This window comes from Aythya ferina (genome assembly GCF_964211825.1).
Source record: "Aythya ferina genome assembly, chromosome: 5".
Classification (NCBI taxonomy): domain Eukaryota; kingdom Metazoa; phylum Chordata; class Aves; order Anseriformes; family Anatidae; genus Aythya; species Aythya ferina.
In genome coordinates, this window is record NC_140301.1 from 54,409,981 (window position 1) to 54,551,986 (window position 142,006).

At 44.5% G+C, this 142,006-nt stretch overlaps 3 protein-coding genes and 2 long non-coding RNA genes across 17 annotated transcripts in view; 3 read left to right on the plus strand and 2 right to left on the minus strand.

Moving 5' to 3' along the window:
• Positions 1-40,319: 40,319 nt before the first annotated feature.
• Positions 40,320-42,970, minus strand: LOC311437977. The gene is made up of 3 exons (XR_014693876.1): positions 42,527-42,970; positions 41,664-41,739; positions 40,320-40,604 (listed from the first exon to the last, which is right to left on the minus strand). It is a non-coding gene; the product is annotated as an uncharacterized lncRNA (long non-coding RNA).
• A 5,997-nt stretch (positions 42,971-48,967) lies between these two features.
• TRAF3 (TNF receptor associated factor 3) lies at positions 48,968-120,019 on the plus strand. Of its 12 annotated transcripts, XM_084521783.1 has the most exons (16): positions 50,126-50,142; positions 50,290-50,381; positions 51,037-51,092; positions 65,063-65,205; positions 68,836-68,850; positions 70,095-70,232; positions 85,505-85,761; positions 88,579-88,630; positions 90,924-91,028; positions 91,936-92,103; positions 96,204-96,284; positions 99,022-99,096; positions 100,904-100,996; positions 105,641-105,781; positions 110,743-110,917; positions 112,143-120,019. In XM_084521783.1, the coding sequence occupies exons 7-16, from the start codon at positions 85,520-85,522 to the stop codon at positions 112,712-112,714; spliced, it is 1,704 nt and encodes a 567-aa protein (XP_084377909.1). In that variant the 5' UTR covers positions 50,126-50,142; positions 50,290-50,381; positions 51,037-51,092; positions 65,063-65,205; positions 68,836-68,850; positions 70,095-70,232; positions 85,505-85,519; the 3' UTR covers positions 112,715-120,019. The 12 variants fall into 12 exon arrangements, with proteins under 12 accessions (XP_084377915.1, XP_084377904.1, XP_084377912.1 ...); XM_084521784.1 differs by lacking the exon at positions 68,836-68,850; XM_084521782.1 differs by lacking the exons at positions 68,836-68,850; positions 70,095-70,232.
• Positions 120,020-126,912: 6,893 nt separating this feature from the next.
• AMN (amnion associated transmembrane protein) overlaps positions 126,913-142,006 on the plus strand; it is a 17,023-nt gene continuing 1,929 nt past the window's right edge. The window contains exons 1-10 of one of the 2 annotated variants that reach the window (XM_084520749.1): positions 126,913-127,011; positions 129,333-129,451; positions 129,583-129,627; positions 136,387-136,474; positions 137,474-137,709; positions 138,931-139,068; positions 139,178-139,280; positions 140,064-140,146; positions 140,419-140,605; positions 141,169-141,343. In XM_084520749.1, coding sequence (XP_084376875.1) covers positions 126,942-127,011; positions 129,333-129,451; positions 129,583-129,627; positions 136,387-136,474; positions 137,474-137,709; positions 138,931-139,068; positions 139,178-139,280; positions 140,064-140,146; positions 140,419-140,605; positions 141,169-141,343 — 1,244 coding nt within the window. In that variant the 5' untranslated portion in view covers positions 126,913-126,941. Of the gene's footprint in view, positions 127,012-129,332; positions 129,452-129,582; positions 129,628-136,386; positions 136,475-137,371; positions 137,710-138,930; positions 139,069-139,177; positions 139,281-140,063; positions 140,147-140,418; positions 140,606-141,168; positions 141,344-142,006 lie in introns of both variants that reach the window. The other variant, XM_084520748.1, reaches the window with a different exon arrangement.
• LOC311438079 (uncharacterized protein) lies at positions 132,737-133,666 on the plus strand (the record flags this gene model as incomplete). Its single annotated transcript, XM_084522128.1, has 3 exons — positions 132,737-132,851; positions 133,035-133,197; positions 133,323-133,666. The coding sequence occupies exons 1-3, from the start codon at positions 132,846-132,848 to the stop codon at positions 133,664-133,666; spliced, it is 513 nt and encodes a 170-aa protein (XP_084378254.1). The 5' UTR covers positions 132,737-132,845.
• LOC311437441 lies at positions 139,282-140,971 on the minus strand. The gene is made up of 2 exons (XR_014693464.1): positions 140,838-140,971; positions 139,282-140,580 (listed from the first exon to the last, which is right to left on the minus strand). It is a non-coding gene; the product is annotated as an uncharacterized lncRNA (long non-coding RNA).

A 142,006-nucleotide genomic window follows, 5' to 3' on the forward strand; every position in this document is an offset into this window, starting at 1 on the left:
TTTCTGGTGGGACAGCAGGGGTATTGAACCACAGATTTGTGTGTTGGCAGGGCCACTACCTGTGGTGTGAAGGTGCTCCAGGAGGCAGGCCTCCACTGGGAGCCTCTCCCAGTTTTGGGAGCTGTTGGGTCCACGACTGTGCTCCGCATGCAGCCCGGGGGATGGAGGTAAATGCCTTGGGGACAGGGACACTAAGAGAAAGGTGCCTTTGGCCAAGCAGTTCTGTAGTGGCACCCTGGTCTGGATTTTGCACTTGCTGCTCTGGGTGAAGGAACTGCTTTGGGGAAGCCTTGCCTTGCTCCAGGTGCCTCGCTCTGCCTTGGACCGCAGCCTGCAGCCGCTGGGCCGTTTGCCATTGGGATGCAGCAGTTCTGGGGCCTCGGGCTGGTGCAGGGAGGGCTTGGGAAGGGCGTTCGCAGGAACATCAGCAAGCCTCGTGACTGCTTCTACAGATCTCTGCTACTCTGGGGTATGTGCTGTTTGTGCCAGTGGTTGTTTTATTTATTTATTTATTTATTTTTATTCTCTTTCTTTGCATAAGATGAAAGATTCATTATAGGAAGGGTTGGTTGGAGGAATCTGTTTCTTTTAATTTCAATAGTTGCTGGATGTCGAGCTTACCCAAACTGCAGCCTGGCACGTCCCATAGTCGTGTCCACCTTCAGCGCTTCTGAATTTCTTGTCCTGCTTTCCTGTAGAAGGGTCCCTACTCCTGTCCTGTGCTCTTTCCTCCTGAAGGAGGATTAAATCTGCGTCCTGCCACAAGATAGAGTGGGAAGTCTGGGCTAGAGCTGGAAACTTCCACAGCTTCTAAACAAACGTCCTCAGGGGGGTCCCAAATTTTAGTTGCTTGCTGAAATATGCCTCTGATAACAGAACTGGCTTTCCTGTGACTTGGTACCTCATAAGAACTCTAGAAATATACCTGTACTGGGAGAAAACAATCATCGGACCCAACTGCTGTTCTTTTGGGCCCTGTGTCCCATTTCTCTTGAAGAAACAGTTCAGGTCAGCACTGCTAAAATTCACTTATGATGAAAAGGTTATTCTTACCTATTTAATATCATTTTTGGCCTTTCCAATGCAACTTTAGGGACAGCTTTTCTGATGTCAAAGTAACTTACACCTCTGATCAGTATGCTGTGCTGTTAATGTTCTGCCTTTTAAAAATAAAAAAATAAAAAATTAAAGCATCTTCGTCATGCTGTTATTAATGTAACCAAGGGGGAAAAAAAAAGCTGTTGATTAAATGTTCTTCTTTAAGCTAATTTCCTTTTGTTGCATGGCTAGTTCTCTCTCCTTGCGTGATCAAGTCTCTCTGGTACAAATATTCTTAGAAGATACCTTTTAAGTTTAATCAAATTCTCCTTTAAAAGTGTTTGTACGAAGATCCCGCTTCCCACAATCAATCATGCAAGGCCCTAGGTGCGGTGGTGCCGTACTCTGGAGGCAAACAGTGCCCATGCCTGTGCTCCACCACAAGCAGGCTCTGGGTTTGACTTTCAATGAGTGACCCAGAACCACAGGGGGATTTAGCAGCAGAAAAATAATTTGAGAGAGTTGTGATATGGACATAAGGAAGATAAACTAGTCAGGCAATTTGTTACGAACACTGCCTTTAGCCCTGGGCACGGATGGATGGCTTCTCTTCCTCCAGGAGGAACTCTTGTTTTGTTTCTGTCCAGTGCTAGCAATGAGTGCTGGGATCTGCCCACGGCTCCAGATTTGCAGTTCCGAATCCGGTGTAAAGAAAAAAAGTGTAATAAATAACTGTGAACTGCCTTGTGTCTTCAGTGCCCTCGCACGTGCACTGCCTAGTGACTCCGTAATGTGAAATTCACTCCATCCTCTTCTGCCAGACTCTCAGGATGCAGATAAAATCTCTTAAAATAAGAAAACAATTTTATATAAATTAATTAATGCCCCCCTAACTTCTGCAGGATTTCCCAAAGTATTTTCTGCTTAATGCTTTAAATTTGGAAGTCTTCCCACACTAGGATGCTGCTGCTTATAGGCATTAAATAGCGCAGAGCATGATTCAAGCCTTTTTAGGTGCTTTTCCATAGTCTGCAGTAAGAGTGGGACCAGATGGACAGTAAATAACTTCATAACTTCAGAGTAAACATAGTTTAAGTGATTACCCACCAGTCCCTCATTAGCGTTTGGGGCCGAGCAGAAACTTGACAAGGAAGGATGTGCCTTGCTAACAGAGCAATGCATCAGCACACTGCGAGAAGCAGCAAGATTTCAGCAATGCTTGATCAACCAGGGAGAGCATCTGGCACCTCTGAACTGCTCGTGTTTGTTGGCTGGGGAACCTTTCTGAGGCCTTTGAGGAGGCGAATATGTTGCATTTAGAAACCCTGCTTTTTACTTTGTGGTCAAAGTAAAAATCAAAGCTGGATCAAACTGCTTATTCTCAAGGGTTTGAGACTATGTTAGCAAGAAGGCAGTGCCTTCAAACCTGCACACAGTCCAGTTTTCTTTCTGTAATGCTTTTGTTTTGCTTTGGTATGAAAGGAAAAAGTAATCTGCAAAATGAAGTAAAGAGTGTTGATGCTATTTTTGTTGCTGCTTTCATATTTGAAGATTGCCTAGAAGGTAGTGGAGTCGTTTCTGTTTTCCTTCCAAAGGTGAATTTGTTGTTTTCATTTAGTAACTCCTTCTTGTTTTTCCTTCCTCCTGGGACAGAGAGGTCACAGTGCTGTGTAGATGAGAGCTGAGTAATTGAGATGGTTTTAAATGTCTTTACACTTTACTAAAAAGTTTAATGTTTACTTAATGCCCCGTAAACACTCAGGAGAATAAACCTTTGTTTAAAAATTCAGAACCTGGGTAAAGGCTTCAAGCAACTGCTGTTTGCTTGGGGGGACTGACAGCACTGCTGAGAGCCATTAACAGGCTCCTGGAGGAGGAGCAAACTATAATTTCTGCTAATTTCTGCCAGAGCTAAACTGATGTTAACTCACCTGTGAACACAGGGTAGAGAGTGGTAATGCCAGTGTGAAAGCAGACTGGAAGTACTGGGATGTGTCCTTTCTGTGGATGTTAAAGAGGTCCTAGTATAATGCCCAGGTAGGGCTTGGTTTTCCAGTCTGTTGGAGAAAAAAATGTAATGTGGCACAGTTGTAGAGAAGCAGTTATGTCTATAAGTAAGAAAGTGTTTCCCAATAGCTGTGATGCAGGGCTACCAAAAGCGCCAAGAGTGCCATTTTAGGCAGCACATGCAAATAAAGTGTCATACAAGAGATTTGGAGCATATGCTTAGTAGCAAAGGATGGCTTTCAGCTTGTGTAGAATAAACCCTATGAAACCTCAGTGCTGGTGGGAAGGAGGCTGACCTGAGGAGCTGCGTGTGGCTGTGTGCCTGGCCCTGCTGGGGGAACACTGCAGAGGCTGAGGTCGAGTGTCTGAATGTCAGGCTGCAGGGGTGAGTCCCTGGCTGGGTGCAAGAAACTTCTGGAGAGAGACGTCCATGCGGGCCTGCTCCTGAAGGCCTATGTTTCCTGCCCTTGGCACTGGCTTGCTCTGTGGCACTGATGGTGTTTGTAGCAGATTTTCTGGAAACTCCTAACCAGGGATAACCGAAGTGCAGAAGAAAATGCTCAGATAACTGAGGATTGCTGTTAACAGATAACTGTTTGCTCTGCCTCGGTCCCACCGTTCCTGAGTGAGCAATTTGGCCTGTTTTCCAGGCTGGCTCTGGCTGCACGTCACAAGATCCATTTTTCATGATAAACTTTATGGCAGGTTGTTTTCTTAATATAGCTGGAGCTTTGGAGAATGCTGTCCAAATTTCTTTAGCCTGTGACTATTTTGTTTCTAAATGAGTTGTTTTCGTCGACGGACCCCAAGGGCTGCTTGCCTGGGTGGCTCTAGCTCGGTCTGCTTTATTTTTCATATACTAATTATTCCTATGAGATTCAGTTTGTGATTTCTGTTCAGCTGTTTAGGTGTCTCAGTTGTGAAGACAAAGTAACATGTCATTTAAGTAAATTAGTATGTGAAAATTGTGTGTCCTCAAGTGCTTGATTAATGCTTGCAGAAGTCTTTGGAAGCCACGTGTGTGTAGCTGGAAGCTGGGCAGTGTGTTCTGCTGTCTTAAATATTACCTGCAGCAGAAGCTTGGGAATAAATCACAGACCCTATGGGAGGAAAGGGCATGGATGTGTGCTCTCATTTCCTCTCTTCTGCTCCCAACAAGAAAAAGGGATTTCATGTGCTAAGCTTGATGCAAGCCCAGATTCCTCTGGCCATTTGAAGATACTGAAATCAGCATCTTAATTAAATTAAAGCATCTATCTATTGTGAGGTTGTGAAGCTGAGGTTTCAGGAGGGTGATGGCAGGAATGGAGAGGTGTTGGAGGAAAGTGGTGCAAGTTCTTTGCATGCAGAAAGGAGGCACCTGGTGTATGTCACACTGCAGGAGCAGAGGGGAGCCCGCAGCTGGAAGGGCTTCTGGGGGAGACAGCTTCTGGTCACAGAAGGTGGGCAGGTGCTGCTGCAGCCCAGGCTGCCACGGGGCCAGAAATAAGCTCTTGACAAAGGAAGTCCTGGAAATGAGGCAGCGAAGGGAATTAATCATTAGCAGAGCTGAGTGACAGGTGTGCCACATCCTTTATTGCTGCGAAACTTTGAGTTCGGAAGTCTTTCCACGCAAACTGTTCCTTGACAGTTTGTGTTCAGCACAGGAGTGCCAGGTGGCACTTCCAGCCTGTGTTTTGCCAGAACTGGTAAAGCTCTGAGGGGAAGAGGCTGGGAAAGGTGTTCCCAATGGCTCCTGAAAGCTATTAATCTTGTCAGATGACAGCCCAAGTAATATGTAGCCCAACGGCTTGGGAAATGCTTGAATAAATTATGAATCACAGATGATTTATTCGGGGGGTTTCTCCGAAGAGAAATCTAGATGGCTGTAATTTGAGGGGGAGGCATAACCTGTGCTGGAAAGCATGAAGGACCCGCACCTGTAGTGATAAATGACCAAGTGGGATGAATTCATGTGGGTTTTGAAGGCCAGCAAAGCCCATACTGATGATTTGTGTGGATTATCCCGCCTATTTCCACTCAGGCTTTAATAGCCCTAATCCATCTCAGAATCTGCCCCACAGCTTCTGCACAGGGACCCCTTCCTGACCCTTATCTGGCCGTACTCACAGCTCTCCTGGGCCTCCTTGGGGACTGCAGGTCTTTCTGGTGCCTCTGTCCCGTGTTCCTCCAGTGCCTCCAGGGAAGGGTTGTAAAACTGCAGCTGCTTTCTGATTTACTGTGGTGATTTCCATGCGTCTGACTTCAGGTGGGCCTCCACAGCTGTCAGGGGCAGCAGCAGCCCCAAACGTCCTCCCACAAAGCACACGTGTGCGTTCACATGTCCCTCACCTTCTGCAGGGCGAGATGCTTCCCCCGGGTCTGGCAGCGCTGGTATTTAGCTCGAGGGCCTCGTCGGGCCTTCTGAACCAATGGTGCTGTTTTCTTCAGGAGGTGATGTCTCAGAGGACAAACCATCTATGTAGGCAATGGCAGGAGCTTGCCTTAATTGCCCCTTTCCCCCCTTTCCTCTCCCACACACTTCAGCAGTTCCTGTAGGGTAAGAATACCAATTTATTCGTAACGACTTCTGCTTGATGTGACTGTTTCCCTGGCCTTCATCATATCTCTGTGCTTCCAGAACATCAGCTCTGTCACACCTGTAATTTATTTTTTGAGCTGTAGCTCTTGGAAAGGTGCCCAGGCTTGACTTCAAGCAACAATGAATTCACAAGGTCCCTAAGCAAGTTGCTTCAATAATAAGTTACCTTTGCTGCCTTAATTTGCCCAGCATTTTTTTTTTTTCTTTCCACTTGGTATCTCTCACTGCATCTCCTTCTGCTAGACTAAAGGCTTTTATCAGGCACTTCTTCCCAGCCAGGTACTTATAGGTGTGTCATAGTCTCACTTGGGATGGACCGAGTAGCACAGTTTGTCTGCTCTTCTCATGAAAAAGCAAACTTTATAAAATTGAAATCACTCCTGTCACCCTCCCCTCAGAACCATGGTGTTTGGGATTGGCTAGCATGTGGTGTTGTGTCTCCCTTCACCCCTGTTTCCTGGGATAAATTGTCTGATATTTATGTTATCAGATAGGTTTCTGCTTTATAGCTACGTTGAAGATGCTTTGGAAGCCAGAGAGCCCTTTTAGCATGATCTTATTTACAAGGCATTTCTCTTAGAAAACTGATTTCCTTTCTTTGTGTGTGTCCTTGTGTGTTGGCCACAGCTTGCAAGGGAAATAAATGTATGTGTGTGGCTGCTCTGCCTGTTGGAGCAACCTGGCAAGAGCCCATCTCCCAGCATGGTGGAGGATACTGAGTGCAGACAGTGATTAAATGTTTGTCTAGCAAGCAGAGCAGTGTGTTAAGCTGCCCGGAGGAAAAGCAGGCTTGTGGGACTGGAGCTAAGCTCATTCATTTTCTGATCCCTGAACTAATCTAACTGAAAAAATGAAATACAAAATGAGAGCAATTCTGCAGTCGCTGCAACTATGCCTCTAATTGGCCAAGTCCAGAGGAGAGGCTTCAGGTGTTAAAAGCACGTCCCTAAGGCAGGCTGTGGCTGTCAGGGCCTGAGGGGGGCCACTGGGATCTGGAGGCAAAACCTGTCCCCGGGGCAGGGAAGGGGGCTTCAGCTAACGGGGCAGGGGGGGCTCCTGTCCCCGTGTCCCTTCACAAGGATGCTGGAGGTGATGGGGAGCACGATAGACCAAGTGTGCTGGTCTCTTCCTGCAGCATTTTCCTGATGTTGCGTCTCATTCAGAGGCACTGCTGTCGGGCTGCTGTTCCCCGCAGCACTCCTCTGCGCTGTGCTTTCGCCGCCGTAAGGAGCGATGGGGAAATCATCCTCCAGCAGCGCACCGAGGTGGCTCATCAGTATGCCAGGCAGGTCGGCTTCAGCCTTTAACTTCTCCTCCTCCTCTTCTTCCCCCCCTTTATCTCCCGTGCCCACCTGTTGCAGTTTGATCCAAAAAACTGGGGGGGATCCGGTGCTGCCTGTGAGCATGGTGCCCAGGAAAACCAAGCGCCGATCCCTGCTGCAGCTCCTGCGAGCAAATACTGAGCAAGGCGAGGGATTATCGATAAGAGCCCTGCGTAGATTCGTTGGGCAGGAAATGCCGGGCACAGACGGGAGAGCCTGGTACAAAGCTGAGGACACTCGTCAGTACGCAGTAACTGTAGAAACCGACGGAGCAAAAATAAACACGTTCTAGCAGCATTGCTAAATTGCTCATAAACCTTTACCCCGACAGCACGGCCTGTGTTGTTCCAACTCAACCCAAGTGCAATCGGTTGAAATGGGAAAAGGGCACGGGGTGCTCGGTGCCAGTCGGAGGCGGCTGACGGCTGAACCCTTGTGAAGCTGAGCTTCTGGCTGGGGATGGCAGCGCTCGCACTTCATCTCCTGGAGGATCGCTTTGCACCTCAGTTGATGAAAGCATCTCCGGAGTCTGAAATAATTGGAAGGCTCTGGGATCTGTAAAGGAGGCTAAAGGAACAATAAATGAAACTATTGAGATCGCCCCCCGTTAGCACTGACATGAAAGCGCAGGCAGCGCTTCAGTCGGTTGGTTCGGAGGAATCATTATGTAGATGCTTGATTCTGACCGAGTGGGATTTATTGGAGTCAGCCTGCTGCCATCCATGAGCAACAGACAGAAATTATGTTCTGCACTGGGAGAGAAATTTGCAAACCCCGGTACAAAATGAGTAATAAGGGTAAATCAATTTGAGATGCACTGTGCTTATTCTGGGAACAGCAGAATGTGCAGCACAGCATTTAGCTCAATTGGTAGTGTTAGATAAAATGCTACATTTCATACGCAGACATTTACTGGTATTTCCTTTATTTTTAGAAATACACTTGGCTTTTATAATCACACTTCATTTTGGTGCTGCAACAGGATTATTGGGAAGAGGACCCAGCGGCATAGATGCTGGGTTTCTTCTTGAGCACCATCCCCGTGTTTCTTCAGGTCTTGGCAGTAATTAGGGCCTGAAGTCCCTGTGATTTACAGCAATCCCAGGATGAGGCACGCTGCCCATGTCCCCCACCATGTCCCCATGCTGTGCCGCGGGCTCTGTCCCCAGCCTTTGAGCAGCACCTTCAGGAACGTGTCCCCTCGCAGGGCACGTCCCCAGGCCACTGCACTCCGCAAAGGATGAATAAAAATGATCGTGGCTTTTTTTTCTCCCCCCTCTAACAGAGAACTGTAATTAAATGTCCCTTTCCTTAATGGCTCCTATGGTAATTTGAGACAACTTATTAAAGGCTCAATTACTGCTGGTACTGTACAGCGCTGCCTAAGCGTGCCCAGCACCCCGAGCAAGGTCAGGGGCTGCGGTGGGAGATGCTGCGCTGATGTACATCAGGATGCGGCTCCTGCCTTAATGACCTTGTTCTCAGCACAGGGTTGGTGTCAGCAAGCCCCTGAAGGAGGCCTTTTTTTAGAAATCTTCCCTGAAAAATAGGAACAAGAAGAATACCATATTTCTCCGTGATTGCTTTTAAAGAGAAATGGTAAGTCGCTGGAAATGTTACACAGACCTTTGTCAGTCCACGCTCGGGCATCTTGATGTGATGGACCAAAGGGGAAGCAGCTGCATTCAGTAAAACAGTAGGAAATTTCCTACATGAAAATCTACCTGAGTAAGGGCAATGCAGAGATGAAGTGTCAACATGAAGCTTCAGCTGAGGAAAGGAAAATATATTACAACTGTGAGGAGAAAATGAAAAGAAATTCAGCTTGCTTTACATGTACGCTTTGCTAGGACTTCTACCATTCAGTCAGGCTTCCTTGCATTAAAAAAAAAATAATAAAAAATTACAGTTGGTTAAAAATTAAACTGTCCCATGTGTATGAGTTCAAGGGACCGGGCTGTTTTTTGAAATGTTTACTTCATGCACTTAAACTAATTGAAATGCTAGTTATATTGAATGAGTCTTTAAAAAAGCCCTGGCCTCACTATATCCTAGCAAATGTCACGGGAAAAGGACATTTAATTATAGCCTGCTTCAGGAAAGAAAAAAAAAATCAAGATTAAATTAATACTAATGTCTGTTTGAAAAATATAATAAATGTTAGACTAGGTGAGGAAGCATGAACAATCACCCAAAGCTTTGCAGGATACTGCTGCTTGCAAATTCATGGAAAATTAAAATCCATTAGCATCTCAAGCGCTTTGTCCGCGGACCAGTTTTAGCAGAAGCCGTGGCAATTCCCGGGGGCCACCGAGGAGGCAGAAGGTAGGATCCTATCCCACCGTGGGAGCTGGGGCCTCGTGCAGCTGCCAGCAGCATCCCCGTGGGTCTCCAGGAGTCATGGGAAGGGGAATCGGGGGTCTCACAGCTTGATGAGGGGTGAGGCTGCAGGGTGCACGTGGCTCCTGGCTGCCCATGATGGATGGGGCACAAATCCCATCACTACCTGGCTGGATGTAATGCTTGGATGTAGCAAATTGATAAATATTCTTGCCAGCCGAGGAAAGGCATCTTCTGCTTGTCTCTGGCTGCAGGCACTGGTTATTCCCAGAAGTGCTCTGTCTGGAGTGCTCTGGGACTCCACGTTTCGGCCCTGGGGTCTCACAGGGTGATTTGGAAGGAAGGACTTGTGCAGCACTGCACAAGCAAAGCAGCAGGACCTGCTTGTGCTCAGAGCTGGCCTTGCTCCTGTGTGTCCCAAGCACCTCTGCACCCACCCCTGGTCCCCCTCACCGCTGTTACTCTGCAGTGAGCTCAGCCCTGGCAGGTTTGGGTCTGCACTGAGGATGAGCAGAGCTGCCACCTCCCCTTGCTCTGAGGGAGCTTGAAAGGTTTTCTGTTTCTTCTACAGGAGAGCTTTCCTCCGGCAATTCTTTGTAGGCATGAGGAATGTGGAACTGCCTCCCTGCACGTAGAAAAACACCGCGTTACAGTCTTGTATGCTGCCCTGGGACTGCGAGCATCACTTCCCATGAGGTGGATGAGCGTGATACCAGGCAGAGCCAAACTGCCTCAGACTCTAAGGAGTTCCTTCACTATCACCCCCCAAAACAAACAAACAAAAAGAAAGAAAGAAAAACAACAACAACTAAAACCCCAAATCACTTAAACTTGTAACAATCAAGCTGTGTTTGGTTAGCGGCTGTTTCCTTAGTTGTTATGCCATGACTGACGGACTTTTAAACAGGAGACCACATGGTTACTGGTTTGTAATCTTTAATAATGTTATTTTTGGATTCTAAGACCAATGATCTGAAATCAATATCTGTTTTCCCAGCATAAAAAGGCCTGCGCCAGCCTTGGACTGTGAATCTGGCTTCCTCCAGTATGTTCAAAAATGTTAGTTCAGTCTTTTTTTTTTTTTTTTTTTTTAATAATTCTGCCTTTCTTATTTTACTTTAGAGGTATTGCTTTCTCTATTGTCTCCACCTACTATCTGGAATCATGCTTTTATTTTGTTTTTCTTCCCTTCTTGCATGCTGGAGGTGTGAGCTCCTCTCCCTTACTCTCCGAGCGCCCCCGGCCGGGTGCTGCAGATGCAGGTTCCACGCTGGAGATGTGAAAGTTTGGGAAGATGAACCCAAGCTGAGCTGAGCTCAGTGTGTTTTCAGCCCCGAAATAGGAAGCTGTTCCTTGAAACAAACTCTTCGACATTCTGTTTTCCTCTGACATCTAGCTTGGTGATATCTACAGCAGAAATCATTTTCCTACCGCGATATCTGAGTCACTTGTTCAGCAATGGCCACAATTACATTTTCTTTTCAACCCCTTCATTGAAACTTCAGATAATCCACCCTCACATGACCGCTCCATTTATAAGATGTCTTCACATTTATGCTGACGTTTCCTTCACTGGTCGCTGTGGCTTTCCAAGAAATCCCCACCAGCCGTTCTCCTGTTAGCTGCTGTGGCTTGTCTTTGCACCAGGCCACTGAAGGCAGGTTTCTGAAGGTGGTGGTTTCTAAAGGTTTCTGGTGGTTTCTGTGGCTCCTCACGATGTTCTTGGTCATCAACTGGTCCACAAACAAAGTGCTTGAGCTGCTAGTGGGTTTTAATTTTCCATTAACCTTTTCTTGGGCCTTGCAGTTCTGGCTTTGGCTCTCTGTTGCGGTGGGATTTGCCGACTCGTCCCCGCCGTGCCACAGCGTGGTTGTGTGCAGGGCTTGCTGCTGCCTGCAGCAGCAGTGACTCCTTGCTGCTCATCTCAGGCTGACATCAAATCAGGCCCTCTTAGCAGGCTCTTTTCCAGCTTTGTGTCTCTGACAGCCCTTGCAATCTAGCCTTAAACTAGGCATTTTGCTAGGCTGTGGGTTTGATATAAATCTGCTATTTCAGACCTTGGCAGCTTCTGTCTTTGTATGAAACTGATATCCCTCTATTTTTAATTTATTATTTTTTTTGTAAGACTGCAGTGTTCTTCAGTTTCTTTTCTAGTGTAGTCTAATAACCAGCTTGTTCTTCCCACTTAGCTGTAGACTATTGAGCAAAACTAATCTTTTTGACTGTGAAAAATTTTATTTATTTTAAAGCCACACTTTGCTTGTCTTCATTTGGAGTACGTCTTCATAAAAATAAAATCTTGCATGAGCCTTTTTTGATGGCTTTTCTGGTGCTAGGCACCTCACTGTCTCACATTTCCAAATTCTCACAGGCAAGAGACAAGTGTTATAATCCTTTATTTAATTTCATATCTTGTTTCTCCTTCACCTTTTCTGTTTTATCCACTTGCTTCTTTGGGTTCTTAAAGCTTTGTGTGTTGGTGGCTAAATTTCCTGCGATAAAGGGAAAAGATTTTTTTTTAATTTTTTTTTTTTTTTTTTTTTTGAGGAAAAGCAGCAATTTCAGTAAGTTCTGGTGCCTTGATCTTGTCTGCATCCAGCATGCACTGGAGATTTAAATCCTGCCTGCAAAACTGGTGTGGCTTTCCTCCAGTCCTGAAATGCATCGTGCTGGGAAGGGAGATGGGGCTGGGGCATCCAGAGACATTTGGGTGCTTTCAAGGAACCAGGAGGTTTCTTTTGACACAAGGACTCGAAACCTGATCCTGCCTTTCCAGACATACAGGTACACTGTTTTTTGTTTGTTTGTCTGTTTGCTTGTTTTTTCCAGTGCCCCCTTTTTTTTTCACAAACATGTTCTTAGCCGGCCTACCGAAAACAACACACCTTGCAATGCCGTTACATGGTTTGCTTCCTAGACGATTTCTGTGAGCTGCCCTGATGGGAATACAATGATTCAAGCCTGCAGCTGTATCCTCTGGTATACAAAATCCTGAAATGACAAATTAAGCTTTCAAAAATGGGCACAGCGTAATTCCAAACACACTGCAGAGTGTTTTGTGTACATGCTGTTCCTCTGTCTGATCACCCATCATGGCTTATGAGTCTTTCTTCCCCTCCCCTATTATGTGCAGTGAAAAAATGGATTAATGCGAGCATTTGAACAGATATTTCCATCCCTCCTAATCCACAGGCAAGAGATGCTGTAATATTTATTGGCCTGGATAATAAGGATGCCTGGAGAGAAAAAAGGAGGTCCAAAATATAGACATGGGAAACAAACGTATGTATAAATATATATATATAATTTTTTTATTTTTTGTATGTGTTATATATATACACATATCAGAGAAGGGAAATGTAGTGCCACATGACAATATTCTGCAAAAACTAGCAAAGAGGAAACAAAGTGATGTGTCCACTGCCTAGAAGCCAGCTGCTCCATCAACAGCAAGAAGAGCACCCTCTTCTAAAACCTCCCCAAAACTGCAAATCAACATCCTCTGAGCTGAGACAATACAAAAGGAGCACCTCTGCATTCTGTTTCTAAATTAATTTGTATTAAAAACAAAAACAAAACAAAACAAACAGCAACAACAACAACAAAACCAACGAAGCACACATGCAAAAACTTTGACAACTCTTCAGCCACCTCTGGTTTGTTTCAGTGGCAACACTATCCAATTTTTCTGTAGAATTCCCTGGTGTCAGACTGTTTTCCTGATGCATTTTCCTTGGGCTGGAAATGTTTTGCATCTCCTTTCTCCCCTGCTCCTCGAACTTGGAGGAAGCCCTTCTTGGAGGCTGTCTTCCCCCATCTGTGACTAATTGTTTCACATCCTGGAAGACGTAAGGGGAGGCAGCAGGTAAGGCAAAAGCAATAATTCATTGCTATATGACCAAGATGAGGCTGCAGATGTATAAAGCTGTGAAGCATTCCCTCACATTTACCAGCAACAGATCTGGATTTGTTGGTGGCTGTGTGTTGGAGTGGTGCCTGCTCTTGTGCTGTATTATCAGCCTGGGTAAGGTGAGGAGTTTCCAGGAGCTGTGGTGAACCAGTAAAGCGGATTATTTGGAGAAGGCTGTTCTCTGCTGCTGCAGGCTTCTGCTTGTGGTGGCCAGCACTCACCTCACGCACAGAGCTCGCACCCTTTTGGACTAGTGGGGAGAAAATCTTTGAAAGGAAATAGAGGTGTGGAGATTTGGGACCGACCTCGGAGGGGGCGCTGATGCTCTTTCCCTGAGCAAGGCACAGCTCCCAGGTCAGTGCTGGGCATGGAACAGGGAGCAAGGCAGGAGGAAGGGCATGTCTCCTGCTCCTGCCACCCTCCCCTGGCCATGCTTTCAAGCTGGGTTTGTGCACCAGGTGCCAAGGCGAACATGATTGCTGAGCTTCCTTCACTTGGTGGTGGTGAGCAATTGAGCAAACAGAGTGTTTCAGAGCGGGGAAACAGAAAATGAGGGCATATCATGCAAAGGTTGTTAGGTGTCATGCTGTGTCCCCAGCTTCGATTGCATGGTGTTGTAAGAGCATCTCAGGCTGCAGCGAGCACAAAACTCCGGGTCTAGGCTTGTAAATTGAACTATTCCTTGGAATTTGAACATCCTAAGTTCAAATTTCCCCCAGGGCAGATGATCTTCCAGTGACATCATGAGAATTAGTCAGAGGAGGAGGGGGGCAGCCATCAGAGCAGTGGCATCACCCCTGTTCCTGGCTAGTTGCCCGTCACAAAGGAGACCATGGGATGGTGTAGAGCACAACCCCAGCCAGAATGCTGTCAGCTGTGACTTGAGGTGCAGCCAGATGTGCCAGTTCCTATCAGCAATGAGAAACTTCATGTCCTGGACCTGGTGCTTGCTTCACAGGTCCCGGGCACACCCGTCTTAGCAGCAGGCAGCAAGGTTTCTGCTTTACCAGCTCCTGGACAACTTGGCAATCTGCAGGTCAGTCTCCTGCCAAACTATGATCTACAGCTTATCACAATGTATGCAGTACTGAGTGCTGCTGGCTGGATCTGGCCTTTAAAGGCAATGTGAAATGGGTATTTCAAAGGAACTCCCATTGTTCAGCCAACACAGCCCAGCTCCTTCAGGTACAGGGAGTAGGTGTGCAAAGTGAGTTAGCGCTGGGACTGGGTGCCTGGGCTGTCATCACGGAGACCGTTCTGTGCAAATAAGTGACAGCTCTGCATCTGCTCAGGTTGAGGGCGACATCGTCAAGCACTCTTTCCTCATTTGGGCTCTCCAGATACTGCCTGCAGTGTAAGAGAAAGCAGACAGGAGGTAGAAAAGGAAAATCCGATTCTTATTATCCGTGAGCTTGAAATGCATAATAGAGATACTGATCCACCCCACCTTCCGTAACTGTACACAATGTTAGCTAAACCATTGTTTATTTCTGTGTCTGTGGAGTATCGGTAACTCCTGGAGCGCTCTTTCCCTCTGTGTACATAATGTAAGTTGCAAGTGATTTTATGAGAGGCAGCCTGTTAGTGAAATGCTAAACCAGCACTGCAGCTGACTACGCTTCATTTGGGTGTCTTTTGCTTCTCCGTTCTGGACCAGCAGCCAACTGTGACTCAGGTTCCAGATAAGACGCTAAACAGAAGCAGCTATTGTAAGCAGCCTCCCCTCTGCCTGCTCTGCACTCTTATGGTAGTTTTAGGAGCAGATGACCCAAAGAAATGCATTTAATAACCACAGACATTAGGGTGCGGTGGTCCGAGGAGCTCTGCTCTTTGGCCAGGCTGCAGTCACTGTCTGCTATTGCTGTCCCAATCCCTGGAAGTTATTGTGTGTGCCTTTAACCTGAGCGGCCGTGCTGCTGGGTTGGGTGCCACCCTGTATAACTCACAAGGAGGGATCAGCCCAAGCAGCCAAATTCATAGCCATGACTATAGGAGATCATTACAGGTCCTTGGTTTTGAAGCAGCTATGCTGTGAACTTCTGAAGGGAAACTTCAGTTCTTCCCTACCTAACCAGGCAGCTCAGGCAACACTCAGTTTTGTTCATCCTGATGATGGTATATGATTGTTTTCTTTCAGAGAAGCTTTACCTCCTCCTTTATACAGAGGTAGTAACCAGAAATCGAAAACATACGCATAGCAAAATGTGGCAGAGCTGTTTTCTGCTGGGATTTGGGTGGTGATGTGAATTGGTGAGGCAAGGAGAGGCCAAGAAAAGCAAGGATAAAGAGCTCTTGCAATGGCAGAGGTGAAGTTTATGAGGCTAGGAGAGCATGGTGGTGGGAGAGAGCTGGGAAGTGGCCTGGGCAGGAGGAGGTGGCTCAGGAGGGCTGTGGCACTACTCAGGGGGCACCACCTGGTATTGAAAAAGTGAAGGGCCAAAGAGGAGGCAGGTAAAGTTACCTGAGGACAGAAAAACAGCCACCCTGCTCCCCTATTTTTGATGAAAGGGAACAATGTGTGTGCTGAAGCCCTGCCGTTTGGAAGGCAGCATGTTATGTTTAAGACCAGAGGTAACTTCATTAGAGTTGTTATATTTAGTTGGTCCTGTAAAGACTCGTATTTCTATGGAATAGCACATAGAAACTGTTACTATGTACAGCACAGTAGAAAATGTGCTTTCTATCCCACAGAGCTCACAATTTGCCTCTGCAAATTAACTTTGCTGACAAAGGTTAAATGGCAAAAGGTAGAATATTTGAATCCGTGAATTATCAAATACATGGGTGGTGAACTCAGGGGAGAAGGTCTGGCTGGGAGACCACATCTTCTGTGCTTACGTGACCGTACTTCTGAGGTGGTGGAGGTTTGCATGGGCACCAAGGAGCAGAGCTGGTCTGAGGCCCTGCAGAGGACATCGGTTTTATGTAGAAGAGGGGAGAATGGACAGATGGCCGCTCGATGTCCTCAGCCTCAGCGATCCTGGTGTCTCAAAGCCCCCAGTGCCCTCCAGAGCCTTGTTCAGCTGGGTGGGGGTGTATGCTGCCCTGCTGCTCCTCCTGCTCCCTCCTTCTGCTTGGGGACACATTTGGTGCATCGAGGCCCTCTTGTAGAGCTCCAGGAGCTTTCCCTGAATGCCTGAAATGCCAAGGAGGCAGCAATAGGCTGGCCCAGGGCATGCAGGAGGGCTGGAGGGTTCATTGTGAGAAAGTGGCACCGAAACTCGCCTCTGCTCCCTGGGGAGGACCTGCAGCTGCTGCTTCCCCTCAGAGCCACGTGCGCCCAACAGGGGCCTCCACCCAGCCCCCAGCCCTCGGTCCCCAAAGGGGGACCCTGGAGGGACCCAAGGGATGATCTTGGGGCTGGGGCAGAGCCAGCCTGCACTAACTTGTGCTTGCCATTGACCTGTGTGTTAGCCAGGAGTGATTAATTTGGAAAGAGTGTGCCCCAAAGCAGCCTTGACGAGGTGGAGGTGGTGTAGCAGCACATCCCACATGGCTGCGAAACCCGTGCTCTGGGGCAGAGGGCAGAGCCTGGAGGGCAGCTCCCCCCCTCAGGCTCATCCCACCCCAGGGAAAGGAGCTTGCTGAGAGAAACCACGAGCCTTTTGGAGACCTTGGGCAGGGGCTGCTCTGGGCAGTGTCCAGGGCTGGGGCCTGGGTGGACATTGGCTTGCCACGGGTGCTTTGGGACTATGAGGTGTCGCAGGCTTCATGCACAGAGTGAGGGCTGAGGAACTGCCTTGGGCCATGAGCCTTCCTCGCGTCTCCTCTCACAGGGGAGCGTGCTGTGGGCTGCTTGCTCTTCTTACACAGCAACCAGCCTGGCCTGGAGAAGTGCCAGACAGCTACGAGCTGCAGCAGTGCCGACGTCTTCTCACCGGAGGAAGGCTGGCCAGGTTCCTCTGCCTGTCCTCGTTTTGGGAAGAGCAGCCACCAGGCAGGCCGTGTGTCTCCGCACTGCATTGCCGTTAGCACTGATGGGCTTGTGGGGGGAGATTTGTGACCTGGGGAGTGATTTCTGGGGAAAGGAGACAATGCTCTAGCAGGGCAAAGACTGCCTCTGTCCGAGGCAGGAGCACGCCAAAGGAGGCCTTGCTGCAGTTTCAGCAGCACAGTGCTGCTTGGTCCAGGCAGTCTCAGGGGGTGGATGGGGAGGAGCTGTTCAGGGTGTCAAGTGATGGCAATGAGATAAGAAATACTGCAGGGAAATGATTAACCTCAGCTGTAAATACTCTGTTAAATCACCATAAACTGGATGCAGTCATAGCTTAAGATGCTGGAAACAAATGGTCATTTGTTCAAATGCTGAGCAGGACTCCCAAACCACAATTAACATGGAAATGCTCTACCTCAAAGAGCCGGGGCTGCATCCTATTGCTCTTCTGTTCAGAGTGATATCATAGCACTGGAATGTGCTTCACCAACTTGTTAGCCTCTGACCGTAATAAAGCACAGTCATTTTCCATGTGTTTTTGAAAGAAGTGGCTGTGTTGTCAGCAGCAGGGTCTGAACCCTGTGGAGGGAAATTCCTGTGGGGATAGCCTGACTGTGAGCAAGAGAGGTTCAGGACTTGCTGCTGGAAGGAAGGGATTTGAACAGGCTGCATCTTGTGTTTAATCTGGGCCCTCCTCTTGTATGGGAATGTGAATCCTAATGACAGGTGAGGCAGAGGAGGAAAACGGGGTTAGGGGAGGCTCAAGGGCTTCAGCTTGTGTGGATGGAGCTGTGTGCCCCGTGCCAGAGCAGCAGCACATTAAGCTGTCACTGGTGATATGCGTATCCAGCAGTGGGAGATGCCAGAGATTTCTTAGCCAGTAACCTCAAGTCTGGATGACTGATTTCTTTCCCTCTCTCAAAAATCTCTCTTTTTTCAAGGCTCTGTTAAAATCAATCAGGTTTTGGTCAGTGGTGCCTGGAACATGCTACGGACCAGCAATGTTCCACCTGCTTTACCTTAATTCTTGGACTTTTCCATTTCCCTGCTGTGGCTGCGTGGTCACCTACCTGGTAATTAGGACGTGCATCTTCAAACAAAAAGCCTTGCTTTCCTCTGTATATTTATCTTCTCCACAAATAGATTTGCATAGCATTAGAGTGGGATTGACCACTTGGCATATTTTCTGTTGAGAAGCACCATTTCTGAGAGGAAACTGTTTCAATTTATTTCCAGCAAGGATCTGAATGCACCCAGATTTGAGTAGGTCTTGATTTATGTGTGCCTGCACTTGGTTAGCTGGCAGCCCAGGGCTTTACGTGGAGAAAAGCCTCATCCTGAAAATGATTGTTTTAATTTCATTCTCACACTAAAGGTAGAGGATATTAGAAACCGAAGTCTTAATGGATCACGATAAAATATGGAATAACAACTACCCATTACATTTGTTATTGTCTCTTTCTTCTGTAAATCAATATAATTGAATTTCTCCTAACTTCTCCAGTATTGCATGTAGCCGTGTGCAATCACAGGGGACATTGCACAAAGATGAATAAGCACAACACCGTTTTAAATGAGAAAAGCACGCAGTAGCCTTTATGTGAGATTTGTTTTGCAGCACGCTCACGTCCTCTTGAGCCGTTCTGGCTCTGTCCTAGGGGGAGGACTTCTTTCCCTGCAGCAGCTGGGACTTTCTGCATTATTTAGAGGTAAAACACGAACTTCTATCTGCCCGGATTGTCTGAGTCTCGGTAGTTGACGAGACCCTCTACTGAGGGTGTCAGTGAATTGGCTCCCAACTTGTTTGTGCTTGTTTCTGCTTCGCTTTCTCCAGCTGTGTCAGGCTTCTTACCTGACTATTCATTTGTTTTCCTTTACCCAAGATTATTGCTTTCCTTTCCCCTTGGGACCTTTCAAAGGTTGGTCAGAACAGATCAGACCTGTCAGCCCATTTTACCAGGAGAGAAACTGAGGCACAGAGAGAGAAGGGGGTCTTGTATAGGATTACTTGAAGGCAAAGGTGGTGCTTGAAGTAGAGACGTTGTTTCTCAAGGTCTGTGCTCTCAGCTCTGGGTTGCTGATAGCTCAGATGCCTTTTACAAACGTTTATGCTGGTCTGGAGGGCAAGGAGCTGCAACATGTCTCCTCCAGGATGCTGAAAGCCCCTGGTACAGGATGGGGCTGCCCCTTCTATCTAGGGGGCAAGCCAGGTTTCGTGCTCTGCTATACACAGTTACAGCTGCACAAAAGCTCCTGAGGGACCCCATGAAAAAGCAAATGAATGAATCGTGCATGCTGGAAATTCCCCAAACAGGGTCTAAAGCTATAAGCTGAAGTGCTATCGTTTAGCTTTCCTGAGCATCTTCACAGAAAAGCTGCTGGTCTTCTGCTGCTCCTGCCTGCAAAGGCTGCTAACGCAGAGCTCGCTTCTCCTCCGGTGAACCCTTTGCAATGATTTCTTCCTACCAGGACAGCACACCTCCCCCTCAAACAACGGCAGCCAGGGGCTGAGCTAGCTTCTGAGCCTAAGCTAGTCTTAACTGACACGCAGGACAAATCTCCTCAGATTCGGAGTGCCTCCCTCCAGCATGATAAACCGCTCAGACCAGCTCTGACGTTGTAGCCTGTAGCCGAGGCTCATCTTTAATCACAGCAGTGATGAAGAGAGGACCTCTGAACTGGGTGAGCACTGCTCAGGTGGGCAGGACGGTGCCCTGGCTGCTTCTGTGGCCTGTGGCTCCTCTGCCGTGGGGGAAGCAGCTGCCCCTTTGGGGACGCACCAGTAAAAGCCAGCTCTGCAGAGCACCAGCTGAGGATCCCGAGGTTGGTCAGTCTGGAATCACTCTGTTTTTTGGGGAGTTAACCACGCTCCCAGGACACAAACCTCCTGCACAAGCGAACGGTGATGCCGGCGCCTCCAGATGCCGCTGTGCATCGAAATGGGCACATCTGCCAGCTGGAAGCAATTGCATGCAGCACCCTGCAGAGAGGGGCTTCGGAAGGGCTTTGCTTACTGGATGCAAGGGCACGGGCTGCAGTTTGCTCTCCTGACTCACCAAGAGGCCAGCCAGTGAACTTATCAATCGTTAACCTCCTCCCCCACCACCAAGAAACCCCCTAAAAATCCCAAACCACCATAAAAAATGTGTTGGCAGAATCCAAGTGAGACAGGCAGGGAGATGTGGAAAACAAGATCTTGTTTTCAAAATAGATTAATGATGGGTTTGGTGCCGGGGAGTCTGCTCCTCCCCCCACCCCCTACCCCCCTTAGAAAAGCATTACGGGCAGGTCTGCAGTCCGGCACTATAACTTCCTAAAAAATAAATAAAAGACTAGCTAATAATAACAGCGCCGCTACTATTACTACTAATAGCCCACTTCTGGCTGGCAGCGTCTGTGCTTTTATGAGTCTGCTCTGAATGAGAGGAGACAGAGAATGTGGAGGTCACAAGCCCAATTAAGTGGGCTCCACCCTGGCAGGGGCAGCAGCATTTGCTGATGGGAACTAATGGAGAGGTTAAACCGATGCCCCGCCAGGTCCTAATGCGGTCTGTGCCGCTCGGAGCGTGAGCTAATTTGACAAACCCGAGGCTTTTCCCTTGCATCTTGCTCGAGGCCAGGCTCTGGCCTCGCCTCGGTGCTGGCAGAGCTGTGCTAGCTGGAGGTGTGAGGAGAAGCAATAGGTGCCTGACAGATTTGTGTTGGAAAAAAAAATAAAATCAACAAACCTTGGATGTACCCCAAGCAGTTTTTTTCCCTCCTAGGGCTTGTTTGGGGCAAGGGGAGCAGAGGAGAGATTAGGAACACTTAGCTGGCAGCAGTTCAGTCTGGCAGATAAATGGTGTCTGCACCCAGGCTGCTTTCCCGGGGTCTACGTCTAGTTGTTGTGGTAAAACCCCACCAGCGCAGTGCCTGCAGAGTATTCCAGGCTGCCCCGGCCATGTTTTGCTCTGCAGCACTGCCTGGGAGCAGCACAAGCTCTGCTCGCATGGATTGACGCTGCATGGTGGAGCAAAGGGCTGCATTTCCCGGGCAGGCAGGGCAGAGCAGGGCTCCGGGACCGCAAACAGTCACATGCTGCTGCTGCTGCTGCTGCAGGGCTGGAGCAGAATCGGTAACGCTTGCTGCAGGATTCCCACACCCTTGCAGCACAGACCGGCTCCGCACCCCAGGGGCCTCTGATTCAGCTCTTTCTCCCCTTGGTCTAGCTTGCCAGCAGTCCGTTTCTATCAGGTATTATGGGCTATAAAGTGATTTTCCTAAAAGCTGCTATTGGGAACAATTTGCCCCCACCCTGTGCTATTATTTAATGAAATCAATACACACCGTTGTTACGTGTTATGTTGTTTGTAAGCTATAAGCTTTCAAGCTAGGAATTGTGTCAACACAATTCAAAGCCTTTTGAATTCGCCATCCCTGCCAACTTATATGTTGATTGTGGTGTTTTGCCCAAATAGTATCAGCTTGCTAAATCACGGGAAGAAGCCCGGGTCTGTTAACAAGAAGGATGAGAATCCGCCTTCAGCATTTACCTGCGTGTCAACAGCGATGTGGCTGCGTGCACTTTGTTTTTCGCTGCCTCAGTTTGCTTGCATGCACGTGTAGCTGTAGCACAGCCTCCTCTCCGGCACTGTCAGGCTGCACCATGCACTGCTTGCTACAACAAAAAGCAAGGCACAAGCCTGCAGAGGCACTGGAAATTGCACTCGGGCTGTGCCGAGTGTCCCTGCGTGCCCGAGCACGGCACCCGCTGCTGGGGCAGTGTCAGGGTGCCCTCGCCCCTCACCCCCACCCGTGCCACTGCAGCGAGGCGTGCGAGAGGGCTCGGGCACGGCCGCTGCCAAGCCAGGCATGCAGCTTCCCCTTTCTGAGATATTTGTTAAACTGTAATTTTGCAGTCGCGTTAGCACACAGCTCGCTATTGAGCTGCTCTTCTTCTTCGTGGGGAGGAGGCAGAGGGGAAGCGAGCTTTGCTTAATAACGCTATCGATTAGACGGTCCCAACTCATCCATGAAGTTCACTGCTCATTATGGTGCGCAGGCTGCAGCAATGTTTTTTGGCTGTTTGCTGCCTCCAGCAGCGCTCCGCAGATGAAACAGCAGCACTGCAGCTATCACAGACAAAACGCTGTCTCGCTGCTTTTTTTTTTTTTTTTTTTTTATAATTATTATTTATTTTCCATGAAGCCCATTCAAGCCGTTTCCCTTTGAAACAAAAGCTTTGCAGTTTGCAATGAGAACCATTGCGATGCTGCTGGGTTATGTGCTCGGTGAGGTCAGGAGTGAATGAGCGAGTTACTGGACTGACTCGCAGCATACGGCCCTTGTCTCCCACAGGTTCTTTGTGTTTGTTTACTCCGGTTTTTGGCTGGATCCTCAGGAGGAGCTTGCAGCACAGCCCTCCCCTTCCCGGGCAGACCTGGAGCTGTGTGTGTAAGCAGTGCTGGGGGAAAGTGGGGACGGAGAAGGGGGCACAGGAGGCAGACCCCGTTAGAGGTGCAATGCCCGGTGCTTCTGTTTGCCAGCTTAGTTCCACCGGTCGGAGCAGGGGCTTTTTACCCTTCTCTTGCCAAAAAAAATAGCTGTGCTGGCACAGGTCCCAGTGCTGATGCAGTTGTATCACTTGCAAAGGACTTTGCTGGCACGGTTTGCTCTCTCAGGAGCCAGCCTGAGATCTCCAGCCGAAGGACGTTGCAATGAGCTGCGTTTCCGCATGGGTGTTTGCTGGGAGATGTTGCCTGTAACTGGGGAAGGTGGGGATGATTGGAGGGGAAGAATATCCTTTTTACAACATTAACCAACCCCTAGCAAGCCTACAAACATTTCTGTTGCCAGAAAAATGAAGAAACAAACCTCAGGATTTAGGGGTGCTGCACCACGTGTTCTTTGAACCCCTGCAGCTACTGTGGGAGCCAGGCAGGCACAAGTGGAGAAAGGAAGTTGTTTTTATCTTTGTGAGGATGGCTAAGCCACAAAGACTAAGGGCTGGGTCAGAGGAGGCCCTGGAGGTCCTGTGGCAACAGTTTGAAGCCTGATTGCCCCTATCTGATCACCCCAGTCCTCGCTGGACATTACTGACCGCATAGCAGCAGAGGGGAGTTCCCCTCTCAGCTGCCCCGGCTCCGAGCACAGCTGACAGCTGAAATGTCAGGCCCCAAATGTGGCCCAGAGAGAGTAGCTCGTTACTGGGAGAGGCTTTTTTGGTCTTGGTTTCTTCTTGAGCAATGAATGTACCAGTCCTTGTGATCCTGGTCTTGCAACCCTACCCCTGTTATGAAAGCTCACCTCTTTATTTCACTGCAAGAACAGTCCCTGGCGTTAGTGGGTCAGTGGGGAGAAAATAGCATTGGGCACCTACCCATTAGAGGTGTCCCGTTCGAGGAGTGTGACACACACACGTTTTGCCATGGCAAACACAGTTCCATGGCACAGGTCCTGCTGCTGCCTGTACCCTACCCCCCATTTCTACCACTCCATGGACACGGAAGAGGCAGCAGCTCATCTTTGCCGGGGTGTCCGGCAAGACTGCAGGCTCACTCTCAGGTGATGCCTGCAGAAGGTTTGTTTATTTTGCTGTGGTATTACCCATTTTCTTTTATTGCACTTGTCTGTTTTACTGGATGAAGCTCCATGGTAGGGCCTCATGATGCTGAGGCTCAGGGTTTTCTCTGAAACTCAGGTTTGTTTAAAGCACGAGTGCAGGACAGCCTCCCCAGTATCTGATGATGAAAATGGTGGCAGCATGGTAGAGACAAGGGATTACAGGCTGTAATTTCCTGCTTGCATTTCAGGAGGAGGATGTGTGTGAGAGCTTGCGACACGCTTTGTGCCAAGGTACCAAGATACCTTAGAGTTGTGCTCAAAGACCATTAATGAGAGGATGTGCTGCCACTGCAAACCAGCATTGGCACTGACGCAGTTTGGCTGGAGGTGCTCCGGAGGTATTCCAGGGCAGAGACACGAGCAGCGCACACCGAGGCTCCTGCAGACACTCGCAGTGCTGGCACACGTGGGGCATGCCTCTGGGGAGAGCTGTGTTGGCACAGGTGTGGCAGGATCAGCTGGTTACTGAGTCATGGAGCTGAGGGCTGGGCAGGGATTTCTGAAAATTTGCCTGCCTGCCCTCAGTGATACCAGCAGCACTATCCCTGGCACTGGTGGTGTAGGACAGTCTTCTCCTCACAGCCAGATGATCATGGGATGTTCCAAGCTCCTCTCTTACTGGTGTCATGAAACAGTGTGTGAAACTCTCTGGACTCTGAGCTCTTCATGGCCTTTAGATACAATTTCTGGCCTGGTTCAGCCATCAGCGTATGGCAGACAAAGGAGACAGGGGCCAAGCGTGTGTCCTTTGGAGCCTGGAGGAATTGCTTGGCAGACAAGCAATGGATGAAGTATTGTGGAAGCACCATCTCTAGGCTCCTGGCAACAAAGAGAAGGTGAGGGAGAAGTGGGCAGCTCTTCCCCCATAGTCTCAAGAAGCCAAAGGAAAGGGCTAAATTGTGAGGATGCTGGTAGGGGCAGTCCTCTTGGCATGGGCCCTTACCCCACCACAAGGATTGACCCAAGCAAGAGGGAGAAATTCCTTTTTAGATGCTGAAATCTAAAACAAAACAAAACCAAAAAAGATGGGTCTTCTGTACACAGGAACTTTAAAGTAGGAAAAATAATCTCAGTTCAGAAAACAAAACCAATCCAGACACAAGTCTCCAGGTGGAATTTACAAGAGAAAATGTTCTCCTTTACTAACATTCATAGCAGAATTCACTTTACAGCAGGGTAATGTCATAGCACCTACTACATTGACACAAACAACATATTTTAGACAAAAATAAAACTTACAGTCTGAATTTTATTTTAAGTTCATCCTTTGTTTTGATGTTATTTATATATATATATATGTTATGTCATCCCCTCATTTCCTTAGCAGAATTAGGAAAAAAAAGTCTTGATAGAAGAGGGAGGTGCATGTATGCTCCTAATATGAGAAAACCTCATTGCTTAACGATGAAGAAAGTGCTGACCCCCAATGCAAACTGTTGGCTTTTTGGCTAAAAGGATGCTACCTGCTTCAGTAACACACTTTTATCCAAAGTAATTAAAATAACTCTATTTTTTCTAGTGTATTCACACGGTAATTTTGAGGGTATGTTCTGTATAATCAGTTTTACTGCTATTTTCTTGTAAAATAGGCTATTTTGTTTCCTTTGCAGTTCTTGGCTCTATTCTAGAGTGAAAGGGAAGCTCCGAATGCAACTGAAATTATGCTTCCACAAAAGCATTCAGTGTGGAGAGAAGAGTCAGGTGTAATATGTGAAATTGCTCATACTTTCTAACACTTTCTTAATATCAGGCTGAAAATGTCCCACGAAATTCACAGTCATCTTAAAATAAAAAGGAAAAAACTCCACAGTGTGAAGATTTTCTTGCCTTTGTTCAGATTTTTGGTTAGGTCAAAGAATGCATATTTGCAGTATTCATGCTAATTATTCTCCCTGAAACAAAGCCCTCACAAAACGATGTTGGAATTTTTTTTTCTTTGGGCCAGCTTTTGTGGTGAGCATTGTGTTTGCCTCTGCAGCACATTCTTTCCATTTGTTTTCATGCGCATTCATAAGTCCTGCAAAAAAAATAGCTTTTGAAGGATAACATAGGATGAAGTCTTAGTATTTTTCATGGTACAAGTAGTACACACAGCTCAACCGGTGATGTACTCCTGTGGCTCTAAAGGCATTTTTTTTGGTGTCATGTTACCCTACTTAGATAATTCTGTAGGTACTAGCGAACACCACTTTTAAGTAGTCAATAAAGTAAGGTGAAAACTTTGAATTGTCTTTGTTTTCACACATTTTGGGATGCTGACAGAAAACTCAAGCAGCAATGTGAAGAGAAGTGTGCATTTAAGGCTCAAGAGTGTAATGTCAGTTGGGTGCGATGGATCCCACGGAAGGGGATATGAGGCCAGACCTTGTTCTCATTCATTAGATGGCGCTGACCCATATACTGCTGTTCCAACAGAAAATGTTAGGACTGATTTAGATAAGAGAGCACTTTGTGGTCTGAGGTCTGAAATTACACCTGACATCACTGTACGTGCATGCGGCCAAGCAGACCCTCGGGGTAAGGAAGGCACAACGCTATGAAGCACAACTGCACACATCCACCAAGAGCCTTGAGATGGGGTGAATTCAGTTCCACTGAAGCTGGTGGGAGTTTTATCATCAGCTTCAGTGTATTTTGTTCTGACTGTCTGGTTCTTTGGCTCCAAAACACACATTTTTATCTCTCGAGCAAAAAGAGAGTTCCTGCAGCTGTCAGTAGTAATAAGTCTCTTCAAGTCAGTCACCGGGGAACAACTTCACTCATTTGTACACACAAAGCCGGTGTAATGCAGGATGTCAAAAAGCGACAGTGGCCAGCACCTGCAGGCACACTGAAAAAGTCAATTCTCATCGACTCTGGAGAGGTAGTTCCATATTGACTTCCAAAGAGTTTTCCCTGCATGAGAGCGGTGGGGTTTGGAAAATGCTGGAGCGAGGTAAAAGAAAGTGCAATTATAGCTGCTGATCATAGATGAGGAATGTCTGTCGGGATCCCCCTTCCTTCCCTTTCCAACCCAGAGGAGTTGCTTGGACTGGAGAGCAACCAGCACGTGGAACATGAAATGGGTTTAAACCTCAAGTATGTCTTAAAGGCGGCCAGCTGTAACACTTCCTAGCGAGATGACGCTACTTCTGTTCTGAAAGAAGGAAGGCGAACCTCTATTTCTTTATCTATTTTATTTTATTATTGTATTATTTTGAAACAATTGACTGTGGAGGATTTATTAGAAAATGAAGCCCAGACTTTTATTCTGCATTTTTGAATGGTAACTGAACTAATGTTGCTGGCAGTGACAAAGCTGCTACTGAGACAAAAGACAGCCGAGGTTCCCGTGCTTGCCAGCATAGATCCCCCTGGGCTAAGTCTGTCTTGGTAAAAAGTTTTCCATATGGTCCCATATATCTGTATCTATATCATCTATATCTATATCGAGAGAAAGCTGCTCACATGCATGCATATACACACATGTAAGCAAGAGGGGTTTTTAAATGAAAAACTAAAGTTGAGAAAATAAACCGTCCTGTCACCGCCCAAAGGGCTCTGCTCATTTAAAAATGTTTTGTTTTAAAATATTTGTATTATTTAAGGCAGTATTGTCTGTGAGGTCAAAATTCACAAGTACTGTCCCAATAGACTGCATTTGTTAGCCATGTGGAATGGGATGGACGGTGAGGTTAAGTTATCAGAAATATCGACAGCAAGCTGCATTAGCATTGTGTCAGTTATCTGAAAAGTACATTGAGTTTTGTGCTGGGTTCACAGTCTGGTGAAGAGCTGCATCATTATAATTTCCCTGCTGGTATGATGAAGTGAAAACCTGCTCCTCTGCCCGTATTTTGCATGTGGGACAGAAAGAGCTCTGGGACTGTTACTTGTCAAAAGGGATGAATTTGGGTCTCAGAACAGGGATTTTATTTTTTTTTCTAGCAGCTGATGTAGGAGGAAAGAGGAAACTAGTTTGCTGGCTTTGTGCACTTGGGCCCATTTACACATACTAATTAAAGTGATGATAGTTTGAAGGTAGTAGTAGGATCATCTGTTAGTCAGACTTTGAGTTAATTAACCAGCCAGCCTGCTCACAGTGTGAGGGGCTCGTGTATGATCATGAGTCACCCACTCGGGTAACTGATATTTGTTTATTTTTAGGCAGACGACAAGGCACCCAGACACCACGGCAATGGGTTCCAGATCAGTACTTTAAATGTATGAAATATATGGGTGATTTGGACCTTGCAGTCAAGAGGAGCGTCTGCTTGCTCACAACCGCTCCTATTGTAGATGATGAGGTCAGGCTCATCACATGAAGACAAATTCCTTATCCTAAGTATAGTTAAGGCTCATTCCTGAAATATATATAAAGCATTATTTTGGGATGGATCTGTGTGTGCTCTTGCAGCACTTGATTGGCCCTATATTCATGAGTCAAAAAGTTGGTCCTTATCAGTGTAAGAGTATAAATATGTATGGCATTACATTAATGGTTCTAAATTTGTGTTATGTCTTTGTCCTTTACTCTTTAAGTGTGGTGCTGCTGAGTCCGTGAAAACAAGAGAGGTTGGCAAAAGGGGGGCTCAGAAGGCTCGGTGGGATTTGGGAATGGGTTTGGGGGTCTTCAGGATTGTTGAAACAAGTTCCCTGACTTTGTGGGTGATCGCCCCATACAATCCCTTTAATGAGTGCATCATGCTCCATTTCACACCGAATTCAGCTTCTGCCCCTTGCTGCTCTTCTCATTTACCCCTTAAATGTATTCACGGCCACTTCAGACCCATTTGTTCTTGTGCCAGTGCTGACTCTGCTTCAGCAGCTTTTGTTAGAGGGCATGTTCCAATTTGTTTCATTGGGAGCAGGAGGAAAATTGTTCTTGTCCACATTTTTGTATGGGGAATTTGGAAACTGAAGGGAGGCTTTGTCTAGATGGGAGTCAGCGCCTCCCCCTCAAACTGACTAGAGTAATTTTCTTTGTTTTTCCTTCCTTTCATCATTTTTTGCATCCTCAGTCCTTTCCTCTGTGTCACCTTTCTCCCACTGGTCTCTGGCCTTGTTTCCCTTGGCATCTAGCACATGCATTCCCTGTCACTTCTGCCCCCATTTATCTCCACCATCGCTTTGATGCCCAGGCCTCCTGGAGACCATCTCCTTCACCCCTCTCAGCTCAGGTCAGGCTCCCTTTCCTCCTGGCCAAGCTCTGCTCCATCCAGAGCCAGGCCCAGCTTTACAGAGGTGCCTGAGGCCTTCTACTGCGGGTAGCTTGGCCCAGCATTCAACCCTCAACAGGGGCGAGATGTCACCCAGAGCATCTCTTCTCCATTTCAATGGAAATATCGAGCTCTCAGCCCTTGAGCCCTTACTTGTTCCTCCTTTCAGGGTCTACCCGGCGCTGTTGTGGTGCCTTTCCCAGGGGAGGCCTCATGCTGCTGCGGGTAGGCAACGAGGAGCGTGTGGGAGAGAGGACTGAGGGACAACCCCTGGGATAAGGCAGGGGCTTCCATTGCTTGTTATTTGCTTGTTGTGCCAGGGGACGTTTAGGTTGGCTGTTAGGAAGAACTTCTTCACTGAAAGGGTTGACAGACATTGGAATGGGCTGCCCAGGGAAGTGGTGGAGTCACCATCCCTGGAGGTCTTCAAAAGACGTTTAGATGTAGAGCTCAGTGATATGGTTTAGTGGAGGACTTGTTAGTGTTAGGTCCAACCTAGATGATTCTGTGATTCTGTGACATGCTTTTTTTTTTTTTTTTGGGGGGGGGGGTGTTGGGGGCAAGTATAGGGTAGGGAGACATAAATGTCAGCAATTCCCTTGCAGAAGTGGCTTTGGGCTGTGGAGAGTGATGGGAGGAGAGACAGCCATTGTTAAATACAGTCCTGGTAGCTTGGTCGTATTTCTGGATGTCCTGCGTCCCATATATTTAATTTAGCTGTGACTGTGAAATACACAACACTATTTAAACCATGTAAATAAATCATTTATTTATTCTTACTCTGTGGCCTAGTACATAGAAAGAAAATGTACTGGGAGTAAAGTATCTTTTTGGAAAAGTGACATTTTTGTAAGAATGCATTAAGTAGAAACTTGATTTAATTCAGAATTCCCCTTTTGTGGATTTAGGTCTTAATATTTTAATTTTAATGTTGTGGTGTTTGGGTTTCTTTTCAGTGTATTTTGTGTAAGCCGTCATTTAATGGGCATTGACTTTATCTCATCACTACAAAGCTGATTTCTGTGTTTTCTCATATTTGTTTTAGCATTGCAATTACAGAATCAGTCTTTCTGTCAGTTTCCAGACCAAAACCCCCATGTTTTCATTTTCCAGAGATGTAATCTTTTAAGATTTTCTTTGAAATTCTTTTGCTGAATGCGTTTCATATTTGGTCACTTCTGCAATGAAATATTTATGAGCTTTCATTATAATAGTTTCCAGTGCAATAGTGCTGCAGCACAAGTCCCACGATTCTGGCAAATGCAGTGAGGTTTTTGCATGGACTCTTTCTATATATTGTGGTTTGGGAGGATCTGGCAAACAATTTCTGACAAATAAGGTGAAATTAAGGATGGACCCCTTGTGCATTGGCTCCAGATTTTAATGAGTTTGGCCTCTGAGACAACTTCTCACAGCAGTTTCATCCCAAGTGGTGCTGGCGGGGAGGGGACAACATTTAGGAGGTTTAGTACTGGGTGATCAGAAAGGGATTTTCTGCAAGCCATGGAGGCCTGGCAACAGCAGCGTGATGGGGGAAGTTTTTCTGCATGCCTTCTGGCACTTGGCTCAAGCCAATAGCACAGATCTCTCGCTATTGCAAACATTCAATTAAATCACCACTGTATTTAATAAACAATTTAAAAATATCAGTTGCAGCAAAACAAACATGGAGATGACAGAATCAGTTTTGTTTTTAGAGGTGGCGGGGAACAGAATGTCCTTTTCTTGGAAATGCTACGCTTCCAAGAGGAAAGCTGCTCTTTCGCAGCATGCGCATCTCAGCGTCTCGAGATGTTGTTTCCAAAATCTCAGGCAGCCCTGGACCATTGAAAACTGTGTGCCAATGTTTGCAGGAGCATGTGCTGCCCAGCTCTCCCTGGAATTTTGGTTCCGTCTCTCATCCAAATAAAAATCAGTCTTGCAAGTCTTGCATACGAGGGCTAGCAAGATTTGGTAAGAACTTAGGAAATAAGTAATTATAAAGGAAAAAAAAAAGTGTTTTTCCAACTTAGAAGTTGCTGTCCATTTTGGAAAAAAAAAAAAAAAAAAAAAAAGCCTGGATGTAGTCTTGAAATCTGTTATTTTAAACTGACCAGCAAGAAGAAGGATGTCTCGCCATGCCTTCCACCCAGACAGCTGCAGCCAAGGGCTGGATTTGGCTGGCTGATGTGTGAGAAAGGGAGACTGGCCTCCTATTGCAGGTCTTGGGTTATGCTGAGGTTTGGCTTGTTTGAAAACATACCAACAGCCTCTTATTTAATAAGGGAAGTGACCGACCCTCAGTTCAATATCCAGAACACCCTGAATGCACTGTGTTAGCAAATTATTTCTCCAAAGTAACCTTCCAAAATTAAGCTGGAGACAAATCCTCCTTTGTGTTGGTGTCCTAATATACTCGAAGTTCTCAAAGAATTGCCTGATTTTTGTTCTATTCAGGTAAATATGCATTTCTTGAAGGCTTCCTCGTGTTTTGTCCTGTTGCCCCCGTTTCGTGATCACCCATCAGGTGTTGAGGAGCCGCAGTGGTGCTGTCTGTCCTCACTTGTTGGTGTGCTGGTAGAGGTGCTGGTGCAACGAGAGAAGCTTACAGCGGTGATCCTGAGGGGCTCATCACTATGTATCATGGGTGCAGCAGTTCTGGAAAGCTGCCTTAACTTGTGCGGGTGCTGTATTCCCAACGGGTGTTACAGCAGCAGAGATTACTGGATGCCTCGCTGTATTGGTTTTTGCTCCTTTGTCCCTTCTACACCCGGGTCTAGCAGCTCTCTTTGAGATACAGATTTCCTCTGCTGGAGTCATCCTCCAGGAAAGTTTTACAGTTCTTTTGCCTTGGCTTAGCTACTAAACGCCTTGCAGTCTGGGAGAGTCCCAAGGCCTTTACCCCTGTAAGGCAGGGCTGTTCGTCCTGAAGGGTCTGGATAACTGGATGAATAAGATGGCTTCTCACAGGACCCTTCTTCTGTCATCATACTCCTCAAAGAGATCCTCCATGTGATGGGAATGGGACTAAAGGCTGCCTGAGGGGATGGAGGCAAAGAGACTTAAAGTAGGTATTTGCATGGAAAGGCAAGAAATGGCACTGAGGACTAAAAAAGACTGGTGTCCTCCTGTGAATGTTTGCAGTTAGCTCCCAGTGTCACACATCATCTGTGGGGCTTGGGGAAAACCTAGAGAAACCAGAACACTTCAGCTGCTGGAGAATTCATGTAACTCTTGGCTCCATACCTTTAAAAATGCATTCAAAAGTATATTAAAATATGAACTTCTATTCCGGTAATGTTTAATTCCAGTGAAGGATTACTGGGTTTGTTCTTCAGCCAGCATGCTCTTTGGCTACCTGTGTTCCCCAGCATTAACTCTCCTTCAGCTCCTGAGGTTTCTCTTGAAGCAACACCCAGGGCTTTCTAAAAGACGACAGCCCCAAAGCAAAATCAAAGACCAAACCAATTCAGAGTGTCAAAGTTTGTGGGCGGTGGAGGTAAAAATCTGTTTAGCTTTTTCAGTTTTGCTGGCATAAAATTGAGATGCAGATTCCTGCCAGCAGCCTCCTCAGTTTTCAGCAGCCTGGTTAGGGTCTGAACAGGGCTCTCCTGCCAAACCAGAGACGTTTATATCCTCCTCCCTTCCCGGCAAGTAGAGGGAGCAGAGGCAAGAGAAAATGAAAAATCAAATCTCTTCGCTGGGACCTGGGCAAATAGCTGGCTCTCTGGTGTCTCCAAGTTCTTCCTGTTTAATAAAACACAGCAGAGCAGGCTTTCTCAGGAGGCTCTCTTTGCTTCATTCAGTACTTCAGGGCCAACATTTTAACAACTCATTTTTTCTCACATTTGTACTTTTACAATATGTTTCTGCTGGCATGACTCAGGTGGGACTGGCCACGGTAAGAAACAGGAAGAGGAGAATTAACAACGGGGATCCTCAGCCTGTCACATAACAACTGAATAAGAAAATGACACAGAAATGGATCCCTGTAGGCAGCAGGTGGTTCCTCGGGTGCTGCTACCCTCTTTGCAGAGGAAGCACACAAACAGCGAGTGGCAGATCTGCACTGGGTAAGTGGGAAATGATGCTGAAAATCCCTCCTGAGTTAAAACCTAGCCAAAAGACCACCTTGGCTTCCAAACCATGAATTTGCTGGACACCCGATATTTCCATGTGTGTGGAGGTGCTCCAGCCTTACTTATAGCTGTAAATGTGATGCTGAGACTGTGCCTGTGCTCTTCCCTCAGGGACACCTGTGTGGTGTGTGCTCTGGAAGTGACAACAGGATCCAAATCACCTGCATGAGGATCCAACCCACCTGCCACGTCCTGGCAGCCGTGCTCTCCTTCATTCCAGGTGAGGGGATGTGAATTTGGCAGAGCCTGTGAGCATTCCCAGGGGACAACCTTGCTCTGCAGTGCCTCTCCTGTGCTCCCTTGTTTGGGGCCAAGGCTCTGATCTGGTTTATGAGGGGCTCTGAGGCTCCTCAGACCATTTCCAGGGACCGTGCTTCCTGCTCTGGGTGGCCTTGCTTGAGCAGGGGTTGGATCTGGTGGCCTCCAAAGGGCCCTGCCAGCCTCCAGCACTCAGTGATGGGGCAGGTTTCTCTCTTGTGTCACAGGGTTCACAGCTGAGGGGTTCGCTAAGTCTGAGTGTGGCAAACTGAAAGGTCATTAATAAGGATAAAATGGTGGGAGAGTGGGGTTTCTGCCCATCTGGGGTCTGCAGCAGGCACAAGGTGAGGAGGACAGACTGGTGAGGAGGTTGTTGCTTTTGGGGCTGCCCTGCCCAGGCTCTTCTCAAATCCCAGAAACCACTGAGTTATTGATGGGTTTCTTCCACCTGCTTCTGGAAAAATGATTTAGGCAGGGAAATTGAGGTAAAGGAATCAGCTGAAATCTTAATTTCCACCAGGGTGGACTTGTACGTGTTATTTTCTTTTTCCTTCTGCTTATTTCTTCCTCTCTCCTCTGTCTCCTTGTGCCCCTGTTTCAAAGTCTGGATCAGCCAGAGCCATGACTGTATTTTTGTTACAGTGCTGTGAGGGTGCTCAGACAGGCTGAGCTGTGCCCTGAACAGCTGAAAACTGGAACAAATCATCTCAAAGGAAATGATAAGACTGCGTGCTGTGCCCTTTCTTTCACAATGAGATGGAGAGGAAGAGTCGGCACCAAAACAGATGCTGTGTTTTCTGTCTCCGCAGCTCTTCCACCTCTCTCTCTCTCTCTCCATTTGTGTGCTCTTGTCTTTTTTCCTCTGGAGGAACAAAAGAAAACAATGTCTGCTCTGGCCCATTTAAAATAACCTTTTCCCTTTTCGCCAAAGCGGACAGTTGTTGTCACCTCCAGTACCTTGTAACAGCCAGCCAAAGAGTGGCTTTCCCCAATATTAGGTCATTCTGTAAGCAGGAAAAATAATGAAGCCTGTTTCTCTGCAGATCTATGTTCCTATCACGTAAAGGGCAGTATTGACTTTTAAGTGAATTATACTCAGGTCTTCTGTTATCTCTGCATAAAGCATAAATGATGCTGTGCTCTTCCATGTTCTTCGGCCGTCCTGCCTCCCCGGCCTCTCCAGCGCTTTCCTGCTGCCTTCAGCTGGCTGGCTTTCTTCCTCCTCTCCATCGTCCCTGCACTTCAGAGCTTCCCTGCTTTTCTGCTGCTCCAGGCTTCTCTTGAGATTGTCTTGTTGTTTCCTCCTCCTCTTTAACCCATCCCTTCCCCTACCACGAGCGTTCTTCTCTTTGGGGGCCTCGCGAGCTGCGCTTGTGGCCGTAGGGACCAGGAGGGCTGTGCTCAAGCAGCAGCAGCAGCAGCCCCCTGTGCAAGGGGAGCCCCAGGGCAAGGGGGAGACTCCTCACCCCACGGCCCCATAGCAGGTGCTCTCTCAAGGTCTCGCGCCTCCCCGTTAGCCACAGCAGACTCCAGAACTGGCCGTGCTCCAGAGATGGGACCCAGCAACTCCTCCACCGCTGGCCATTTACCAGCTGACCATACTCCACTGGGGAACCTCTTTTTTTCTGCTCGCTGCCATTGCACTACAGGGACTACAGCTCATTCATGCGGCTCCTGACAGCTTGGGGCTCACCTCGGCTCTTTGCACAGGGGTGGGACAGCAGACGTGACACCGGTACCAGGGACCACACAGCACAGCTGCTGAAGGCAGATGAATTGGGCTACAGCTGCTCCCCGCTGGCTTTCACTCAGTCCTTTCTGCACTCCCTCGTTGCCCGCTAGCTCCTATCATGCATTTTTAATTGATTAATTCTTCATCCTTATACTAAGGTCGCACGTTCGTGGCAGTCATTGTCAGCACCCCGTGTTCATCTAATGTAAGCTATATTTAGACATTTCCAGGATGACATGTCCCCTAACGCCCAACCTCCTTTTCTGGCTCATGGAAGTCAGACTTCAGACCTCTAGAGCAGGGTTTGGGCAGTCCTTGCCTGGACCACTCAGAAGTTTGTCATTCACAGCAGCATGGCTGCAGCCACATAGCTACACGAGAAGTTTCCTTTGCTATTCCCTGTGTTCTTGGTATTGCATTAACCTGCCCTCGTCTCTTTACCACACCCCTTGGGCGTCCTGTCTGCACACAGCCAGGAGGGCTCCAGTGCTCGGCCTTTACCATGGTGGCACTGGGTGGCTGTTGTGTGTAGCACCCTGTACGTGCCCATCAAAGCACTCTGCTTCCCCAAGCACTCCACTTCCCCTTTCTTCTCCCTGACAACATTCCTCACACACAGTATTTTAAAGCTAAGTGATATTCTAAAAACTGGGTGATGGGAGAAAAAGCACCGGAGGTCAACTTGGGAAGGTTCAAACCACACTCTCTGCTTCCTGGCCACTGGCTTTTATAAATCCTGTAAGAATTTAATTATCTCGGAGGAGCTCTACTTTCTCTATTCAATTCTCTTGAGATTGGCTGATGGGGAAAGAAGATGGTGGGGAGAGGCATGCATTGCCCGGTTGATCTCATAAGCCTCATTTCTATAGGAAATTGGGATAAAAGGTAATTGGAAATGGAATAAGGAATGTTAAAAATAACAGCCTAACTTGATCCTTTGCGTCTCAGATGCTTTTAATATTTTCTCTCTCTTTCGATACATTAAGGCAAACACGCAAGCCTGAGATGCTGTCTGAAGCCTCGGACTTCATTTAACAAGTTGGAGTTGAGTTAGCACCTTCGAGCCTCTGGGGCTGTGTCTTGCATCAGAAAGAACACAGCTCGTTATCATTCCTGAACTCTGCTCCTCTCAGCCGCTGTGCTAGGTGATACGAGGTGACACGTGGAGGAAAACAGGATCTCTTCCAGAATATGCGAAAAGGTGGGTTTGACACAGGATTAAATCAATAAGGGGAAGATGGATGAGTGGTTATTACCTGTATTTATAGGGGAGTCTGTAGTAAGAGAAGGGAAAGTTTACCTTAGGACATTCGTTCGCCTCCCTTTTGTTGTACAGCTGCTTGTCAGTCAGCTCTTTGGCTGCCACAGTTGGAAGTGTGTGCTTCAAGGTGAACCACTGCTTATTTTGGTTTACCTTAAAATGTTGCCTGGCAAACTGAGGTAGTTCAGGAGATGATTGATGAGCAATGAGACAAGCACGCAGCAGGGACAGGCTGGACAGCTGAGATGACTTCAGCCCCGGTCCAGAGCTGATCCTTTCATTTAAAGGGCAGGGTTGGGTTGAAGGGAAAAAGGATGCTAAGGAAGAAAAGATGAATGAGGGAGAGAGAGAGACGGTTTGAACGGCTGCGAGACAGGCTGTGATATGGTAGTCACCATAGTGATAACGCGGGAGGGAGGCAGGAGACAGGACAAAAACAAAGTCAGTCGATAGTAAAAACATTCCAGGTTCAAAAGGCAGTCTGCTGGCTTGGCGCATGTCTGCAGATCGTGAGGACTGGGCAGGCACCAGCTGGCTTCCCCACACCTTCCTGCTGCTATTGGATTTTGGTTGCTGAAGGCAAATTTAAAATTATTCTTTGGACCATCATGTAACACAGACAACAATATTTTAGCTAAAGGATATTCCCTTTAGGAACAACTGGCTCTTGCCTAAGCCTGACTAACTTTGCGGTAAGATTGATATGAGAAAAAATCCCTACCCTACAAGTTATTGGAAAAGTATATTTTTTACATTTTTGTAAACGACTCCTTCCTGTCTTTTACCAGTGCCTTCAAATTGTTAGTGCATTTATTCCCTGTGAAGGGAGGATTGTCCTACAGCTGGGCTCATAAGAACACAGAGATACACACCAGCCACAGAGCCCGCGGGTCGGTGTTAGCTCCCTTGGTCCCCCAGCACATGCAGATGGTAAGGGAGTGTCAGGAATGTCATCAGGAGTGTCAAACACCAGTATGCTGAAGTGCTGCTTACCTAAGACAGTCTGAAGGAGGCCCTGGAAAGAGGAGACATCCTTAGATACACACTATCACTTCAGAAGAGGCCGCAGCCATTTAGGACATGATCGTCTTTTCAACTGTTTGCCGTGTCTCTCCCCAAGATTACCACTGTCACCGCAATGTGGTTCATCCACTCCAGGGCAAAGCCAGACCAGGTGGGTTTTGCACTGAAGAAGATGAGCTATATCATGAGCAACTCTGCCAGTTCTACTAGAGGAAAGCAGTGGTTTTCAGACCAGAAGAAGTAGTGGAAGGGCAAAGTGCTAGTTCCTTAGCTGCCACAGATAAATTTTCAAGAGACCGCCTGACCAAAGCTTTAGATCTGCCCCTTCCCATAGACATCTCACTGCATGCCACCAGGCAGTGCCTTTCTCCGTCTGAAATTCAAACTGGAGCCAGATGGCTGAAACTTGGCTCTGTTGCATTAGTCTTTCTGTTGTTGTTTCTGCTGTTTCTGTGTCAGCTGCTGGAGATGAGACAAGAGACAGGGGTTAGAGCACTTGACAAAGAGATCCATTCACCTACTGCCCATCAGCGGAGCATCCAGGCGTAGCTGCAGCTATGCTGGAAGAGAGGACCCCGCAAACCTTTTGAAGCTTTTCTCTGCTGCATGAAATAATTAGAGATTCTGGAGGGAAATGAAAAGGATGGAGGAGAAGGTGTGAGGAAAAATTATGTTCCAGAGATTTAGGCACCTACCTCTGAGTCCCAGCATCCCAGTCTACCCTTAATAATTTATGTAGTCAGTCTTGTTTTGTCTTTGTCCCCTCCAAACTTTATTCCAGACTGCAGCATTTCTGTGAACTGTGGGTAAAGAGACACATAAGCTTAGAGAAAAAAACAGTCTTACACAAGTTATTACTGGAATACACCAAGGACATAAACATTTGACACTGATGTATTAAGTGTGTTATTGCTATCACTGAAGGCTTCATGATATGCCATATTTTCTCTGACCCTTTTACTTGCAAGTTGTGTCTTTTCCTAAAGCTTCATGGTAAAATCATTTTTTCTTTTTTTTTTTCTTTTTTTTTTTCTTTTTTTTTTTTTTCTCTTGGTTGAGAAATTAGATGAGTTTTAGATTTCCAAACCTGTTATCCTTGATCTTCTTCAGTGGGGAAAGGCCTCCAACCATGCCACAAGAAAAGTAGTGATTTTTGCCTGATTCTTTAAGGGTGCAAAATGGACCAAGCCCCTGGATTTACCAAATCATTCCACTGTATATCTTCACTTCCAATAAATATCCTGACCAGACTACTCCTCCCATTTCATTTGGGTTGTAAAAACAAGTCTAGGAGCCTCCAGGAGTGATGGTGTCAAGCCTAATGAACCCTCTTCCTTTGATTTCTTAAGCAGACAGGAGCACATGTTAACATTCTTAATTCTTGGATCCAGCCTTTCAGGTTTTCTCCTATAACTCTTTAAAGTTGTGTAAGTTCTGTGAACTGTATTGTGCAATGGGCTACAGAAATTGTGAACTTGAATTTCAGACAACCATATTAACCCTTACTTCTGAAAGTATTTTTGTGGCATTTCAGTACTTGTGTTAGGTGGTACCAAGCCATAGCTGAGATTATACCATGGCACTCTTCAACAACCTCCTTTTTTATTTATTTCTTTAATTTTTTTTGCAAAGATTTCACAATGGTACCCTGGTGTGGGGCATAGGCCTAGAGGTGAGAGGGAGAAAAAGGAAAGGGAAATTAGCAATAGGGAGGAGAAACAGGAATTAACGTCATTAAAAGGCAGCTGTCCTTGGTGAAAAGTCATTGAGAACCGTACTTGGATGGAAAATCCAGAGATGGAGGTTACAAGCAGGTCATCAGAGAAACTGGGATGAGGATGAGATCCCTCAGCAATGGAGAGTGACGTGAAAACAGTGGGAAAAGTGAATAGTGCAAGAAGCCAGGGTTGTAAAGAAAAGAATGGGGCAGAGATGCAGAAAGGTCTGTATTAGGGGAATGCCCATTAAGCTGTGTGACACCCCCCCATCAGAGCACGGACAGGCAGGCTGGCTGCTGAGCCTCCCTGTTCCGTTGTCAATGAATAGCTGTGAAGCTGTGAGGGCAGGATGGGTGCTCTCAGACTACAGGGCATTGTAGTACTGTGAGCAGATATTCCATTAGGTCAAGCAGCAGAAGTGCGTGGAGAGGATCTGAAGAGTCACCTCTTCCTGAGCATGAGGATATGAATGATTCCAGATGCCACATCAAAAAAAAAAAAAAAAGTATTAAAACTCCTTCCCCACTCCCCAGAATAGAAATCTATACGTGCAAGTGACAATGAGGTTGAAGTTCAGGTGATTCAGAAATTCAGATGACTCAGAAAAATGACAGAATAAAGACTGCATTATGAGGCAGCTCTTAATGGGATACTATTTTTTTCCAAAGGACTCAAATTTCTTTGGTACAAGAGAGAGGCAGAGGATCCCTTAGTCATTTTGTTTTATCTGCAGCATTTAATGAGTTGTACCCTACACATTTTATTGCATGTTATACAGACTTGTTTTAAAGACCATCTATTGCCTCCTAGGTAAGGATGCCATATATTTTTTTTTTTTTCCTCTGGCACATCCTTCTTTTCTGCCCTTTGAATCACATCCAGGTGATTTTTAGTAAGTAACCAGGATTTTAAAGGGCAGTTTGAGGGATGAGTGCTCTTGGAGTTGGAGGGTGTGAGAGTTAACATCTAAGACTTTTACTCCCCTCACTTTATATTGGCGATACGGTAGCTCAAGCCCTAAAATTTTCTCCAGTGCTCATCACTGCTGGTTTTGAGGGCTCCACAAACATTAAGTTCATCCTCATATCAGCCTGGCAAGGGTTTCATTTTGCTCTGTTATTTTGGGGAAATTATGAGGGGCTTTAGAAATAAATTTCATTATCTGTCTTTTAACTTTGATTATAGAGTACATCTGCCCCTGCAAAGACCTTGCCAAGAGCAGTGGGTAACACCCTCTGATTATAGATCAGAAAACTACAAGGTTGACTCCTGGATTGTTTTTTTTTTTTTTTTTTTCTTTTCAGGCCATGTGCTTTTCTTTCGCATTCAAGGTATTTCAAGCAGAACATGGTAAAACTCTCTTTGCAATCTTGGACTCCTTACCAGCTGGGTATGCAAATACCCCATTCTCACCTACTTTCTGCTGGACATGGTTTGCGTAGCTCCAAGTACTCCTTAAGATTAAGATGAAACAGAGATCTGGAAGTCAAGAATCTCTCCTGCTGCAGATTTCATACCTACCCCCATCAGAGCGATCTGTTACTCAGAGAGGTAGATGGTCCTGTGGGAAGTATGTGATCACATCATTAAAGGCTTCAGAGTTAATAATCAGAAGCAGGACAGAAGGGATATCAGTCAAACAGAAGTTGCACACTCAGGCTTAATGTTAGTTCTTCCTCAATTCCCCAGTCACACTGTTCTTACTAGATTTTGATATAAATGCTGCAACTAGAAATGGAATGACAAATACACCCAGCAGAACTGATATCAATTCACTGCAAAATATATTAGTTGTGGCCAATAAAGTCAGATTATTTTACTGGATTTACTCTGGATTTACCCTAGTGTAACCCAGAACAGAATGTGGTCCTGTGGGTATAGGAGAAGTTACACTGTAAAGAAATAAATCTCAACTATTTCAAGTTTTATTAGCTTCTTTTTCTGTCGGGCCTTTCAATTTTTATATTTTTCATATACTGGGGGTTGGCTGGGATGAAAGCTATACTTTTCCATTAGTCTTCATTGTGTTATAGTGTTTTTGTAAAGAGTAGATGATGTTTTAAAAAAGCCAAGAATAGACAATATATGTAATTGTTTATAGTGAATTTACTCTTGGCTCAGTTTCGCCTTTAGCGTGACAAAGAATTTTATCCAAGAGCATAGTCAATCTATATAGTATTGCCAAATCAAATAATTTAAAAATCATGAGTCACATCTTAAAATAATAATAAAAAAAATGACATGGGCTTCTAATTATAAAGTTTAGAAGAGAATATATGTTCAACTCATTTTGCTTTGCCTTCTGTTTTCTGAGCCTTTGCAGTGTGCTCAGGTTATATTTTTAAGCCTTCCCTCTGCAGCCATGAGAGCAAGAAAATTACTGCCTTTTTGTTTAAGTGAAAGAAAAATGAGAGCTTCTTGTGTAATCACATCACTCCAGAAGCTGGTACTTTGAGGAAAAAGCCTCAAATATCACAAAACTTATGATAAAAATTGGGAGAATTGGCAATTTGTAGCTCCTCAAAGGTGTCTGAGTTTTAGATATGCCCTTCTTACAAATAAAGCATTTCCTGAAGTATATAAAAGATGCAAGGCTATACTTCTGCAGCAATACCATTACCTGGAGGAAATAACTTTTCCAGGAAAAGACACAGATTGCCACCTTCTCTCCACAACCACTGAAATGGAAGGCCCAGCTAGAGAAAAAAAAAAAATTGATCTCAGCTGAGTCGGCAATATGTTACCACAGTATGGGTTGGGAGCAGCTCCAGGAAAGTCAGTGAAAATGCCACAGCTTTCCACTTTGCATCTCAGATCAGAAAGTTTCCCAATACCTTGTGGAAATTGGAGGTGGCAGGGATACTATTTTTTGGTTTTATGACTGTGTATTATCTCTAAAAGAACAGGAGAGTCTAGGGCCTCCCATCTGCTCTGGCTTACTGTGGTTTAATTCTGCAGAGGCTGCACGAAGACCAACAGCACAGGTAAGACCAAGGCCAAAGAAGAATTTAGCTTTCTGCAACTTTCAGTTCCACACAAAAATGACATTAGATTTCGTACATTTTTAACTCACATCTGTCTGCATGAGGGGAACGCTTCATTGCTAAGCAGTGAACTAAAGTTAGGCAGCTAGTTCAGGATGTGGAAGCACCCTTCTCAATGCCCTAGGGGAAGCACCCTAGAAGAGACCCTCCAGAAACTGAACCCAGGAAAACAGTGCAGGCTCAGATGCAGGCTCTTATCTCTTCAGGATATAATCTAGGAAGAATGAAGAGTGAAGAACCTGGGGACCGTTGTGGGGTGACCTAGTGAATGGTGAAATCCCCCTGTCCCATTCCCCTGTGGATCCTAAATAAGCTGACCAGACGACTTCTCCATACATCTCCTGCTGCTCCAAGGGTTCTTTACAGAGTTTCAGCATCTCTCCTGAGTTTCAAAGGAGCTCTTTTTTATTGTCACGACAGAAGATACTCTAAGTATTACCTCTCTTTGTCCACTTTTCTGCAGGGTGGATGCCTGTGATTGATATGACATCCCACTGCTATCGGAGATGACAACCACCAACAGCAGTAGGTCACTCATTTCTTGCAGAAAAAGATGGGTTTCTTTACAACTTTGAGACAGTTTTGTCAGGCACATTTCTTTCTAGTCATCTGAAGGTTCCAAAGGAATTTTTCTAATACACCTAGTTCATACCTTTGCAGGATCTGAGCTAATATTTCACCATTTCCACAACAGGCCTTTCAATATCGGGCACAACAGGAGGGGCTTCTTCTCCAGTGGATGTGGCTCTTGTGTGCATTGGTGCCAACAGAACTCGTTTGTTATCCAGTTTCCTGTAAGGCTCCGGTTTCCAAACAGGAGCCTTACAGCTGAGCAGTTGTGGCTGCTTGGTAACCTCATGTCCAGCAGCTCTGTCTGGCTTCTTCCTGCTGCTCGGGCCTTGGTGCGGGTCTGCACCAGAGGCCTGAATAATCCTGCATGACAAAGCAACTTGGGCTAGAGGAGGGGTTCCCTGTACCCCCAACACCACAACTCACTGCAGCTACCTGGCACTGGCCTTCCTCAGGCCATGAGGCCTCCTCCTTCCCTGTCCCCGTGCTGATACAAGCTGTCCCACAGCTCTCCAGCTCTCAGGCTCACCAGAAGCCTTATCCTGATAGCCAGCTCACATTTTTCCTCCTCAGCTTTTCTCCCCAGTCTATCTGCTCTTGAGTCATTGCTTCTTTATGCTAATCACTGGAGCTGGATTCTTTCTAGCTCTGTTTAATTACTGTCTAGCTTATATATAACCCCCTCATACTGTAATCATAGAGATAGTAAAGATTATGCAAATGTTGATTAGGGTGTAATGTGGCTTGCAGAGCATTCATCATAGCTGGTGAGAGGTAAGAAGAAGAGAAGCTTCATTCTTAGGGGCTAGACTGAATTTGTCTTGAGAGCATTTAGATTTATTTAATTTTTTTACTTGAAAACTGAACATATTTGATACAGAGAATCAGAGAATACTGAAGCTCAACACAGAAAGTATTTGAATATCATCATGCATCCCTGAAGATACATTTTAAGTAGATGGTCTTGGATCTCACCTGTGCAGTGTGTTGTGGTTGCTAAGACAGTCAGTTGTTTGCATCACAAGACAGCCGCTCTCATCTTGATACCACTCGGAGGCTTTTTGTCATTTGCTTCAAATTCAGAGAGCAGAGACCTCCCAAAACCCTGTGATAAAAAATACAGGGGAAAGTGAAATTATCCTAAATATCAGTCAGCAAGTAGGCTGATCTTTTTTCCTCTCCTAATTCTGAAGACTCAGGGGGATAAGCAGAATCCCAGCTAAGAGGTATCTTCTGACAAACAGCTGGGTAGTTTTTTCCCCTAGAGTTACCACATTTCCCACATATTATCACGAGGCAGAATGAATGGTAGCTGCGAAACTGTAAATCTGAATTGCTATTTATTACACAAGGTGAGAAAACTGCCAAGAATAGTGGGGGAAAAAAATGTTAAGTAACAAGAGGCAGACCATCAGGAAACTACATGTACAAGCTGTACGCTAAAAGCCAGAGAGGCAGAAGGACGTGACATTGGTGCAAATATAAGCCTTGGATCCAACACTTGTGGATCCACTAGATTGCTGGATATATATTAGACAAAGGCTGGCAGGGAATTGTTAATGGCATGAAGCAAGTCCCAAAACTGTATCTGCAAGACCTGGATCCGGGACAGAGCATCCTTCAATAGGATGATAGTATCTGTCATACACATAGGGTAAGATTAACGCGATTTAACATAGGGAATCAGGGCTCCACGATGAAAAGCTATAGCTCCCAAGGGAACAACGTTGACAAGCGAAGTTTTATTTTCCTCTAGGCTTCTTGAACAACTATTCTTTACATGATTATTGCTACTGACTGGATTCTGTCCAGGAATCTGCTGGCATTACTGCGCAGCAAATGCTGAGGTTCCATCTTGCAGTAACCTCTTTGGTACCAAGGCCAGCTGGTCTGCCTGCATCAGGCTGTTGATGAAGTTGGGTTTTCAGGGTTTGGAAACACACCTTTTGCAGGCAGTTTGTTTATGACAGAAGAGCACCCAGAAGCTTAAATGATCTTCAAGAACATTCTGAAACTCCCTTTAAAACTTGCTAGAGCTGTGTCAAAAATAGCGGAAAAAACATGCCTCTTAGCTGGCATGACTGGAACCCAATCTTTTGTGATGCCCTCATGGTGCTGGAGATGATGCACACAGCTAAGCTGGAAGCCAGGGAAGCGATGAGACTCAATGACCACCTCCCCGTCACCTCAAATGCTCAAATTGTTCCTAAGTCTGATTCTCACAGGTTGGTTTGTGTTCCCATGACTACATGTAGAAAAGGTGAAAGTAAAAATAGTTGTGTCACCCTGAAGAAACAGCTATTATTGATTACTGTGAAGAGCCAGTAACAATTTCTACAATAATGAGCAATTCTCAGCATTGAAAGAATACTTATCTGGTCTTTCTGCCAATATTGGGAGAGGCTTTTTTTTTTTCTTTTCTGTGATTACATTCTGAGATTCTTGATGGAGAAAAGATCCCAAAGATATTTTCAGAGATGGGTGTATCACCCAGAAAATGAGGGCATCTGGATAAGTCAATACAGCTGTTATATTAATCTCAGCCTTTTACTTTGCCAGGTATTTCATAGAATCCTTGCACTTGTTAGCAACAAGCTAGTATCATAACAGACATCTTATGTCTGGGGAAAACTTTTGGACCAAATCCTTGATCCCGATAAAGCTGCTTCATGCTGCTGAAAAGGCACAAAGCAGCCTTTAAGATGCTTTTACTGGTTATATTCGGATTCAGCTGTCACAGGGAAATCTCCATATGGTGGAGAGCAGGTCTTGCTGAGTCTGCACTCTTCCCACCACAGCTTTGGATCTGGAGATGTACCGAGGCACAGACGTGTAGCTGAAGAATCGCTCTGCTCTAGTAATTCCCTGCTGTAGTAACTTGCCTTGTCTCTTCCAGGTACAACTTAGAGTTTATGTGACCCACTCTACAGGCATCTTTGGACATCTGCTCAAAATTTTCATTTGACTCCAAAGCCAATTTGGCACTGGCACAATGGCAGTCTTGGTGGTGGGGGAGCCTGGGGATCTCACTGTTTGTTTTTTTAATGGTCTCAGCAAGAGAATAAGAAAGCCCTAAGATTTCTGAGACACACTTCTGATATGTCATACTAATATTTCTTGTCAATCGCGAAGGATGTCTATAAGCTGACGTGAGAATTACAATTAGCTTGAGAGAAGCATTGAAAAATGTCACATAGCATATTCTTAAACTTCTGGAAGACTTAGGGAATGTTTCACCTCAAATGCTTGTCATTTAAAAAGCCATCACTTTCTAGGAATGTAAAGTACAAATCACTGCTTGGGCAGGGGAAATCTTTTTTTCCTTAAGCAAGAGGGCTATCATGTTAGACTTTCCTGCTTAGCAGCAGTTGAAATAAACTCAGGGGAATCTTTATCTCATGTATAGGATGCAATAAATGAATGTGTATTCCCATGATACAAATTCTCTTCAGCGATACAAAGGAATATAAATTTAATGATTTTATTGTTCTGTTAATTAGCACCTTCAATCCATAGCGTAAGATGAGGAAGCTGCAAGTCAAGAAGCTTCCCCAATGCCAGATGCAGAAGCTGTTTTGTGCTAAGTCCTCCTCAAATGCACAATAGGCATCGATTAGGAACGTGACACAATCGCCTTCTGAAAACACATCTGCAGAAACTGTGGAGAGGGCAGGCACAATGCACACGACTCACAACATTAGAGGTAGCATTATGTATAGAAGCAATGCCAAAATGCACCTGAAACAGCAGGGCTAATAAGGATGTACTGTATCATCACCGGCTACAATAGTTCAGCTGAATGACTGTTAATTGCAGGAAACCGCTTCACAGAGAAACAATGGTTTGCTGTCCTCTCTCTATCCTTCTCCCAGGTTCACCTCCAGCATTACAAATAATCTGTTGATGCTGCTTTCAGAGAGATAGGACTGGAAATGATCTCCCCCTACAATGGTGAGCAACAACGCAGTGGAGGTTTTGTTCAGGATGTCTCACATAACACCTTTTCTGCAAACCCCATTCATCCAGGGTCACAAAACACTTCTGAGTATCGGATAATAAACTTAAGAGCTGCAGCAAAAGACCAGACCTCACGCACAGCATCACAGAGGACTGTGACAGGAGATGACACCAGTATCCCTGCAGCACGGCATTTCCTAAGTAAATTTCCCAGAAGATTCTGAGAAATCGGCAGGGGTGGGGGGCAAAGGGGAAGCAGTCTCCTGCCAGCCTCACCTGAGGGAAAAGGTTTCTTCATGACCCAGATCCGTCAATCAGCTCAACCGTACGCCTATGAGCAAGATGCACCACAAACCACCTGACGATTTCATGTCACCAGTGTCCTTTCTACATCCTGTCTCTGACTAATTTCCAGTGCTTCAGAGGCAGTTGAGAAAACCCTGAGAAGCCAAGTGCAGCTGGGGCAGAGGACCAGAAGCAGCCCTGAAGTTTGGGAATGGTAGAAGTGCAATGGAAAAGGGCAGCAGCTCGGTCCCTGTTAAATTCCCCTCAGACATATCACAGTACCGTGCCCCGATTTAAAACCCTTTGGGTGCTTGTGCCTAGGGCACTGTTTGCTCACTCCTGGCATGGTGAGAAAGCTTTCCAGTCCGAGTCCAAGCTCATGACCGATTCGTAACCATACATCCTTGTGCTTGTGTAATTCTTTCATTAATTTAAATAATTCTCCTTCCTTGATATTTACTCTTTGAATGTATTTACAGTGAATCATCACGCCTTTTTGCAGCCTTCATTTGGCTAGCTAAGGAAGCCAAGCTTGCGTGCCTGTAGCTCCGGGCCGAGAACACAGAAGCCCCGTTCCCCCGTCACCCCGCTGCTCCTCCTCTGCACCTGCTGCAACCTGAGTCAGCCTTTTCTGATTGTAAGTCACCAGAAACATATATAATTTTCCAAATGAGGGGAGGGTCCCCAGCAGTGCTGTGTAAAGCCATGCGAATACTTCCCCATCTCTTCTAAAAATACCCCAGCTGGTGCATCATAGGCTCACATAAGCCTTTTCCACAGCTCTGCGCGCTGGCAACTCACAGTCATTTTCTCACAGACATACACCCCCGTACAAAGGCCAGGCGGGCAGGCCTAATGCCACCAGCATCACTGCCCTCCTCCATTCACTACTTCTAACCTTGAACAAATTGGTTTTGAAATTGTATTTTCATTTGCCAGTTTCTTTTGGTATCTGTGGGTAAAAATCAGCTCTAGGCTCCTCAGTCCCATCATGAGCATCCTTTGTTTCTCCATGTTCTGTGACCCCTGAGCAATTTGTCCCTCTTGCAGTTTAACAGGAGCTGAATTAGTCTGTGATTGCTCAGTTTCAATATTACAGCCTTCTACAAGGCCTTTGCCACTTATTAATACGAGGCCTGAAATAGCATCCTCGTCCATGGACCCCCTGCTTGCCTAGCTCCCATCACCCTCCAGAACATTTAAGCCCTACCTCTTCCCAGTGATATTTTCCAGCCTGTACCTGAGGAATTATGGTTTTCCTTAATCACATGATATTGACTCGTCCACATTTCCCCCCTAGTTTTCACAGATAACTGTCCCTATTCAAGTTTCTAATGGATGACCACCATTCTTTCTATGGATTTTTTTTAATTCTTCTCATATGCAATTTTCTGAATCGATGCCCTCTCATTTCACTTCTTTGAACCATTTCACTAAAATCCAGGGTCCCTTTTCCATCATTTCTGTGGCTCCAAGCGGCTGCCCCTCCAGGACCGTGTTGCAGGCACTGCTGCCAGCAGCGCTGCGTGGCAGGGACGTGCAGCGTGCCGCAGCAGCGTTGACAGGAGCTGCTTTGACTGAAAATGTTGTGTGTGCCATGAAATCCCTTATAGGCCAGGCACAGGGGACATACATCACTGCAATAATCGTGTTTGAATTCTTTGGAATATTGTAATTGTGATAAGAAAAAAAGAAAAAAGGAACCAAGCACTTGGAATGGGAGGTATTTCATCAGATTAATGCTTTATCCCTTCAGCTACCGACATTTTTAAATATGGAAAGGCTCTGTCTGACATCTCGTAGGTAGCATAAGACTTTGTTTTCAGTCTCTTTTTTGGGAAGAACACGTTAGTACAGCTGCTGGAGCTACCGGCACCGGAATCCTATTATGTTTTTTTTTTTTCTTTTTTTTTTTTTTTTTTTTTTTTCTAGAGCAAAACAAGAGGACACGCACACACACAACAGCAAAAAGAGTGGCAAGGAAGGAAATTGCAGGTTTGCCTCTGACAGAAACTTATTGGCAGCCCCGCCGCCGGAGAAATCCGGGCTCGCTCCTCGCAGCCTCCCCAGCGCTGGGCAGCCCGGAGGAGGTGAGGGGAAGGTTTCAGACCTCGCTCTCTGCCCGTCCTCCTGCCCGCAGGTTGACGGCAGCGCCTCAGCAGCCGCAGCTGCCTTGACAGCAGCGCCAGCCCCTCGCTGGGGACACGGCAGCGAGAGGAGGGAGCGGGGAAGGAGGCGGGGGGGGGGGGGGGGGAGAGAAAAAGCGGACAAGTGGGGACGAGGAGGGGATTAGCCGAGCCTCCTTGTTTAGGGTCTGGTGAGGACACCGCCGGGGCTGGGGACGCCTGCTGCTTCGCGGGGCGTGGGCGTTGCAGGGATGCGGCTGGCAGCGGCTCCGGGGGGCGGCGGGCAGGGGGCTGGGGGCTGGCTCTGGGCTCGCCCCCCCCCCAAACCAGCCCCTTCCCCAGCACCCGCACTGCTCCTCACGGCGGCTGCCCCCCCCCCCCTCCTCCTCCTCCTCGCGACATGTCGCGACAGCAGCGCGCTGCGGCCGCCCGCAGGGGCCAGCAGCATCCCCCCCTCCCCTCAGCCCCTCCGAGGGGAGCCCCCCTGAGGGGGGGGGTGGTGGTGGTGGTCGAGCCGCCCTGCCCCCGGCTCCCTCCTCAGCTTTTCCAGACTCTTCTCCCCCTCCCCTCCCCCCTCTCTCTGTGTGTGTGTGGTGGTGGTGGTGTTTTTTTTTATTTTTTTGGTATTTTTTCCCCTCCCCTTCCCCCCCTCACCCCCCCTCCCACCTCGGTGGCGTTTTTTAAATAAAGCCGACCGCCTTCCCCACAGCGACCGGCTCCTCTCCCCCACATCCCCTCGCACTCCCTGTGTACCCCCCCACAACCCCAAAACCCCCTCAGGGGCACCCCCAACCCCTCATCCCGGGGCACTGTGGCTCGGTGCTGATTTAGGGGGAGGGGGGGCTCAGAGGCATCAGGTGCAGGCGGGCAGGGCAAAGCCCGGCCCCCGGCTGCCGCCTGCGCGCTGGAGCCGGGCCCGCCCCTGTGTGTGCGGGGAGGAGCCGGGCTCGCAGCGGGCTTCGCCGGGGATTTCCAGCCTGAGCGGGCGGGAGAGGAAGTGCGGGGCGGGGGGGAGACGGCGCAGGGCGGCCGGGACTTTCCGCCGGGCTTGGCGGGCGCCTTTCGCCGGGCTCCTCCAGCAGCAGCCGCCGCCGCCGCCGTGCCCGCTCGCTCGCAGGTAGGGGCGGCCGCGGGGTGCTCGCAGCTCCCCCCCCGCTGGTGCTGCTGCTGGTGCTGCTGGACGGGGGCTGCTCCCCGGAGCCGTGGTGGAGTTGTTGGGGGGTGTGGGGGGGGCACGGCGCTGACACGGGGCATCTGCTGGCAGGCGGCGCCCGGTGCCGGGACCTCGGCGGCGGCAGCGGCCGGGGACGGAGCAGCGCGGACTGTGCCTGCCCGGAGGCGCTGGGTGTTTTGCAGGTGCCCTCCGTTTTCGTACTTTATTTTACCCCCCCCTCTACTCTCCCCGCTTCCCACCCCCGCTGCCTCTCCCCGCGCTGCCTTGCGGCGTTTGAATGCGGGAGCCTCGCTGCGCCCCTGGCTCGCTCCGTGTGCGGCGCTGGGGGCGGGCCGGCGGCCTTTAAAGAGGCGCTGCCTGCCCGCAGCCACCCGGCACGGCTGCTCCGGGGGGGCTCCGGACACCTCAGCGCCTTCCCCGGGCTGCCCGGCTCGGCACGGCTCCCTTCGCCCCCCTTTGGCTTAGCCCCGGCCCGCTTCGGCCCCCCTTGGGCTCGCCCCGGCTGTCCCCGGGCGGGGGGAGGGGGGGGTGGTTGTGGGCTATAAACCCGTGGCCGTGGCTTTATTTTATTCTATTTTATTTATTTTTTTATCCCCCGTCTGCAGCCCGGGCGGCTGGCAGGAGCAGAGCTTTGTGTGTGTTTTGCTTTTTTTTTTTTTTTTTTTCCCATATTTATTTATTTATTTTTAACGCCATTCATTTTTCCTGCGCTGTTTTTCGCAGCATCGTGTCGTCGCCCGCTCGAGTTAGTGACCGCGGTGCGGGTTAGGGAGAGAGGGGGGGAAAAAAAAAAAATAACGAGTGTTTAAAAGTTTATACTGAGTCATTCCTCTGCAGATGAACCTATGACTGACTCATAATCTGAGAACTGCAGCGGCTTGTAAAATAGGAAGGTAAGGCATCCACGTCTTGATTTATTTGTATCCGAAGTGCCTGCGATCCGAATTACATGCGGAGGGACGAGTGAAACCGTGTGAATGCTGAGCGGCGTAATCTCGCCTGCTGCCAGTCTGAGCTTGTGTGTGACATGAAAGGCTGTACGTGCACCTCTAGGTGGATCTCTGCCGCGCGCTAGAACGCCTTTCTGTCGTTTTCTGTTTCTGTAGTAGTAAAATGTGGGAAGTTCCAGTGATACAATGTGAAATTTGCAGTCTGCTTGGGTCCCTGCCCTCTCCGCCTCGTTGAGATCTAACAGGGTCTTGTGTACCGTAATCCCTGTGTTTCATCTCTTTGGTGGAACTGTGTATTCCTCGCTGTGTGTCTGTCCCGTAGGATTCATGCAGGGTTGTTGTGTACTACTCTGAACTCGCATTCATAGACCGAAAGGGAGCTCAGCCTGTGATGTCAAGGCGTGTTAACCGTATGTAGCTCAGACGGATGAAATAGTTTAATGTGAAATAGTAAAAGTCAGTGTTTAAAATAGCTGTTGACTCGTGTGGAAGCCTGGGTTTAAAGGATGCATTGAGCACTAGAGTTAACACTAAAGAGATGATAACATCATGTATGTTGTCCTTTAGAATGAGCTATTTGGCTAAAAGTGCCTATAAAAGGCAATCTCTACATGCTGAAGTGTATGAGTAACGTGGATGTAAATGTTGTTTATTTAGCTTAGGGAGAGGATTTTTATTTTCAGACAAGGAAATATTTGAATATTTGGACTGAATCTTTTTTTTTTATGGCTGGACTGGGAAACCCCTTGTAATAGGGCTTGATAACGGAAACATTGATGTATCATGAGTTGGGGCATCACAAGCAGACAGCGCTATGAGGTTATAAAAGTTGCTTTGGTACAACGTGAAAATGGTAGGTGTTTTACTGAAATTTGACTTGATTCAACGCTTCCACTAGCAGCTGGATCTAGGATGCAGAAAGGTAAAGCGCATTCAGTGTCGAAGCAAATTAATTGTAATGGAAAGAGGACACTAAATGACTGAGTCCTTAGGCTTGCCTGAAGTCCTCCTGTGGTTAGCTGCGATGATCCTGGTTTTGAGAAGCAGTTCTAGTATGGCTTCAGAGAATTTGAGCATCATGTAAGCATATTTACTGTTGGTGCCTGCGAAAACTGTGTAAGATGGCAGTAGTTAACATCAGTAACAGAAAATTCTTAATGAGGTCTTACCAGTCCATGCTAATACGGTTTGTTTCTAAATGATTTCAACAGCCTGCTGCATTTCAGGTCTTTGCATTGCTCTTGTTCATAATGAAAAGTTTAAGTGATGGCAGGGGAACGTGTTTTCCAGTGCTGTATTAGTAGCTACGGCAATACTGAAAACAAGGAAAGTCAGCAGTCCTAATTTTTAACTTTTGTTGTTAAACCACTGGCATGTAAATACATCAGTAAGTAGACAATCACAGTTCTGCAGATGAAAAGTAAGGCAGTTTAAAAATAGGCATGACTTAAATCTAATCCAATATCCCAAATTGGCTCTGTATGAATAGATATTGCAAGAATAACAGGTTTTGATCTCAGATAGCCAAGATGATGCAATAACTGGATTTCATGTTTTTTAGCATAATAGTGTTTCTTAATTGGAGGTGCTGAATCTTATGATGTCTTAAAGACTGCTCATTACATGTTGGTTTCAGATGTCTGTGTTCTTGTGCACCGTTCCTTTAAAGAATTGCCAAGGCTTTTTATTTTTTTATTTTTTTGATTCTTGTGGGTGGGTACTTTCTGCATATGATGCTTGTATTTAAAACCTCCTGGCATTTTTGGCCTGTGGCTCAGGAACACCAAAAGTGGTGGCAGAGAGTGAAATCGGAGATTTCAAGATGTGGTACGGGGTAGAGAAGCCAAGGGAGGGAGGGTTGTGTGGGTTTTTGCAACAATATAAAGGTGTGATTGTAGCACAAGAAAGAGAGCTGTAGCTTTGCAGGGTTTTATCTTACACTTTTAAACCTGCAGTGATGAAGTAGTGACATAGAAACCACAGCAGCAAAGGGCTGGCAAAGAAAATAGAGCTGGTCTGCCTGCTGGAAGCCCCTGCCGTCATAAGCAGATAGATTGAAGTCAGTGTATGTCTGTTTTGACAAATAACAAAACATTTAACTGTTACGTCTTCAAGCTTTTTTCTTTTGTTTGTTTGTTTCAGACAGAAGGAAAAAGAAAGGACTAGAGAACTCGGAGGAAAGGGGTGGCAGCTTGCAAGGAAAGATGATTAGGTGTCTGCAGATTAGGAAGAGGTGCTCTCTTGGTCTGTGCTAATGGGAGAGAAGAGAAAATAAAGATAACTCCCTCCACCCCTAGCAAATCAGCAAGGAAAGTGTCAGTAGAAAGATCTAAGAGCACAAGAAGAAAATGAGGCAAAAGATGATTTGATATTGGAAATTGTGATATATCCATCTTATGTAGTGGGGTCTGAGAATTGTTTTCTTCTCTTCCTGGATTTTTTTCTACTTCAGCACTGACAGCAAAACATTGTTGCCCCTGTGACTTCAATTGCTCCTGACTGTTGGCTTTGTAACTAGGTTAACAGGGCGAGTGTCTCTAAAATTATATACAACAACTGTAGGTCACTAATCCTTTCCACACCCCCAAAATGTTAAGCCTTTGATTTCCATGCTGTTGTTCTTCCATGCCCATTTTCTCTGCACATGTAAGTGTGATTTTTGGTAGAATCCTGCAGTTCATCTGGTAAAAGGCAACACGGGAAGGGCAGGCTCACGGTGCTCGTGTGTGCAGAAGTTCCATGTTGGACGTGTGGGATGGCCTCCATCCCTGGCTCCCTCCTTGTACTTTAAACTGGGTCGTTGTGTACTCTGACATCATGATTGACTATTGCAAACTGCAAGCATTGGAACTGCGTTGGCCATAGCAGGAGTTCTTTAGGTCGGAGCATTTTATAGTTCCGGTATTACTTTATATACCGTCATAAAATGCTCACTTACGAAATAGATTTAGCTGGTGCGTAGAGGAAGCACTCTCTAGGTTATTTACCACGATAAAATCACTGATAATTCTGTAATGCAGTATAAATGCTCTGAAGTGATTATAATGCTTTCACAAACAGTATGCATAGCAAGTGCTCGAGACCAAACCTTAGTGAAAGAAGGGGTGAAACTTCTCTTTTACGTGCTCCAGTGATGGCTGCATGGAGGCTTGTGATTGCAGAAGTTTAACATTTGGAGTAATATTGAACTTGCCTGACTTCGTTTCTTCATTAAAACAAAAACCATCTTTTGGTAAATCAAGTAAGATACGCCCATTTAAGACAAGCTTGGAATGCCTTGAGTCTTCACAGCATTCTTGGGTGTCTAGCAAAATGAATTCTTTTGATTTGGTTGGTCTTGAAAAGCACGTTGCAGATGCTGCTCTAGAAGAAGCAGTGCCTTCCTGGCTGCCACTCTGTTCCCACAAGCTCTGACATCTCTTGAGAGCAAGAAGCTGGCCTGTTGAAGATAGCATAAGATCTGGGAGACATGGAGGCTGTTGTTTTGTTCCTGTAGATGTTTGCAGTGTAAGTCATTGGAAGGCCAAAGCGCTGAGGGCCTTTGTTGTTGTGGTGCTGAGCGGTGTGACATCATGCTCACGTCCCCAGGGCAGAAGGGGGATTCCAATCCAACTTTTCTACTTCCCTGGGGAGCATTCTCACAATCAGCTCACAGGCCAGTTAAGCACAGTGTCACTTCCTTCTCTTGAAACTCTTCTGCTATGCCAGGAATAATCAAAACTCGCTGTGCCTGTGAAACGGAGCAAGAGGAAGCGCGATGGCTCAGAAGGGTGGTTAGGATGATTACCGAGATGAGGAAAGGCATGCATACAGTCTGCTGATGCTTCTCTCCACCGATGTCTTGTTTCTTGTCTTCTGGTGCCTTTGAACCTGATACTGAGGTGCTTGCTGAGGTGACCAGCCTTGTCCTCCAGACAGACTGTTCTTGAAGCACGGAAGATATCTTCAAGGTGCTGTTGGGGTGAGAGTACTGGTACTTAGGTGCCTCTAGGGTTAGGTGAGAGCTGACTGGGACTTCTGAGAATACTTGTCATACAGCTTGCGGCTTATGTCTCTCTGCTGGCCCCATGGTCTCGGCTTTTCCTGCTCTGTAAAATGGAAATAGTGGTGCTTTCCTGCCCTCTGAGGACATCAAAGGTGATGAGGTGCTGAGGCACAGCAGGGCAGTACGAGCTTTATCCATTGATAAATGACATGAATTTCAACAGTTGTGTAGAGGCATCCTGTTTTGTCTTCTCCACAGCGCTGTGCCTTTCTGCACCGTCAGCGTTATGGGACAGGAAGCAGTATTTGCTTCACAGCTCTTGCACTGCTGCATACAGCAAGCATGCAGGGCTCCATGAACCTGAGTGTCCAGGCCAGAATTTGTCAAAGTGGTACCTGTTCTGGTGCTCTTAAGTGTTCCCAGCTTTCTGCCTTGGATGCTCTAGAACAGTAATGGGCTTTCCTTAGTCTATGGAACCAGGTTACTTGCACAATAAAGGTGCCTAAAATAACTTTAATGGCAAAGCCCAAAATTTGGCTCATGAGCTGGCAATGTGAATAAAACTCACTTTGTGAGCTGGTCCATGTACTTGTGAGAGATAATTAGAATAATTGTTAGAGTTTTCTGTTATGGATATGTTGTGTACTGTATCCGTTTATACCTATCCCCTATCTTTTCTCTTTCCACAGAGAAGAACCTTCCAAGAGTAAGTTTCCTTGAGTAATGTGTCCTCTGACCATTTATTTCATGTCTTGCAGCTTTAAGGAATTGTGTCTTACCTTGATTTTATTTTTTTGCTTAGGAAGTACTGCCTTAAAATTTCCATTCATCTTCCGCTTGTTTTAAACTCCTTTAAAGCATCCGAAGTCACTCGTCTTTCTGCGTTTTATGCTCTTCAGCTACCAATGAAATACTCTTATCACAGTGTTTCTATTCCATCTTAAGTTGTTTGGCCAAACAGTGTAAACGCTCTTAATTTTTTAAGTTGGTTCTTCTGATTCTTAGAAGTGGCTTATTTTGAACTGCTTTCAGTTGTTCTATATCTCCTGTAATTTTAAGTTGTGAAGGGATGACTTTTATTCCAAGGTGGTCTCATCCTTTTACTTGACCAAAATGACTGACTTCACTTTCCCATTCACTTTCCTTTCCATTTGCATCACTTTTCTCTTGAAATACTTGCTTCCAGGCTTGTACTTATTTTCATACTTCCGGCTAATAGTCTTTATCTGTAAGTCAATTTTTCTTTGACCTCTCTGTAGCTGCCTGTTTCTTTCATTTTCCCCCAACCCAAGGCGAATTAGCAAGCTCTTCCATGCCACTAAAGATGGATCTACGTTATACCCTCCTATTGTCTGAAGTATACATGTCCTTAGATCTACAAATGCTCTCTTTCCATCCTTTTCACTGTCCTCTTTTCTGTTTTCCTTGAGAGAGGAGCATTGTGCTTTTACCTGGGAACGTTTTAGTTCTGACTGTCGTAGCTTCACGTGACGAGGGTACCAGTTCTATGTTCAACAGGTGCCAAAGGTAAAGTGCATGTGGTTGTAAAGCTGCATATTCTCAAAATATTGTCATTAGTTCAAATGGAAGGAGGTTGCCTACTTAAAGTGAACGCTGTTGATACATGTGTGTGTATCTAGTGGTTTTCAGACAGTCTCATGCAGTAGTATTTCTGTTGCCTTTTAGAACTCAACTTTTTTTTTGTGGAAAAAAAAGGATTTGAGCCAGCTTAATTTGAAATTCTTAACACCTAGTGCTGATTTGGAGTGCGAATGTCTTCTCTGTTTTCTGTTAGGAGTTGAACTGTTCTTCTCTATGCAGAACCTGAGCGTGCTACACTTAATATTAGTAAATGTGCCTTACTGCTCACTGGTGGTGTTGGTGAGTAATGGAAATGGCAATGGATCCCGTGTTGTAGTTAGAGTAGCAGACATTGCTGTTGTGTTGCCCTTACTGTTTGGCAGGGTTTTTTTTTTTTTGTTTTAATCTGTGTTAAAGTGAGATATTTTCACACTTTCTTGGAGCATGTGCAGAAGAATGCTCTTGGCAGTATCCAGGAACATAAAGCAAGTTTATTGCAGTTTGTGTGCTGTACTTTGTCAGCGATTTTTTCAATACCTTGGCCTGTAAATTCCCCTTCTTCCTCTTTCCTTCTTGCAAATTCCTGAAAGCTTCACTTTCATTTTGGAAAGGATTATTTAGATACGTAACTTTCAGTACTCCAGCCAGTAACTTTTTGAGGGAGTTTTGGGGGATTTACTCTCTTAGCAGTTTGTTTGTTTTGTGTGTTCTTTCTTTTTTTTTTTTTTTTTTTTTTTTAAATTGTTAGGACAAGCAAACAAATATCCGCCTACTACATTCGATGTATCTTTTGCTGAGGAGATTTTCCTAAAATAAGCGAAGAAGTGATTTGGAGTTTTCCTCTTTGTGCATGTAAATCCTGTAGTACATGTAGCTGAAGTCTGACATGTAGTGTAGCTTTGCAGACTTGTTTACCAGGAGTTGTCTTCTAATACAAACTCTCAGTGTATCAGTTGACTGTTCTGAGGTGAGTTGGGGCAGCCAGCCTTTGAAAGTCCTTTGAGCTGTACATAAAAAAGCAGCTATTCCAGAACAAGAGTGTCAGTGTGCTGAGTTAACTGGCGAAGTTCAAAGTAGTTGAACCCTTCCTTGAAATGCTGTGATTTAACAAACCGTCCAAAGAACAAGGAAGGTGAAATGACGTGAGGAAAAAAGTTCATATAGGTCAATTACATCTGTAACTATATACTTTCCTGTCATGTTTTCATGAGAAAATGTTAATGAGATGACTATTGGCAGTTCCCACTATCTGTTGTGCTACATGCTTTAGTGATGCTTTTTTTTGATCTGCTGCCCATCTCCTGTAGCAAAAGAGCAACCTTCAGGATGTCTTGGAGTGCTCAGCTTCATTTTGAGCAGGTGCAGGTAGTGACTTGGGTTGCTATGGTTAAGATCCAGGGTTGTCCGTATTCCTTAGACTTCAGAGGCACTGGCATCTCTTTTTCTCTTTTGGAGAGAAAGCTTAAACATTCTTAAGATGTTTTTAAACTGGCATTGCTTTTTTCCACAATTCCATATTCAAATACTTCAACTAAAATCTTATCTCCTGGTTAAACAAACTCCCTGTTGTACTTATGTCATATCTGTGAAAATGGGCTGTCTGACTGTTTATGGAGAAATGGTTCGGCTTCTCTTGTAGCTAATCAGTTTCTGCAGAGTATTAGATAGGCTATGTGTTAAAATATCAGTTGTTATCATCTCCAAAACGTTTGTCATGTTAAGGGGGAAAAAATTGGTGAGCTCTCCATTAGATGGTGCTGCTGGTATTGAAATATTTAGGTACCTAATAGAAGCAGGTTTCTGCCTAGAACTGTTTTTACATTTTTTAAAGGACTGCTTTTTAATAAAATACTTTCCAAAGGCAGTGATACTTGCAAAGATGTTTTTTTTTTTTTTTTTTTTTTTTTTTTCGGTTTGAAGTGAATAGGTAAGATGCTGAAAAGACAGGCTGTCTCCATGGGAAGGAGATATGGCAGAAGTAAAGCATATGCTTTTCGCATGGATGATTTCAATTCTAGCAGCTGCCTCTTTTGTTGTATCCCTCATCTGTTTAAATGACGACTCTGTGTTACCTTCATACACTGCTATCATGTGGATGGGGATGCTACAGTATTAAAGAAATTCAGTGTCAAGAAATACTTGATTTTAAAATCCCCAAGTGAATTAGACTGACCACTGCAGCATTAACACCCTGGTGAATTTGAGTTCCTGTCTTCTTGCTGTTCCCTGTCCACCTGCGTTTCACGTTTAAGTTGAAACAAAACACTGCTAATTAAATGTGTAGTGATAGCATTCATTTGCCTGAACCATGGCTGACTAGCTAGTTTTAGAAAAAAAATACAGGAACAGAAATGGTGCCTACGTGTAGGCACATGGTACCATCTTAAATGCTGTAGGTTGTCCCAGACAGTCTCAAGTTACTGCTCCAAGACTTTGCTCCATATGTCCAAGCATGTATCTGCCAGTCCTGCACATCTTGGGTGCTTTAGAGCATCTAAAACTGCACTAAACTCCCATGATTGGACACCTAACTCTTCATACATATTAATTGAAAATGTGCATTATCAAGTGTATCCATGCTGTTAGGACTCCTTCAAAGATGGTGAGGCTGGGTTGCTGAGGTCTTTGAATTCTTCTGTGCCATGAAGGCTGCAAGTAGAAGAATAACCAGTTTTTAGAACTGGTGTTGGACAAGAGAAATACAAGTTGATTGGGGGCTAGAACTATCTGATCCTTAAGGTCTCTTCCAACCCAAACCACTCTGTGATTCTAGGTTGGGTTCATGAAGTCACAGCCCTTTTCTCATTACAGGTAGAAGTATTTTTAGTATGATTTAACAAATGCAGGTGATTGTGACTAGTCAGCAAAAGAGTTTCATAGCATGAAATAACACTTAGCAAGAAATATAGATGAAATCTTTTTTAAGAAACAGATTTTTTTTTTCTTTTGGGAAGGTTTTTATTGAAAAGCATTCAGGAAGGCTGGCTAGCAGAAATGGCTGAAAAACTCTACCTCTTGGGGTTGGAAATTTTAAATAATTTTGTACTCAGCAACGGGAAGCCTAATGTAACAGACTTGGCTGGAGTTTAACAGCCTTTTAAAGCTGGTAAGGAGCAGCCAGTGGATTTCATATGTAATTTTCTAGCTTCAAGAGAAGTAAGTGAGCAGCTTGCAGATTCTTGGTTCACTTTCTGACCTTAACTGGGTTTAGAAGGTGTGACTACAAGGTGCTGTTAATTCCCCCAGAATCTAGCAAGTTGGAGTAGTAAGGCAGAGGGATGGTTCTCTTTTCTGATATTAACGATCCATTTGGGGGAAAACTCAAACAGGAAAAGTTCCCAGTTATGAGGTAACTGGGAAAACGGACAAGCTGTTGAGAACGAGAACTTTGCCATAAGTATCTTACCAGTTCGCTAAAAGTAACGTGCAGCTTGCTCATAATAACAGCCCTTTAAGGACAGTTAAAAGATTATGATGTATGACAGAATGGCTAGAATTCAGAAAACTTGGAGGTAAGATGCCTTGGGAAGCATGACTAAGACTAAGGAATTCAGTGAAGTTGTTCCTTAAAGAGCAGGTAAGTGTGAATTACTAATTTGTACTTCTTTTGCACTGACACATAGCAACAGACTGCTTTGGCTAAATCAGTACACTGCTAATGATCTGAAATCCAAGAAGAAACTGTATGAAATTAGGGGACAGTGTTAAAGATGAGCAAGACAGAATGGCACAGGCATGTAGGGAAAAAAATTGGAGTGTTTGAGGCAAAGAACAATATCAAACTAATGAGGGAGATAAAAATATATTCTTGTTATTCTTTCATGCGGTCTTGAGCAGTTAAGAGGATATTTTTCTAATAGTCAATATGAAGGAAAAAGTAACAACAGTTGATGCCAAGAGAAATGAAGTAATTAATGCTGCTTTCTTCTATGTAAGAATGAAATATTATAATGCATAACCCAATTAGCTATTAACTCTTCAGCATATTTATGGTAATTCCTGGAGGGTAAATGCAATTCCAGATGTTTTCCATATTTGATTTTGTGACTTCTGTAACAAGAGTGGTGTGAAACTGTGTAATATAATTTTATTTACCAGAAAAAATAGAAAAAATGTTTTGTTTGTAAACATCTGCAAGATAGCAGAATGATCCTAAGGGTTATATGAAACTTCTCCGTAGTATTTCTATTGCAGTTCTTTCTGTGTCATGATTAAGGATGTAGGGGGACTGGGGAGAACCATCCCGTTTTAAGAAGGACAGCTGCAGGAGTAGTATGGAATGGATTGGAGAAGAGAGAGGAAATATGCTGGTAGCTGTGATCATCCTGGGATGTATTGCCTAAGCATCTATGTTTGGGATGGTTATAATTTTCAACAGTGACTTAAAGGATTGAATAATAGAGAATAAATCTATTACATTCCAAGATGGATACCAAACCAGGAATACCTGCAAGTATTTTGGAGAACAGAATTCCAATTCAAAACGAACAGGTCTTGATTGGGCTTGGTTGTTGGCTTTGGGTAGCTGACTGCTCTTAAGTTTTCATATAGCCTACAATTTTCTTGCAGCAAGGGTGCAGCCTCAATTTCTCTTGATCTCCCGAATTTCAATACTGAATCCAATTCAAGATGTCATTGAGCTTCGAAGTACTTGTCCTACAGCCTCATCTTAAATGAGATGCCTGAATCTGAAGTTAGACTAAATGCAACGTGTCAGTCCTGATGCCATTACTAGCACTGAAATGAAATTGCATCTTTTCCCCATTTGTAGAGTAGACCCAGAGCTGCAGCGTGCTAGAACTCACTTTATACCGTGGGCAATGTTTAAATGATCAGTGAACATGAGTTTTGTTATATAAAGCTGTGAAGTAAACTGTAAAATGAAGGAGCTGTTTTTTAAGTCTTTTTTTTTTTAACTACCACAAGTATAGCAAATGCAAAGGGAAAGATTGGAAGGCCAAATGAAGATGTAGCAGTATCCTAATGGCTGTAATTAGTCACTGGGGCTCAGGCGTCAGAGCCTATTGCTAAATATTACATACAATAAGAACAATAGGAGCAAAAGTATTTAGAGAGTGTTTAATAATTCACATGTGTCTGTATGGCCTGATTGTCCTGGAAGAGCTCCCTGATGACTCTCCTTAAACTGGTGTTGTCTCTTTGTTCCTCTGATCTCTCCTATTCCTCCTGTAAATAAAAATGTTTTTAAGAAGCCTTCAATGTTTGCATGTCTGAGAGACTCTTCTACGGCCTTCAATTAAACCTCCCTGCTTATTGAGATGTTTGGTGCTCGAATAAAGAGGTTAACATATAATGGCTGTAAATTAGTGTGGCTCCTGTTGTTCTAGGCTAATGTAGAACATTCATCCGTTCTCAATAGCCAGGATGAGACTAAGTGGTGACTGGGTCATTCTTCCTGCGGATACTCAGAACGGTCAGTCCTCATCGTGACAATGTCACAGCTTTGCCATGATTGCGGCAGAATGAGTTAAGAAGACAGCCCAAATTAACCAACTTTGGACAAACAGGCGGGATGAGAATTGAAGCCAGGCTGACTTCTCAGGATTATGTCAGTCGATTAAAACTAACTTCCTGTCAATACTGAGCTTGGCAAAAATGCATAGGGGAAAAGAGGTCGTGGAATGTTACACGTCTTAAATCAGTAATATCATTGCCTGGAATTTGCCAAGACATAACTGCTTCTGGTGGTTGCACAGACACAGGAGGCTTCAGAGTTGTCTCCAGTCCTTATTCTGACTTGGGAATAGCTGGATTGGAGGTATAAGGTCTGGGCAGTCAGTTTGTCAGTAGAGAACTCTTCACTGTTTTTAAATAGTGATATAAGGGGCTTTTCTGTTATCCTCTTATTCTGTCCACAGGTGGAGTGCTTTGGAAGGACAGAAGTCTCTAATACAGGAAAAAAAGGAGTCTTTCAGTTGTGTGGTGGTGTTCTGTTTGCTTCCATCATTTCTGTTCTTCCTTTCAGTAGAGGATTACATCATGGGCTGGAATGCATGCTTGCTGCTGCAAGGATTGAATTTTTTAATTCATCCTTTGCCCCTTGTTTAGTCTGCTAGTACTGTGTGCTCCCACTCTGCAGTTCCAGACTGCTGTACTTGAGGCCTCTCCCTACAGCACATGGAAATGTGTTGTTTGACAAGACTTACTGAACCCTCTGTAGCACTGTATCCCTATCAGAATAAAGGAAAGGTGCTTTCATGGCACAGCTCTCATTTATGGCAGTAGCTCGGAGACCTCTGACCTTTGTAGGGCTGTCTAGCAAAAGAGCAGGTTAAGCTCACTCCAGCATGACTTCCAGATGTGTAACGCCCTAGGAGCAGCAACGCTTACCCTTACGGTATGAAGTGCAGCGATCGCCTTAGGTGGAAAACCTTAGGCAGACCACAAAACCAATATTGTTCTGGTTGTGGTTTTTTGATAAGGCACACAGGGAGTGCAGTCTGCCAGTTTGTGGAGAGGGAGGACTGGTAGTCGGTATGTGGATAAAGATGATGAAGCCAGCGGAAGCACGGTGCTGTTAAGCCTGACAGGAAAGCTGGCAGGCTAGGTGCAGGTGAGGAGCTTTCTACATGAACTGGTGGGCACTGTTGGGTCCTCAGAGCCATTCGAACAGCTTGCTTTGGCCTCTGCATGGCAGAGATACTGTATTTCACCTGGTCAGTGCAGCTGTGTCGCTGGTCTTGGCCTGTATGTTCTGGGGGTAGAATTTGGGCCTTCAAATGAATGGGTGCATTCATCACCAGATAGCAGACAGGAATATGTTTTTTATTTTCTTCTTTGCTTACGTCACTGTGTGTGTGTATATTTGTGTGTATATTTATATATGCAACAATTTTGCCTGATTACAGGTCAGTTCCATCCTGCAGTAGAGGCAGACCCCTTTTTTACATTGAAACTAGGAAAGGAGCATGTAGTTACTGGACTCAGATGGCCTTTTTCGGTCACTTTTTTTGTTGATCCATTTAACCTGGCCTTGAACACCTCCAGGGATGGGGCATCCACAGCTTCTCTGGGCAGCCTGTGCCAGTGCCTCACCTCCCTCAAAGAATTTCTTCCATATATCTAATCTAAATCTATCCTTCTCAAGTATAAAACCATTCCCCTTGTCTTAGCACTTTACTCCTTGACAAAGAGTCCTTCCCCAGATTTCTTGTAGGCCCTATTTAGGTACTGGAAGGCTGTTATAAGGTCTCCCTGGAGCCTTCTCTTCTCCAGGCTGAACAGCCCAAGCTCCCTCAGCCTGTCCTCATAGCCCCTTGATCATCCTCATGGCCCTCCTCTGGACTCATTCTAATAGCCCCATGTCCTTCTTGTGCTGGGGCCCCAGAGCTGGGTGCAGGGCTCCAGGTGGGGTCTCACAAGAGCAGAGCAGAGGGGACAATCACCTCCCTCACCCTGGTGGCCTTTAGAAGCGGCCCAGGGTATGGCTGGACTTTTGGGCTTCAGGTGCACATTGCCAGCTCATATCGAGCTTCTTGTTAACCAACACCCCCAGGTCCTTCTCCTCAGGGCTACTCTCAAGTGTGGCTTGCAGTATGTTTTCATTGGTAAAAGAAAAAGACCTTTCAGTTTGTTACTGTCAGTCTGTAGGGATTCTTGGCTCTCTTGTTAGCTTTTACATGTATGTCACCATAAAGTGCAAATGGAAGAATTAAGATGGTATCGTGCTTTCTTGTAAATCCATTCCGATTGTTTCACCAGCCGTAATTTTTTTTACATGAATACACTGGTAACTTAAGTTACGTTCAGTTCTCAGTATCACGGTTTAGAAATGGCCATGATGTGCTAGCCAATATGTTTTAATACTGTTTGGTGGCAATATTAAAACTACCTGTGTTTTCAGTCTTTGTATTTCCTCCCATTTTTATCTGAGTGTAAATTTTTCCTACGCTGAATAGGTTCAAGTACAGTAGCTAGTAAAATTAGACCCGTGTTGAGAAATGGAGCATGCATCTCAGATAGTTTCTTTTCTTGGTTTTGGTTCAGGTTAACAGAAGTATCTTTACATCTGCAGTTTCTGGAAATTCAAGAACACTGTGAACCTCTGGCCAATAAAAATTTTCCCATTATGTAAAACATTCTTGCAGATTAGCTTGACTCACTCAGTGGTGGCAGTGGTGACTTCCTCCATGAAGTAAATACACTTTTGCAATGAATTTCCTAGTCGACTAACAAATCTCAGTGTAGCTTTCTGATTTGCTGTAGTTTGTGTGGTTTCATGGAGCTCTAACCTACTATTTCTTATTTGTGCCTTCAAGCTTGAGAGAATTGTTTCTGTATATTAATAGGAGACACTTGAAACCGACTTTACTTGTTTGTTTCCCAGCAGGAAAGCCTGAGTGCTTAGGCTTTAACTGAATCAAGACCAGCTCTCAGCAGTGGGAGACAATATATTAATCCATTGGAAGTACAGACTGCAGTCTTGTGTATCACTGCGGTTTGTGTTGCGAATTTTTCTCATGTAAACAGGTAGGTTGCGAAATTTTTTCTCTGCTGCATACATTGTTTTTGTAATGCGTATATCTAGAAACCTCGTGACAGTTGTGTGAGGTGGTTTTCTTTTTTTTTCCTTTTTTTTGGCGGGAGGTGTAGTTGTAGTATTTCTGTCATTGCATGAAACTGTAAAGTACCTTATTCTCCTTTGTGTTTTCACATCTTTAAGTTGATGGTATTAATTTTACAAATCGGCTTCAGTGCTCTGAGTTGCTTTAGGTATGAATCAGGGTGATAGCTCAAAACTCAAGCAAGTTTCTTTCTTGTTTCTGTAAGCCAGCCCTCTTGTAGTGTCTTTTGTGTTTTCCACACAATCAGTGGACTATTTGGCAAGTTATTCTGCACTCTCTGCTTGATGGAGTTATGTTGCTTGATAGTATGTGGAGGTTTGTTAAATTCTGGGCTGTTTTATCAGTTTTGTTTCATTTGCAAGCAAGGTAAGCAAGTTATTCTCTCTCTTTCATTGAACACCAGAAGAAAAGATTTTCTTTTCCTTTTTTTTTTTTTTTTTTTTTTTTTTTTTAACAAATAGTTTAGAAATGTGATAAGAACTCAGATGGTAGCCAACTTCCTTAGTCAGCTCTGCCTAATTTGGGAAACTACGTTATACCTTAGTTGCGAAAGGAGAAAATCCAGCAGGATACTCTCATAACCTTTTTTCTTTTTCTCTTACCTTTCCCCCCAAATACAGGGGATTTTGAACAATTTGTGAAGCAGGCTTGTTATCTTTCTGCAAGAATTTTTTTCCCTTGGCCCTAGCATCTAACTTAATGCTGGATGTCATTTCTTAGGAAATACTGTGTGCATCCTTGATAGTGTGTGAATCCCAGCCAGAAAGCATCTAGGCTGCATGTCTCTGTCTTGAAGTCATTCTCAGTGTCCCAAAGCAAAACAGGTTAAAAAGTGTTAAAGTGATAGTTTTAGACTAAATGCAAAAACTGAAAACTATTTACAAATCTTACTTTACCATTTATGTTCCCTTTTTAGGGAAAGGGGATATTGCTGGTCCGCCCCCCCAGCTTTACCAAGATATAATTATGTGTTTGTGTTCCTTATTTCTAGTTATTTTTTGACTTTTGGCAGTTCCCAGCTTAAGACTGAAGTCCTATTATACAAGGTAATACATATACAAGTATGTGAAGAGGTGGGATCTTGGTAGGTGTCCAGGTAAGATGAGAGAAAGGAGGCATTATTATATCTGTTCCTTGATGAACGGGAATAGAAATGTGCAGAAGTGCTCCAAGTCATCCAGAAAGTTTCTGATAATTCTGATTATTTTTTTCCTGTTCCAATGCCCACAGTTCTTTCCCCTTTCAAAATCTGTTATCATAATTTTTTTTTATGTGGCACTTAATGTTTGGCGTACAAGCCAGGGAAGAGATTCTAAACTGAAGATGACCTCTGGCACTGAATAAAATCTTTTTAGTAGATGCAAGCTTAAAATAACTAAAACTCTGTATGGGAGCCTAAACTTGAGTACACATTGTCCATTACTAACTAAGCCATATTGGAAAAGGAGGAAAAAAACCACACAACCCCACAAGACAAAAAAAAAAATCCAACAAACAAAAAAAAAAGGCTGTTGTGTCAGGGCATGGGATTTCAGGAGCCCCTGTGAAGAGTAAGTGAAGCACTTGTGCCCAGCTGTGAGAAAGTAAATCTTTCTCCCATCTGTGGGTGGGGGAGTGGGAGGTAGATATTTTGGTTATGTACATGAGTCTGTACCTGCGTTGCCCATTACCTTCTTCTTTAAAAGGTCAATGTAAACCCTGTTGAAGCTTGCCGCTAAAAACAAGCAACCTTTTCACTGTTGTGAGCCAGAAGCCAAGAGGATGCACGCACCTCCTAATTCTTTCCTGTTTCCTTTCTGCTTATCCCCAAATAGCATACTCTGCTGGCTCCTGCCCTTTCTCCTGGGGCTGCAGCAGAAGGTAGGGAGGTGAGGCAGGGAGTGCTGAAGAATTACTGGAGGCTGCTGAGCTTTCAGTGCCACTGTCAGCATGTGTTCAGCCCAACCTGATGTTCTGGTGATGCCAAAACAGATAAGTCTGGGCAGGATCCTCACCCAAGGAGGAGGTGGATGGATCTCGAGGAATAATAGCTTGCTGATGGTAGGCAGCTGGGCTGCTGTGGACTAAAAGATCTGGCCTTGAGCCTTGCTCTGCAGGATGCAGAGGGAAGGAGGGGTGAAAAGCAGTGATGAGCCTATTGTTGCAAATGAGCTCACTGGCTGATTGGTACTGGGGCTCTCATGCTGCTCCCTCTGCTCTTAATGCAGCTGTGAAGAGTGAAGAAGAGAGAGGGGGAAGGGAAGAACAAGCTAGACTAAACTTCTCTGTTAAAACAAGTATGAATTAGACCTCTAGCCTCTAAAGAGGCAATGGGCATAAATAAATAAACACACAAAAAAACTCATCTAAACACAAGGAAACCTTTTTGAGGATGCTCGAATGCTGCAGCAGGTTGCCCAAGGTGGGGTTGGAGAGTCTCTTGTAGGGGAAACTCAAAACCCAGTGGGACACTGTTCTGGGCAGCCTGCAGTAGTGACCCTGCTTGGGTGGGTGGGTTGGACAAGATCAGCTCCAGAGGTGCCCTCCAACCTCAGGCAGTCTGTGAAAGTTTCTTTAGTATTTTTTTTCTAATGTATACTTTAGCTGCTGTTGTGGAATACTTGGGAAATAATTACAAATGCTGCTGCTGGGCATTTGTCTTGCAAATGCTGCTGCTGTGTAATCATGGCAATTTTAATTGTATGGGGAAAGCATCCAAGTGTTAAAATAGTTAATTAACTAGACTGCCCTATTTAAACAGCATAAGCAAAAAAAAAACCAACACCAAAAAGCCACAAACTAAACAACTCTCTTCCCTCCTCCCCCTCCCCCAAGAAAACCCTATGACCTTCAAAACATTAAAAGACTGCTTTATTTTTAACACCTTAAAATATGAATGGTTATGGACATAAAAGATAGTTTTAATATGACTATAAATAGTGAAGTCACTAAAATGTTTATTTAAAATATTTTTTCTTATTTACCTTTTTTCCCCTAATTCCCTCTTAGGGAAGTTTGCTACAAAGTAAAACTCAAATTATTGAATTAAAAGGAGGGGAAAAAAAGAGATGCAGGAACGTGAGAGGGACAGTAGAGAAAATCCTGGAGATCCCACCAAACTCTGCAGTTAATTCCCTTAAGCCCACATCTGACGTGGCAGGAGATGATTTGAGCAAACTTTACTGTGACTGTTTCTTTCCTGGGCTCTTTCAGTCCTCCCCTGCCTGCATTTTGCGTAGCCATCAGAAAGACTGCAGTGCAGTCACTGGCAAGGAGGGAATTGCTAGGAGGGAAAATCAAGCTGTGGTGACTCCTTGCAGTGTTGTGTTACTGAGATCCGCGTTTGGGAGCGGGAGGTAATGCATGGATGCCTTCGGGTTCCAGATTCAGAGATTGCTTGCAAAGAAGGATGTGGATAAGTCTTCATTGTGTCCCTCGTGTGTGCATGTCATGGCAGCCAGCCATTACGTTTGGTGATGCAGTGGTTTGTTTGTTCTGTGATACGAACTGCTTGCAGCTTCTGCCTAATGCTTTGTTTCTAATCCTCTGTGCTCAGACAGTGGAGAGCAAGGTAAGGTACTTTTTGTTGCCTAACATTTGAAGGTTAATGGAAGTAACTTCTGCATGTTGTAGCATGCAACAATGGCTACGTTCTGCTGGAGAGTAAAAGTTTTGATTACCTTATTGCTTGCAACTCATTGAAATTCACTGTAATATATTCCCTGGATTATCTGGTATACTCAAGCTGATGAACAGTTCTTTTAATTAAGATGAATTAAAAGATCTTTTTGGGGTGTGTTTAACTCTGATATTCCAATGTAACAATGAAAAATTTATATTCAAGAACAGCATTTTGAGAATGCTTGTCCTCTTTATGTTAACCGTAAGAACTAAAAATCAATCCTTTCTGTCTTGTTCTTGTCTTTGGATGATTTTTTTTTTAATGTAAGAAATTTAAGGTTATAGCATTGTCATAATGCTGCTATTTAGCTGTGGAGTGCACTCATTTAGTAAGAAAGAAAATGTGGAGGCTCCTAAATTCTCTGAATTGGAAGGAATTATGTGCAGGGAGAGAAAGGAGGGGCTGGAAGCTCAGAAATTGTTGCGCTAAATTAAGCTTTATAGCTGAGAATGTAAATGGATAGTGACCAGGGCAATCGTAATTGGTGTCTAAATTCTGGGTGGGAGCTTGAAAAAGCTTTAAAACTTGCATTTTTTTTTAATTTTTTTTTTTTTGCTGAGTTAATATATATAAAAAACAGTACTGAAATTTGTGACATCTGTAAGCATTATAGACTGATTTGGGGTGTGTTTACTAGTTTGGTGGGGGAAGTGTAAGACTGTAAATCTTTTCATGTGAGTAAGAGTTCGTTGGTATGGATTTTAGAACTGGGCTGTTTTTCCAGCTCTGTTGCTAGAATGGGGCAGACTGGGCTTTCGTTGGTCAATAAATTTCTTTTTCCAGAGTCTGAAACCACTCATTAGCCTTAATTAATAGGATTCTGGTCCAAGGGTGCATCATGGCTGTTGTTCTGTTAGAAGTGGTAGCCTTGCCTTTCCGCCTCCTGAGGACCAAAGGTGAATTGAAGTATGTGACAAAGATCAGAAAAGGGCTCATTTAATAGCTCTGAAAGCCTGTGGCACTTCCAACTAAATAAATGTTCCCTTGGTCTCGTGGTGCAAAGTTCCTTACATTAGTTGTGGTTATGAGAATGAGAGCCCAGCACATGGAGTGGCAGATGGGTGATTTTTTGTGACTGTCTACGTTTCTGTAACCCCTTCTGTGTAACTGCTGAGGTTGATCCATCTTTGCAGGATGAGAGCTGGGAACACGCTGCCGAGCTGGGCCCTCGGTGCCACCCTGCGTAGCGTCATCTGGGAACATCGTTGTGCTGGCACCACGGAATAGCTGGTCGGGCTTCTCAGACTTTGCTGACACTGTTAGGCTTTGTGGTAGGTGGCTGCAGGCTTCACTGCCAAGAACTGAGAAATTGAAAGTATTGCACAAGTGTGGTTTGATTGTGTGTAGTGTAAATGGTTAAGTGAGGTTTCTACAACATGGTCACAAAGCATTGTCCTTGTAGCATGAGAGCTCTGGGGGCTTCACATTACTGTATTGGTTGTGTAAGCACTGGGGCATTTGTTGTCTGACCTCGACTGCCAACTTTTAGGAATGGACATAGAGATTGATGGACACTTCCATTAATAATGCTTTCAGACTCTTCCTCTTTGTCTGCGCCTGTAAAAATGTTGAGATCAAACAAGTTTGCCCCCAAACACGTTGCTTTCTTCTAATACAGGTTTGAATACTGTTATAGGGTGAATCATTTTTGAAGAAATGCTCTGTAAAACACTTAGCTGCTTTTCCAGAATAACGTTTCCAAATGGAAGTCACTGTTAACAAGAAAACTGCACGACTTTGAAGTGTTTGTGTGTTTTTTATGTCTGTGATGAAAACTAACACATCAGGGTGGATAAGCTTGTACATGTGTGAGGGCAGGAAAAAAAAACTTTGTGCATGTCCTTTTAGCATGTTTTGTTGTCCTTTGAACATGAAAGGTTGAAAAACCTGCTGTGAGTGATAGTGGAGAGGAAAAGAACAGTTTAAAAATCGTGCATTTGTATGTTACCTATACTGGTCTTTATCTATGTTCTTTTTAAAACTTGTTAAGTTAGTTTGGTACTCAACTTCATTAGACTGACTTTATAGATGCTGAAAAACCTATACAGCATTTTTGAATGAAGGTGATGTAACTAACTTTTTTTCTTTACCCTAAAGAAAGAAATGTGGCAGACTAGCAAAGCTGTTCTTATTGGCAAGAGTAAAGAGAACCCTTTCTGAGCATTGAGAAAAATTTATTTATTTTTTTCCTGCTCTCACCTGAAGCGGCAGATCAAATGAGATTCAAATAAAACAAAGGAGATGTAAGCAATCAAAGAGCCTGCTCCAAATCTGAGAGAAGGGAGGGGATGTTAATGTGTGAAGAAAGGGATTGAAATTTCATCAAGAAAGCTGTTCCAGGAGCTTTTAAAATTAACAAGTTCCCTTTTAATGTTGCAATATCTTCAGTTGTCTTTCATGTGGAACTTACATGAGGAGTATGTGATTTCCAGAGTGATGTGCAGTTTAGCCGTGTATTTAGGATAGCTAGTGAAGAGGTTAGCAGAGGCAGTGAGTTAGGAGCAAAGGCTGGGCTGGGAAGAGGGCAAGAACTATCAAGGATTTCAACCATTCTGATAGCAGCAGTGATACTGCTGTGGCATTTAAATGAAAAAGGGTTTTGTAACCTTCTCTTACAGAGGACCTCTGCTAAAGAGCAGATTGCAAGAAAATAAATTTTTTATCTATTTGGAGGCTCACCTTTAATCTTCTAATGCCTGTGACTTGACCGAGGGTAGCTTGACGCTGTATTCACATTCGTGTTAAATTTTTTCTTGATGTTTTTAATAAAACTTTTTTTTGGCTGCTAAGACAAACCTTGTTTGCGAAGCATAAAAATTGTGCCATTTCAAACTTTACTGGAAATCTCCTTTTTTGCCTTGTTTTTGTTTCAGCATCTAGTTGTACACATTTCCTCCTTGTGGACATCAAAAATGCAATACAACCTGTTGTGAGGGCAAGTAGTGTTCGTTTTGATGTCTTTGGTCTGAATTTCCATGTCCAGCATTTAGTTTCCATTACACTGGTGCTGTTATGGACCATAGGCATCAGGAAAATACGTTTCTTAAAATCTGTTGTAGATTTTAATGTTGTACTTCAAGGTAAAACTCTGGTAGTTGAATGAAGCTACTGGTCAAAACTCAGCAGATAAGAGAAAAGGGGGCTGTGTAAAGGATAGTATTTCGGTACAAAATGTTTGTATTAATAAAGGTGAGCTCTCATTTGCTTTTTATATTCAGTTTTGACCACATTTTTGATTCATCTACAGATGTAAAAATTGTGATGACATGTTAAATATTTAAAAATTTTTATATGGGTAGAGAGAAAGTTGGGATTAGCTTCATTTCAGCTGAACTTGGATGCTGCGTATTTGCCCTAATTAAAGCTGTTATTAGCCCTATGTCCTCTGTAAATGTGCCTACAAAATCCATTAATTCAGCGAGGCACAGTAGCTGTTTGGACTGGTAACAAAGTGTGTCCGTGTTCCAAAGTAGGATAACCTTCACTTATGTTATTTGCTGACAGCTGTGCTGGTGATAGCTGTGATTAGTAAAACCCTGGTGCAGTCGATGCCCAGGAGAAAAAAATGCTAGAACTTTATAAATTATGTATATATGGTACGTACTTGCGAATACCTAGGTTTGTCACTTTTTTCCTGAATAACTGTCTTGAAAATTAGATATAAAAAGAAGTTTATGGTTTATCTACAAAATTTACTGATGCTTGGAATGCTAGGAATTTTCTGTGCTTGGCCTCAAAATAATTGCTTCTAAGGTTAGCAGAGGGATAGGGGAAAGGCAAAGCATGCTTAACAGATGCTTCGGAGCTACTTTGTTTTTTTAATCCAAGTGTTGTATTTTGCCAGAAAATTTCCTGAAAGCAAGTGCTCCTCTTCTGTAGGCTTGAACTAAATTATGGTGGGATGCCCATCTGTAATGGAGGCTGTGAGCTTGTACCTAGTATGTTGTAGAGGTTATTTAATGATGGGAAAAGATCCTGGGGAGTAGGATTGAGCCTGGCTCCATAGATGCTTGTTTTGGAATTTTCAACTAATTTGGGACTTTATTCTGTAGTGCAGGAGGTGCATTTTTGTTTTTAATTGGATTAAATTTGATGCCTTTTTTGAGATCTTCTAAAGGTAACAGTGTGTAACAGTATAAGAGCTGCTGGAAGAATGTAAAGCCATTAGAAGAAAGGGCTCTTCACAGAAGGCTTTATAGTGGTACGGTGGCAGTTCTACTTATGTATAGAGATGCTTGTGCCCTGAATTCTAGCTATTTGTCTATGATATATCTGGTGTTAGTTTCCAGATTCTGAAATTGCTTCATATAAAACACTGGGCTGCAGTTTTATTGGACAGTATCGGAGAGGAGACTTTTAAAAGTCTTCGAGGAGGATTTAGACTAGTGACTCTTAAATCTTAGTTGAAGAAGATTCTGAAAATAATACTTTCTGCTGATGTAGAACAATTCAGGCCAGGCAGGCTATAAAAGGTAAGCACTATTGTGCTTATTTTGTGGTAGAGGAGAAAAAAACAAAGTGTGAAGTCTTAAAATCAGGTAGCCATTCAATAGAATTGGTGGGGAAAAAAAATCCAAACTACTGCTATAATAAAGCATCATTCTTGGGTTCAAGTTATTTGCAAAAAAAGTGGGAAATTACAGCTGTCTATCCTCTGAATACTCGCTGCTGATGCAGCATCCTTTAAACTCTAATCTTAGGGTTTAAGCTGCTTGGTCTAACAGTGAATATCCTTTGCATACTTTTAAACTTAGCATTTGCTCCAGTTGGAAGCTATTCTTTGCATTTTGAATATCTCGACTGTGCCTGCATGGATCCTTATAATGCAAGCAGATAGTCTTTATCAGCATAAATTCTACAAGGAATCTGAGTACTATTCTAGTTTCTGGTGCAGCACCTGGAGGATTTCAGATTTGCTTTTTCACAAATAAAAAAAAATAGTTAAATATTAGACTGCCATTATTAAACAATTACTCTTTTCAGTATTAATTTGGAGAAGTTGAACATGATTTTATTAATACTAATCAGAGGAGCCTTCTGGCTGGAGCCCTCTGGAAAAAGAATTTCCAGCTAAAACTGGCAGCCTCATGTTTGCAAAAGTCTTTCTAAGGTCCTGTGGATAAAGTGGAAGTTGCAAGTTTATAGTGCATCTCTTACAAAGAAGCAATACTGTACACTTCTACCATAAGTATGCTTGCAAGTTTGCTTATTTCTTGTGTTATAAACTTTTCTTGGCTGGCTAACAGTGGATAACACTGTGGACTAGTGATGTGAAACTTACTGGGGAAAAAAATTAGTAAAGTAGTCTTACAATCTTCACTTTAAGTGTATCATAGAGGACAAAACCCTCATCAACTTTTATTAATTCTCAAAATCCAGTGCCAGAGACAAATGTTCAAAAGGACCTGTTGTTTTTTTTTTTTTTGTCCTTGGTATGTTATCCTGTCTAAACTGATACTCTAAAGATGGCTTATTCTCAAGATGTCAACAACATCTACTGATCTGAAACCTCCAGGATAACTTGCTATACACCTGCAGGCAGCAAATACAAGAGTTAAGGTAGGCAGCACAAAATAATCAAATGGTTTGCGAAAGTAATCGCAATCTGAATGTTGAAAGTAGGAAATTGCATCAGGTTCCAGGCAGAAGAATCTTTTAATAGGACTTTGCAGCTGGTAGAACAAACACTGTCATAACACCAGAAGGAACTCGTATCTTTCTCCTGTATAGATTTGGCCTTCAAATAGCACATTCCCAAAGCCTGAGTTTACTGCAAGAGAAAGTAACAAGTTAGTTCTTTCTTGCATTGATGGGAAAACATGTTTTGTGAGTCTGAGTCTTCATTTACAAAAAAACCTCAGCTTCTTACATGAGTACATTTTAAAATAAGTTCTTTAAACAGAATCTCATTGCTTTCTAGAAAGTTACGACTTCAGATTCTGATAGGCCTGACTTAGGACTTTTTCCAAGTGTTTTTATTTGCTCTTGAAAACTGAACTTCAGTAATATGTTTTTACTAGAGATATAGAATGTGGAGTGTGCTTTAATATAACTAGAAATAGTAGCATAAATGTTCTTTTCAGATTCCATTTTGAAATGTATTTTAATTGGATTTTTCTTTACTACAATAATCTTCACAACAAAAAAACCTCTCTCTTTTCCTAAAATTCAAGATGGTGGTCATGAAGAATACAATGCCAACACTGAAGTAGGCAATGTCAACACTGATGATAAACCTGTGGTTGTATCATTGAACAAATGGACAATGTTTTTGTTTTTCCCCACTTTTTGACCTTACGTCCCCCCCTCCCCCTCCCTCCCCTTTCTTCCTGAGTAAGAATCAATGATGTCAGACAAAGCTGAGGTTGTTACCTAGAATGGGGAAAAGTGCACCTAAGATTAGTAAGAGCAATCTGTGCTTAAATGAATGTCTTCCAGGCAATTCAGTATTAAATATTCTGATGTCATTTATTGTTAGGTTCTGGAATTGATTAATACTTAGGGCTTTTCCAATGAGAGATTAATTCTTACCTGTATTTTATAGCATAGGCATGCAGTAGTCAATTGGATTGGAAGAGTGGGAAACGTTTTATGTGAATAAAACATAGGTGAATGGATTTTTGAGCTTTGGATGTAGGCTTAGAAAACTTACCTCAGTTAGACTGGAAAGAATTTCTTGCATCTATGAGATGCTGTCATCTCGGTGTTCTTGGATGCCCGTTTCTAGTTCCACAGTATTTAATTTCAGCATTGAATTCAAAAAGTGCAGAGCTATACTTGAAGTTGCGTTTATTTCATTTACTAGCATCCTTTGTACTCTGCTGTGTTCAGAATTACCTGGTAATGTTATTTTGTTAAACATCAGCTGCATTTTAAAATTGGATTGACTAATATCTTTAGGATTCTTGACAAAAAGCAGTTTTCTTACAGTTATTTACTCTAAGACTCTTGCAGCACTTCTATTTATTTACTTGCTGGTCTCTGACACCTTTGCTTCTGGAAACAACAGCAGAAGATGAGGTAAGGGATTTTAAGATAGGTAGTACTGCTGCGTAGATTTCAAAGATGGTTTCATTTAGACTCAGCACAGATGTATTCTGCCAGAAACTGGCAATGCAGAAAGGATTCTTCATGTACTTGCCAGTCAGCAGAGTAGATAGACTCTGATTTGAAGAGTATTCATGAGGCTTGAAACTGGAGATCTGTATGATTAACAGTGGAAGAGAACAGCATCCAATGACGGTGTTTTTTTGTTGTTGTTTGATTATTTAAAAAAAAAAAAAGACTAAAAGCAAGACTTCTTGATTCTTATTTGGTGATGTCAGATTAAAAGATATTGGTGTCTTGAGCTGATGTAGCTGAAAACCATTTCTGATTAAATCATGCAGCAGTTCGTTTGTTTGTCTTTCTTGAAGTCATACCTCAGTAGGAAAAATGACTTTTTAGGTCACTTGGAAATGAGACATCTTTTTCAAGGACTACGTGCTTTGGCCAAAGTGATTTGCACAGGGCATCTACTTTAATCCTTATTGATCCTTGTTAGGATTTGTCATGAGTAGTTCAAATCTACTGTTTCCTCCTCATAATCGGCATAACTGGGAAGTGGCATACATCTTTACACCTGGATACATCTGATTTTTCATTACTACTTGTAACATTTGGAGGAATGACTTTTATGCTGTACAATAAAGGTAGAAGAAATGTTAGACTTGCTCTGAAATGGAGGAACTCTGGACTGATGAAAATAAATTTCCATAAAACAGATTTCCATAAAGACGGAGTATTCATGATGCAAATATAAACAGGTTTTGCTGGCGCTCTCTTCAGAGCATAGATAAAACAGTTCTGTGAAATGAAACTACCTTTAACTTGAAACAGATTTTTATGGCATTCCCAGAGAATTCAATCTCTTGTGATAGGTGAGTGTCTTTCCTTTGGAAACAGAGCCAGAAGTTATGAAAATACAGGGTGTTGATCCACTTCCTTGACGTGTGGCTGGCATATCTCAATTGCGGACTTCCCCAAAACAGAAGAGGAAGATCTGCACTTTGTCCTGTGGTTATCTGGTCGTCTTTTGATCTTTCCTGTTCTTTACATGCTTCTACTAAAAACCTGTTAAAGGGCTGTGGGTCCCAGCTGGGAGTTAATTTGATGAATGACATGCAATAGCCTGGTAAGTTTTCTTTTTCTGACCTACGAATGGCGAGGTTGGACAGAATGTCTCTTATCTGTTGTCCTGTGAACCAGGCTTTCAAAGCTTAAGAGATCTTTGATTTCTAAAAGAGGCTTTTGATTTCTTGTACTTCAGATGATTTTATACTGTGTTTTGGTAGCCCACTGAGATTATGAAGTAATTATTAAGAGCTGTAGATAGCAAGTGCAAGTTGGAATACAAGCACTTTTTACTACTGCCTCAAACTGAATCTTGGTTGTTTTGCAATCGCATATGTCATGATTGGAAAGAAATGTTAACTTTCAAAAAATTAAGTTATACATAGAAAAGCTGACTTTTTAAGCAGTACTAAATTACACTGAATTACTTTTTCTGCTGCCTTTTTTTTTAAAATAACCTAAAATCAAATCTCTTTTTGAGTTGTTACTCCCACCCCTTGCTGCAGTTTATATTAGACTGGATGTTAATTATCCTACTCAACGTCGAGTAGTTATTAAAATTGTCAGTCTCTGGGCTCTTGGATTCCAAAAAGAATGAATACTACATTATTACTTATAAATACTCCTATTCTCAACTCTTAATAGTGGTATAATTACTGCTCAGTGTAACAAGTATATTAGAACTGTTTCCATGAAAGTACGGTCTAGTAGGCTTGCTAAATTGAGCTTGTTGTATAGGGGTGCTGTCGTGTTTAATGCTGGAAGTCACTTCACGTGAATGTGTAGTTGAAAGAAATGGAGACAAAGAAAGTGTTAAAAAGTTAAAAGAATAAAATATGAAACTAACTTACCACTCACTTTCTGCTACTCAGTAATGCAAACTGGAACACAGGAAAGACCCAGTGTTGTAATATCTGTGGTTCAAGTGACATGCATGGTTGTTCTTTTGCAAGTACTTCAAGATACCAGATCTTTTTTTTATACTTACAGTTTCCCAGTTCACCTAGGAAAAGAAGGAATAGTCTGTACCATTCGACCCCAAACCAGTTTTGTTACTGGTTCAATAATTTTTAGTGCATCGAGCCCTTAAACATGGTGAAACCTGCTTTAGTTGCTTGAGAGCATAGCAGTTCATGTATAAAGATAGGCCTTTTCTCTATACAAGATCATACTGTAATAGCTATAAAATAACTTCTTCACAGCAGGACTTCTGAGCACTGGAACAGGTCACTCGGGGAGGCTGCGGTATCATCAGTCTTCAAGGTTTTGAAAACTCAGCTGGGCAAGGCCTTGAGCAGCCCAGTCTTTGAAGTTAGCCTTGTTCTGAGCAGGAGGTTGGGCTAGATAACCTCCAGAGGTCTCTTCCACGCTGAATGATTCCAGGGTGCTGTACCTAATAACTGACTGTGAAGAGCTTGTGACTGGCCAAAGCTTCTCATGCAGAGAGTACTCAGTCTTTCCTGTGTGCCTTCAGATGCTAGTATCCTACCTGTTTATATCCAAGTAGGGATTCTTTCCCCCCACCCCCTGTTGATTTTTTTTCTATTTTGCATGTGATCTCAAGGTCATGTTCAAAGTCAGTTTTTGTTAGTTTATGCAAGGAAGGTGGGTACTTATGCAAGTGTAAGATGAAGGTTAAAGCAGTTAAAAAATACACAGTTCTTTTTACTACATGAAAAAATTTTACATGCCACTGCAGCTTTTATTTTTGTATTGGAATTAGTATTTGAATCTGTCGCATGAAAAAAAACATGAGGAATGGTCTCATTTTTCACTGTGTAAAGTTATACCTGAAGTTGGTGACCGCATCCCTCCCCTGTCATCCCCGGTGCCCCTCAGAACTTCCCCATAAAACATACACTAGAAACATCAAAGCACTGTACGTGTTGTACAGAGACAGTTAACAGTGCATCAAGCAGAACAAGCGCATGGAGGGGAAAAATCATTAATTTCCCTGTACAAACAAGAAGAGGGAAGTGACTTTTGAACTTGGTACGAGGCAAAATCAATGGATGAGCCTATGCTTTCAAACCTGCCGCGCCAGTGCTGCTTTGGTCACTGCCTAGATACTTCTGTGGCGTGAGTCAAACTATTTACATTTTATTTTCTCAGTTCTTCTTCTGTGCCCATCCAGACTCAACAACTGTGGGGCTTTGGTCTGAACAGCAGGCCGAGGTGGTGCCTGGATGCTGTGAGACCAGGCCTCTGCAGGGAGATAGATAGCTCATGCTCAGGAGTTCTGGAGTCAAAATACCCATGGCACTCTTCCTGCTCAGCTTTAATTTTTTTTGACATTTGTTGCATTGGGTAAATTGATAATATGTTGTCACTGATATACTGCTTTCAGCTTGCATTATTGTTTTAACCAGTCATCGTGTTATGGCAGTATGCTATATATTATAATTGCATTCAGAAGTGGAAGCAAAACTGAGTCTGAAGACTGTCTAAAAGATAGTAAAAGAGGGGTATGTTCTTTTCAATAAGTATGTACTAGGAATTTATTAGAAGCTATAAAATGCTGAAAGACAAAGTTAATTTTTTCATCGTTTAATGCAATTCTGTGCGATAACTTGAAGCAATAACTTTGTGATAGAAAAGCGTGGGCTAGGAAGACTGAAGAACTAGAAATACCACTCTAAGTAAACTATTATTTGGTTCTCTGAGGGTATCCTGTAAATTACAAAAGAAAATTCTGTGAAGACTGAAACTGAAGTCTGCTGTCTGGTTTCCTACAAATCTGTACAGTAGATCCCCTTCTTGACCCAATTCTCCCCCTTCCTCAGTAATTACAGAGGAAAAAAGAAGCCTTCAAACACCCTACCTTCCCATTAATGTACTAAAGGGGATAAAGACCACCCAGTTTGCCTAGACAATGGGGAGCAGGTGGCTTAGACATAGCTTATGCAGACTGACCAGCTGATAGACCACACAGGCGGTGTTTGAGGTTGCACTTTCCTAACCTTTTACTCGCTGGGATGCTACATTAAGTTTCTCTTTCTGTTCCCCACAGAGCTGCCCATTTTCATGAGACCCGTCTGTACAGTTGGTTCCCAATTGGTTGTGTTGTATTTTTTTGGAGAGGCTGATACATGAATGGAAAGATGGATAGAAGAACAAGGAGCCCTATTTCAGTAAAAACTAGGTTTAAAAAAGAAAACACTCCATATTACCAAAAAATGACCTAGTTAGGATGGGACACTAAAGTTTGTGTGTTCTTATACTTCCTAGGTAAAAATATAAATACTGCTCTTTGAAGAAGAAAGGTTGGATCATCTTAATTGGTCACTGCTCTGTTGTGATCTTTAGCTCCCATCCAACTTCAGGTTTCTTTTTTCAGAGCTTAACTTAGGTATTGTGCATGCAGCACTGTTCTCTTTGGGTAACTTATGTCGTCGGTGTAGCTTGCAATTTGATGGAAAAGCTTTTCTGTCCTAAGTAAAACAAAAGTAGATTGCATCTTTTGTTATCTTTGTAACGAAAACATTTTCTTGAAATAACTGCTTGACCTTTTTTGATTTTTAAAGCTTTGGTAAAAGCTTATCTGCTTTATATTGTCAATGTATTGAAACTGTCTTCATGCAGAGCTTTTGAACTAGTAAATCCTGTGGTCCGTTTCTAAATCACTTTTTTGGGGGCTCAGTAAGAGTTACAGATTTTGTTTTTTCAACTGTAAATTTATTTTAAAACTTATTAGAAGCTTTATTTTATTTCTAAGTTGCAAATAAGTTTTATTCCTAAAGAGCAAATAAACCCAACAACAAAAGGCAACTATGTGGCATAATTCAGAAACCTCAGTGCAGATTTCTAGGATGTCTGCCCTCTCTGCAACAAGAACAGCCATTCTTGCTTAAACAAGGAAAGAGCAAACTGCTGTTTTGGTAACTTCCATACTGTCTAATTCTTGGAACGTCTTTGTCGGTAAACTTACTTTTGCTTCCAGTTTCTAATATTAGTATGAGTTAAGAGAGAAGAAATTGTACTAACCTTTGTTGCAGTATGTGCAGCCTGAAATACTACTTGACACTCTAGTATCTGAGGCTGGACCTCACTTGTATTAAGAGGAGTGACAGAATAGAGCTCAGTGAGATGTGACCGATGTTGGGGGGGCAAGCCGTGTCACAGACATGATGACCAGAGAATCTCCAGTTTTCTTCCTCTGAAGAAGTGCGACTGTAAGCATACACTGACTGCATGAGAAACAGCTGAAAGAATTGTAATCAACAATGGACAGAAACAACCTTGGAGATTGTGCCTCTTTTTGTGTGCTGATCTGTCCTGAAAGATGATTGCTCAAGATTTAGCAGTTTGTCCAACAGACTGAGTTTTAAGACATCTAAAATTCATTCTTGTTATTGTGATGACTTTTCCCAGGGATAAGAAAGCTGGAGCTTAAGGAAGTAGCCAGTGGTGAATTAGGATAGTTAAGATTTAGCTTGCTGAACAAGGACTGAAGTCTTCGACTTGATGGCAGCTTGCCATGCCCTTAGGAGTTGCAGCTATCTTGAATGTTCTAGCCAGGCTCACCTCCCTGCTTTCCAGAAGTGGTTATCTTTACTATAAGCACGTAGTATCTTACTGAGGTGTGACTTCAGAAGTGCCTCTTGTTGGCAGTTTAAAACCTGATTATGGGGGTATAGCCTGAGTCCCACTGTTACGAGTCCTGTAAAGGAAAAGGCGATGTTGCAGATGTCACCCTGTAGTGGTATGTAACCCATAGCAGAAAGCTGTTTGCAAAGGGATGGCAGCTGAATTGTAGTATTTGCACTTGCGTTTACTATTGATCTCATCTACGTGTGTAATAGCACATAACTCATGCCTGAGGATGTAGCTCTGTGCATGCAGTAGTTCGATTTGTGTGTGTGGTTTGAAATGAACATCAAGTCTCCCCACCTCATTGTTAAATGCAGCTTTTGGGTTGTAATAAAGATGTTTTGGTGTTCTTTTAAGCTCAATTCTCTGTTGTATTTTTATTGCAGCACTTCATGAATGGCTTCCTGGTTTTGCTGCCTAAGAAAATGCTGGCTGTTCAGAGCACTGTGGAAGAGAATTCCTCAGCAAGCTGGCTGCCGTAGTGCTGCACTTGTTTAGCTTTTCTTGTCTGACATAGTTCTTCATGAAACAAAAATAGGAAAGCTGAAGCACACAAATCTCACTGTTAAGCATATTGCATAGTAAACTTTATTTATCGGTGTGCTTTCTGGTTGTTTTCTGTGACATGATATTCAATATGCCAATTCCAAAAGGGGAGTCATGTGGAGCACTGTGCAGCTTATTTTGGTATGAAATCTCTTTATCCAGCTGACAGTTCAGCCACTGAGCAGTTTCATATCTCTGTGAAACTCTCACCTGCTGTTCATTTGGCATTCAGTACTCTTTCTCAGCTGAATCTTGAGCATTCTCCTTTTCACCCCTGCCTCCTTGTGACCAATTACTTCAGTTTCCCTGAAAAAAATAATGCTTTTGAAAGACTTTAAATATCTGATGTTTAGCTTCTTTTTGTTTTGAAGAAGCAGGATGAGGAAACAAACGTTCAGTATAGTTGTTTTATATGGTATATGAGTTCAGGAACTTTGTGCTGTCTTGACTTGCCAATTCTCCCTGCAGCATCTCTTTTAGTGCCTCTTCTTCTTGTTGTTCTGTGGGTCAGAATCAGGCCATGTCTGGTTTTATTTTGGCACTCTAAGGAATATCATGTTCCCTGTATATGTTGTTCTTCATCAGTGTGCTTGAAGCTGGTTGTTGACTTAAAGAGTTGACCAAATGGTAGAAGTCTCAAATGTGACAAAAGAATATGGGGTTGCAGAGGGAAAGAAAAAATTAGTATCTGCACATTTTAAACCAACAGAAAACTGAATTGTAGCTTTTCCTGCAGTCATACACAAGAAGCAAATCCATAGGTAGCCAAGTCTTACCAGTTCAGCTGCTTATGGACAACACTTTTCGTCTTTTTTTTTTTTTTTTTAATCTCCTTTTCCCTTGCACCCTTCAACAAAGAACCAAGTTCTAAGCTCATGATGGGGTTGCCTCTGCCCAGCTGCGGATGTTCAGCAATGCCAGTGGAGTTGGGCAATCTCTAATGCTAAGCTACTTTAATTAGCCGCTTTCTTTTCTCACCCATGGCAGTTCTCTTAACCTTCTTGGCTCCAAGACTCTTGTTCTCGGCATCACGTCTCATCTCTTGTGTACTGGTTGCAACCTCTTGAATTGCCTCTTCAGCGTGGTCGTAGTCTGCTTTTATGCTTGCTGCTGAAACTTTAGTTCAGGCTTTGCTTGCTTCCCTCATCTAAATTAATCTGAATTTCTTCATTAAAGAGAAGTGCAAATTACTTTCAGTTCAGCACTGATCTTCATCTGCTTCAGACTGCAGAGCCTAATGCCTTGGCAGAACAGTCTTTGAAGGCTAGATAAGGAGCAGGCAGACATTAACTCAAATTATGGACCAGACTTTATATTTTTTCGATTACTGTAGAAAATGTGTTTTTCATTGTTGCTTTGAGTACAATGCAATCATTGGCTCTATGTACTCAGGTTATGAGGATGGCTTTCCTCAGGCTTTTTCCATCCTTGATGGAGATACAGAGAGGCTTTCCCCTGGGACGGGAGGGCACTGAAGTGTGGATTCTTCTTCACTGAACACCTTTACCCATGTTCAGATGGTGTTGGTAAAGATACGAAGTGGTATCAGTGATCTTGTCTTTTAAGAAAAACATTTGGTATCAGAAATGAATGAAATTTCCTTGTTTGTTTAGTCTCTGTGGAGAATTCTATACCTGAAGTATAGATACAGAAATGATCTACAAGAAGATGCATTTAATTACAAGTACTTGTTTTGAGCTTGGCAAGGGAAACTAAGAGATTACAAAGAGTGTGTACGTGAAGGAAGCGTAGGTTTGTGTATTTGGGAGGTCAGGTACTTGACTCCCTTTGTAGTGTTTGTGGATGTTCTTTCATAACTGAGAAACAAACTGGGCCTCGTTTCTTCGATCTGCTTCTTAAAGTCGAATTATAGCTTTAGTGGTTAGGGAGCAACTGGAGCAGTGGAATAGGCTTATGCCTTAAATGTCAGTTAAGGTGGAGAGAGAGCTGAAGAAGGCCTTTCTGTTGTAAATAGTGAAGTATTTTTCTTATGTAAATAGGTGTTTTATCCTCCAAATGTGCTTGATCCTTCATGTGCTGAGGTGGTGGGTTTTTTGTTTTGTTTTTGTATTTGAGAACCCTTAGATTTTTTTTGACTGCAGGATAAGGTGACAAATGACAGGATGCGAGGAAATGGCCTCAGGTTGTGCTGGGGAGGTTTAAATTGGGTATCCTGAAGAATTCCTTCACAGGAGGGGTGGTTAGGGCACAGAAGGGGTGATTAGGCGTTGTGACAGGCTGCCCAGGGAACTGGTGGAGTCACCATGCCTGGAGGTGTTGTAAGAGATGTGGATGTGGCTCCTTAAGGACATGGTTTAATGGTAGATTTAATAACATGTGATGGCTGAACTTGGTGGCATTAAGGGTCTCTTCCAACTGAAACGATTCTGTGTTTCTGTTCTAAGATTCTATAAGCAAGGAAGTTATTCAAAGCAGGTTTTCAAATTTAATCCGCAGTGTTCTTCCTCTGTTGCTCTGCTAATTCACTGCATGCTGACCTAGAGGTATCACAGTCCAGGATAATAGCTACTGTAATTCAGTCTTCAACTGCATTAATTATTTTCTCAGCTGCCTGTCAGTTGCGCTTCATTCTAGTGAATTAATCAAGTGGCCATGTTATGTCGACATATCTCATCTGCCAATTAGAGTTGTGTCACCTGCTCTCTTCATGTGGGAATGTATGATGAAGAGGTTGGAAAGCAGTTTAACGAGTAAAAACCTGATGTTTTGTTCTAAAACAGGCTTACAACGGTGCATCTTATACATTGCTATTGCATGAGCTAGACAGGAGAAGCTGGCAATGGGGCTGTGTAGGTTCCAGATATCCCATATAGGACAGTAATGGTTATGTGCTTTTTGCAGTAGCAAGTGAGCAAAATTGAGTGTGGTGCTGTACCAGCACACCTTGTCCTCCACACACCCTGCTGCTTCCTCTAATGGCATGACTTCAATATTACTGATGTTTTTCAGTGACAGAGATAAAAGAATAAAAAGAACTCTTCCTTCTTGCTCCCAAAGCAATGCCCACAGATAACTAAGGCTATGTTTTCAGGAATGGGGCTTAATTCTTCACCTTCTAGAGCCTTTAAAAACGTAGAATACTTTAAAGAGTTGTTAAGCTTAATACATTTATGTAGATATGTTTACTTTATATGTGTAGCATGTGCATGATGTGTGGACACACCTCTCTTAGTGCTTTGTTTTTACATAGTCTATCAGATGCTAGATATGTTTTTTTATTTAAATGGAAAAAGCCTTCATTTCTCAGAGGTTTTCTTACTTTATTTCTTCGCAGAAATTATCTTAGAGCATGGATGCCAGTAAGAAGACTGAACCTCCTTTATCTGTAGAAATGGTACAACAAAGGGCCAACCCCGATCGCAGTCCTTCAGCATCGATTTATGTTCCAGAGCAAGGCGGCTACAAAGAGAAATTTGTAAATGCCGTGGAGGATAAGTATAAATGTGAAAAATGTCACCTCATCTTATGCAATCCTAAACAGACTGAATGTGGACACAGATTCTGTGAGACCTGCATGAATGCCTTGCTAAGGTAACTCTTCTTGTACTGAAACATATTTAAAACTTGTGAACTGCTGAAAACAGTATGAACACCACCATAGTTTTATGCATATATTAAGCTAATGCCTGGGGCTGGAAGTAGTCTTCATCTTGTCGATTGCTTGCTTATTTCTTATCTATATGCTGGCACAGTCATTTGTGTTTTCCTCTGGGTGAAGATGAATTAAGCTTTCCATAAATATTGTTGAAAATATTGGTAATGTGTTTTAGTTCCATGCAGCGTTGCATTAAGTAAAAATTGCATTGCCTGGAGTGTAGATTGGGTAGCTATTTTGGTCCAGAACCCATTTAATAATCTGGAGCTGTGGCTGTGTGAGGAAGTGAGCCTGCAGAGTGATAGTACCTGACCTACCTGTGGACCTGTCTTTGCAATTGAGTGGTGGGACCCTTGGGTAAATGTCACGTCTTATGGGGAAATGAAGCTCCACAAACATTCTGTATCTGTGGCCTGGGGCTTTTTGTTTTGTGGATTCTGGCTGCAATGTTGCTGAGATCTTTGGTTCAGAGTATAGAATGTGAGTGTATGTTGCAGACATAAAATAAATGCTGAGAGATACATTCTTTCCCAGTGTAGGTAAGGATAAAAGTGTGGCTATTGAAAAAGGAGTATCTAGCTTTTAAGAAACATCTGTGCATCAACAGAAGTGTATTTCTTTGCCTCTCAACTTGGGTGCATTGCCAGGGATTTTATTCAGTAGTGTGATTTTGACACTTGGTCTGATATTTGGAAACCATTGTCCAAGCTTTAATCTCCTGTTGTAAATAAGCAGTCAATAGTTCCATTTACTCTTGGGAAAGCAGAAGTACAGAACAAAATGAGCTTGCTGGACGTTACACATAGGACTACTAATCTAGAGAGGATTTGTCTTTGGAAGCTCTTGGTGATCTCCCATTTACTTTTTGTCACCATTTTAAATCTAGGCAGCAGGCTATATTTCACTTGGCAATATTGTAAACTCGGGAAGGTGCAAATTAAGAATACATGCAATATGGCAAAAGAGGTTGTAGGATACTACATTACCCTGTCATGTAATAAAGAATAAGATCTGTACAGGGGAAATACCAGTGCCTGCAGCTCACTGATCAGCTTCTATAGGTTTTATGCTACAGCATGCCAAATTGAGGAGGGGAAAAAGACTTTTCTTTCAATACCCATTTTCAGTTAAGGTGTAGTTTGTTTTAAGAAATGCAGTTTTTTCTTTCTGAATGTGTGTTTTGGAAGGCTCTTACATGGTTAATAGCAGTGACTGCAGAAAAACAAACACCTGGCATGCTTGGATGTGTACAGATGGACAGAGCAGACCCTTAACAATCTAAGCGGTAAGGATTCTGGCATTGCTGGAATCTGGGCAGTTTTCCTTCCCTGCTGCGAGACATGCACATGTGCTTATTACAGTGCAGCTAGAATATGTGTAATTTTACCTTCCTGTTTTTTTAACCAGTCTGTTATTGAAAAGAACACATGGGTAAGGCCATCTTCACGCTACTGTCATTGTGGTTACTTCACCATATTTAAGTGCCTGTTGCAAACAAATCCTTTAAAATTAAATTTATAGCCTTTTTTTTTTTAAAGAAATCAAAAAATGTGCCATAAAAAAGGAAGAAAAATAAGTTGAAATTGTTTCTGTATCTGCCACCAAATTTTGTCATTCAGTGTTGGTATGCTGCTGCACACACACTGATTACATGCTCGCAGGTTCTTTTCCAGGGTTATTTGAGGACAAAGAACTGGGAGTCAGTGTAGATAACACAAAAAAAAAAAAAGTCTGCTCAATATGCAGCTGTAGCTTAAAAGAGCAAGTAGGATGCTTGAGTGAATTCAGTAAAAGCGAGGAAAGGATGACATTGTATTAAACACTATATGCCCTCAAGTAGATTAGTTACTCTCCCTTCCTTTCTTTTTTTTTCTATCTAAGAAAAATATCACAGATATTGAGGCTGCGAGACAGTGAAGATGCTCTGAAATACGTTAAGACATAAAGAATGGTCACTTCAATGAGTAGAAGCCAGTGGGGTGATTTGAAATAACTATACTGAACTAACTATACTGATTATATAAAATAATCAATTCAGCCTTCTACATTGATCTGCAATGCTGCAAACAGCAGCAATTTGCAGTCTGTCGGTGAGATGCTTTACAAAAGAACTTACCTAGCTGCTAAATAGTGCTTTTCATCCACAGATCCCAGAGCTTTATGAGGGAGATCAGTATGTGTATCCCCATTTTACTTGGGGGAGAAGGAGCTGCAAAGAAATAAAGGGATTTGTATTTAGATAAAGGGAGCAGGGGTCTGTAACAGCTACTAAAACCATAACAAATGTGAGAGAGATGGACATGTATCCTTTTATGTTAAAACTATTTAAAATTCTCTGTCAGAGAGAGTAAAGTTTAATTATGTGGTGTTTGAAAAACATCTGGGTAATTGAAAGAGGCAATATTTTGCCTGTTTGCAGTGATAAGAGAAGGAAAAAGAATTGTGGATCAGGTGCAGGCTTGTAAAATAGAGGATAAATTTTGATGACTTGAAGAAAACCACTCTGCGGGTGTCTAGAGGCATCACGGAGGTCTTACTGCCTTGGGAACGCCAGACTCTGTTCCAAATTCTTGAAATAACATAATGTTATCTCATTATAATAAGCTATATTTACTTCCAACAGTTAAAAAAAATAAATAAAAAAATAAAAATAATTGAACAGTCTTAACCAAGTAAAATGCCTATTAAGGTGAAGTTCTTATACTGTAAAAATTCAGTTGAGTTAAAATACAGCTTTTTTCTTTTCTCTGCAGTTCTTCAAGTCCAAAATGTACAGCCTGTCAAGAAAGCATAGTGAAAGACAAGGTATTGTTACAATTGTTTCTTACTCACAGTACTGAATTGTGTAGCATATCTAAGATGTGTTAAGTGCTTTCTGGCAATTATTTCATAAGCCTAATAAGCTATCTACAGAACATAGTTTTGCTCTAGAATCTGAGCTGTTTATTTTATCTAGGAAGACAGCTTATTTTTGATGTTAACTACGTGGCAGAAAACTGTGCTGGCTTCATCCCTAATGGTCTGTCCAGATGTTGTATCTTGTTTTCATAGCTGGAAGCTGCAGCAACATACTGCACTTCTTTCATCAGCTGGAATGATGGTAACAAATATTGCATCTACTGTAGGTTTGCAGAGGCTGTGACAGGTCTAAGCAAACCTTACTCCTGCTTTGGCTCTAGACCATGTCTACTGTTGACTAGTTCTGTTTTACATGGTGGTGTTTTGTGAACCACACTGGAAACAAAACTGTGTGGAGTTACAGTAACTGTAACAGACTTGGAGACTTTTTATTTGGATTAGTTATTTCACTGATAATCTCTGTTGTATTTCACAAGAAAACTGTGTTGCTTCTGAAAGGTTGAGGGTAGAGAAAATTATTTTTGACTATGCATTTCTTACATTAGACTTTTCTGAAGTGTTTAGTAAATTCTTTGTGTCAGTAGTCTTTACTGCCTGAATAAATGCTTCTAATAGTAACCATTTTCAAGAATATGCTAGTGGATACATCAATCTCTTCTTGTCTTAACACAGAGCACTTCTCTGAAAAGTGCTTAATTCAGTTTTGACATGGATGGGCTTTCGAGGAGCTCAGACCAATAATCACGATGTCTACTTTATTCATCATTTCAGCTCTGGCTTTCTAGCTCCCAGTACATATAAATATGTACATTTATGATGAAAGTTCAAATATCTTTAAAATAGGAGGATGACACAAAGGGCAGCATATATTAAATATGTTAGACTAAGTGTGCAAGTCAGGTGGTGATTTTCATGAAACTGGAAACCTGTCTCTTCCCACAGAATGTTGGTGTCCAAAATCATTATAGAGCTTTTAGACGGTCTTGGCAAAACTTCAAGAATCATCTTAACTTCAGTTGGCAAAGCTGTGCCTAGTAGCACCGTGTATTACTGAAGGGGGGAGGAATGACCTGCAGTGCTGAAAATTGGTTATTTAAATGAGATTTGTTGATTCATTAAACTTCACATGTACATCTGAAAAGTAAATAAAAATCAGTGACCTGTGTCAGATTGGTTGCAGTATTTTTTTTTTCTTTACTGATACTGGGGATAGATTTATAAACACTGGACAGTGCTGTTGTTGTTATTAAATGCTGGCATGCCGAACAGTTCCGTGGTTGGAACTGTAGGGACCGTAAGCTGTAGGGATACGTTTCACAAAACCCCATTTATCAGTGAAGTAGTCATAGTTGGACTTGGTCTTTGGTATTTCCAAATGGCCATGGATGCAATTTCAACTAACTAGGGTTTCTATCCATTCAGTTTGCACTTAAGAACAGCAAAGAACAGCCATAAGGGCATCCAGTCCTTTCCCAGTTTCTGCCCCTAGCAATAGGGCTTCTTGGTAGTGTCATTACATTCTCTCTGAAACAGATTTTTTTTTTAATGGGATATCATGTGTAAAAGGTACAAAGTCTAACCCCCTTAGCTCTCTACTTCTAACTTCTTGCAGTTCTATTATAGATAAAAATGCCGGAAAGGCTTACAAACATCAAAATGGAGAGATGGTTAAAGCCTTCTTATCAGTGAAATAGTAAACCTCCTCTGAACTAAGACCTTAGAATTTCTATAACTATGTACTATCAGAGAAGTGTAAATAGGTGTTCAAACAAACCAGGCTGGTCATTGGGTGACTGACTTCCTTGAAATCCTCTCTTTAAACCACTGTTTCAACTCTTTTTTTTTTTTTTGTCTTATGGTATTTTATGTAACGTACTAGCTTCCCAAATAACGTGAAGAGTTCTAGTTTACATCTACTGTAGGCAAACAAATAGCAAAAATCATAACCTTTTCTTTTACCTTCCGCCTTTACTGTATTTGTAGTAAAGGTGGAATAATAGTAGAGCATCTGTCCAAATATCTTTTGTCACTGGGCTGCTTCACAGTGGAGAAATCTGTGATGTGCACATTAAGAAAAATCGAATGGTAGCATTTTATTTTTGGCACGTAAGGTTAAAATTAAATGACATCGCTGTAGCTGAATTGCATGACTTCTTTCTTTGAACTTGCATATTCTTGAAGGGGTTTAAGTTTCTAAGATGAAGTGGCCTTTGATCTTATTTTATTTTTTTCCCTTCAGGTGTTTAAGGATAATTGTTGCAGGAGAGAACTTCTTGCCCTTCAGATATACTGCAGAAATGAAAACAAGGGCTGCAAAGAACAACTGTCTCTGGGTCAATTACTGGTAAGTAATCAAACATAGTCATAAGCTTTCTTTTGAGTTAAAGAATGAGAAGAAATCTTGCAAATGAAAACCCTGGCCAGTGTCTTGCTCACACTGGTGATTAAGCTGCTTATTTACAAAGTTGGAATAGAGTTAGATCCTTTTGGAATTCATCTTTTTGATATGCTGTGAGGGATTGTGGTAAAAAAATAATGTGGTTGTGTGACACTAAAGCGCTCTGAAACGTAAAAGTGCAAAGCAGGGACTAGAGAGAACTAAAAAAAAAAAAAATCGGGAAAAATCCTAATATATACCTTAAAAATGTGAGGGTTTTTTGGTGTGTTTATTTCTTTTATTTTTTATTACCAATGATAATCCTCTGACATAAGTGGTGGTTTATGCATGGAGTTGTGTAACCTTTGGCTTCAACAGACTCATACAGAACTTGCAGCTTTGTTTCACAAAGGTATAACAGTAATCTAGTAATTTAACAGTCAGAAGGAATGGTTATACAGCAGTCTGCAGTGAGCTGTGTGGGTATTTAAACTTGCTGTGAGTGAAACAGATAAAGTATTTAAACCCTAAAACCTTGAAGCAGCATATATGTCTGTCAGATAACATACATTGAAAAAGAATTCTTGCCTTTTGTTTAATTAGTCTGTGTGAAATTTCATACATACGCAACTTTCATACTGAAAGCATTTATCTTTACCTAGAGAGCAGATTTCACTGTATTAAACACTGTCAATTCAGTGTTACCTATTCCTGAGTAGACTTGTTGCTATTTGCACACTCTCGTATGCAAGGTAACTTCTCTTACTTTGGTCCTAAGGTTACTTTGGTTTTGAAGTTGTTTAACATGGGATGTCTTCAAAGGAGAGAAGAAATGCACAAAACTTAGTTGGCTTGACTTTTCTTCATCTTTCAGATGCATTTGAAAACTGATTGTCAGTTTGAAGAACTTGCATGTCCTCGTGCTGATTGCAAAGAAAAAATATTAAGAAAAGATTTGCCAGACCATGTAGAGAAGACCTGTAAATACCGGGAGACAACTTGTAAATACTGTAAAAGCCAAGTCCCAATGATTATGTTGCAGGTGCGGTATTTTCTTGTTTCAAGATTCCATATGTTAAAATGGAGAAATAACTCTTCATGTTATGTTTAACTGCCAGTAGAGTATTGTCCTCTCAGACTTAGTAGCTCAAAACAGAAAATAGGCAGTCTTTCGGAACACTTTTTTTTTTTCTGTGCTACATTCCCCAGCTACTGCAGTGACTAGGGAATGTATTCTGGTTTAGTTCTGATGTTCAGATACTGCACTTTAAAAAATAAATTAGATTCACTGCCTGATAATGACAGTACAGTAACTTCTGCCTTGCTTTTCTCTTTTGCTTAAATTGATATAATCTAACTCCTATCACAACAGTTAAGTGTTATACTGGAAATACATAAGTATTAGCTATTGACTGGGGAAATAACTTTTTTTGTCTAACCCTTCTTGGGTACAGTATGAACTGTTAGAGGAAGGAAGGCAGCAATGTGGTAACAGAATGTCTTAGTGTGACCACTAATGGTGCAGGACAGGCCTAGGCCAAATTTCTGCTGTTCTGGCATATAAGTAACTTGCCTGATAAGCAGCCTGTTGTGAATTACTAAGTACAGAGCAGAGAATGAGAGAGACATACATTTTTTTAGACATAGAATTGTAAGCTGAGTGTGTGCATTATTTCCCATATTTTATGCTGATTGTCTCTTGCTGTAATTACGATAGCTCTCTATTTACATAATTTCTATAATTTGATAGTTTCTATAATTTGACAGTCTTAGATTTCAGCCCTCTTAGTATGCTAAGAGTGGTCATTCTCAGCTATGTTCTTGTATATTGTTAAGTGAATCCTCACAATGATGAGAAGCATTCCTTGCTCAGATAAGCTTTTACAAAAAAGCATAGGCTGAATCTTGCCAAGTTTGGAAGTATGTCTTTAACATATTTCAGTATATACTTGCAAGGTTTGGTACAATTAGTAATTGTGCAATTACCTAGCATTAGGTGGTTGAGATATACAAAATAGGCAAAGAATATTTTATGTACCTATTTTATTCTTGCACATGCAAATGTGAAAGTGTGTTTAGTTAGATTATGGCTGGTATTTTCCCAGAATTTTCTTTAGTTTGGGAATGGATAATAGACAAAGAATGACACTAAAAAATGTGTTCAGTCTTAATGGACAAAATCAGCGAGTATTAGATAGGTCTTGTTATACAACTGGTTTTCCATACCTAATTAACATGCTTGTGGGATCCTTGTAGACAATTGTTTTTTATTGGGGCAATGCAGTTATCACCATTTACATTTTTTGAGTCTGAAATCATCCTTACCTTTTGAAGAACATAAAACTCTGTGTTAGTTTCAGAAATCTCTTTTATCAGATATTGGTGGATTTAACACTTAAGAAATCTTTGAACAAGTGGTAGCTTTCAAGATACTCAGAAGCTGAGACAAGGTTTTCTACCAGATTTTAATTCAGTGATTTACCTTTTATGTATTCATGTTGGAAATAAGAATGACATATTACACTGAAGTACAGAAAAGAATAGTTGTAAATAAAGTAATTATTCTTCTCTTCGAAGATCTTCTCCAGATCCTTTCCTATATTTTCAGAAATTCAGTGATTATAGAAATGCTGCTGCTGTTGTTTTTTATGGCCTGATTGTGTTACCTCATTATACTTTGGTAATGAGGAGAATTAGAAGCTTAATGAGACCGAACATTTGAACGAAAGGCTCCTTTTGACTTATTAGAGTTTTGTCACCCAGAGACTGAGTTCATCTCTAGCTTCTGTAGCCTAATTTTTTTTAACATAATAATGACTGAAGCAGGTCTCAGTGACTTGAACTGAAAATGGAGATAGAGGGAGCGTACTGAGAAAAAAGGTATGCAAATGGAAACAAAAATAATTTTACCGGAGTACATATGGTTTGTGTCTTCATAGAATCCCATGATCTTGGGGGGTAGGAAATCCCCGTTGTTGAAGGCAGACTCTCTAGTTAACAAAGTTAGTTCACTTTTTTTAGATTGCATTTGTCTTGCCTGCACTGTTGATAGGTGCGTTAATGTTTTTTGATGGGTAATCCACAAAGTTAGTTGAAAGTTTATCCTATAAAATTTATAGTTGGGTAGTGTTAAGATACAGATCTGGAAGGACAGCATTACTTGGTGCCTAGGCTCTTTGCTACCTCCCTGCCCCTGCTAAGGCAATCTGAACTTCAGTCAGTAGTTGGCAATACAGCTGAGCTGGCTGGGACAGCTGCTGGGGTAGACATGAGACCTTGCTCCCTTGTTGCTGCTTTTGGGGCTAGATGTGTCCCTAATGTGGCCGTAGCTTCTCTAGAGAGCTGTGTTAATATTCTGCCTTCCCTCACCTGTGCTCGCTGCTCCCCAAGTGGTGTGCTGCCTTTGGCTTTAGGTTTTATGTGCTTGGCAGCATGTGATATTCAGATATTCTGCCATGGGAATGAGATCAGTCTGTATCCTGAGGTCACTGGTTTCACTGGGTGGACCTTGGGAGAGGAGCTGGAGAGAGGGCTGTCAGTGGGTTGCATGGGGCCTTTTTGTTATCAACCGTGAGGGAACTTTGAGCATTTATTTCATAGCCTTATTCAGATAGCCTGGGTAGGTTAGAGAGAGCTAAAATTAGGGAAGGGATGTTGGAAGGGAGTAATTTTATTTTGTATTTCCCAAACAATCGGAGAAGTCTGTAGGACAGTAGGCTCCCAGGGCTGCATGGTAGTGTGTGATGTCTCTTCAACACAGTGACGTGTGGGGTCCAGGTCCAGTTCTTAAGTCTGTCAGAAGATATGGTCCTATAGCTGTTCTTCGTGAGAATACTGCAGTCGCTGTGGCAGAAGTTGTTCTGGGGAGAGGTGTTCTCAGTCTGTGCAAGCACAGAGCCTGTTTGGGTAGCCAAGTCCTGGTGGGGTAGGCCTGAACCTAGCTCCTTGCACCTTTCAGGAGGCTGTGCTGGCTGTCTGGCTGAGGAGCAACCTAAGCTTTCTTGCTTTCTGTCTCTGACTGTGTGCGCTACACCAAGTGAGGTAGTGCAAGTCAGAGGGATCCCAGGAAGGACTTGCTTCACGCAGAAGGACAGGATGCCCGATCTGCTTTTAAAACCGAGGACGTATATGTTCTCCGATGCTCACAGATTTATGACTGAGTTCTGAACCAAGACCTTTCACATCTCAGAGCTTGCGTCTCCCTTGTCTTGGTTTTGTTTCAAAGATAGACATCTATACTGGGCAAAAAAGGCATGCTACATCATCTTACTTTTCTAGTGGGCTTATAAATCTAAACCTTTGTTTCCTTTGCTTTTCTTAAGTACCAGAAATGAAACAGTTTGTTTCAAGTTGAATGGGACCTTTCCCTGACACAAAATGAAAACTTTTTTTCCAGATTTTTCATTTTGCTGAGAAAAACTGAGAAGAAATGCAAATTCAGTTAGACTGGGCCTGATTTTCTTCCCTTTCTATGGTGTTTTGGTTTGACAGCAATACTAAGGTATCTGTCATCAGCTAGGTTCAGATCAAAATGCCTGCCTAGCAGTGTGATAAATTTCATCTCTTTGAACATTGGATGTGTAGCAATGAGACTCAGTATCAGATGTTTGGGAATAAAAGTTAGAAAACCATCGGAAGGGAAATATCCTTATATAGGAGGGAAAGCTTATCAGAGATGGTGCAATGCATATTGCTGGAGAGCTTTTTCATGCACTGTATGTTCTTAAAAAAAAAAAAAAAAAAAAGGCATAAGGACATCTGCAGTGGTTCTATTCACTCTTAAAGGTGCTTGATTTTTGTGAGTAATTCTTGAGGGAGAAAACTTGATTTTTATTATTTCATTGTTCCTGAGTAAAAACAAAATACTAATCAAGAAGATTTACTCTAATGAAACAAGACAATCTTTATTAAAGTTTTATTTTTTTGTTCTTAAAACAAGAAAATATTTATTTTTGGTTCAGAATCTATCAAAAGCATTAAAGGATGTTTCAGCAATTGCAGTTGTGTAACTGCACAATTAGGATTAATGTTGGAAAAAAAAGTGTATTTTTAATTATTGTAGGATGCTTTTCTTTGCAGGTAAGTGCTCATTAACTTCAGAGTACAAGCTGATCTGTGGTTTGTTTGCTTTTTCCTCTGTAGAAACATGAAGATACAGACTGTCCATGTGTCATGGTTTCATGTCCTCACAAATGTAGTGTTAAGACACTCATGAGGAGCGAGGTAAGAAGTCTTGCCCAGTGTTGTGCTGGAAAATCAAATATTTTTTTAGTAAGATCTCGCAAGAATTTTGCCAGAAGCCATTTCCTTCATTAAAATGTGAGATCTAAAGAAAAGCTTTTTCTACCACACAGTTAAGTGTGATTAACACTCAAGTATCTTTAATGATTTATTGAAAAACTACTTAAAAAATAATTTCTTAGTTTTGTGTCTATATTACACTTGGCTTACCCAAGACTAGTGCATGTCTCTCCTGCTTTCTTTTTAACAGCATCCCCCCCTCCACCCTACCCTAGTGTAAAGCATTTGTTGAGCACAATAGAGCAGCGTCTCAGGGTAGTGATTGTTTGTATTAAAATAGAATGAGTGAATGAAACTTTAGTGCACGTTGACAAGAGTTAAAGACTAGAAAAATATAAGGAATTGCTAGAAAGCAGAATCATTCTATGGAAAAATGTAAAGTAAGGTTATTAAATATGGGGAAAAAATAACAAATGCTTGGAGAACTAGCATGACGTACAGGGTAACATGAATACAACATGCCTACAGCCAGATGCAACAATGCATAAAAATTTCTTTTAATGCATAGAGACTTACAACGATAATATAGACCAGATTAAAGCAAGCAAACAAAATAAAAACCCAAACACACAAAGTGTCATCTTCGAACAGATCTTTGTTCTTATAAGCAGGTATAGGTAGCTTCTGTCAGTCGATGTGCATTATTTTTTTCCTCAAATAGAACTTTCTGAGGATGGGGAAGAGCTTATTTAAGTCTTCAGCACTCTGTAAACCTCATTTAAAGAAAGCCAAGTTTCTGATCTGAGGATGTCAGCTCATCTCTTTCTACTTATACTTCCTCGGTTGGATTTTTTTCAGTTACACTTGTAAATTATTAATCATACATCACAGTACCCAAGGTGTATAAAGCACCTCCCAAACATGGGCAGCATTTTCCTTTAGGATAATGAAATCTAACATGTATGTTAGGTAACAGAAATTAAACAGAAATTAACAGAAATTAAACTGCTAAGAAAAAAGAAAGTATATATCCTGGGCCAATTCTGTCAGCAAGTTTCTGAATTAAACACTTCTGAGTTTAGACCCTGGTTCTGGAGCACTTGTGCATAGTTAAATCTTGAGCAGTTATTTTGTGAAGAGGTATATCTTACTGCTAAAGAGAATTGTCCCACTAATTTGCATGACATCAACCCAGGCTTTATCACTTCATTGCACATATAGCCAGATAGGAGTTCTGAAACCACTGGTAGAATTAGAACTTCAATCTTGCCCTGCATCATACGATGTTACATGTTGCTTAATTTTTTTCTGATCCCATCAGTGTATATATATACGTGTATAATATAGCTTAGCTGCATGGTTAGGGACAACAATTCTAATGCCGAAAATGGAAAAATGCCTGCCTAACAGTTTGAGAAAATTCTGTAGCGCACAAAAAGCGACTATCTAACTGTAGAATAAATGGCAATTTTTCATGTTTAATTCATAATTCTTTGGCAGACTTCTAGTTTGGAGAAGTTGAAAATGTGGCATTCTAGTAAGCCTGCTATACCACATGTCTCATTCTTATTTGGTCTCTTTTCTGAACCGTGTGTTTCTTTTGAAACTACAGTATGAATTTCTACAGATAGTGAAATGTAATAGGTGTATATCAGAGATGAGTGACTGCATCTCGGTATCAGATTGTAAAGCCTGTCCTGTCCGTTCCAGAGCTGCAGGTTCAAAGCAGAAATTGGTTCGCCCCTTCTTCCTTGGAGGTGGATGAGCTGATGAGTCATATGGGACTTATTGTGTGGGAATTTCACATGAGATCTTGAAAGCCAAAAGAGTGGTACCAGCTGAGGAGCTAGACTCTAGCTCCTGTCTGCTTTGTGGGAAAGACAAATTGCAGATCCTCTTTTTGAAGAGAGGGTGTTTGTTGCTCTGTCCTTTGCAAAAATGGCTCTTTGCTCCAACTTTTAGGCAGTTTGCATCTAGCTGCTGCCCTCTGTGCTGCAATGGCTGTTGTCTGTATATATGCATACGCTTCTGTGAATTGGTTTATTTTGAAAGGAAAAGTGGTCTGTGTTCATAATAATCTAAAATACTGGAATAAATCTCAATCTGTGAAAAATGCAGGCATTTTACTAATCAGTTTTAGTCCGGTGTACTGCATTTTAAAAAGTTACTTAACTGTACCTACTATAAAACTGTCTGTTTCATGCAGTACTTGTTTAGTCTTTTTTGTGTAATATAACCATTAATTTTGGCACTGAGAATTGCATGTTATGTTTTGAAAAATTGGTTCCTTGTGCAGTTAGAGTTAGAAAAGATGTACTTTGCTACAGTGAAACTGATCCTAAGACTTAACTAGAACACCAGTAAAAATCACTTGGTGAGCAAAGATTAGTCATTCATTAAAGTCAAATGAAATAATACGAATAATTGTGAACTGTTCTTGTTTGCTTTTTTAATTGGGTTGCTTACTGAAATAGTCTTTAGTAGAAGTTTCACTGTATATTAAATGTATCACACTGTATACTGTATTGGCATGTGCGTGTGGTTTACATATGTGTATATAAAGTATTTGCACTTTAGTTCAGACTGGAGAAAATATACACACGTGTATTGTATGTTCTGCAAATGGCACACTACAAATCTGATAACCTGTGCCCTTTATGTTTTGAGCATTATCATGCAAACGTCTTTTGCCAAAACTCACATTTTTTTCCTATTGCAGTTGAATGCACATTTGTCAGAATGTATTAATGCCCCAAGTACCTGTAGTTTTAAGCGTTATGGCTGCACTTTTCAGGTCAGTATATAACAATTATACTTCCCAATTGATGAAAGTCTGCAAGTAGAACTTAACTCTTTGACGTGAAAGTTCTGGACTTCTCTAGTCTTGGTTAAGAAAAAGTCATCCAGTTGCACCAAATGATTAAGCAGCAGAGATGATTGTTGTTTTTTTTTTTTTCCATTTTAAAAGTAAATGATATTAAAAACCCATACATTCCTTTAATGCTTTGAGAGTTCAGTTGTTAGGTACATCTTTGTTGAAACAGGGAGGTTGACATATTTGAAGAACTTAGTAAGTTAGAATAAGAGTAATGTTGCTTCTGTTCTTCAGAAAATAAACCAGTAACTTCACTTGTTTCTATGAAAGTATTTATTTTCTTAACCTAGGTATGTTTATATTTTCTTTCATTTGTTTGTCTTAGCATTTTTATTAAGTTTAGACATAGATGAGCCCATTTAAAACATGTATTATGTGCATTCATATGTCTGTGTGCACATAGGTGTATAGTCAAAGTATAGCTGAAATCTGTTTAAAAAAATGTTCTAGACTTTAATCTTAGCACTCCCTGTGATGTTAATTAAAAAAAATATATATATCTAACACTGGATTCAGTAGTAGTATTCCAATCACTTGTAATGTTCTGCTCCCGATGGCATATATCATAGCGATTTTGTATGCTTATATAATGAAAGGATTATTCAGGAAATTTCAGAAACTGCTGACAGGAAAAAATTGAGTTTATCAGATAGTGTCATTCGTTTGTTAGTCCATGATAGCTTAAAGAGACAAGAACTGTAAGTAGCAACACTTCTCAATAAACTACTTCCAGCAGGTATTTCCAGTTTTTTAAATAATGAGCATTCATCATTTTAAGTGTTAGCAGTAATGCTCTTAGTTGTAGAATTGATCAATGCTATAATCCTGCCCACTGTTATGTCGTATGTATTGCCATTCATTTTATGTATGTATATGTGTGCATATATGTACATATATCCACATATATATTTTTAATACTTTATATAGAGTACATACTTTGAGGATCATTGAAACCTCTTCAGTTTCTTTGGAGCATATCTGCCATCGATGCTAATACACTCTGCATTGCAAAACACTTACTGAAGTAGGTGTAATGCAACACAATACAAACAAAGTAATATGGTCCGCATCTTATGTACTCTGTATATGATCTATGTGTGTTCTGTAAACTTCTTATACAGTGATTATTTGTAACAGCATTTATAGCTTGTGCAGAGGCAGCGTATTTGAATATCATAGAGCTATCATGATAACATCTTAGGATGACAAACTAGTCATTGAAATATTTCTCAAAGTAGTTGATAAAGCTGGCAGTTTCCAGTGATGAATTTGTCTTAAATATCTGTCTTTAATACTCAACTGAGGGTAAATTTAGTGCTTTTGAAGCTGCTTATGAAATACAACAGAAGTTTAAATTATGCTTTGGGGAATTGGACACTTTAGGTTTTGTATGCCTCAAGAGTTTTATTATGCTTTATTTAGTGTAAAGCTACGCAGAAGGCTCTGAAATACAATTCATTTTGTAAATCTTGCTCGCCTTTATTGTCTCTGACGTATAGAGTTTATTGGATGGAGATATATGGCAGTTGTATAAAACACTTGCTATATTAACTGTTTTCCTGACTTTTGTAAATTCTCAAGTAGATTTCCCTTCTCTCTACAGTTCTGCAACATGCATCCGTGAACCAAAATACATAGTGTTGGTTCGATGTCTTGATATACTCTTTCTTTGTAGGTTTAAAAGAAGTGGAATTGGCTAAAATGTATAAATTCTTTGTTGTCACAGGGAACAAACCAACAAATTAAAGCACACGAAGCCAGCTCAGCAGTGCAGCATGTTAACTTATTGAAAGAGTGGAGCAATGCTCTAGAAAATAAGGTATATCTTCTACTCACTTCTAATTTTCATTGATTTCTTTAAATCATCTAAAAGTACTGGAAGAAGCACTTTTTTTGTTTAACAGCTGTTCAACAGTACAGCTAAAGCAGTAGTAGGCTCCAAAAGCACTCAAGCCACATATTGTAACGCTACCTTTATTATAATAGAATGCTATAAGAAACTTGGCTTCGCAACTCCATGTACAATTTTCCTCATTGGTAGCTTATTAGTTAAAACACTCTGTTCACTTAGATAAACCACCTTAATATTTAATATAATGTCCAATATTAAATACCCTCTCTGAGCTGCCTTCTTAAAAAAAGAGGATTCTGAAAGCTATGGCAGTACTATGAGCTGTATTTTTTCTACCTCAGTATTTTTCAAGGGGTAACGTTACTAGAAATAGCATGTAATAAACTAGTTTTTGTTTATTTTTGTTCTTGCTCTCCAAACTTGATGACCTACAAAGGTTAATTAAAGTAAACATCCTGTAACTCTTGGGGATGATGACTTCTGCTTTGGCATTGGACCAGAGTGAAGTTGTTGCAGTGCATCCTTGAGTTTCCTAGTATTTTAGATTGTTTGGGATTTAGGAGATTCTGGAAATCACACAAAGAACAGCCATGATCTTGGGAATAGTTTAAATGACTTAATTCTTAATTGGAGAGCAGATGGTTAAGCTTCTGATTTTTAAAATGCAAAATTTCCGAAGTAGTTGTTGCTTTTTTGCATCTTTTGGAAAAGGTTGCTGTTCTTATAGTTCTACATACGTTAAATAATACTGTTGCTTTTTTTTGGTGGTAGTGGGGACCCCAGAACTAATAGAACTGTTCTAGAAATGCAGGCAGAATAATCAGGAGCCCCTTTAGGTTTTTCTAGAGTGAGTTAAATGAGAGTAGTAATCCCAGCCTAACTTCAGTGGCACTTGGATATGTGTGGCTTGTGACTTCTGTCATCTCCCAGCAGACTGCTAGCAATGGTTTAGCAAGCTGTCTTGAAAGTGCTTTCCTCTGCTGGTCTAGCACAGTGCTCTGTCATGCATGGGTTTCCAGCAAAGTCCTGCAGCTACAGGAAATGCAGTTTTAAAGCAGAAGTTAACAGGAACAGCAAAATACAGTTTTGTCCCTAGCATATTAGTCTGTGGATTGCATTTTTTTTTTTTAACTTGAAGTTCTGTAAGGGAAACCATTGAGCCTGCGAGAGGTCTAGTGCAGTGTTAACTCTTTTCACGTACAATTTTTACTAAGTGTGTAAATTTTAGTTTGTTGGTCAATATCAATACTTAAGCTTGCTTTTGCACTTGAATCTTTCTGTTAATGTAGGAACTGTGCATTTTTGGTTTTAACAGATACCAATTCATATCCTTAGTTTTGTTTTTCATTAGTCTGAGTAAAATGATGCAATTTATTTTGCATAATTGGGGAAGAAGCAGCGTTCCCTGTGACTTCCAGAATAGATCACTTCCTGCCTTTTGGCAGTGTCCTGAGAGGTGCTTCATCATTTACAAAATGCTCAGCAGTTCTGTGTCTGTCTCTTTCAGAGCTAAGAGAATATACACTTTACTATGTTTTTTAATGTGTTGATAGTTCTTTTAACTTCCATTTAGGACATAACTGCTTATCATTGTTTGTCCTTTTTTTTATTTGTCCTTTTTCTTTTTCACTTCCTGCTTTGTAGACTTCTTCCTATTCATAATAAAGAGTTGAATCACTGGAAATCCCAAGACAGTGCCAAGTTACCAGAATAGCTAACCACATATCATATGTTAGTGACTTTATTCTAGAGAAGGGTAATAAAATTTGTAACTTCCTTGTTGTTCTCTTTGAGAAAAAAAACGCTCTGCACTGAAGACAGTGCAAAGTTGACTTGGCTGACGAATATCACAAATCATGGCCCCACTGAAGTTGGTGGAAGTCTTGTCACTGGTTTCTGGAGAGTAAAGATCTCATTAGGGGTACTCACTGTGAAATGCAGGGGATAGGAGACGTTGCCTTCTCTCAGTCACAGTGTTTTTTAACAGAGATGTGGAGTACGCAAGCTGAAAGCCTTCATAGCTACAAAGGCTGTGCTGAGTTACGACTTAAGTATTTGAATGGTCTTATTAGCAAAAAGTAGTTAAGAGGAGGTCAGATTTAAAATCTTGAATCACAAGTTTGTGGGATGAATTAAAATTGAGTGTCCTATTTGCTCTGTTATGGGACAGACTTGCAGACTGAACTCCTCTAGGTTTTATGGTGATGGAAGTAATGATTTGAACACGATTTTGTGGCTTTGTACCATTCTTAAAGAAATCTGGTAGAAACAGTTTATTTTTAATGTGACTTAAATATGGGACCTGTCTGTTCTAATCAGATTCTTTGTGGCTTGAGGGTTTCTTTCAGTCTGTTTACTAATCAATAGTGGTAAGAATAGCTTTATTTGAAAAACTGCTGAATAAGAACACACTTTACCCTAGCAGTTTTTCAAATATGACCAAAAAGTAAAGGAAGCTGATGGTTGATGCAGTTTGTAAGTGGATGCCCTGTTTCCTTTACGCTGTTTTTCATTTAATTAACCTAAGCTCCAAAGACTTATGCCAAATGTAATTATGAAACTGCATTTAGTGTTTAAAGATTTCTTATTCACAAATTGCCACCTAAATACAGTTACTGAGTTAGCATCGACTGCTCTTTATGATTAAGGACTGCAGGACATAATTCTGTTTCTCTTATGATCTGTAAAACTGCGTGGAAAATCTTGGTACAAGATAAACCCACGTGTTATAGCTTGTACAAAAATGGAAATGTAAGGCAGTAACACTGTGCCACTAGCATTACGACTGGGAGGCCTGAGCAGGAAAAAGTGAGAGGGAATGTAAAGATCACGATTAACTGAAGAACTCTGATTCATTAAGGAAAAGGAGGATGTAAAAATGGCTACCCCAGCAGATCTGAAATAAGTGGGAGGCAGGGGAGCTAATTTAAATTTGCACTTGTTCTTGAGAATTTTCTGACACCTAGGCATGCATTCCCATAGCCTCAGGATTTTTGCTCCCTGCATGGGTGAAATCAGCTTAGTCTCATTACTGGTGACCAGCCCTTTTGTGCTAGTGTTTGATAGATAAAAGGTGGAGCTATTTTAAGTGTTTCTATACACACATGTTATGCTATATGGAAAGGTAGATACCAACCTATAATATGAAGTATCATCTCTCTCTGTTTTTGGGCCCATGTTCAACGCGCTGAATGCCTTTGGACTCTGGCGGTCCTTTTGTGCACAGTTTAGGCTAGTATAGAGATTAAAATTATTTGCCTTTTTAAACAGGCTAGCTGCTTGAGTCTGGGAATGCAGTGATGCTCAAGTAATCCAACTGTGTCTGATTAGAGGGCAGTTACAGTAGTGGAATTCTACAGAGGTATCCACATCAGAAGTAAAAATGGTGTGACCCCAAATGCCAGTGTATTTGCTGAGGCAGGGGATAAGTTTTGGGGGGAACATGAAGTATCTAAGTAACTGGTCTTAATGTGGAATGTTTATCAAAAGATTTTGGTGGGTTGAAAACAGTGCTGCTCCTTATCCGCATTAAAGATCTAACTGTGGAATGAGTCTGGATATAGGATCATTAAGGTTGGAGAAGACCTCTAAGATTATCTAGTCCAACCATCCACCTGAATGTCCATGTCCAAATGTTACTTTGGGTTGGTTTTTTTCCACGTTTTTGTTGTTGAATAATCTTACCTAGGGAAAATGAGGTCAGGGGAAAAAAAGGCACCTTATCACCACCCTTCTCCAAACCACATTAATGAACAGAACACAAAATAGTGTGTACCTGCAGTAACAGAGAATATTTACTGTATTACTTTCATCTCCAAGGAGATACAATATATGATATTCTTGTAACAAGGCTCATGTTTTAAAATCAGAATGAGTCACTAATGAATGAATTCATAAAATGTCAATACAGAGAGAACATAATCATCAGTCTGTCTCTGTAGCTCTTTATTCTTTTTTTTTTTGCTAGTAGACACCATTGGATTTTCCTTCAGATACATGGATCCCTTCTATATTTGTTCATCAAAGGAGTCTTCATCACCATCACATTCCGTGAAGCCAAGTCAATCCCATTCAGATGCCATTTTAACTTAAATTTGCTATATATCAGAATAGATTGGAATAAGTGGAATAAGACTAATGTTTCCCTTTCCTAACTAGCTTTCCATCTGTCCAACTTTTCTTTGGTATCCCTGTCTGTGAGGGCTCAGGTTGGTTCTTCCAGCTCCTAGCCACTGTCAAGTCAATGGTTGTTGTACTAACAAGGTAGTCATGGTTCCACTACCTGGTTAGTGGAAACTGGGAAACCAAACCATTAAATTACAAACCAAAGGAAAGATTATGCTTAGAAACAAGTTCTATTGCTGTTTGTGTATCCCATCTGTACTTTTATTAGCCAAAGTTGTACCAGTACCACTCTGGAAGTGGAAAAGTAGCTACTGGAAGGTTATGTTGGTTTTGTTTTGTTTTTTTATATTTACTTTTTTGGCAAGACATAGAGGAGATCCTAGTAAAATCTTTCTCCCTTTCATGTATGCAAGACAGTTTAAAAATAATGAAGTTACAGGTATTCTTAATAAACTCTGGCAGGAGTAATTGTAGAATTTTTTCCAGGTGGCCTTGCTCCAGAATGAAAGTTTGGAAAAGAACAAGAGTATACAAACTTTACATAATCAGATTTGTAGCTTTGAAATAGAAATTGAAAGACAGAAGGAAATGCTGCGGAATAATGAATCTAAAATACTTCATTTACAGGTAAGAAATTTAGAATATCCCCATTAAAGCAGAAATGGTAGTAGCTTCTGTACTGTACCTTTACACTTGGGAAGTGAGGCGTTCAAATTAAAAGCGGGGGGAGAGTTGACCTTATTTTAAAGGTACTCTAAATTTTTTTCTTCTGGTCAGCAGCTGGCTTGTTTTTGTTGGAGTAAGATACTTCACCAGAACACCACAGTTGACGACCCAATGTTAAAACGAAGCCCCATTAAAAAAGGAAAATTATTAAAAGCAAAGTTAAAAAATATCTGAAGAACAATCATAATTATATTTTACTCTGTGAAAAATACTTAATACTTGTTTGAGGAACTACTGTCAAACGACAGGAAAAGCTTAGCACCTTAAAACTGACATACTTATTGTATATTTCTTTTCTACTTGCTGATATATTAAGAAGTATTAATCATGAGTGAGATCAGTCTAGGGTAGAATTAAAATCCAGAGGTAGTACGATGTATTGGAATACTCTTTAAAAAAAAAAAAAAAAAGCTTTCTCTTGGCCTTTGAGCCTCCTGAGAAAACTGCATCTATATATTCCTTTGCTAGTAGGTCTGAGTTTCGTATTCTGTGGTCTGAATCACCTGGCCACAAAACATAAAGTAGAAGCCCTCTGGGTACAGTAGCACAGTGCTTAGCCCAAGTTGAAATACTTTGCTCTGTGTTCAGACCTAACTTGGAATGTGGATGCTGGGAGTTTGTGTTAGCATGCGTGATGTTACACACAAGTAGGGGAACTTCAGGAAGTAGGTTAGCGAGCTGCTGTGAACATACTGTTTACACATTATGTTAGCACATCTGCTGCCAGAATATCAAGTATCTGCTTTATCATCCATTTAAAAGGAATGTAAATAAAAGTAGCTCTTTCACTTACTGTTCACTTCCTATATTGAACTAGAGAAGTTCATACTCAGGACAGATGTAAGTCTCCAAATTATAGTGTAAGTTAAGCGACAGCAACTTTTCTCTGTATAGCACGTACTCTTGCCATGTTCTGCCCACGTGGTAACCAGTCTAGCCTGCCTTAGCTGTTGTTACTTGGTCTGATGATAGTTTGGGATGTGGCTGCATGCTTACAGTATTGTGTTCTGACATTGAGAAGCTAATCCATGTATGTACTGATATTGCTGATTGAATCTGCCTGGAGGTAAGTTAATTTGTAAGCCTGGGTTTTTACACGTGCTGTCTCAATAACCAGTGATGAGGAGGGAAATGTAGAAAACATAGCACAGTTTCTTGATTGTCTTGATGACTGATTGCAATGTCTTTGATTTCCCCAAGCCATAAGTGTGTTAACAAAAATCAATTTTCAAATGCTTTGTGCTTAGAAAAACAAAACAAATAGAGTTGGCAGATTGCAACAGGTATTTTTGATGGGTAATAGGTACTGAAGAGGGTGTGGGTTTTTTGCTTTTTTTCTCTTCCTGCCTCCTCCTCTTTACTTGTTTTTGCCAGTTATTTTAGTTTAGTTATTTTAAGCCAAGCTGCATTTTTACAGCATTTTCTGCCAGATTCCTTTCACTTATTGGAACTTCCTGGTTCAGTCAGGTTGTTAAAGCCATCCTGGAAATTCACCTCAATTTACTCCTCCCTGAACAACTTGATTGGCCTCCTTCTGTTGCCTGCTAGGAGCTGAAGGAATTGGTTACCTGGTGTGAACAATTTTCTGAGTTGCATTGAGCAGCCATGACTGTTGCAGAGCCACAGATAGCTCCAGAGCTAACAGATTTAGGTCTGGAGAACTACTACGTGCGTAGTCCCCCACGTCCGATGCGTGCTAGTACCTGCCAGTAGAAATTCAGTATTGTCATTTAGTCTTCTGTGGCACGGCAAGAACTGTTTTGTTGAGCACAACTGGCATCATCTGCACTGTGAAGCATTTTAGCCCAACTCCTGAAAAAGCATCGAAGGTTTATGGGCACTGAAATGAACCAATAAATGGGTTCTTAGATTGGCCTTAGGACGTTTTGATTCACATTAATTTTCTATATACTAGTGTCTAGGGAAAGAATTGCTGCTTTTTCTAGCTCTGTTCCACTAGCTTTACCAAGAGGATATGTGATATTTTTTTTCAACTAGTATCTTTTGGAAAAAAACATTCACATCCAGTCTCCAGTATCTTTGAGCATACAGAATCATACTAGTAAACCAAGTCTTAAACTCAGTGTGGACATGAAATGTGTAAGACAAAAGACAACCATCTTATGAATATATATTTTTTGATAGATAATACATCCCTTCAAAGAAAGAAGGATACATAATTTGTTTCCCAGTAAAGTAGCACCCTTGGTTCCTTTTCTGGTGTGTTCTTTTGCTGTTCAGTTTTGCTCTATCAGTTGCAATGGAAGGGTGCAGTAGGAACATCTTAAAGAGAGAAAATGGCAAATACAGTTTGGTCAGCTTATGAAACTTGCTGCATTCTTTTAATCATAGTAGTGCTAATATTCAGAAAGTGACTTACACAAACCCAAACCTTAAATGAAAATCAACGTCCAGAAGAGTAGTTTTTCAGGTATATAGCTCTGTAGATTAATGATCTGGAGAGGTCAGTTGCTGGAATAAAAAGTTCATGCAGAAAATTGATGTCTACTTGAAAATTTATGAGTACAGTATGAGACATCTGTGTGCTTTCTAATGGCATAATTAGAGAGAGTAAGGTTCTCAACTGCTGCATTAAATTCAGATTTAGTACATCAGTATCTCCCAGCATGAGGGAGACTTGACTCCCTGTAGGGTAAAAAACATAGAGATCCCACTGCTTTTTTAAAAACGGGATGCAAGTTTATTTCAGATGATTTTGTATCTTGAATTCACATGAGGAGGTGCAAGAGATTAAATGCTACACACTTGTTAAAAAGAAGCTAAAACCCCAAATCGGTGGTGTGCATACGAAAGCAGAACATTGCAAACAGGTTGATGGAGGGAAGTTGGTCCCTGGTAACAACTTTGAGAAAGCTTTCTTCTAAAAGGAAAGTAGCTTATAACTGTTTGCATCTTTGGCACTTTCCCAGTTCATCTAAAAATGTATTTTTGTGTGATGCTGTGTTAGTGCCAGGAGGTCCCAACAGGAAATGAGAGCATCTCTGTGTGAGACACTGTACAAACCCCAAAGCATGTTATTGTCCTTGCCTTGGAGAGTTCATGTTTTGTGTGAGTACTGGAAAAGTGTTAGACTTAGGCACACCTTAGTTCTTAGTTCTCAGTAAACTTAATGGCCGAGTCCTGTGGCTCTCACAGTGTTCATTCAGGCCATTTCTTGGTGTGTTTCTTTTTGTATGTATAGCAAACAGCTGTTCTGTTTTGTTTTCTGATTATTGTCAGTCTAAAAGAGGGTGCAACTGTGTCAGTAGCTGAACGATTAGTATGTCCAGAAAAGTTGCTTGATCTATTTAATGGAACCATAGCCCATTGTGAAGGAAATCTGTCTTAACCTTAAACCACAGTCCTAATCTTGCAATATATGTAAGTTTATATAAGCTTGTTTTAAAAACACCAACATAGAAATAAGTAGTTAATCTTGAAATATGTTGGATTACTTTGTGGTTTGGGGACATAACAAAATAAAACACTCCCACAACATGATTTTGCTAACTGGTTTGTCAAATTGACAGCCTTCAATTAAGCATTACAGACTTCCAGTATAACTGAAACCCCTAAAAGGGAAATGAAGGTTGCATGAGGCAGAAGGTTTTTCCCCATCAGTGGGGAACATTGAATCCACATGGCTAACCAGAAGGCAAATGCAAAATAACTTTTTCTTGTTTTGTTCTCAAATGCCACTACTGTTTTTTGTTATTTTTAAAGAAGTGAAAAGTCATTTTTACATGTGTTGGCATTATATGATGATAAACTATAAAGTTAGACTTGGACTTTTAACTGTAGGTGGTAGCAAAAGTAGTTTCTTGTCTCAAATATTTCTATTTATCGTTTGTACTTCATATATGAATATGGGGTTCTGGCTAAAATTCCTGCTAGTTTTAATATAGCTGTGACAACATCAAATACTATGTATTTCTTGCACCAGAATTGAGGTAGACTGGGGAGTATGTTGTCCTCTGTATTTACTGAGGTGCTTGCAGTATTCCTCTTGCTGGGAAAAACAGTCTTTCTGTATCTGTTTTTTCTTGACTGTGGCTTTTAATGGCTTTCCAAAATCAACTATGTTTTTTTTCCCTTTGTTTTCTTAAAAAGATTTGACTAGCAAGCACCTTCAGGACGTGTGGTTTATTTAATTTAGGAAGTGAGGGTGGGAATTTCAAAGGTGCTTAAGGGGTCAGAAGTGCTAGTTCTGCTTATGCGCTTCAGGGCTTTTGTTCCTAATGATATGGGCACAAAATAACTTAGGCATTGATAGCTGGTTTATGGAAACTTGTAGCTTGCTGATGCCACTGTATCTGCACACATTCACACTCCTGCTCCGTGTGGAGTGCAGGAGTGCTGTTGTTTTTCCCGAGGGGTAAGTTACGTTGGTTTTACCCAACAATAAAAGCATACATGCTAATAGCCACTTGATTCACACCATGGGAAGTTGTTGTGCCCATACTACGTTGCTTAAATACTCTAAAACGAAACCCAACAAATTCCAGCCCATAATACTGATATGGAGGCATTCAGAATATTGTACTTGCATCAAAAGGCTTTTTAAAAAGAAATCTTCAGACAAGAGCACTCTAACAATTTTGTTTTTAAGTGATTGTGTTGACAAGTCTAATAGTGCTCTAATACTAATATCTATGCAGCACTAAAGACTTCTGAGGTGTTTTGTAAATACTTGGGCTATTCTGCTGAATTTTCAGGTCTCTTTGTGTTATTTCAGTATTTGACCTAAGTGAAACTTTTTGTATCGGAAATGCATCTTATGGAAATCTAATCCTTGTTTATCTTGAATAAATTGTCTTTATGTTGAGTTTTTTCTTTTAACTCCAACTTACTGTTTCATGAAGCGAGTGATAGACAGTCAAGCAGAGAAACTGAAAGAACTGGACAAGGAAATCCGTCCCTTCCGACAGAACTGGGAGGAGGCTGACAGCATGAAGAGCAGTGTAGAATCCCTCCAGAACAGAGTGACTGAGCTGGAAAGTGTTGACAAAACTGCAGGGCAAGGAGCTCGAAATACAAGTAAGTGGAAGCAGAAGGGTCCGAAGTACTCAGTGCGTTGTCAAAGGAGAAATGGGACTGGTTGAATGCCACTCCCATTGCCATTTTCCTGTGGAGCATCAAAAATGCTGATCCTTCTGATTCATAAATAGGGAACTATGTAGTTGCTTTGTTAATGATGTGGCATTGCTCCGTGATGTTTTTTAGGTTTGTTTCTTGTTTTTTATTTTTTCTTGACCCTTGCCTTGATTATAACTTTAGTTCATTATAAATGCTTCTTCCACTGATCTTTGAAAGCTAATAGCTTTCAGCAGCTTCTTTAAATGTTGTCTCTGTATTGACAAGTCATCTTTTGTTACTGTTCTCACCCATGAATAGATCAACATTACTGTTTCCCACTTGAAATCATGTGTTCTGCTGTCTATTACAGAGCTATATTTGTATCCCAAAGAATACTGCAGGGATGTGCTTGAGTAACAAGGTTATTGCCATACTTGTTGAATGAAGTAAAAACCTGGAGTTTATGAAGATAGCATAGAACATTCATAAGGTTTTAAATGATAAGGGCAAGCAACTTGACATTTGAACAGATGTGTGTGCAACAAACCTACCTTACAAATGCATCTGTTTCTCAGTATTTCATGTTGGTCAATTTTGCCAGTATGCAGAGAGAATGAGTAACGCTACTTCTCATGCAAGGGAAAGGAGACATTAAAAATAGACCTTCTTCTGAAGTGACTGACTATACAGTGCAGAGCTAAGCTTGAATTTTGTGCTATTACAATGAACTTGAGACAAGGTAAAGGCACTTGACTTCTCAGTCGAATAGTGAGAAGAACATTTTGAGTAATCGGTGGTGCCTCTGAATTTCAGAGGGATTTTGTGGAATCTGTGACTCCTTCCAAGGCCTTCGCTGCCAATAATAACCTGCAGATAACGCTATCAGGTCTTCTCTCCAAAAAATGGGAGCCTCTGTAGTTACATTGCTCACTGATCTGACAAAATTTCTTAGATGACTGGACTTTCACTGCATGCATCATTAATACCCGTGGATGTAAAAATCCCAATTAACCTGGTTTCTGGCTGGCAAGCTGTTGGCTGTAGAAATTGTTTCAAAAGTGACCAAATGTAGTTTGGTTCTTGGGGAAGGAGATGTTTGTGTATACGATAGCAGTATTGGTGATAGATTTTTACAATCTTGAGAAAAAACTCTTCTCTTACCCCAGTCTTCTCCGTTTTCTAACAGGCCTGCTAGAGACACAGCTGAACAGGCACGATCAGATGCTGAGTGTTCATGATATTCGGCTGGCTGACATGGACCTCCGATTCCAAGTGCTAGAAACTGCCAGTTACAACGGAGTACTAATTTGGAAAATTCGAGATTATAAACGTCGGAAGCAAGAGGCAGTCATGGGGAAGACTCTGTCCTTGTACAGCCAACCCTTTTATACTGGATACTTTGGCTACAAGATGTGTGCCAGAGTTTACCTTAATGGAGATGGCATGGGAAAGGGGACGCACTTGTCGCTGTTTTTCGTCATAATGCGTGGAGAATATGATGCATTGCTTCCTTGGCCATTTAAGCAGAAAGTGACTCTAATGCTAATGGATCAGGGACCGTCTCGACGCCACTTAGGAGATGCTTTCAAGCCAGATCCCAACAGCAGCAGTTTCAAGAAGCCAACTGGAGAAATGAACATTGCGTCCGGCTGCCCAGTCTTTGTGGCTCAAACTGTTCTAGAGAATGGAACGTATATTAAAGATGATACTATTTTTATTAAAGTCATAGTGGATACATCGGATCTACCAGACCCCTGACATACGATGGGGGAGGCAGATTAAACAGAAGACAACTCCATTTGGGGGTTTTGTATCAGTTTGTCTTCAATCAGAGGTCCTAAAGCTCACAGAACCACCTTGTGGAACAGACGGAAGAGTTTGAAGGCATAACTGCATAGGGTCCAATTGCGAAAGTAGCAACACATTAAGAAATCATACCATGGTGTATTTTTTAATAGAACTAGCGACACTTAAACTCTGAAGAATCATTTATCCCTCATGAGGATAATGATTATGGTCAGAGAGGGTTTTTGTTTTTGTTTTTAACTTATTAATGATCTAGTCAATTGGAGGTGAAAAGACATATACAGTATGTGCTGAATAAATTACTGACTTTTATTTCTTTAAGCTAGAATACAAAAAAAAAACAAACATTCACATGTGGGCTAGCTGGAAATTGTCAGCATGTTAAAGAAGAAATGAAGTAATGTTGCAATTATATTATTTGAAAAACTGAGGTGCAATCTTGTCTGAAATATAGTATATTGTCTTTTTAAGGCCTCATCTGGTCTCTGTTTTAATAATTACTTTGTCAGAAGATCTTGGAAAAGTATCCATGTCTTCTCAAAAGTATCTGAATCAAAATCATATTTTTATTTAAAGTTCTATTGTTACAGAAAACATTTTATTTTAAAACTGTTGATAGACTGATATTTCTTGGAAGAAAAATAGAAGAAATCAAACACTGGTTATCACTTGTGATAGGAAAAAAAACTATTCAATTCTGTTATTTCTCTTTAGAAATGTAAACCTACAATATATGTCGTAGTTAATGACACTATTTCAAAATTAAGGAAAAATCACTCATGGATGCTGTGCATCATTATCAGATTTATAATTGTTTTCACCCTAAAATAGGGCATTTGTTGAACTTTGGAGTTCTAAACGGAATCCTGTACATTTTTTAAAGTTCTGCCCCATGCTTTCCAATCAAGCTATATATGTTGCACATTATGCTGTCAGCAGTATATAGTATATTCAGTATTGGGGAGGAGGATTAGTGCTGAAAAAAGCCTATATGTTTGTTCCGTACTAGCAGCCATTGCTTCTTAAGGACAAATCAGCCATGTCTTAATACAGTGATGGTGGCTTGCATGCATACATGTGCCTTAGGTGTGCTGTGCTGCTTATAAACCATAGCTTTTTATTCAGATTGATTCTGATATCTGAAATGGTAGTTTAATTGGACTTCAGGCATAATGTTTAGCCTTGTCTTCAGAGCCCGTAGGCACCTTGTGATGTGCAGAATCGAAGCCAAATCCCATTTCCTTGGCTTCTGGAGCTTCTATGACTTGGCCATTGCAGAATCCACCTTACTCAGGTGCCAAAACGTTATGCCCAGTGCTCCTATGGAGCTCGGACTAGACAGTCTCCATGGCCAGCGTGAAGGAAGGTGACATTTTTCCTCTAATGCCTGTGGTCGTAAGGTGGCATCACTTGAAACAGACTCATCCGAGAACTCTGTGGGGCTGTGAATATATATGCTCATGGCAGCTTTTCATGGTAGACGAGCATCCTAACAGGGAATGCCCAGGCTTCTTTCCTCTAACAGCCTGAACTTTAGTGGAAAGCATTTGCTAGCACTGAAACATGCTGATTGCAACCTGCTGTGTTCATCTGCTTCTATTTAATAGCCTGTGACAAGCAAGTCTAGTGACATAGCCTGACTGTGGTGCTTCTTAAAATCCAAGAACCGCTTCAGCAGAGCGGGCTTGCACCGCTGTGTTAAGCCTTCGTGGGCTTGAAAGAAGATGGTGCATCTTAGTCTTTAACGTCAGGTCGTATCAGCTTTCTGCTTTTTGAGGCATAGTCACAATTTTTGTCTAAGGTGCAGTTGAATTCATGCCTTTGTATTTCAGCTTGTCTTTGCTCTTGTCTTTTTTGGCTGTGCCTTCACACACAGTGCCTGCAAGAAGTATTTATGAATATACAATGCATGCTAAGTGGTCTTCATGGGTTTCCCAGGCACCTGCTAGAATACTGCCTGCTGCTGACAGTCCCGACCGTCAGTAGCAATTTGTCTTCCTTTTCTTGCCTTCCATTGTCCCGGTACTGTATTCCCGTTATGGTACACAGCTGTCAACAGGTGCAAGCTAAAATATGGAGGCATGTGCTAGCATTGAATTTCTAGCACAGAAGGAGGACGTTCTGCACAAGAGATAAATATCTATAGATATACCTGCATCTATATCTGTAGATATGATTACATGGCACTTGCAGTTTTATGCAGGCTGCACAAGCAAACCCATCACTTATGCTTTCGGGCGGAGGTTCGCTCAACCCGTGTCATTTTAATAATTGTGAATGTAGGCAGCTGAGCTTTTGTGTTTGTGCATCACAGAATTTTACTGAAAACAGGATTCCCAAGTGGAAATGTCCAAAGGACTCTCCTCCCATTGCTAATGCATGTCTTGCAAACCTAAATGAAAACGTTTGGCCATCTCAAAACAGTTTATATCCTGTTTCAATCTGGGACTAGGAGGAGATTTCTGGTGTAAGCAGGGCCCAGCATATTCTGCAGATTTGTGACTAAAGTTTCCAACTCCTGTGACAGAATTGCGCTTCTAAATCCAGGCTCTAAAAGAGGAGGAAAAAAAAAGTTTCCAGCCTTTGTGATTGAAAGAGGACTTTGAAACATGTGAAAAGTGTGAACTAATAGGGAAGTCTTCCTGAGTCTGCACACAGCCTAAACTAGTAGCTTTAAGAGATCTGAATATCTCCTCTTAGCGGGATATTGACTCAGAAACTTCGTAGAGAAGTTAAAATACGAACACTGCTAACTCTATTAATGCCGATCACTGTAGCAGAAACATCAGTCACTGTTGTTATTTCACAGATCTCTATGCTGCTTTCCACATCTCCCAAGTGCCAAAAGCACCAGCTGCCAGAGTCTTCAGCTTCACTTGGGCAGCTTTTATAATGCAGTAATGTGCTATCAATATAAAAATATTTTTGCATATATGCTTTTTATCACAGTTAATAAAACGGAGGCCTACTGCACTTACTTTTTAAAACTACATGAAGCTGCCAGAGAATTTCCAGTTTGCCAACGCTGCGTACTGTGAAATCCGGGATCTTGCTACACAAATGTAAACACCGCCTGCTGTGGAATACCCGAAGCCTTGACCTGACACCCCTCTGTCCGCAGAACTCACAGGCCATCTCTGCAGAGTTCTTACTGTGTACATAGGAATCAGTTTCCTCTGCTTTCCAGCAAGGAGTATGTAGCATTTTGTGAAAACAGGGCCGCTGTATATTCTCTAAATTGGAAGGAAAGATACCTGGTGCTTTACTCAACACTTAAATAATTTATTTATTTTTTTTTTCCTATCATTGAAATGCCCTTTATCCTTTTTACTCTGTTTCTGATCCAGATATCCAAAGGTTTTTAGGGAAGGTCTATTCAAAGTGGTTCATAAGGCAACAGTCTGCCCCCAGACGTACTCTTGAACCCCTAGCACCTTGTGTGGCGTGCCATTATTGCAAAAAGGGGTCCCAGAGTATTTCCATTACTATGAGCAGTGTTTCTGCAGTGGAACCTTTTTTCCCTCTGCTTAGTAGTTCTTAGCAGTGCACATCCAACGTCTCTTGCTAGTGTTCTTTCTTAGTGATGATGCTCCAGGTGATGTACGAGCCTCTTTCATTTCCAGCTTTCTCTAGGGAGATGCCAGTGAGAATCTGGATGCTGCCCTTCTTGTGCGTTGTTCAGCACAGGGGCACGCATCTGTTATTTAGAAAGTCTCGAATTCTAAACAGGATGAAACTATTTCGGTTCAAAGACCAACCCGCGATGATTACGATTGACCGTGTCTGCATTACTTCCCTGATCTAACTAAAGGGGTCTTGTTTCAGTTACTGTCTACATGGTACACCTTCAACTGCTGACTTACAATATGCAATGTGGATTTCAGCCTTGTACTGTAAATGTTCTTCACAAAGAGAATGTGCAATAGGAAAATGGGAAAGGTGGCATAATTTTGATGAAAAATATGGGTAACATGCTAGCTTTCTTATAAATATGAAAACCAGTTTGTCCTTTTCCAGTGGGTTCTCCTACTTGGAAAAGGAGAAGTTGAAGATATGTGCCTGTTTCTGTGCCTGGTGAATTTCTCAAATGCAAAGATAATAGAGATTTGTGTTAGTTGTAATTTAAGTGTTGAACCCATGAGTGTTAGGTTGTGATTGTATCGCTCGTGTTTCTCGGCTTGCCACGATTTTGGCTTGTTGAGTTTAAAAGGTACCACCTATTTGTATTCCATCATCCGTAATAGGCAGTTCACCAACAATGCAGGGTTTCTGTTGTGTGTGATATTTTTTGAATTCTATTTTTTTTCTTTGTGTTCTGTTTTTAAAACACTGGTGCTGTTTGGTCCAAGACAGAAGCGTGTAGGGAGTGACAAGAAAAGTTGCCTGCACCGCAGAAGAGTGAAAAACGTTACTGCAGTATTGATGCCTTGTTATGATTTAACTATGCAAATATACAAATAGGTGAGGGGGAAAAATTCTTGGGTTGCATACCTAATCTCTTAGTTCTTGCTCTTTAAAATGCTCACAGTGTAGGTACATACATATGCGTACAGACATGCATGCACATATATATGCAAAGTCTTTTATTTTATGTAGAAGTGGTGAAACAAAACCCTTTCCCCTCAGTTCATACTTGATCAAGTGGTGCAAATACAACTTGCTGCTGCTAAGGGAAGGTCTGGGCTAAGGGCAAACTTTGGATTCCCATCTTCCAGGTTTGAAGGCTTGTGCATAGCAAACAAACCATTTGTTGACAGGGAAAATGAGCAATTTGCTTAGCCTTTCTGGAGACCTTGGAACGTCCTCTAGGACACATCCTTCCTCATACTCAGCTAATTAGGAGATTCCTGTTTTTTAAACTAGCAGAGAGATGGGCAACTTGTTAATTGCAAACTCAAATTTTCTTTTTAATTTGGGAACAAAAGATAAAAAAGCTGGATCCCTTCTTCAAATTCCTGCCCTGTTCAGTCAGTACCTCTGTGGTTCTGGTTGACCTAGGAATTGTAGCTACTGCAATAAAATTGCTCAGTTCTGGAGTTCAGTCTGTCTGAGAGTAGCTTCTAGTGCTCTGTACAGAGATAGTAAGTATTCTGCATCTGCAAATGTTTTCTTACAGCAAGTGCTGTTCCTCTTCTGGAAGAAGGAAACTGAGGATGAGATGTGACAAAAGGGATCTCCTGGAGCCAGTGCTAAATGAGAGGTTCCAGTTCCTTGGTGTCATCTTCAAATCACTAGGTTTAATTATTAATGCATTTGCCCCTCAAAGGAACCGAAAAACAAGTTGATGTACCTTAAAGGCCCACATCAAGACAGTAAGGGCTAGAATTAAACATACAAGCTGTCGTGATTTGGGGTTGTGTGTGTATGGCAGCCCAGACATTGCTAATGACCTGACTGCTTTGCAGAGGGGAAGGCCAGCACAACGAGTGAGTAACAGCAGCAAACCTGTGTCCTGCTCTGGGTGTTGAGAATCGCCCAACAAAGCCCCAGCTGACAACTCAGCTGAGGAGGGAGAACGATACCATTTTCAAGTGGATTAATCTTTGTTCTGCCAGCCTGTAGTGTGACTGACCATTTCTTTCTTGTGGTTTGTTTGTTTTTTTTTTCTTTAAACCAAATTACGGAGGGCTTAATTGATCTTTCCTGCCTCTTAATCTAGGCCTTTGCTGAGAAGCACCAGATAATGAAGGTTGTGGAAAACTTTGGAATGCCAATTCAGGGACATCCTCTTAAGATTTGGAAGAGTAGAGATACACGAGACATAAGGGATCTGACTATTCCTATTTCTCTTCTAATTTATAGGCAAGACTGCAGCTTCTGTCTTCCATTTCATGATCTTAGTGTAGATATTAGGCTGTGTTTTGTTTTGTTTTATCTTTTTTCCCTCCAAGTTAGGATTAGTTCCTTAGGGTTCAAATAAGTTCTAAATTTCACAGAGGAGCACCTGAACCAAAATCCTGGATCCAAACATCCCATCCTTGATGTGAAATTCAGATCTGGATCCCAACTCTGTGGCTTACTTACCTGCCCGTTCAGGGAAGGGTTTGTCGTCTCTGTGTGGTGTTCGTGTTTTTGGTCCTTTGGAACTAAGCTTTTAATTTGGTTGCCAGTTCTGCAAGGACTTTTTAACTTCTTAGCGATGCCGGTGTTCACACGCTCCATTGCTGGCAGTGCGATGCGTAGTGATAAAATTTGACTCTGTCTAAGGGTTACTGAGATAAACCAGCATTATCCATCCGTAAGGGTCATTTTCTTGCGTAGTGTTCTGAGCTTCAGATTTGAAAATAGCTCACCTTTGAAAGGACACATCTTCCAACTATGACCTGCGTCACTGGCAGAGAGTTGTATAATCTGTACTTGTGGAATGGGAAGGTACAAGCTTCCATTGTTGCTGATGCATCATGTGATCCACCTATTTTGTTTTTCTTATAGCTGTTGTTCAGTTAATATATTTTTTCAGTTTTATAGAGAAAAAAAAAAAAAAAAGGAAAGTTCAGGATTTTTTCTACAAGCTATAAAACTCCAATGATTTAGTTGTGACTAGAGAGCTGTGAAAAATACCCTATTAGGAGACGGTGGACTAGACGTAGGTCCATTTCTCTTAGACAAGTAGGATAACCTTTAAGATGCATGGAACAACATAATAATCGGGAAAACTAAAGCTGACATTTGTTTCCAAGAAATTCTGTAAGAAATATCTATGGAAAAGACATCAGTGATCAAGAACAATGTACAAATTAATGTGTTTAAAACTTGTGTAACCATTTCTTTAATCTCATACTCTTCAGTGAACGGTACACTTGTGTTCAGTTTTATGATCAAAAACAAAGACCAAAGAAGGCCAACCTCATTTGATTGTGTATATTCTGCCTGTCTTAATTATCAATAGCTGTAAGGATACAGTGCAAGTGATCTGGTAACCAGTGGTTCTCGTCCTTTTCTTTTAGGGGGAAAAACAACTTTAAAATGTATAATTTATTGCTCAGCAATAACCATGTTGTTAAGATAATAATAAAAAAAGAGAATTAGCAACATGTCTTAATTTCCCAATAGCATTATTCTATGTTGTATTTCAGTTTACTGTATATTGTGTTTTTGTATTTATTTGTGTTTGGAGGTCTTGCTATGTCTTTTTGTGTTTAAATGCTAATAAACAAGGACAGTGTGTAAGAGTATAGAATGCAAAACTCTGAAATGCTAAACTGTGTTATTAAAGGAAAAATAAATCTAAGTAGGAAATCATATTTTTTACAAAAACTGGTGTGTTGAATTTGAATGATTGGTGTTGTCTTGCAAACAGTGTATTAAGACACATCATTTCTCCTCTGTGTACCCACTGATACCGTGGCTGTTCAGTGCTTTGCACACCTGATCAGCCTTATGACATTTCCCTTCCTCTTTGCGGGAAATTTGCCATAAATGTTATCAGAGTCCTACTTTCCATGCGATAACTCGGTTAGAGTAAGTCAGGCGATGGTGCTCATTCTAACATCAGTGTCAAGAGTCCTCAAGCAAATGGAGTAGAAATAATTGAAATGGCTTTTCATGCCCTTGTGCCTTTTGCTTTTCCAGATAGACGAGTGAAGGGAGAGATAGTGTGGCTTGAATGTCCTAAAACGTAGATTTTTTTTATTGTTCTCCCATGTTGCTAGTGTTTTTTTTTTTTTTTTTTTTTTTTTTTTTTTTCCTCAACTCAAATGTATTTGAGGATGGGGGTTGGGGGTGGGTTTGTGTGAAATCATGGATAACTGCGGTCTGTAAAAGTAACATGGTGCTTTGAGGTGGCTGAAGCAATAGTATTTCCACCATGTTTCAAATTTGGTGTGGTGGTGGAAGCAGATTCCTGGGGTGGTGTGTGAAGCACAGCGCATTGCACTGGTCTCTCCTACCCAGTAGCTGCCCGCATTGCTGGCAGGTAGTTTAAATGTGAGGGAAAGCCTGGAGCATGTAGGTGTGCTCTGAGATTTTTATTTTTTATTTTTAATAGGGAGACCAGACAAAAGGTGAACACAGGAAGGGGGACAGGGTGAGAGGGTAGGGTGGCTAAGACAAGCAATTCTGCACACAGTGGGACCGAAGTGGATATTCCCTTCTGCTGCTGAGAGAAGTCACTTGTAAGTGACTCTGGATGCTCTGGCATGCCCTGCCCTGCACATTGCATTTTCCACTCTTACTCCCACAGCCAGCACTCGAGGCCACACTGAGTAAAAGCTCTTCATACCACGCTGTGGAGCACAAAAAGAGGGCGAGCTTCCTCGTCTTTTAACTTAGTGGGTTACTTTCAAGCAGAGCCTTCATAAGGAAGAGCAATCTTTGCTATCCCCAGAGCTCATTCTTTTTCCAAATATTTTGCATGGTGCTGTTCAGACTTGACCCTGATGTTACAGTGCAGCCGGATAGGTGGAGAAGCAGCAAATTGCTTTAAACACAAAGGCAAACACGGATCCTCTCCTCACCTCCCTCCTCCTCCTCCTTCCCCCAGTCATGAATTATAATAGAAGTGATACACTACCCTCTTCCTGACAAGAATAAGGTTTTATAGGTGCTTTCTGTTGCACGACAGGTCACGGAAGGCACCTTCCAGCTCTGTGGCGTGCTTTCCCCAGGAAGGTGATGCATTGCCTCGGGTGACAACAGCGGCGTGCCAGCTCTTGAAGCATGGAGCAGCAGGTGACAGCGGGGTGAAGAGCTCCTGGTGTGGTCTACAGAGGGTGCTGTGCAGTCGTGTACATCTCCCAGACCTGGACAGGGTGCTGGGGTCATCACTTGCGAGAATTGCAGGGGAATTGCTATTTTTTAATGTGTTTTAATAAGTTTTCTAGCATTTCAAGCGTTGGGTTTGCTTACTGTCTGGTAAAGATAAATGTTTTTAAAGCCTCTGACTTCCTGGCCCTGCGGAAGGTTTTGAAAACTCCCTAGCTCACCAGGATTGCCTACTTTGGTGTGTCAAAGTCCTGGAATTGTTTGAGGAAGGCTGAAATAGCCGGTGGTCAAAAGAAGTGGTGAAAGAGGTGATCGCCCCCTTCCTTCCCCAAAGCTGTTGTTCCATGACTCAGCTGTGTGGTTGCTTCCTGCGCAGCTGGGTTGAGCCCTGAAGGCTGTCACTGTCGCATAGTGCCTGGTTTGTCCTTGTGTGGTGCCAAACTTCTGCTGTTTGCCTAAACAGGCCATGGCCCGTGTCCTCTCTTGCCACCCTTTGTGATCACTTGCTTCTCTGGGAAGTTTGCCAGAAGGAAGTTTGCCAGAACTACCAAAACTGGAGCCTTGGGGTGACTCAACCAAGCAAGCTGGCAAAACAGTTTTGCTGTGGCTGTTAATTTTCCAGAAGCTGGACATGGAAAGCACCCTGGGAGAGATCACGATGTAGAAATACCCTTTATTAGGCAAATTGTAAGGTCACACTGGCACCTAGAAAGGGCAAGTCCACCCCAGCTCTTCAGTCCATTGGAGTGGCCACCAGGGCTGAGTCTGTCAGTAGCTGATGCTGGAACGTGATTCCTGCTCTTGTGTGTCCTGTGGGCTCATGAAAATCGAAAATGGCTCAACCTGGGAGACAAAAGGAGAGCTGAATGCCCATGGGCCAGGCTGGCAAATGCAGATGAGACTCCATGGGAATGGCTTTGGCCACAGGGACTGCAAATTGGATTAAGAGGTGTTTGGCCACAACTTGTGGTACCGGCTACAGCTGGTAGAAACCTGTGTTTTGACAGCGTGGTTGAGCTGATTAGAGGCAGGAGTTGTTTGCAGACATTGCTATGGACACTCGACTGCTGCTTTGTGCCAACACAGCAGCTCCTGCAGAGGAGATTATTTCAATCAGCCCTGGCTGGTAAAAACAGCATCTGTCTGAGGGCGGTTGGTGAGGTGCCTCTAAGAGTGTCCCCTGCCACTGCCAGCAGGCAAGGCTTGAGCTGGTCCCCAGCTATTGCCCCCTTAGAAGGTGTCTCAGGGCAGAAGGTGGGGGCTTGTAACATTAGGGTTTAAAAATAAATCTTTTCTGAGCACACGGGGATGAAGAGGGATGGTTAAAAGTGTCTGGCAGAGCATTGGCTCAGGACTTGAAAATCAAGCCAGGTTGCTCGGATCCCAAATCCAAGCATGATGTAGCTCTGTAGCTGCTCCTTGCCCATGTGCAGGGAGCACTTGATCTCCTGCTTGAGGCTCCAAGGTAAGCATGTGCAATTTCTGAGTTCAAATGGCCATTGGCATCCCACCTGTCTTTCTTCCTCAGTCTGAAATAGCTGATCCATCATCACCCACACTCAGGTGTTGCTCTCCCTGTGACATTAGGAAGAATTTGTGCCCCTCCAACCTCCCCAGTGGAGCACAATGCCCCACCGCATCCCTGGGGAAGGCGCCAACCTCCTCCTTTGCTCACGTCAGGCTCCCTGGCTCCGTGCACCATGTACAAGCTAAGCTGTCCACCCAATGCCATCCATAAGTTTGTGGATGACACTAAACTGGGAGAAGCTATTGACTCCATCAAGGGTAAAGAGGCCTTGCAGAGAAATCTTGACAAATTAGAGGGTTGGGCAATCACTAAGAGTATGACGTTTAACAAAAACAAGTGCCAGATTCTGTACTTGGAAAGGGGCACCCCTGGATATGTCTACAGACTGGGGCACCAGAGGCTGGAGAGCAGCCCCATGAAAAGAGATCTGGGGGTTCTGGTCGACAGCGAGTTGAACGTGAGCCAGCAGCGTGCCCTGGCAGCCAGAAGGGCACAACTGCACCCTGGGGTGCATCAGGCACGGCGCTGCTGGCTGGGGAGGGGAGGGACTGGCCTGCTCTGAGCCCCTGTGGCCTCACCTCCAGCACTGCGGGCAGTCTGGGGCACCACAAAACATAAAATAAGACACAAAACTGTTAGAGTGCCCAGAGGAGGGCTATGAAGATGGTGAAGGGTCTGGAGGGGAGGATGTACAAGGAGCGGCTGAGGCCCCTTGGTTGTTCAGCCCCGAGCAGAGCAGGCTGAGGGGAGGCCTCATGGCGGCCTGCAGCTCCCTCACGAGGGGAGCGGAGGGGCAGGCGCTGAGCTCTGCTCTCTGGGGACAGCGACAGGACCCGAGGGGACGGCATGGAGCTGGGACAGGGGAGGGTCAGGCTGGGGGTTAGGGACAGGTTCTGCACCCAGAGGGTGGTCGGGCACAGGGACAGGCTCCTCAGGGCAGTGGTCACGGCACCGAGCCCGACAGAGTTAAAGCATTTGGACACCGCTCTCAGACACAGGGGCTGATTTTTGGGTGGTGCTGTGTGGAGCCAGGAGTTGGACTTGATGACCCTTGTGGGTCTCTTCCAACTTGTGACGTTCTGTGATTACACATGAAGCGCTGGATGGTTCCTCTTCATTCGACACCGTCAGAGAGCACGTTGTTTCTGGCCGGCTCCTCCTGCCCGCGGCTCACAGGGAAGGCGGCCATGGGGCTGCTGGAGGCACACACCAGCTGAGCTCCATGGCGCCTGGGCTCCAGGGCTGGCCAAATGTCCGGCCTCAGCTCCCTGGCCTCAGCTCCCTGGCTGGCTGCTGCACAGCTCCCCTGCCACCAGGGATGGGCTGTGGGGATGCACATTGTGCTGTCACACCTGTGACATTAACGTTTTCTCAGATAAATGAGAATCTCACGTGGTGTCTCATCCTGTGCCATCTGCCCCTGCTATTATTTTTATCACAGAGTAATTTTCGTCTCTACTAAATGGTTTTCTGGGGGTGGTGTTATTGCAGCTTGGCCATTTGGAGGGCTGCAGGGAGTCGGGGGCACATCACCCACCTCAGGGATCAATGGTCACAACCATCAGTGCTTTGTGCCACCTCAGCGATCACTGGGCTCCCTTCCCAGGCAAGAAGCGCCTGCTGAGGACTGCCATGGGAGGAAAAGCTCCCTGTGTTTCTTATTTCTGCTACAGGCAATGACTTGTAAACTGCAAGAAGAGATGTGGTTGTACAGCAGGGGAATTCAGAGAGGCACTGGGTTTAATGACTAAAGTGACTGGTACCTCTGGCTCTGATACCAGTTTATAATTCAGTGCTGGGTAAATTGAGCATCTGCTGTGTGTGGCTTGCCATTCTGCAGTGCTGATGTGCTCAGCGTCCCTGCAGCACCACAGAATCACAGAGCGGTTTGGGTTGGAAGGGACCTTAAAGCCCACCCAGTTCCACCCCCCTGCCATGGGCAGGGACACCTCCCACCAGCCCTGGTTGCCCAAAGCCCCATCCAGCCTGGCCTTGAGCACTTCCAGGGATGGGGCAGCCACAGCTTCTCTGGGCAGCCTGTGCCAGTGCCTCACCACCCTCTGAGTGAAGAATTTCTTCCTTATAGCTGATCTAAACCTACCCCCATTGAATTTAAAGCCATTTCCCTTTGTCCTGTCACTCCAGTCCCTGACAAAGAGTCCCTCCCCAGCTTTCCTGTAGGCCCCATTTAGGTACTGGAAGGCTGTTATAAGGCCTCCCTGGAGCCTTCTTTCTCCAGGCTAAATAACCCAGCTCTCTCAGCCTCTCTTTAGAAGAGGTGCTCCAGCCCCTGATCATCCTCGTGGCCTCCTCTGGACCTGCTCTAACAGGTCGATGTCTCTCTTATGCTGGGGCCCCAGAGCTGAGCACAGTGCTCCAGGGGGGGGTCTCACAAGAGCGGCAATGATCACAGGCAGTTAGCGCTTGCACTGGCAGGCAGCAAGGAGTAAATGTGCTAATCTCTGGGCTGGGGCAGCAGCTTTCATTTCTGGAGATCGATCTCTGCTTCCTTTTATCTTTGTTCCTCTCTCTGTGCCTCTGCCTGACCCCAGCCTCGCCCTCATTCAGCCTCCTGGTGCACTGCCTGCTCCTTGGGCACAGCTGCGTCGTGGTGATACAGCAGCAGCACGAGCTGGGGCAGAGGGGTGCAAACGCTCTGTGTTGCTCCTGGAGTCATTTTGTAGCCACATTGCAGCTGTCCCAATACCAGGGGGTTGCTCGGATTCCTGTAATTGCCCTTCCCCATCCTACCAGAGCAGCAGGAGTGGGGCCTGTCCCTTGTCAGGCAAAATTTCCCAGATCTCTGCCTGAGAGCTGAGTGAAAACAGGACACAGAAAGCAAAATCAGGGATGTGTGAACCCAGACTGTGTGCGAGGGGAGGCTCACCCCACCTGGCCTTGATGTCTCGTGGCACCTCTCTCTGCATGGGGACTGAGTGGTTTCTCCTCTCCTGTCTTTCTCAGACATGCCAAGGGATGCTGAGGCCATGGACAAGCCTGTGCCCTGCCCTCTGCGCGCTGTGGACCTTTCTTCAAGCTGTTCCTGCTGAGCATCGCTGATTAATTTTTTTTTTTTTTGCCCGTTAGAGCACAGATTTCAGCGCAGCCAGCAATCACCCAGCGATCCCCAGGGAGTGATTTGTGAGCGGTAATGAGTGTGGGAGCCTTTCACCTCGAGGACATCTCCTGGCATCCAGCTCCCTGCCTGCGTGGAAAGTGCTGACTGCGTTTGGGCTGGTGCCCAGGCTGGGAGCTGCTGCTCGAGAGCTTCTTCGCTTGGCGAGTCAGCGGGCGGTGTTTGTGGCACCAGTGGGGACAGGGACATGGGGACATGAATGGAGGAGAAAACACCCATCCGCAGGCTCTGAGGCTCCTTAAAATGACAGTTTTCAGGGGCGGTGGGGGCACTGGGGATGGTGGGGACCTTTGTCCTCCTCCTCCTCCTCCTGTGCTGGTGCCGCCGCCACCTTCGACCCCCGGCAGCCTCAACAAAAGCAGCGTGGGGCTGCGTGGCGCGCGCCAGGTAATGAGCGAGTCAGCTGGTGGCCAAAGTGCAATTACAAGTTGTTGCTGGAAGCTGCTCTCTTCCAAGGGAGCTAATTGAAAATACACGGAGACCATTATGGTAATGACGGGGTTCTGCAAGGGGGGGGGGAACTGGAAGTGCATGGGGTGAGTTTGCTCTCGGCCCCCTACCAGAAGCCACCACCACTGCTCTCGCCTCCTCGCCTTGCTCCCCAGCGGCTCTTCCAGGCTCCCTTGGGGATGCTGTGAAAATGAGGAGCCTGAGAGAGGAGCCGAGAGCAAACTGGCTCCCGGGGTGGCCGAGGCTGTGGTCAGGGCTGGGGGAAGGCTGCCTCCCGCAGCGCTGCGCGCCCTGCAGCCTCCCGCAGGCTGAGCCCATCACGTGCCTGGTGCAGTCCAAGGTCCGGCCGGGCAGGGCCGTGGATGCGAGCAGCAGCAGCCAGCAGTGCCATGGGGAGCCTGCTGTTCCTCCTCGGTGTGCTGCAGCTCCTTGGTGAGTACACCCAGGGCCTGGCTGCATGTAGAGAAGGGCTGGCTGAGGGATGATTCCCCCATTTTCAGGTGTCCTTGAGCAATCCTGTTTCGGAGCAGAGCTGCAGTGTCACTCGCAGTGTGTTTGTAATGCAAAGAGCAAAATGTATTTCCAGCTGGACAAAGAGGAGGAAGGAGAACCAGCCTGGGAGCCCAGGCTGCTGTTTGCGTGTGGCACTCGCCGCACCTCTGCAGCTCAGGTTTTCCTGCTCCCGCTCGAAGCCAGCAGCTCCGCACTGCAGGATCCATTTTCTGTTGCATATGCATGTCGCTTTGATGTTCAAGGACTGCGCTTCCCTGGAGACGAGGCTGATTAAATAGCACGCTGATATTTCCCGGGCTGCGGAGGGTGCAGGAATGCGTCAGCACAGCTGTATGGGGAAAAGAGGGTTGTGCGGGACCAGCTTAACCTCTGCGGCCCCACAGCCCCGGCCCCACGGTGGGCAGCGTGCCGGGCAGGCACACAGAGCCCGGGCTCGCTCCACAAAACACCTCACAGCTGTGGGAACACAAGGTGTGTGTGCCATGGGGCTGGCAGAGCCTTCCTGCCATGGCTTTAACCCAGCTTTTTGGGGTGGGAAGGACACGGGTCCCTAGCATGGACTGAGCAGCTTGCAGTGGCTATCTGGGGGCTTTTTCCTTCCTTAAGCTCTTTTTGACTCCAAGCCAGCGAGGACCTCAGATCTGCCCTTACCTTCCTTTGACTGCCAGGAAGGAAAGTTTCCGTGCTGTGTCTCAGGACATCTCCCACCCGTGCTGAGGCAGCTGGAAGATGTGACTCCTGCCCCTCTGCTCCCCTCCTACCCCAGCTGCTCGTGCCCACACTCTGGTGCCTGCTAGTGCATTATGCCTTCCATTCAGGTTAAAAACCTATTTTTTCCTCCTCATCCGGCCATGGCTATGTACAATAAATGGTCTCGGCAGAGCCCCTGGCAGAGCCAGCCAGTGCAAGTCTGCAATTATGCTCTGAAGGCGATCATTACACACTGATAAAGCCTCTGCAGAGCCTCCTTAGCACAACCAGCCAGCTCTCCTCCCGGTCGCTGGGACTAGCAGAGCTGTGCAGCACACCTTCCCCACCAGACACAGCCATCCAGACCCCTCCTCTCCGAGCTGGGGTCCCGGTGGCCCCTCGGTCCCTCCCCACCCCACCTCCAGCCCCAAACCATGCTCCTGCCCCTCCTCTGCCCACTCCCCTCCACCACCTACTCTGTATGTACCCTGTAGTGCTGTTATTTTTTCCCTTTTCCTAAGGAAAAGATGAACCCTATTAAACCCTATTAAGAGCAAAGGTTTTTTATTTTACTTTTTTTTTTTTTTTTTTCTCCCCCTCCTCGCTGTCTCATAAATCACTTTCCCGAAGCCATTTAATTCAGGCTGTTGAGAATCATCTCCAGGTGAATGCGAATTTCCCAGCCAAGCCTGGGAAATGTCAGGCTGGCAGGCAGATGCTCCCGGAGCTCTTGTACAAACAGAGGGGATTAGGGTGGAAACCAACCTCCTGCAGCTCAGCGAGCGGGGCCCTCTCTGCGGGTGGTGTGAGCGGCACCACCGGGGGCCTGGCAGCCCATGGGGACAGCTGCTGGGGGACACCCAGCCTGGTGGGACCTCAGGCACTGGGACACAAGCAAATCCCCACCAAATATATGAAACCAGCCAATGTTTTGTGCTACTTGCCGTACCAAATCCCCCTTCTCCTCTTGCCCTCTCCTCCTGGCCCTGCTGGCTCCGTGTGCTCACCTCCTGGAACCACCAAGGCCAGGGGCTCTGTATTTTATTAACGCCTCATGGGTTGGGGCCCTAAAGGCACCAGAAAACAAGGAATTGAATGCATAGGTACCAGGTGGTATATATCATCCTTACCCGCTGCCTGCAGGCCTTCACTGCCTTGTCTCTTGTGTAAAGTACCTCTCTCTTATTTGTATTTCTTCCTGGCTGGGTAAAAAAAATATCACTCAGCCAAAAAAATAAATCCCTTTTGCAGAGGAGGCAGGGGCAGGAGGAGTGGGGCTGCGGACCTGCAGTCACACAGAGGCTGAAAATGGGCAGAAAATCCCCAGATCCAGCTTGAAAAGGTCGAAGCATCCCATAGAGCATCCCGTGGTGCTGGGCACTGGGGCAGGCTGCCCAGGGCGGTGGGCACAGCATCAAGCTGGGCTGCAAACCCAGTCCCTGCAACCACCGTGGGAGAACCAGGGGCTGCGACACCCTCTGAGGGCCTGGCCCTTGCTGGGACATCTCCCCAGGGGTCCCGGGTCACATTTGCTTCCCTGCTCCTCCCAGCTGCTGCCAGGGCTGCCTACAAGCAGTGGATTCCCAACACCAATTTTGAAACCGCGTCCAACTGGGATAAAGAGCGGGTCCCGTGTGCCAGCGACGTGATTCATTTTGAGAAGAACAAGGTATCAGTGCTGAGGTTTTTCTTTTTATTTTATGTATTTATTTGCAAAATGACATTGGGCATTTGACAAGCCCTTTACCTGCCCATGGAAAGCGCCCTGAGACTCGTTTTTATTTCTCTCTTTCCTTCCAGGTGCTCTCGGTGTTCGTCGGGTCTCCCCACGTGGTGACAGAGATGGTGAGCAGCGTGCCACGGGGGGATGGTGGGGGGCACTGGTCTGGTCTGACCCACGGAGAAATCTCATCTGGGGCAGCAGCTCCAGCATCCTGAGCTCCTCCGTGCAGAAAGCCTGGAGCAAAAAGCCCATTTCCATGTTTATTAATTTATTTATTTTCATCTGGGGGAGTAGGGGGTGAAATGTCCCAAAAACCCATTGGAAGAAATTAAGTTTTCTTCCCCAAAAGGAAGGAAAAAAAAAAGCCCTGTCCGCTGAGCTCCTTGCAGCAGCCTGCTCGGGAAGCACCGGCTGACGGCGCGGCTGGTGCAGAGCAGACACTAGCCCTGGGCTGAGGCTAAGTGAAGCTGACAGGAAAACACTTTGAAATGAAAACAGGCCATTCGGGGAAATCCCCAAATGTTGCTCGAGAAATTTCCTTTCAAATGCCATCGCTTTCCCTATTTTTCTCGGGCACTCTTGTCCCGGAGGCGGTGAGACGGGCACGACGCTGAGCTGTGATGCAGAGAAGCCCATCCCGACACCCGCAGCCAGCCCAGCTGGGGCGTCCCACCAAACGGGACGTGGCCACGGCAGAGTTTTCTCTCTGGGCTTTAGGCTCAGCAAAAACCCAGGATTTTGCTCTTTTCTCAGCCATTAATTCTGCACGAGCCCTTGAAATTTACGTTGCGTAATTTGTGCGGGCTGTCTACCCCGCTAATAGTTTTGATGCTTTAATAACGCCACACGCCATGTTTAATCCCTCTACAAATATTTGGAGGAGTTACTCTATTTACGTGGCATTTTACATATGAATTTTGGAAGGAAGGAATGTACTTGGGAAATACGAACAAATGTAATGTAATAAATGAGGTGGAATTTACCCAGAGAAGAAAAGAGCAAAATATCACTCCAGTAGATTTTATTTTACTTACAGATGAATGTATAATATTTCTAAAGTACTTTCATCAGAGGACTGCGAAGTGCATAATTGCAAAGCAGCATTATTCATTACAGCATTAGCCTTTCAAAAACAAGCTAAAGAGCCGAAATTAAAAAGACCCAGGGCTGGCCATGCGCTGGGAACAAAGGCGAGAGGCCGGCGTCACACCAACCATCCCACCTGCGGCACCAGAGCCCCGCTGACCTCTGCCTGGTGCTTGGCTGGAGGTTTCCAGGTAGAGCTGGGGGCAAGTGGCCCCAAAATCCTCCCCCAGCACGAGGCCAGGCTCTGGTGGGGCTTTCGAGCCCTTTGCAATAGCTGCTGCTGGGCAGCTGACAGCATCGCACGGCTTCCCAGCACGCAGCTCCATCCTCCTCGAAGCATCCCTGTTTGCAGTGAGCTGTCCCATCGAGTTCCCAAACCTGGCTATTCAATTTTGTAATTTCACCTCCACCATCTCCCTCTGGCTGCCGTGCTCCGTGCTCACCAGGTGATAAGGGGGTTGCCAAGATGAGGGATTTTTAAGAAGCCGAAATGCAGCACCTGAGCTGCCCGGCCGCTTGTGGGGACGGCGTGAAATTTGGCAGCGGGGTCGTTCGGAAGCAAATTGGTTTCGAGGCTTTTCGCAGCCAGGCAGGGCTGCACCTGCTCGGATGCCGGCCTCGCCGCGCTGCAGAATTAATCACTTAAATCAGCAGGAATACATTAAGCTTTGGGGTCGCCATGGAGATGCTATACAGCCTTTGGCCAAAATAAAAAATAAAGAAACAGGCGAGCGGTGCCTGCTATAGCATCACAGGAGGGAATTCGTGGCCAGGGAAGGGGCTCGGCTCTCATTGACTTTCATGAGGACGGTGCTGACTGCGCAGGGGAGGAGATGCTGGGGCTGGTGCAGGGCTGGTGGAGCCGTGCGCTCGCTGCTCCTCTTCTCCGGGCCGAGCTGCAGCCCCCAGCCCCCGCCCAGCGCCCCGCAGCCCCCCGGAGCTGCCGGGGTCAGGTCGGGGCTGCAGGGACACGAACCCACCAAGCTCACCACCCTGGCATCAAGGGAGGCCCCCTCGCTGTCCGATTTGTCCCTTTGCTCTGAAGGTTAGAGCGGGTCTCTACCTCAGCTCCACGCTAAATCCAAATCCAGTTTAAGCCTAAGTGACTTTGAAGCGTAACCATCACTATTAGGCTGGATTTTCTATGGTCTTTAGCTGCCTAAAGATGCAGATAAGTATTTAGCAGGCTTCCAGAGGTGCCTGAGGGTAAATCTGCAAAAAAAAAAAAAAAAAGGATGGAGGTGCTCGGGGCGGCAGTGCCTGATGTGCCAGCAAGGCACTGAAACCCCAGGACCCGGCAAGGGGCAGGGGGCCCAGAGCCAGCACCCCCTGCCCTGCCTGTGGCTGCGGGGCTGCTCCTGTGCCTCGCAGCGGGTGCTGTGACCCGGGTGCAGCTGCACCCCTGGGTGCTGGCCCTGGTTTTGGCCCTGAAGGGCTGCAGGCTCTGCAATGCCCCCGGGAAAGCCGGGCACGGCGTTCCCCAGCCCGCGCGGGCCCTCGAGCAGTGCGTGCCCCAGCTGGGGCCAGGGCCGGCGCACGGGGTCAGGGATGATGCCACTTGCTATTTTGGGGGGCAGGAGTCAGGTTCAGCCACGTGGGCAGCGCAGCCTCCTGTGGTCTTGGGGTCAGGGCATAGTGTGAACATCACCTTTTGCTCCCTGCTGCTCCCTGCTTGGGGGGAAACCCCAATGTCCTGGGCATCTCCGGTGCCTTCAGCCCCCAGAGCCCCCTGCCCGGTTAGCACAACGCCTGCACCCAGCTGGTGGCCGTTCATCGCACCCCATCACCTCCCCGTCCCCACCCCGAGCTGTAGGGAGGCGATGGGGTGGGATTGTCCCCCTGGGACCTCGCTGCCCGCAGAGTGGGCTCACACCCGAGCTGTGTCCCAGCGCCCATCCCACAGCCTCTGGGGTCCAGCTGCCCAAACCTTGTCCCTGCCCACCCCTCCGGGGCCCTAACCCCCAGGGAGGGTCAGGAGCCGGGGTCCAAGCAGGCCCTCATCTCCCGGCGTTTTATTTTTAGCTGCCTAATTGTGAGAGCAGAATGTACTCGGCTTTGCTGCAGGATGCTCCTGCTTGGTTCCTGGCAGAGATTGATCTCGAAATGCCAATTGCTCTCCAGGGGCGCCGGCTCTAATGAATTGCAATGGGTTGTGCTCGGCCCACGCACCCGCGCTCCCCTCCCCCTGCTTCCGAAAGCACGGCAACGCAGGTTAACGAGACCCAGACAAGGGAACGGGTTCTCTTTTCCCGAGATGAAGGTAAAAAATTTATGGGAGTGTGTGTGTGTGAGTGTGTGAGGACACTTAATTACAAGCCCAGCCCCTGCAGGCTGCTCCCCGGCAGCGTGCCTGCGGAGGGGCTGCCTGAGGAAGGGGTGCAGCGAAGCAGCTTTTTGCAGCCCTTCATGCTGACACCTCCCTGCGTTTATCTGTTCCTTGCAGGCTCGTTTGCAGCAGGAGGGAGCTGCAAAGCCCGCGGTGAGCAGCGCAGCGTGCCAGCACCCCGGGGGCTCGCGGGCTGAGGGGGTGCTGGGGCAGCTCTGGCTCCGCGCCTCCGTCCCTCGGCGAGCAGCTCCAGCCGCCTTCCGTCTCTCTCTGACCTTGGGTGAGGAGAGGAGCTCAGAAAAATGAGCTGAACTAATCCTGAGTAGATTTGTAAATAGCTCTAAGCCTCTGTTTGCAGTCTGCAGCCATAGCTCAAGTGTCTTAGCCTGACTTGCACTCCCGCAGGTGCAAACGTTTCATGGACCGGCTGCTCGGCGTGGGAGCTGTGTCCCTGCCCTCACTTCTTGGGCAAAACAGTGAGGATGCTCCCCGTGTCCCCTCGTCCCTCTGCCCAGGCACCAGGACACCCCATTTCTGCCCAGGGAGGCTCGGAGCCCCCCGGGCAGCAGCTACACATGGGCCAGGAGCTGGCCAGGAAAAGTGGCCAGTGGTGCTGGGATGCTCCAGGTGCAGGAGCAGGGGAAAGAGCGGGGTCAGGATGGACACAGCAGCACCGGGCTTGGAAGCGAGCTGGAGGATGCAGGTGTGAGCTTCATCCGGGCAGGAGAGGACACAAAGGAAGCCCCTGACAAACCAAAACAACCCCGCGGCGAGCGGAGCCCTGGCAGCTCTCCAGGGCCATCCCCGGGATTTACCTGTGGATGAATCTGGCCCCGTGCCTCACTGCTGGATCCCACCCAACAGCCCGCACACCTGGCGGCACTCAGGGCCCCTGAGGGCAGGGGGAAAACCCCCGCATTTCCCATCCACAGGCAGCGGCAGGAAGGCACCAGAGGCTGCCTGCCCTCCTGCCTTTCCCCCTGGCAGATGCGTCCCCTTTTTCCTGTGCTGATGGACGCGGTACCGCTCCCATGCTCACCTCAACCCCATGCTCATTGCCAGAGCACTGCCGGGACGCGCCAGAGGCTGGGTACGACCCACACATCTCCAAAGCTGCCCTCTCGGGCCTCCGCCTTTGGGTTGGAACAGTTTCAGGTCATTCTGCAGGAGGGACGTGCAGGGATGTGGCTCCTGCCCTGCCTTCCCCTCGCCTCCCTTTTGCACCTCAGCAGTTGGAGTTGTTCTCATCAACGTGCTGGCATGGCATGGCTGAGAGCGAGGTGGGGTCTATCCTGTCATCTTTTTGGGTCTTTTTTTCTGACTTTGATGAGAAAAATGATGGCTGTGTGTCAGTTGTCGTTACATCTGATAATGGAGACCAGGGAGGTGAGCCATTCCCAGTGTCAGGGCTGGGAAGTAACCAGTGGGACTCCAAGCTCGTGGTATTAACGGCCCCGGAGTACGGGTTGGCAGGAGCCGAGGAAAACAGATGAAACTGCCAGCTTTTTGGCTCTGCTCCTTTGGTACATGTCATTGCTCAGTTCAAAATGTACTTGGAGAGGGGCCCAGCCTATATGTAATTCCTATACAAACTCCCAAATGCAGAAAGCCACTGCCCAACCAGCGTCTCCACTCGGCCTCTGCAGTGAGCCGAGCTGCTTAACTCTTTGCTCTGCTGGGGAGAGACAAAGTGCAAAGTGTTGGCAAACCGAGATGCTCTGGGCAGCAGCGCGTGCCCCTGGGGAGGGTTTGCCCAGCTCTGCTGCCAGCAGCAGTGGCCCCGTCGCTGCCTGCCCACGAGGCTGGCAGAGGTGGGTGCACGACACCTCTGCAGTGCTGGGCAACGAGACGTAGATGCAGCTGCTGCTGTGGAAACTCCTGCTGGGAAGCGAAAGTGCAGGGCTCCTCTTGCGTTTTCTTGTGTGCAAGGGGATGTGATGTTGGACCTGGCGGGTCACTGGGTTTGTGTGTGTGGATCTGCAACCAGCCGAGGTCCTTACCAGGCTGCCTTCCTTTGCTGCGGGTGTAATGCATGTACAAAATGCTCTCGCATCGCTCCCGGGAGCAGTGTGAGTAATGCAGATTACAAATGTACGGACACACTCATCTGAGTGCTGCCTTTGCAGCTTTTTTCTCCCCCTCCTTAATTTGTGATGCTCTGAACAAACCATCTCGTGGCCACCTTGGGGTGTTTGGGGTGCTCTGAGCCACAGCCGTGGTCAAAGTGCTCAGAAACCTCCCTGGGGACAGAGATGTCCACCAGGCAGGGGGCAGAGATGGGACTTCCCAACCTGGTGGTCTCAACCTAGCAGCAAAACTCAACAACATTGCCTTCTGCAGCCAGGGAAAGAGACCAGGGGCCAGCTGGTGACAAGCTGCTGGGGGTCAGACACCTCCTGGCCCGCTCGGCACAGTCATGCAGGGCTGCAGCCCGCAGGCTCATGGAAAACAAGCCCAGTGCTTGGCCTGGTAAAGGAGGCTGCTAGCACAGAGCTTGGCCAGCTCAAAGCAGGCCAAGTCCCTCAAAATGTCACCAGACACAGCTTCTGCGTCTGCAGGCAGAGGGCACGCTGCCATTCTCATCCTGGCAGACCTTTCAGCCTCTCTCTGTGCTGGAAAAATTGGCTTTCCTCAAGAGTGAAGAGGTTTGGAGGACACGGTGGTGCAGCTCCTGGTTAGGCACTACCCGTCCCGTGGTCTCATGGAGCAGCACCCGTGGGCAAATATCCTCGCAGCAGGAGGAGCCCAGAGCCCCCCAGCTCTGTGCCGTGAGCACCCGCGGGCGAAGCCTCCCCCAGGACAGAGATCTGTCGCAGCCACCCGCTGCCATCTGTCCCAGGTCTCGCTTTCTCCAACCCCCTGCATATTTACAGGCCAATTAAGCAGATGAAACCCCAACATCCCATCTCACGTGCCTCTCCCCCAGCGCAGAGCCCGCTGCAGAGGCACGGCGTGGCCCCGCGGGCTCCCAGCGGCTGGTGGGAGCGATGCTGCGTCCCCATGGACTGAGCCGGAGGAGGGCAGAGCCTCGCACATGACTCAGCCCTTGACGCATGGAAATGCTGGGGGAAAACCCAGCTTTTCCTCTGGCAAGCTGTGCATGGAAAATGAGGCGAGCTGGGCTGAATAAGCGGCGCGCTGCGAGTGAGTCGGTCGCTTAGTAGTGCATCTTTATAAACTCTTATCTTTTAATAAACCCACTGTGGTTTTTTTTTTTGTTTGTTTTGTTTTGTTTTTTTTTGTTTTGTTTTGTTTTCAAACCTTTAATAAACCCGCTGCCCAGCCGACAGCCATAGGGAGCCCACTGTTGTGCCCCCTCTGGGTGCTTGCAGGCAGGATTTGGGTTTTGCATGGCATTTACGAAGCCATTTCGGAGCCGCTGGGAGTGTTTGTGTGTGCCAGGGGAGGAGGGAACCGTGGAAATCTAACCTGGCTTTTCCTCTTTTCTTGATTTAATCCCTTCCTCCAGTTCCTCCCCCTGAACGGAGAGCTCCTCCTGGCACCTGGCGCCGGCTTCGCGGCTTTTGACGGCAGCTGGGACGCAGGATGTGGCTCAGGTACCTCGTGCCGGGCTGGCTGCCCAAGCAACGCGCGCTCGGCCACACGAATTCAGCAGCAGCAGCGCTACCATGGCCTCTGCTGTCCCACCTGGTGGTGGGGTGATTCACCCCCGCTGAATCCCTGCCCTTTGATGGCTTCCCTCACGCCGCGCCTCGTTTCTCCTGCTCCATCACCTGTCTGCTCAACCAGTAATTATCCCGGGGGGCTCTTTGAAGTCGGAGCGGAGAGGTGAATGCTGTTTGTGTTTCACCCTGCCTATTAAGCATGCAGCCACATCAAAGCCCTCGTTCTGCTTTGCCACGGCAGTTCTAAAGGAAACCAGTTACCAGCTGCACACCCGGGCCTCCCAGCACCGAGCCGTGGCCATTTGGGCCCTGCAGGCATCCGTGGGGGTGTCTCGGACAGCCCGCTGCCTCCCGTGGCTCTCAGACCACAGCAAGCAAGGTAGAGGTTTGGTTTGGGCAGTGCCATTTGTTTGCCCCGACGCTGCTTGCCCCGGAGATGGGGACTTTTCACCCAGAATCAGAGCTGCTCTGAAAGCGACCTCTGCCTTGCACAAGGCTTTGGCTGCCGGCCGCAGGATGCTCCCAGGGAAGCAGTGGGTGTTTTGGGGCCACTTTCCCAAGTGAATTCCTGGCAGCACAGCTTCAGAGTGAAGGCACACGCTGCAGGCACTGAATCCCCACGTGTGAGCTGAGCTGGTGGAGGTTCAGCTGCTGGGGAAAGGGGAGCAGGAGTGGGGCACGGCATGGCCAACATGGTTAACAGCAGGGTGGTGCTCTGGTTTTGGGGCTATCCACCGAGGGGATCAGGGCTGGGCATCCTTCTGCCGCTCTGCCAGTTTGCTTAGGATCAAGGACATGAATTATCACACTCACTTTTACCCAATTCAGCTGTGTTTCAGGCTTTGTGGCTGTTTTCCCACCACTTTTACCCACCCAGAGGCAGGGGGTCGGGTAACTCCACCTCTCCACCTCTCCTCTCGCTCATTCCAGGCGCGGTGCTGAGGTTTGCCGATGCCGAGCAGCGCTCCTGGTTCGACCCCGCGCTGTGGCAGGATGTGTCCCCCGCTGGGGGCCAGGAGCCAGCCGGGCGCATCTTCTCGGTGGACGAGGAGCGAGTCCCGTGCCAGTACGACGATGTTATCTTCCAGCCCGAGACCTCCTTCCGTGTCAACCTCGACTCGTCGCAGCCAGTGATCCGTCTCCGGAGCATCTCACTCATGGGACAGGTAACGAGGAGCTGGGGGGAACGTCCTCAGCACCTCCTCACCGCATCCCCAGGGAGGTGCAGCACCAGGCAGCTGATGATCCAGGGCTTTGGAGATTTTTTTCTCCCCACTGTGCCACCAAAGGGCTGCCTCTGGCCCAGGCACGTGTCTGCCACCGCTGTGCTCAGAGCCCCCCGGGACGCCCGCCTCCCACCCGCAGCCTGGATGTGCCCCGCGGGCTGACAGTTGTCTCCCAGCTTTGGCTCCGTGCCGCTCTCTAATTGATCGGGGGGATAATTATAGGAACGCCCGCAGCCTGCTGCGCTCCGGGCCAGGCAGATGCCAATCCCCGTCCCTCGCGCGCAGAGGAGCTGAAGATCACAGCCTCTGCGGCAGCACACAGGCGCTGCCTCCAGAAGTGGGAGATGCGGTAGACATCTCGCAAGTGATTTATTATTTCTGCTGCTGTGCTGCCTGGGATCAGCCATTTCGGGGCCAGGCGTCAGGAAACCCGCAAGCCGCCAGCGCCAGAGCCCCGATGGAGCTCATCTGTGGGGTCTGGGTGATGCTGAGGTGGGTGCTGGAGTGATGCTGATGCCTGGGACCCCCCCAGCACTGAGGGGCACAATCCTGCACCACCAAACCCCCCTGACAGCTGCAGTGCTGTGGGGTGGAGGCAGCCGCTGAGTGATGAGATGGAGAAACGCTTTGTACGTTTGTGTATATCTCGTATTTCTCAAAATCCAACCTTATAATGAAAGACAACTCTGTCCCTTTCCATCCAGCCCACTCCTTGCTGCCCGCAGGGTATTTTCACCCCGAGGACTGAGAAATCCTCTTGATGTGTCAGGAAGAGCCTCCTGGGGAAGGCAGCGGGTGCAGGGTGTGGGTGGCTGTGCGGGATGAGGCTGGGAAGGCCAGCTCTGCATGTGCTGAGCCGAGCCCACTGATGTTCCCCGACTTGAAGGCGACCACCTCCTATCCAGTCCCTTCCCCCTGTAATTAAAACCACATAAACTGAGCTCCCTGGCCCAGCGGAAAGAGGCAGAATGGGAAAATTCTCATGATTTATTTGTGGTCCTTTAAAAATAAAGATAAACTGGACAAGACTTTTCTGTTGCCCCCCCTGGAAAAGCCGGAGCGGGCGATTTGCAGGGTTTCCCTGCTGTGTGGCTGCTGCAGGCTGCCTGCTGGAGGCGGTGATGGAGGTGCTCATCGTCCTCCTCCTCTCCTCCCGGGCAGGAGCTGAGCAGTGCCGAGGCTTGGGCCGAGTACCTGGGGGGCCCCTCGGCCCCGAGGCAGTTCCACGGCAATGGCACCCTGCAGGTGACAGGCGCCCGCTGCCCCCACAGCTCCGGCTGCGCCTGTGGGAACACCCAGGTGAGTCCCCCTGGGGAAATTTGGGAAGTTCTTTGGGAGAATGGGGTGATTCCTCCCCATGGGAAGGAACAGGGGGATGAGGGACTGACGCTGCCCTGCTCTCCTCCAGGACGGACACCGCATCTGCGCCTCCCTGCTCGGGGCAGCAGGGTGCCCGGTGCTGCCCTGCCAGAGCCCCCTGCGGCCCCTCGGCCACTGCTGCGGGGTCTGCGGTGAGTGGGGGCCCGGAGTGTCCCGGTGGGGGTCACAGCGCGGCAGTCACACCTTGTGCAGTGCACAGCAGGCAAAGGAAGCGTGCCCTTTTTGCACCTTTCCAGCAGCAAGTTTGTTTCGCATCATTTAAGATAAAAACGTGCAGAGCGAGAGCATTCCCTCTGCTGCGGGCACGTATTTGTTAACCTACCTGGCAGGCACCGCAGGGCAGTGCTTCATACGTGCCTGTACCTGGGCATTTGGTGCGTCGCACCGAATTCATTAGAAAGGCACCATATGTTTCCCTGGTACGCTCCTAAAAGCAGAGCCTTTTAAAGCCATTAGGGGAATTTAATATTTCTCCGAACGTTTGCTAGCATTGTTCCCGAGGAAAACATCTGAATTGATGAATGCAGGGCAGCGACGGAGGGAACATGAGCACCCGCTGCTTTGTGCCTCCCCTCCAACGCCCCGGCAGCACCGCAGCCCTGAGCCCCCACTAAAAGCAGAGCTTCCCGCGGGTGTATGCGGGAGAAAGCTTTCAGGGGAGAGCTTCCCACTGCAAATACGACGCCAAACAAAAGCCTTTCACCCAAAGCAGCTGCTGAAAAGGCCAGAGAAGGAGGCAAGGTTTCTCCGGGCAGCGCTGCTCAGATGCTGCTCCGCTCCCCAAGCCCCGTGCGACCCAGCTGGCTGGAGGTGTTGGGGTCCCTGGGTGCCACCTGGGGCAACTGGAGTTGTGCCTCTGCTGCAGCGCTCTGTTTTTGGCTGTGACTGCTTGTCTGTCTGCTTTTGGCCCACAGGAGCTGTTGTCACCCTGGATTTCACACCTGATTTTGATCTGCAGAAGTACCAGGACAGAGTGGTACAAGCCTGGCTCAGCCTGGTACGTCCCAGCATTGCATTGTGTCTCGGTCCCCAGTGTTTTGGAGGCTTTTCCTCCCAAATTCGGCCTCTCAGGTGTGCCATGTTGCCAGCTGCAGGCTGGCTGCAGGGGGTACCCCTGGAGAAGGCAGCAGCAGGGATGGCAGCTCTGTGCTTGGGTTCACGTGAAGATTTAGATGTGGTCCTCACTGGTCCATCAGTGCTGCCTATGGATGGGATTTGTTTCTGCCCAGCGCTCTCACGGGCTTTATGTGGCTTTTGTGTTTTGGAAAGCCCAAGTACGAAGGCGTGCAGATGGCCATCTCCAAGGTGCACAGCGCCCAGACCTTCCTGGGACTCCTCCCGCGGGGCTCCGTGCCCGTCATCCAAATCGTGCTGATCGATGGTGGGGCAGGAGAGCAGGCTGGCACCACGGCACAGCAGCTGGCCACGGACCTCGTGGGCGACATAGCACAGCATGGTAACCCTGCCATCCCCTAAAACACGTCCCCGGGGCACTCACAACCCCCCTCACCCCCACCAGGGCCTAACACACACACTGCTTTTCTCACCATTTCCTCAGGGAACCTTGCTTATCCCAAAGTTTCACTGTTTTAATCATAGCGGTGAGTGGAGCACCATGAAATAAAACTTATTTTTTCCCCATTTCTTGTGCTTCGACCTGTGCCCGTCCTTGCTCTGAAGGCACTTACCTGCCCGTGGCCAGCCTGGTGCCTGCAGGACCCAGGTCCCTCTCTGCAGAGCTGTTTTCTGGCCTGAACACTGTGGGTGTAAGAGGCAGAAAAGCGTGTAGATCCCAGCTGGGGGACAGGCACACAGCCCTGTGGGTCCACACCCACACAGATCCATCCTGGTTAAGCCCACCCAGCTGTTTATCCCACCTGTTTATCAGCTGTTTATCAGGGAATGGGGCTAAAATGGGTGACCCTACTGTGCCTGCTCCTCTGCCCTGTGTGTCCTGGGGCAGTGTGCAGGTAGCTCGCCCCCTCCAGCCCTCTCCCTTTTCTTCCTGCTCCTTCCCAGGTGCAGCACTTGGCATTTCGAGCAGCAGAATGGAGGTGGCCACCGGCAGCACCCTTGGTGGGCACACAGGCAGCCGCGTGGCGAGGAGGATCGCAGCAGGGACGGTCCTGGGGCTGCTCTCCGGGCTCCTGGTGCTGGGAGGAATCCTCTTTCTCTACCAAAAGGGAAAGCTGAGGTAGGGACAGGGCTTCTGTGGCAGCGTACAGCTGATGTTGGTGACCTGCAGGCTGTGTCCTGCTCTGCTGGCTCCCAGCCAGGGCTGCTAGGAAGGTCTGAGGTGGCCAAAGGGCAGCTTCGTGGCCACAGCCTCCTCCATGGCCAGGAGGGATCCGCTGGGCACAGCTGCCCCTGCTGCCTGGGGAGATCTCCCCATCCTTGTAGGCTTCTGCCTGCAGCCTGCCGGGGATGGAGAGCTGTAGCTGCCAGCTTCTAAATAGAAACCACATCAAAGCCATGCAAAACAGCTCTGAAACAGCCCTGAGAGGGGACAGCAGCGCCAGGAAGCAGCCGCAGCTCTCCCCCAGCGTGCTCATCCTGTGTGCTGTGCAGCGTGCTGGGCACCCCCCATGTCTCCATCCCCTTCCCCATGACATTTGGCATCGGGCAGTGCCCACAGCAGGCTCTGGCTGCCTGCAGCACCTCGGCCTGCAGCTCCCCACACCTCACTGCCCCAGGGAGAGAGGCACCATGGACTGGATTTCATCCCCATGGATTAAAAGAGGCAAGGGGTGATTCACAGGTTTATCAGCATGGCTCGCCCCACTGCCCTGACTGCGGGTGGCAGGGATTGACCCCAAACACGTTATAATGCTGAGGGCATCGAGAGCATCTGTGTGCC

Excerpts from the sequence above, each read along its gene's own strand:
- TRAF3 (XM_084521789.1), top strand. The coding sequence starts at position 85,520 with ATGGATGCCAGTAAGAAGACTGAACCTCCTTTATCTGTAGAAATGGTA. Across the intron at positions 85,762-88,578 it reads TGCATGAATGCCTTGCTAAG|TTCTTCAAGTCCAAAATGTA; the intron begins GTAACTCTTCTT and ends TTTTCTCTGCAG. Across the intron at positions 99,097-100,903 it reads GTTATGGCTGCACTTTTCAG|GGAACAAACCAACAAATTAA; the intron begins GTCAGTATATAA and ends TTGTTGTCACAG.